Raw genomic sequence first — 135,455 nt, forward strand, 5'->3', positions numbered from 1 at the left:
CCAACCAAAGATAAAAGAATATCGCTTTCTCCTTCTCTGTCTTACCACTGGTGATCCACGGGTAGGATGCAAGCAGACAGATTCTTTCTTTCCTGGCTCCTTTCTCCTCCTCCCCTTTGGGCTTGTAAGAGAGGTTCTTGTTTTAGAACAATAAGAACAGCTAACCTAGGTTAGAAGGAAAGCCCCAGTAGCCTGTATCCAATCATAACTAACAGGAGAAACCTTGAGAAGACTGTAAAGGGGCAGACACACACTGGTGCATCTCTGAGCTTCCAGCAATCCATGACTTACGGACTACCAGAGATAAAGGTGCTATGTTTAAGAACCCTGGATGGATTGTTTGTGCAAAAGCCAGACACAAGTACTTGGTCCCTGTGGGATTTAATTTCTTTTTGTGAAACCTGACTATTTAGTCCAGTTCTTTACTTCCTGTCTTTTGACCCATGATGTCTCCACTACGGAAGATTCCCTCTGATGTGATGACAGCTCTGTTTCCAGGGAGTTCTCAGTGAAAAGCTTGACAAAAGCCTTTTGGAAATCCAGGCAGCATGCTTCATCTCAGTTCCCCACTGCCCACATGCCTGATGACTACTCCAAAGGAATCATCCTCTAATAAAAAGATTTGTGAGGCCAGACTTCACATTAAAGCCATGCTTCCCCCCAGGATATCTTGTTTTTAACATATTCTATGTTTAACATATGAATCCATGCTGGAATCACATACTCCACGAATTCTAGTTGATACTAGTGTGTTCACTCACGTGCTGGTTCATGGACCTCCAGTCTCCACCCGGGATGCCTCCATCAGCTGCTCCGGAGGCAGCAGCAAGCAGGAGGACACAGCCTGCAGCTCCCGGTCACCGTTTTCCTCCCGGGATCTCCGTGGAGCTGCATGTGAAACCGCTCTGCCCCGCAGCCCGCAGGCCACAGGGCTGGATCTGTGTGCCTGGGCCTAAGCGGGGCTCGCGGCGCAGCCCCACGTCGCAGTGCTGCCCTCGGCCCGGGAGCCCCCCGTGCTGAGGTGGGGCAGCGGGGCTGCCAGCGCTGAGGGGAGCCACCAGCGGCGGGGCTGGGGTGAGCTGCTGCAGCCGTGGGGTGCGGGAGCCGCTGGCGCTGAGGGGCGTCGCTGTGGAGGGGAGCTGCCGCGGGGCGCTGAGGAGCCGCGGCGCTGTGGAGGGGAGCTGCCGCGGGGCGCTGAGGGGCGTCGCTGTGGAGGGGAGCTGCCGCGGGACGCTGAGGAGCCGCGGCGCTGTGGGGCGTCGCTGTGGAGGGGAGCTGCCGCGGGGCGCTGAGGAGCCGCGGCGCTGTGGGGCGTCGCTGTGGAGGGGAGCTGCCGCGGGGCGCTGAGGAGCCGCGGCGCTGAGGGGCGTCGCTGTGGAGGGGAGCTGCCGCGGGGCGCTGAGGAGCCGCGGCGCTGTGGGGCGTCGCTGTGGAGGGGAGCTGCCGCGGGGCGCTGAGGAGCCGCGGCGCTGTGGGGCGTCGCTGTGGAGGGGAGCTGCCGCGGGGCGCTGAGGAGCCGCGGCGCTGTGGGGCGTCGCTGTGGAGGGGAGCTGCCGCGGGGCGCTGAGGAGCCGCGGCGCTGTGGGGCGTCGCTGTGGAGGGGAGCTGCCGCGGGGCGCTGAGGAGCCGCGGCGCTGAGGGGCGTCGCTGTGGAGGGGAGCTGCCGCGGGGCGCTGAGGAGCCGCGGCGGCGCTGGGGGGGCCGGGGGCAGTGCGTCGCGAGCGGCGGCATGTGCCGGGCAGCGCGCGGGCCGGCGGGCGGCGTTGATTGGCGGCGGTGGCCCGGGCCGGGCGGCGCGCGGGCCGGCGGGCGGCGCTGATTGGCGGCGGCGGCGGAGGCCCTCGCGCGGCGGCCGTTGGGGCGCGAGCGGCGGCGGCGGCCCCCGCCCGTCGCCATGGAGGAGCCGCTGCTGGCCGCCCCCATCAACCCCAACAACTTCCCTGCCAAGCTGTGGCGGCTGGTGAACAGCCCGCGGTTCCGCTCCATCCGCTGGGACGCCCGCGGCGAGGGGCTCCTCATCGACCAGCCGCTCTTCGAGTCCGAGCTGCTGGGCGCAGCGCCGGCCCACGGCGCGGGGCCGGGCGGCGACGGGGCGGCGGCTGGCGCCACCGAGCTCTTCAAGACCACCAACTTCACCAGCTTCATCCGCCAGCTCAACCTCTACGGCTTCCGCAAGGTGGTGCCGGGGCCGGCGGGCGGGCCCGCGGCGGCAGGCGGCGGCGGGCCCTTGCACCACTTCCACAGCCCGCACTTCCGCCGCGACCGGCCCGACCTCCTCGTCCACCTCAAGCGCCTCACGAGCGCCAACAAGGCGAAGCTGGCAGCCGGCCTGGAGGTGGCCAGCCGCCCACCCAATCGCTTCCAGCGGCTGCTCAGCACTTCACTGCATGGGGACTCGTTGCTGCCGCCGCCCTCGATGCCCGGCAAGGCCGACAAGCCTGGTGAGGCGGGCCGGGCTGGGCTGCCGTGGGGTTGATAAGCACTGGGTAGCGTGTCCCTGTGGGAATCGGCCCCCCTCTGAGGGAAGAGGGTTACCTGGCCGTGCTGGCAGGCCTACGGAATCCAACTCGTGTGGGAAACAGGGTGTTCATCCTATGGGTAGGTCTTATCCTGCCAGTAAGCACCAGTAGGTTTAATCACATCTGCATTCCACTCTCCACATGGTGTAGGACTACAGCAAGAACACACTTATCCCATCTCTGTGGAGCTAGCATAGCTCTGCCAGAGGTACATTATTCCTCCTTGCCCATCTGGAGGGATGCTCACAAAGTTTTCATTAGGTCTTGGTGAAATGATGTCTCATGTTAAGTGGCAACTGGAGTGTTCAGGCAGGGAGAAAAGATCTGGTAGTAAGAGTTATGACAGTTGTCTCCCCTCAAAAAAGAATTACAAACTAGGTAGTTTTTCAGATAGGGTTGGATGAGTAGGTGAAAACTGGGTGGAACTAGTATGTTTAAAAGCTTTGGAACATGTTTTATTTCTTTCTATCTCTCCTTTAGAGAATCATAGTTTTCTGAGACAAGTCTGAGCTCTCAGTGGGTTATTTCATAAATTCCACATAGACATGAGAAATGTATTTGATGCTATATAAAGAAGATGTGAATATCTTGTTTCATGATGCTTCTGGTCTGATCTGACTGTGGACTGCTGCCAAAGATGTAGTCCCACTCTATTCCCTTGGTTGTGTGTTACCATTTCCTTGCAGCAGATGTAGCAACTGTATTGGTTCAGCACAATGATCCAAAGAGAGGACTGAGCTGCCTTTTCATGGTGGGCTCTCTGGCAAAGTGAATATACCACATGGTTTTTGGTACTGTAAGAGCCAGTGCAAGAAAACTGATAGGAATTATGTCACTAGGAGAATGGGAGAGGCAGATAGTACTGCTTCTTGCAGTATCAGCCCTTATTTAGAACAGATCAAAGGTATCATGAATTTATTCTTCGTTACTGTTTCATTGCAGAAACTGTAGTCTAATTCAACTGATGTTGTCTGTTGTACATGTAGGATTACACTTGTAATACCAAGAAAAAAAATGAAACATTTGAGAAGAGCAGGAGCTTATTTATTTCATTATTGAGGCCAGAAAACATTTAAGATTTTGTTTAAACCTTTCTGAGGCTGAGTTATTTGAGATTTCTGCTACAAAATCTGGTCTATCTAGCCATAATGCAGGCCATTGCTACTGCAAAACCTATGAAAAATTCAGCCTTTCAGTTTCTTGGCTTTGTTTTTATGGATGCAGTTTTAGAGAGCTTTTGCTCCCAGAACCTGGGGTTCTAGAAAGACCTATAGAATGAACAGGGAAAATGTAGGAGTTATATATAAACACTCAAGTCTGACAACATACGGTTCACTCTGTTCCATAATGACTGTTTTGGGACATGTTTTTCTCTGCTGTACATGTGAGGTAATTGACAATGCTCTTATTTGCAAAGTGTCAGATTGTTCCAAATGCCTTGCACCATTTAACTGTGTTAAATGTCCATGGACGATTCCTGTGAAGCAACGAGTGCATAGTAACTTGACATCTTCTGGTAATTTGTTTATGTATTAAAACGAAATAATTTTAATTTCCATACCCATAGGTAAAATATAAACAACATACCATAAGGTAAAATATAAACAAAGTAATTCTGATACTTCTATTCACTTTCTGTTTTTATGTATAGTAAAAATACTGAATAGGAAATAAACAATCTTATATATTAGATCTTAATAATGTTTTTAGTGCCAAGTGGTATTTACTTAGCTTATTTTTTTTCCTTAAGGATTTAATATGAATTTGCTGAATAATGGCGGATACATGACCTTGTTCTTAAAGTAGTCCTCATCATAGGAGTGACAAGAAAATGTGAGGCTAATTTCTTAAAAAGTTCTTTAGAATGAGTTTAGGGAACTACAGACTGGAGAAAACCTTCAGGACTATTTGTATTGATTGAGTTTGCCTGGAAGTCAGGCTATAATTAGCAGGATACATGGCTATATATAACACACTGTGGAGAAGTCACAAATGCAGAAGTTGTTTTAGGAATTTGGTGAGCATAGGTGTTTTGGTGACATGCTTGAAACATTGACCACAACTCTAAAAGAAACCAAGCTGTCATAGTATAAGAGTGGATATCACTGCGTGGAATAATAGCAGATTAAATGAGGAAACTAAGAGAGGAATTAAAAAAAATAGCCAGGAAATAACAAAATGGCAAAGTTGTTTGGGATATTTTAATCTCAACAAGTTGAACTACTTGTAAAAACTTGGATGATAAAAATGACAAATGGACCTTAATATTGATAAAAGCATAGCTGTGTGTGAGAGGATGTTCTTCTGAAAACATATACAATAATGAATTACAAATGAATTACTAAAACCATAACATTCTTACTTGTTCTCCTTCTTGAAAACAGACTGACTTATTCTTGCAGAAATGCCAGATCAGTTTAGGGCAGAATCTGGGTATAGAAACTACCTATTCAAAACTTTTAATGTTAGATAAAGTTGTAAAACCCAAAGTCTTATTAAAAAAAATGCAATTAACCATAAGCATTGTTGCCAGCTCTTGATTATAAATTAATTATTTTTTCTTTTATAGGTTACCTTAACACTTGTTCTCTTCATTACTAATACTAGCTCACTCTATAACATACATAGTAGAAGCTGAGTGTAATGTGTAATGTGTCATTCTGTCTACTTCCACAGCTAATTTACAGTTCCATTCTTTCATGCTAGGGAACACAGAACTAGTACCAAGAATGAGAGTTGGAAGGAAACAATTGCTTTTATATCCTTGCCTGCTTCTCTTTCTGTTGTTTAGAATTAGGAATAAACATTTCTATCTTTGGATTTTTTTTTCTCAAATTAAATGACTTGCCATAAAGCATTTGGGCTAGGATTTCAAAGGCACTTTGAAGATTTTGACATTGTCTTTCCCTTAATTATCTTTGAGCTTTCCACTTTGGAGTTTGGTACAGTCCTGCTTTATGACTTCCTGGGTTTGTTTGTTTTTTTGTTTTTCCCCATGTTGTTTGACTTACACAACACTTCCTAAATCACTTTAGTTTGGTTTACTGATTTATTATGCATTGTGACTTAATAGCATATTTATAAATACTGATAACTTGCACTGTTTAAGGCGATGAAATGCTACATAGGTAACATTGTATTAATATTATACTAATATGCTACTGCAGGTGTTACTTTTTGTTGGTGGAGAAGAATGCAGTCTGTTTCTCGATTAAGTGCATTGGAGTAAAGATAGTCTTCCCATATAATGTTGTAGAGTCTTGGCTCCTCCTGTTATTGCCTGTTGTAGCTCTTTTCATTAACACTTGTTTTACTTTATTTTGTAACCAATGCAGGACCGCTGACTGTAGGACAGTTTCATCGATCTTATCATCGAGACAGTTTATCTCCCTACTCCTATATATCAACCTCATCCCAGAGCCACAGCACTTTGCCTTCAAAAGGTTCAGATCGGACTCCAGTCCCTTCCAGAACATGGCCGAACTCTCTTGGGTTGGTTCCAGGGCATGTGGAGGCTTCTGCAACGTTTTCAGATAAAGGGATTGCCTTTCCTGTGCTCCAGAGGTTTCCAACAGAGGTCACATACACACTCCAGCCCAGTGCCTCCCCTATGCATGTTCAGCAAGGGTCTCAAACAGTGACTACTTCTCCTCCAAAATACAGCAGCTACACATCCTCAGTGCAGTACTCACAAGCCTACTATCCAACAGGTAGGAATTTTTTTTTCCACTTGTCTTTCGAAAAAGGATAAAAAGTGATACTTAATTTTTATCTAGTGCTCTTTGGAATATGCATATTTCAAGTGAGAATTAGATAGAATAAAGTCTAAATGGAAGAGAGAATGTTACAGCAGAAAGATTTTGTGTTTGATATTCATGTACTCCCTCCTGATTTTGAAAATGCTATATCCACTACTGATTTTCCAGAAAGCCACACTGATGAGGTTAAAGGGAGAGAAAGAAAACATTTGTCCAAAACAAGTTGATGTTAGCCTAACTTTCACCCCTCTCCCTCCCAGTTAAGGAACACTGAGGGGTGAGGGGGATACTGCTGAAGTCCTGAAAACTGGCTGAAAGTAAATGTACAAGTCCTTGATCTCATGTTTGCCCAAGTTAACTTTTTAAAGACAATTACCAATCAGGATATTTCATTCTGCTTGAAAACGTGTGCCACTATCTTCGTATATTCTTAAGAAATAATTTTCTTGCTTATCTTCTTTTTGTTATATTTTTTAATACACAAAAAATGGGAGAGTGACGAAAGTTTTGACTACTTTCTAATTTTATCTAAAAATTTTCTATTAAAATTTTCGGTGTCACTTCGCACAAGTGATTTCCCATGCTTCCCTGAAGAAAAGTTGTAGAAGCAAATTATTGTACTGCTCTTTCTTCTTGCCTTGAATTGGAAAAATGTTGTAATTCTTTTTTCCTCCTTGAGCTTCTGAAATATAAAACATAGTGACTTTTTCCTTGAACTAAAACTCAGTTATTGTTCTTATCTTCTGCCTGTTCCTCCCTTGGCAGCTGCGCCCTCACTGAGTCATGTGTCCCTCTTTAGAAATCCTAAATGTGGTGGCTGCTCTCTTTCTGCAACAAGTTGTACACAGTGAAATCTGCATGCATGTTCTGTGCTCATCTCCTGTGCTCATCTTCTAACAGCTCTCCTGAGAATATTAGCCTGTGTTTCAACCAGTGGTCACTATAGTCTCCTTAACATACTTTTTGTCAAGGAAGGGTTCTGGAGAGTTATGTATCTCCTGTGGACACTCATAAAGGTTGAGAGACAGGTGACTTTTGCCACATTTACCTTGCCCTATGCTGCCTGCAGAGATTGCTGAGGTAACTAGCAGCTGCACTGCAAGTTGCAAATTATTAAGCCTCCTCCTGGGAGCAGAGTATCCTTTGAGTGGGAGATGGTCTCTACTTCATGTTTCTATCATTTTTACAAAGCATAGGTTGGAGGTCATCATACTGAATTTTAGATGTCTTCATCAGAGCTCGTCCTTTGACTGTCATCGAAGGAGAGAAATGAACATGTCTAGAGTTCATATAGCATGTTTTGAACTTCGTCTTAGGATGAGTGGAAATGCCTATTTTGCTATATTAGCTGTAGAGGAGTTGAGGGGTGACTAGCTTAATTTGGATATTAATGTATAGATCTCTAAAATTGTGTGACTCTAGTCTAGTCTAATTATAAAAGCTTAAAGGAGAAATCAGCTGTGTTGTTGAATCTTTTCCTCTCCTTTGCAACAATATGGAAAAGGTACAGGCAGAACCTTCAAAAACCCATGAAAATATATCAAAATATATTGTATACAAAGATTAAGGCATAGTTCGAACACAAATAGGGAAAGTTATGGAATCTGAGGCTTTTGGAAGGTCCAATGAATTCGTGAGTGTTTCTGAGAAGAAAAGTTTGCCATTTCACTAGAGAATATCATAAATTTTTCATTTTCAGAGTGCGTTAGGATGGTTACAATGTTTTAACTTCTGTTTCTGCATATCTCTTAATCTATGTGTTATCCTTTTTTCTGTATATTCTAAGATATGGAAAACAGAATGCTTATTTCATCCTATGTCCACATGAAGAAGTCTACTTCTCTTCATACTGAGAGCACAGAACACTTTATATAAGATTAGCTTATTTGGAAAGTGATAGTTAACCATAAAATGTGTTCAATCTTACAACTGACTTTTTTCATTTCATTTCTAATGGACATAAGTTTTAAGTCTCATTAAATTAAAGTAGAATTTTATCAAAAGAGTTCTCTTTATGTATATTTGTTTGTTAATTTCAGTGACAAAAAGATTTTCTTGATCTTCGTGATTATTCTCATTGGAAGGGCAATAGAATGGAAGATGCTAATCTGGATACTTTTTCCGCTTGCATTTAAGGATAATTGTGTTAATTATTTGCTTTCAGCTATCTGCAAAACCTTTAACAGTAGTAGCATTGCATCAAAGAAATATAGTGAAGCTTTATTGTAATGAGAATCCTAATGATGAAAAATCAGTCAATGAGACTATGTTGTAAACATCAGTTACTGGTCCCACCTGACGTGACAGGTATAATCATGCCTTTTGAAGACATCCGTGGCTGTGAAGTTCATTTAAATATAATAACCTTTCTGGTGAATGATAGGAGTAGTTATTTTATTCAAAAAGATACACCTTCTCTTACAATAAATATATTTATTTGTATGAAAAGCTTAAAATTCATATACATGCCAGTTAGAATTGGATTCTTAAAGAAGCAGCTAAAAATATAGAAATTGTTTTAACATAGCATAAATAGTACCATATTTTCCCTTGAGAAAAGCAGTCTAGATGTATTATTAATATTCTCATAAAAATAGTAGTAGGATTAATCTTGCCTAAGATTCATCTGAATGTTTTCTCTACTTGCATACGTCTGGGCTTGTCATCTATACTACTCATATAGTCAGTGGAGAGAAACAGACACCTCCAAAGGTTGAGTCATTCTAGCTTTCTCAGACATATGCCTTTAGAAGACAATCCCTTTCTGATGAATCTGTTTTTTCATTAACTGTGTAGAGAATGCAGATGACTGGTTTTGACAGCTGCTGGACATTTGAGTCTAGTAGTAATGAGATTGAATGTCTAAGATATTTCAAACAATATTGTCATTTCCACTTTCCCTTATGGAAAAGACCTTAGATATCATACTCTTTTTTAATCAGTCTTCTGTTTGGTACAGGACTGGAGCTTGCATATTTCTTGTATTCAGGTCCATTACTCAGTTCCATTCGGGTTTATTGATCTGGCAGGAATAGGCACAATTGCATTTCATTTATTCCTAAACAGCTTTGAGTACTGTTGAGCCAGTGGTCTGATGAGTAATTAGCTTCCTTTAGACATAATTTTCAGATCTGACATAAGTTCACATTGAAAGAATGGTCTCCAGGTCCTTCATGCTGTGGTGGAATAGAAGAAGCTGTTTAGTTTTAGTTTCACTCATTTTGGCACAGAGTTAGTATAACATTTGTTAATGTCCCTTGCAGTCTTAAATATATAGAGATGGTATATGAGGTTTTGCAATTTCCAGCAGATCTTTGGAGAACATTACCATGGTTATTCAACCTTGGTAAAGGTCTGTTGTTAATTGTACTCTTTCTGTATAAATTCTGGGGCTTTCAGCTTTCTTGGGCTTGAGTGACATGTGGCAGCCCATAAAAAGCACACAGGTCGATCAGGAATTGTATAGTTGAACTAGCCTCACAGCACTTTTTTGATGTTCTTAGATTGTTGTTTACATCTGAGTTCCAACTTCTCGGTATATATGGCAAGATACATCTTTGCTGAAACCATGACTGAACACAAGAATATCTGGTTGCATCTATGCTAGTTTATTAAACTTCACTAGGGCAAGTTCCTGGTTAAGAGATCCTGGTTGCCTATATCAGCAGGCAACTGTTGTCAGCCTGTTACCACTCTTCCCCAAAAGTCCTGTGCTTAGTTCAGGGGTTGGCATGGGCTGGGGACCTGGAGAATGGTTCTGAATCTTAATTTATTGGTATAGCTGTATCCTTCACGTCTTCGACAGAGATTATTACTCGTTTGTTGTACTTCTGTCTATGGGCTCTCTATACAGTGAGAGTAGGCAAAATAATATACATCTCCCTCCTCCTGAGACTACATAAGAAGTTTCATTTTATTGCAATGGTTTCGAGTTTACTTAACAGAGTGACTCAAAATTTGCATAGAATATTTTTAATGCAGTTTCTCTGCAATCTGTTTTTCTAATCTTGGACAAAAGTTTGATGAGATTTGATCTGTTCAGGTGACTACATTTTTGTATATGTGACCTGTGGCTCTATTATTGAATTAAATGCTTATACTGAATCCCTAGTTGCCTCTTAGAACCTTCTATTGTTTGTCTTCCAGAAGCCGGATATTACATCATTCCTCAGTTTTTAGGACTTTTAATGACTAGGCTGATTCTTGTAAATATCATTATATATAGGCAAATATCTTGTAAATATCATTAACTCCCAAAAACAAATTAATTTCATCAATATTATTGATAGCTGACTTTAGAATGATTTTAGGGATGCTAATATTCTGTGATCCCTCCAGCTAAATTTCCCTGTTTTATTTTTATATAATCCATTTAATTTTGCCAGTGTCAAGAAAATAGGGCTTCATGAATACCTGAAAAATTCTCTAATGAACAGTTCTCTGCTTTGAAGAATGTTAGCCTCAGCCAAACCAAAAATCTATCATTCCCTCTGACAGTAATGCTCAAAGAAGAGTACAACAGTAGAGCAAGTGTGGGTTGACGGTTTTCCAAAATACGACTACAGTTTGGACTTGGAGAGTTAATGAGCCCTAACAGGAGGTTTTTTTTGTATTTAATAGCCCTCAGTGGATTTTACTTCCATGAACTTGTCTGTTTTTCCCAGACAACGTGGACATGTTGCATATAGAACATCCGGTGACAAGGAGTTCATTCGATAGGTTAATTGCATGTTGTGCAAAGACTCTCCTTTTTTTTTTTCCTCTTTTGATCCTACTGCGTGTTCATTAATTGTCTTATTTTGTATGTGTGTTTGTAAACTTCTTTCTATCCATAACCCCCTCACTACACTCTTCATAACTTTAAAGACTTCTGTCATATTTGCCTTAGTTGTATTTTCTTCTACATTGAAGAGTCCTAGCCCACTTAGCTGTTCCTTCAAGAAAATGTTGTATAGCTTTGATTATCCATATTGCCCTTCTTGTAACCTTTTACAATTCTGTTATTCTTATAGTCTTCTGAGATGTAGAGTCCAAAAAATATACAGGATAGTCAAGGTGTGGATAAACCATGGATTTGTACTTTTATACTAGTTCCCAACAATCCGATTGCTGTGTTCACGGTTTTGGGGGAGGTCTTTCTGACAGCTGCTGAGTGTTAAACTGATGTCTTCCTGGAACTATTTACTTTAGTACAAAGATCCAGTTCCTGATTACTGATGGCCAGTTAAGAACCTATCATTTAATATGTGAAATCAATTTATTTTTCTTACATGCAGAGCTTTATCTACATCATACTTAATGTGCTGGGTGGGTTTTTTTGTGCTTTTTTGTTGTTGTTGTTGTTTTAACCTAACCACTCAATCCTATAAGGTTTTTTCCAGGTCTTCATAGCTGACTGCTCTTTTCTACTCTGAATAACCTGGTGTTATCAGCAAACATTACCTCACAGCTCGCTCATCCCCCTTTTTAAAGTAACTTATTAAAATGATGAACAGCATGAGTCCCAGTACAGATGCTTTGGGAGCTCCATTGGTGACCTCAGTCTGTTGTGAAAACTGACTACTTATTTCTGTCTTCTGTGCCCTATCTCTAAGACAGATTATTTTTTAAATGAATAACTTTCCCTCTTATGGTGTTGCTGAATTTGCTTAATTTTGGATGAAAACTTTGTCAAAAGCTTGTTGGAAATCCAAATATTATACATCAACAAGGTTAACTTTATCCATATATTCATTGCCTCCCTGATCAGATATTATTTATCCATTGTCCAGCAATTCTATATTGTATTATACTTCTATTTTTTCTTGTTCAGCTGCCAGGATTTCTAACTTGTACTTATAAATATTTTTGTTAACATGCTTTTAAATAAATTCCTTTTAGTATTGACTTCTTTGCTTGAGTACTTTGCAATATCTTTTGAGATCCAAATGTATTTTCAGTATATTTGAAATACGGTCATGTGCAAGAATATTTGTGCTGCAGAATGTTCAGTCCTTTCCTGGTCTTTGAACTATGTTGTTCATTGATCTCTGCTTGTTTGTAAGTGTTAATTTCTGTGTTGGTTATAATCCAGCTGACAGCAATTCCATTTTCATAAAGCAGTATTCATTTTCAACATATTGTGTCCTAAAGAGTGTGAGAAATTGTCCATCCATGGCAGAAATCAAATCTCTTCTGAGGTATACTTGCTTGATGAAAAGGTCTGTATCTCTCTCTCTCTCTCTCTCTCTCTCTCTTTTTTTTTTTTTTTTTTTTTTTAAAACTTAGTAAATATTCACTTATTCCAGAAGGTACCGTTCATCCCTATCTGCTCAGTATTCAAATGAGAATCATGCTCACTGTCAGGTATTTCATAATAGCCGATGACATAATGAGCTTTAGCTGATTATTTCCTCTGAATGTGATTACTATACTACGGACAAAAGAGCTTAGAAATTTCTTTTCTCCAATTAACATTATAGGATGAACACATGTGATTGAAGCAGCTATATCTATTGAATCTTGATTCAGTTTGAAGACTTAAGGTGTTCAGAATGAATTGACACCTTCTTTGATAACACCACCTATCAGTAGACATGCTCTACAGAAATGGCTTGAACATCTCTTGCTTTTGATGTGGCTATTTGCAATGCTTTCTTCAGTACTGCATTATTCAAAAGTTTTCTGGATATAGATTGAATCTCCTTTTGTGACTATGGCTGATGTGTTGTAATTCTCTGAAATTGGCTTCCTTCTTATGTTTGCCACTTCAAGTTATGCTTATTACTCTCTGGCTTGTGAGATAATCCTCTGTTGTGAACACTGGGCTTAGCTATGATTTCATCAAAGAATAATCTCTCTTAGAATGAAGACCATTTTTGAAGATAATCTGTCTCACGAATGTTTTTACCTTTAAGTTAAGTATCTTTGATTGTCACCAAAAATAATATCTGCAGAACACTGCCTCATCTACAAAGTTGGAGTTCAAAATAAAATCACTCTTTAATTTCAATGTGTGCGTATGGATTTCTAAGCTCTTTCCATGGGAATCAGCTTCCGGTGTTACGTTCTGATGAAAAAGTCAGGCAACATTTTAAGGTCGTCTTCCCGCTAAACTCGTTCAAAAAGGTGTTACATGAAAAGGTTAATACACAGAAGGTTGTGATTATGAAGTTTCTAAGTGTGTCCATATCTATTTTAGATCATATATATATATATATATATATATATAATATATATATATATGAATGAATGAATAAATATTCTTAATATGAAGAAATTAACCTTCAGTTCATTTGGGAGGTAATAAATTAAATTCCAGAAATGTATTACAATATGATTATTAAAATTTTTAGTCAAAGAAAGCAGTAGAAGTCTGTACACCAAACAAGTTCCAGAAGTCTGATAACTGTGTTTGGATTCTTTCTAGCTGTACTGCAGTGTTGCTCACCAACTACCCACATAGATCCTCTGTCTGGCTGTGCTAGTCCTACAGCCTCAGCCTACACCCACTGCAACTTTTTCCAGGTGAGTGTAGCATACTGAAATCAGGTGAAAGTAGAGGGAACTATATGAATGAAGGCTAGGTTTATGAACTACTGGGGTGAATTTTGAAATTGAGGAACTTGAGTTCAAGTTGAAAATAATGTGCTTATAATATATATTTCCAAGAACTGTGGAGTATTAAAAGGGTAGTTTTGTGATTTTAGTTTTCAGGTTAGCATCACAGTGGATGGTCCTCATCAGTGGAGTGTTGACTTCACCAGAATTTGTTTTAGTGAATGAGTCTAAGCTTAACTTTAAAAAGTGTCCTTACCTGGACAAAATGAGTTGTTTTGATATTATGAAGATACTGGGAGACAGCTCCACTTTTTGTCCCAGACAGCTTTCTGCAGTCCTGAGGCTCATCTGATGAATGAGAAAAGCGCAGATGACTTTTGGAGTTGGCTCCACCTCAGAGATATCCTATCAAAAATAGCCACAGTACTTACTGCAAATACTTTATATAATGCCAGTGGAAATGTCCCTGGTTTGGAGGGTCAAGTTTATCAAATATTGACAAGTTTGAAGTTGAATTGCAAGGGCTTCCTTTTGTGTTACAGTGTAATGCATATACATTCCTCCTCATAGATGACAAACAGAGCAAGTTATGCCTGTGTATTGAAAAAGGGTTGACTTGCCTGACATTGCTTACCCAGTTCCCTGTCTTGCAAATATCAACCTTTGTCATTTGCTCAAGATCTTCTATATAGATTTATCCAGGATGACCAGGCTGTGACCAGGATAATGTGCTGATAGAACGATATAAATAGTCACTGTCCTATCATCCCCTGGATACTATAAAATGTAGTTTCACACAGTGCATCTTTGTCCTCTCACTGTAATCATGAGATTGTGTAAAAATTTTTTTTTTATTATCATCAAAATGTGGGCAGGTGATCAGAAGTCAGAATCAAGTATTTTCTGATCTCAGAAGGCTTAGATCAATGATAGGGATAGCAAATCATTGAAGGGGAGTAGTCAGGGATGTTATCAGGGTTAGATTGAAAGCAATAGTGCTAGAGTAGCTGAGATAATTTAAATACACTGTCCAAAGCATCTAGTAAAAATGAATACTTTGGAGAAGCAAGTCCATGGGCAGCGTATGGAATCAAAGATGATTTAGGTCACTTAGCGGTGGATAATCAGATACAGCTCTAACAAGGGAATTGCAATTAAAAGCTATCGGTGCGTCTTGACAAGAGACCCCTAGGAGGTCTCTGTGTCAACAGCTCTAAAGTAAGCAGTGATGTCAGTCAGTTCTATCAGATTAGTAATTGAAGATCTCTGAGCAGGATGATGCAAATATACAGAATGGATCAATAAGGGTTCTCAAGATTCTTGAGTCTCTTGGTGCAGCATAGATCATCTTTCCTGGGGCATGGTGACAGGAGATATACAGATAGTACAGAAGCCAGCAGTTTGTCTGAAGAGCTCACTGAGTTGTGGAGAACAGTCAATTTATCTTTTCTGGGCTTTAGTGTAAGTACTTCTCCACACTTCTGCTGAGGGCTATGGCCAGCTACACTACTGACCATTGTCTCCTACTTTTGTGTTGATCATCAGTCACCACACACACAGATCCTAAAAAGCGGTAATACCAATGGAGGAAATCACCCCAGGCTGAATAATCATTTTCATCCTTTAAGCTTCATGAAAAATAGAACTTGCATATTACATCATTCCACTCATATCTTCTACCAGCTGCTGCAATTTGATGCAAAATTAAAGGATGGCTTGCAAGGTTTTAGGCTATTTCATCACATTGTGGCCTGTTAGATACCACTGGTATAGTCTATACAAAACTGCCAAAGTTAGTAAACAAGTGAATGGACCCATCCAGAAGAGAGGAACCCTACTAGCACACTATCAGTTAGCATGTTAAACATCAGCCCTGTATCAGTTGGTTCTAGACAATACTTTGTCATTTCATAAGGAAAACCAAGAATTGTTGTCCAAGAAAGTCTAGCCTTGTGCCAGTCCTTACTGAGTCTTTCAGGAGACATTAGGACCCAGGCTTCAGTTTCTTGTGGCTGGGAAGCCAGCTGCTGGCTTCCTTAGCTGCTCAGACTGTTGGGTGATTCTGACTGGGACATGGCAGATAAGGCCAGTAAGAAACATCTGTGCCTACAATGACTTCCCAAGACAAGCTGCAGAGAATTACAACACCTAACTGCAAGAGAATTTGTATGGTGATACTCAGACATAGCAGCTGAATAGAGTACACCACTCCTGAAGTTTCTAAAACAATCTTCAGCTTCATAAATCTACGTTACCCTCTTTCCCCATTATTGGTTACAAAACTGGGAGCTCAAGTATAGCTTCATATTCTTTTTTTCATTTGGTTCTGCAGGGGAGTGGGGTGTGCATCAATGTGATGAGTTAGTATCCTCTGATGGAAATAAGTCTTTGGAAAGGAAAATCTGGCTATCTCCTGCAACAGCTGTTTTGGCAGATCACAACTACTAGTACAATTTTTCACTGCTCCTTTATCATAGCCATGAACTCAGGCTCCATATAGGTATTTATTTTTTTTTCTTTGTTAACAGCCTTGCTGTTTGATTGTTGCTGTTTGTGCTTTATTAACTGCCCGAATTTTCCTGTAGAACAGAAGTAAGTGGTAATAGAAGTGATAAACATGAATGAAGAAAAAAGACAGGAAACTTCCCTGACATTAAAAGCAGTCTTATTACCAATAAAAGCAAACAACATAAGAATGACAGTCAGCCATATTATTTAAAAATGAAATTGATCCTGGATGACTACTGAGCAATTGCCCTAGCAATTTTAATACTAGCAGTCCCTGTAGAGGTGCGCTGGTGTTTACCCCTGTGCGTGTCTTATAACGAGCAAAGTGCCCATCTTCCCTTTCACTGAATCAGACCATTTTTCCTCCTGAGCTCAGATAGACAGCAACTTAGTTCTTTGATTCCTATTTTCTCAGTCTTTATCACTTTTCTTTCTGTTTCATTGCTGCCTCCGGTCAGCCTTGTCTGTAATATGTTCTCTAGATAAACTAAAAAGATTTGTGTCTTTATGGAGGCACTTTGGCCTACTGGAAAGGCATACTAGATTGCATATTGTATCCAAGAAGATGATATTCTCAGGCAGTGTTGTAACAGCTTCAACATGAGGTCTGCTAGGAAGGGATAGGAGAAGCTGCTTTTTCTTTTTTTTTTTTTTTTTTAATCATCTATCAGGAATTATTTTCATCCTTGGGTAACCAGATCTTTCTTAAAGTCTTAGCAATGTAAGACAGTAAGAAATTAATGCAGCAAAAATGAAACACCCTTTTTTAAGCATTAAAAAAGCATAGTTGGAAAAAAAATTAAATGGAAGTAGCTGAGTTTAAACCTGTATCCTAAAACATATTAACATGGCTTGCTTTTAATGAAGAGATTTTGCCTGACCTAATGTAAGTTTCTACAATTCAAGATTAATCTTCTCCCTTTTTTTATTTTTGTCTCCCCTAAAAGTTTATGGTTATCTGCAGACACCAAAAGAAGAAATCTCAATATCCTCTCACCTCTGTGATATTTCTCTCAGAGACCTCTGATGGTCTCACTGCTGCTGAGAAACCAAGTCTTTCAATGGCCTTTGACCTGAGATATCTTTCCTAGTAGGTGATCCTGTGGCTTCCTGTTCTCTAATTTATTCACAGGTGAAAGTGGCTTTCTATTAGCAATTACCTCGGCTAGAAGGTCTGGGAACAGTCAGGTACTAGTGACTAAATCTTCACACTGGGTCTTTATCAAAATAAGATTGTATTTCAGACTCATCCGAGTTCAACATCATTATATAACTTCTATTTGTCAGAAGAAATTACCCTTTCAGTGTCTTTTAAATCTGAGTCAGCTCTGGAAGAAATAACACCAACCAGTGCTGGTGCTGCTAAAATGTGATTTATCATTTCATTTTGGTAGGATTTTGCTGCTTTTGGAAGACTCTTCATTGTTTTCTTTCTGCTTTATAGGATCTTTGATTTATATGAATTCTACTAAAAAAAAATTCATCAGATTGCTGACTGTGTCCTGACATGTTGTGGTATCATTAAAATGAAGTATTTTATAGTGTTCAGACTCATTCTTTGAGGGCAAAGGCAGCCTCTACACATTCTCTAAGAGGCACTTCTGACCTGAAGATCTATCGGGCTTTAACATAAATCTGCGCAGACTTCTAGTCATACGTTTGTTGGACACTGTGCTTTGATGGGAGGCCGTGGTAGATAGGGCAGTACTACAGTATTTGTTTTTGTAGGCATCTGAACTTTCCTTCATTCTGGGACTGGAGCATCCCTGGGAATCACTCATTGTGTGAATGAATGTATGGCAATCACTTGAAGAAAAAAAAGATGGTATTGGTAAGTAACTGGGTATTTCTCAAATCATGTTGTCCATATGCATGTTTACAACATACATGCCTTTTTCTCTTGCTCAAAAACCTTATGGTTTATGTTCTTCTGTTTTAACAGGAATGCTTGGGTTTTAGAAGAATTGAAGGCAGGTACATGTGCTCTGTCATTTTCTATCACATATGTGGCATGTGAAGGAGCTGGATCTAATGCACCCCCACACATCTTACTAAGACTAGAAGTCTCTGGTTTGAATACTTGGGTAAAGAGCATGCAAATGACATATCTGAAAGAGTATCTAGCTACTGATAGGTAATCTTCCTTTCTCTCCAGGATAGTCAGTGAATAGAAGAAAGTGGACTTGCAGTGAGTCAGATTATTGATGAAAAGCAAGACAAAGGGGAAGTAGCCTGTTTTTGTTAAACCTGCTGATTTAGCTGAAAATAACAGACAAGCATTTGAATATACGAGCACTTGAATTGAATGCCGAGATTTACTTACAGAGTCATCAGTATGCATGCTGCCATTGTAACCTTTTCATATTAAAGTACACTGTATTTTGTTTCTCCAGAACGCTCCAATGCAGTCATCTTACACAGTTGAATTTCTGCCCTCTAACTGGCCATGTAATACCTCTGATGAAAACAAGAAGACAGAAGTAAATCTTGAAGCTGTGTTTCAGATTGTTGATGAAATGCATTCATCACCCAAAGTTGAAATGGTAAAGGTGGAACCTGTGGAGAACCAGTGTTCAACCCCTCAGTCTAACAGAGGTCAACAACTGCTGGTTAATACTGAGAATGGTGATCCACCTTCTTCAACCGAGACTAGCCGATTGGAGCCTCTTACACCTGTAGGTACAGACATTACATCGTTTGTGATGGGAACAGATCAAGCAATAACTTGTTCGCTGTCACAGCCTTCTGATTTTCTTTACGCTATCCATACCACTGAGTCTGTAGAAAGTGCTGCTGCTCAAATAGTGCAAGAATCTGTGGCCACACAGGAAGCACATGCAAAACTGAAAGAACGACTGGATCATTCCCCAAATCAATCTTCAGTAATATTTGTTCAGGAAGATCAGCCATTCAATGGACAGCAGGTAAGGGATAACAGGAGATACTGAAGTAAAGCAGCACTAAATATTTTTTGAGCTTGTTATATTCCATAGTACTGCTAGCATCTAGACTGATAACTCTGAAAACTTTTTAAGATTCATGCATACTTATGAGCTAAAGAGTTCTTTAACTGGACTTTTAACGCACAGTGAGTGAAGGGTTTGTTTGGGAAAGTGAGATGAAGGGAGAATAAAAAGGAAAAATATCCTGCGTTAATGACTATGTAAACATGTAATGGCCAAATCATGCCATTCATTTAGCTGGGAAAAAAAATAAATACGTCATGCAGATGTATTCGTCATGATGAAGCAGAAGCTTTCTTAGATTATAACATCCTATCTTTACTCTTCATTAAAAAAGAGTATTTGAAGAATTGCCACTAAAGGCAAAGGTTTTTGTTTACAACTTAGATGGTCAGATTGTTTGATTAACACTGCAGTTATTGACTAAACAATTGTTAAATAAATGTTTATTTTCCATGGAAGGTATAATTCTTTTAAAATTTTAATAATACAAAACACTTTCTTCTGTTTATATTTTGTGTCATCTGACAAGCTGTAATTATAGTTTGTTTTCCTGTACTCTGGTCTACTCCAAAGACAAAGTTGTAAATCTCTCATGTGGTTAGGTTTAGGAATAGAATGTGCTTTAATGTTGTATTTTATTTGGATAATTTTTTCATTTTCAGTTTTTCAATACTAAAGCTGCTTTTTTTTGATGGCTAATCAGAAACTCCTCATTTCAGATAAAGGTCCCCTTTCGCATGCTGTCTGGCCAATCCTTGTAGTGATGGGCGTTCTAAATGTTACTTTTTAAGGTAGCAGATGCATGCTCTATTTTTTGAAAAGAAACTAAAAGCAATCACAAATTTTCACTACATAATTAAGGAAATATGCAAGTTCAATAAATGGTTGCCTGCAACATATGTATGGAACAGCAGCAGAGGGCTCCAGAAAGCAAGGAACCACATAAAAAATTAATGTCTTAACAGTGAGATGTATGACATCTCCCACCAGAAATATACAGCTTGCATTCGTAGTTTTGTATCACGCAGTTCTGTCAAGTTGTTTCAGCTAAACCTGTCATTTACTAATACAGGTGTTAGTAACAATGAATGCAGCTGGAATTGTTGTAGTTAATTTTCTCTTAGCTATTTTGATGACTGAGGAAAAAGTTCAGACTGTGAGGACATATATCTAACTCTGTATATTCTGATTTTCTGATTTCATAATTTGCTTAATGTGATATTTTGTAAGGGCTTGAGTTACAATTTGGCAGCCATAATTCTAAGTTTATAATACTTATGAAATTGAACAAACTATTACATAAACCATCTAGGTAATGTTTAACATTTGTTAATATCCTTTGGAGTGGAGAAAAATAGTTATCATTTAGTTTCCTAAAGTGATTATGAGAAAGTATTGAGTAGTCTTTGGTTTTCTTTGTTTTGTTTTGTTTTTAAGATGGATCCTAATGTTAAATGTCCATCCGATATGTCAGACACAGTGGTCTCTTCAGAACGGTTAGGATTCCTCACTTCAGGAACTGGACCTGTGAACAAATCTGTAAAAGACACAGTTTTATCTGTACAAGCTAGATGCAGGGAGAGAAGAAGCAATTCACAGAAGGGCAAGTCTCCTGGTAAGAAAATATTCCAAGTTCTTCTAGATTTTACCCAGACCGGCTATATGGAAGTGGATCGATACAGAAAAGGGGAGTGAAAGCAGTTTAAATCCTTGTCTGCATTTTAAGTATTTCAGCATGCCTTTAGTTAAAATAATATTCTTGTACAACTTGTTAGTGTACTTACAGATAGGCTTGTATAGAAATGTTTACACGAATTACTCTTATGTGAAAAAGGGAATAAATTGTATCAGTAAATCTGAAATTTTGGAGGTTATGTCAGAAACCTGGATGTTACAGTATTGACATGAAGTCCATAGATATGTATGCTGGAGCATGACAGTGCTATGAAGAAAGGATTGAGTAACAGGTAACTGTTTGAAGTACCAAAAAAGGAATATCAATTTGATGAAGGAAGCAAAGAAGGCCAATTTTTTGTTACATATCATTAAATAAATTTGGTACTAGACTGGCAGTACATATGCTGAAATACACGAAAAAAAACCCCAAGTAGCAGGACATCTGAGGCTGAACAATTCACAAAAGCTAGTAACTAAGGGAAAACCTGAGGGTCTAGAGATTAGAGAAACATCACAGGATACAAAGAGTTCTTTGGATTCATTCTAGAGGAAAAAAGTTGGTGTGGCCTGAAAGTCATGTAGGAAGCTAATTCCCTCACTGCTGATCATCAAAAAATAAAAGCCTGAATATAAAGCTTGAAGAGCTGTTGCTCACTTTAGAGGGCAGGGTGTATATTCCAGCTAACGATGTTACTTAATAAGGCAGCTCATATGCCCATCAGTTTCAAACGTTTGAATAAGGAATAAGATTTTTCTGCCAGGAAGTTGAGAGAGGTTGGATGCTATCTTGAAAGATGACAGGCTTTTATTTAAAATATAGAATTGAGAATTCTAGTTCAGTTTCTTCTTGTTACTGTGGACAGTAAGCAAAATAACTCGGTTTTCCTATCTACAGCAAAGCATTTGCTTAGTATGTCAATTGTGAAGTTATGTACAGCAACATTTTGGAAAGCATTTCCATGAGGTTGTTCCACAGAAATGAAGTACCGCTATTTGTCAGGAATAACTAGCAGAAAGTCAGTTCTGGGGGAAATGAGATAGTCATCCAGGTCTGCATTTCTGCCATTGTGCCACTTAGGGTTGGTGTATGTATAAAGTTTAGAGACAGACAGCACACCTGAGCCAAATATGGTCACACTCAAGTTGGCTCAAAATAAATGTGCCATGTGATACAAGGCCTGAAGCTGGCATAGCCAGCATTTCAACTTGAGCCTGAAAAAGGTAGGTTTCAATATAAAGCTGACCTCTGTTGTCCTGACTATGTTAGTCTGTCAGCGCCTCCTTTCCTCCGTGAGTCTTTGGAAACAATTTCTTCCTTAATCTTTCTGAGCTAGAATGGTGCATGACAACAAATTTTCAGATACTTCTTAAAATGTTATTCGCTAAATGTGATTGAGTCCTGTCCTTTTACTCTTTGTGCACCTATTTGCAAGTTTTCCGAGCCTGCACTTTGATATACAACCTACTAGAGAAAAGACTTTTTTGTTCTATCTGTTCCATCAGGGCTCTGACATTATTCACCTTCTTGTTACATAGTGATGACAAGTTCTAAATAGCATACAACAAGAGCCAATGCAATGTGGTAAAAAGGCCATTGCAATGAAGATGGAAGTAAAAGTCAATCCTGTGACTGGAAGCAATTCTAGACCAAAATCAAGGCCATAACCCTCTATACAAATGAGGCAAGTGTCACAACCTGTGTTCTGGAGAAAGCATTATTTTTCTTTGAAGAACTGGACTAGATTTCTTTGACTTTAGCAACTATCCTGTGATAAGGGAGACATTTGTTGCCTCCTCAAAATGCAATCCCCAGGATTTCCTCCCACATCTGCCAACACACCTCTGCATCATCATAAATCAATGAAATTGTTTTCTTCAAATCAAAAAAGTACATGCTTAACCAACTTTCTCAGCTAAATTCTAGTTTACATCTTTAAGAACATCCTGCCGAACAGGATCAGATGAAAAGTGTCTTTACCCCAGTGTCCAATCTCCAACAGTATCTTCACCATTTTTGTACCTATTAGATTACAATAGAATTTTCTTCCATGAATTTGTCTAGTCACTTCTGGAAGCCATATACACTTAGCATCCATAGTGCATGCATCCTATGCAAATTAATGTAATTAGATAGGTAATTATACAGTGTGTGAAGAGCCCTCTTTTTTGTTTTGGAACTGATAATGGTAACGTTGTTTTTGTTCTTTCTAGAAAGGTGAATTTCTTGTTTAATCTCATATAATTCTGTTTTTCAAGTTTTATTTGTGATCAGACTGACAATCTTTTTTTCTTTTTTTAAAGACATGGAATTTTCTATTTATCATTTTGATATGAATTTTTACTGGTAGCAAAGTGTCAGTAATGGTGTTACTTTTCTCACATTTAGTGTTAATTTAGCTGGCTTGTTAAAGAGCCTAGTCTTTTTTCAGCTCCCTCATTAATCAGTTGTGAGTGAGGGTCATTCAGTTCCTGCTCTGAAGTACCTTTTGGAGATGTCTTTCTCCCTTTTTACTAGAGAAGGAGCCTCTTTACACAAAGTTCCCCAACATAGTCAGCGAAGGTAGGTGCCTTAAACTTCATAATGTCAAATGCAGCCTTAAGCTGCATTTCAGTACATGCAAATAAAAGTGTTCCCTGCATAATGTTGGTATGGCTATGTTTACGGTAAAGAATTGCTTTTAAAAAAAACCCTGTACTATTGCTGTACTGTTTACTGGAGGAACTGTAATGGAAATAATACTTCCAGATTCATTCTCTCTCTCTCTCTCTCTCTCTCTCTCTTTTTTTTTTTTTTTTTTTTTTTTTGACTATTGCGTGATTTAAATTCAGTCTCTCAAAGTCATAGTCTTTTCTTGAGCAGGCTTTAGAAATTTGTTTGTCTATAATTTGATTGTCCTTGCAATTAGTGTGTCAGAGCAAATACTAAATGACATTTTTGAGAATTTGCTACTTATATTAGGTGCCTGACCTGAGATACCTTAGAACCTTTTCTAAGATCACTACGCACCTACAGTAGTACTTGACTTTAATTTTGGCTATACTTGGAGATCTAGAATCGTACAGAATCAATGGTTATGTTTGATTTCCATTGTTTATGTTGATGTTGTGTGATCATTAAAGGTTTATTAGCCTAATGTAGCCCTTGTTTCTTCATCTCAGAATTTCTACGTTAGTTGAAATTATTTTCCTTCCTTCTCCTGCTGCTGCCTCAAACCTCATCATCTCAGGAAGAAGTCCAAGAGACAAATTCCTTACCATGCACTTTAGACACAAAAGAGGTAAAGACCTTTGTCTTAGTCATCTTTTGACTTCGTGCCTCCACAGTGCTCTTACCAGCTCTTGGCATGCCAGTCTCCTAGTGCTGTATTATTGGTATGAATCAATATCTTGGGAAGTTTTGCTGAATATATCATATGCAAGGAAATGGCTACAACCATTTTCTGTCTCACAGCTTTCTTAGCCTCCGCTTTAACAAGGCAAAGAATATTCAGCAAACCTCTCAGACTAGCTGTCTCTTCAAAATGATAACTTCCTATCCTCTAACAAGACTTTTACCTATACCTCTTCTACTTCACAAAATTAAAACAGTACACAAGCTTCTAAAGAAAACTACAGATGAAGAATCATTCTACTTTAAGTGTAATTTTTGGACAGTCTGGCATCTGTCTTAATGTGGTAAGCAGCAGGCAGAATCAAGGACTCTTGTAATAAAAAGGCTACTCAAAAACTGAACTTACAGGCACCTTCAGTCCCATAAGTAAAATTACAAAGACCACATCATCTGCAATGGCTGTGAGTCATTTTAATTGGTTATAAATCGTTACATCCATGATCATAAACATTCTCTGACAGCTCAGTACAGTTATTTGAGACTTTCATTTGGAGGGAACTGAGGTACTTCATAGTCTCAGAACTATCTTAGTCTTCCTATATCACTCAACATTTTACAAGTTCTTCCTTTAAGACAACAGTTCTGGTGTAAAGTTAAGTAATATGCCTTCAACTTATCCTTTGTCTTTGCTGAAAGCATAAAGAAAAATAACTTTAGGCCAGTGGACCTTGGATTCAGTTGTGAATGATAACCCATCCCAGTCCAGTCTATAACCACCCATTTCCTCTTCAAAGATGCCTTTCACAAGAGATTTTTGGAGCTATAACTAAATGCAACTTGAAGATATGGAAGAAATGCTCCAGTGAACATGGAGCAAGTGGCTTCTATTCTGAATAGAATATCTAGTTTGCAAAAGAAAATGGCCTGAAAAGTTATCTTCAGTAATCAACATGACCGAAATATATGACCCACATATGTTGCAGTACAAGTTTCTTGTTTGTGCAGGATCACCTTTTAGAATGTGTCTGCTTTAACCATATTTTCACTCATTTTATGGGCCTTACAGATTGGCAGAAGGACCCCATTTCCTTTGGTAGCAGCAGGAAAAGAAGAAATACTTGCTGGTCCCTTCCTCAGAAAGTCAGAGAATGCAACAGAGGATCCAGAGCTTAATTCAGCACTAAATTTAGCACTAAAATGTGTCATTCTGAATAGTCTATGTCATTCCCTTCCTACTCTTTTTCTTAAGTAAAGTTGTATATGGCACTTTAATTCATGGATTGGTTATCACACTGAGGTGTGAGGAATAGTTCACACCTTTCAGGGACTGCTTTTTTTTCAGTCCCAGGGTATTTCTTAGCGCAATTTGAAGATGCTGAGGAATGCTTCTTTCTCCACTACTTTCCAGTCATGATCATCTTTAAAATGGGATTTTCAGAATTAACCTGTGTGTTTATGTTGGCAGCATCCACACCTGCGACAGGAATCCTTTCGGACTTTACAAATGACTGATAGAAACTCTATAAATTTTTCAGCTATCCCTTTTCAGCTCCTCTGCAACTTTCTCCATAGGCACACTCAGCTAGAGAATACAGCTGTACTGAAGCTAATACCTTTATTCTTTGTGTTGTCATCTAAAAGAGCAGATAAGAAGGACCACATTCTGACTAGAGAGATTATTTGGACTCTTTCTGGAAGTTGTGATCTTGGAATGGAGCAGGTAGACTGTTTTACTTATGGATTTAAGCATTTTAGGCATGCTGATGTATAAAGGAAAAATTCTTTTCCTAAATGGTTGTCCATATATATTTTTGTGAATAAAATGGACTTTTGCTTCAAATAATCCGGCAATTTTCTCTATTTTTTTTTGCCACAGGAAGACAGACATAATTTTGAGATGCTACTGTCTCAGATCAATCTTTCATCATTATCAACCTGCAAGCTACCTTAAATACTTAACGCTCACTCCCTTGCTACTACAGTTGTGTCAGAATGCATGCCCTCTCATTTACTACTAGGTGAATAGATTTGTAAGTACAATTGTTGAGGGCACATCTTCATTCAGGCAAGGACTCCCATGCTACCTTTGTGTTTATTTGAAGTATTTCATGCACCTTCTAGATAAGAATCATTTTAGTGTTCATCTAGCACGTCTAGTAGGTCACAAAGATCGCTTACAAAGAGGACAGGCCCTGGCCCTGGCCTCTTGAATATCTCCTATGTTTCTGGTTAGAGATTAAAATCCAAATGGGTCATGTTTGCACTGGTAGTACTGTCAGTTTACAAGGTGACTTGTTCATGTTTTTGACCTACAAGATGCTAAATTCCACATTTTGATCTGGTCATATGTTGGAAGTATCTTCATTTTGCCATGGATCAGGATTATTTTTAACAAAAGAGACTGTTGTTTGTCTTGTCTGTGACACCATGAGTTTTCTCTAGAATCTTGGCACTGGTCATTGCAAACTTTGAGGCAATTGCCCCTTTTATGGATAAATGAAAGTGTGCACAGAATTTTTATATTTAAAATTACACAAGATTAGAGTAATCCCTATTCTTAAACAGTGGGCTGCAAATGCTGGTAATCTGCCTTCCAGGCCATATTTTATATAAACTGATAGAAGTGCAATTTCTGTGTATGCTGCCCAATGAGATGTATACAAAGACTAATGGTGACTCAGTATTTCTGTTTTCTTCCTAGATCTCCATCTGCTGGTAGATGTAGCCTGCAAGCAGGAGCACTTTCCAAAGGAAGAAATAAGAGAGTGAGAAGTGGGTGACAAGTATGTGAAAATGTGCAGCAGCTGCCAGCTGGGTTCTCTTCTCATACTCCAGAGGCAGCGCTCTGCGCACAACGGGCACTTTGGATCATTTCAGCTCTGTTTAAAAAGATTCTCTATATTTTATTTTCATTTTATGTTTGGGGGGGAATTAGTCATTCCATTATTTACATGTCTTTCATTACATTTTCCACCTGACAAGTAATAAACAATCTAGTGATCACAATATTTAATATAAAATAATAACCTAGCTGCTCATATTCTTTAGAAATGTGAAATTCAAGCTTTCTGAAAACAAGAGGCCTTAAAAGCTTCCTCAGAACTTTCTTACTGGGAGGCAGTTTGTTTTTAGTGCTGTATTTGGAATCTTTTTATTTAACATTGTTGGAAGCTACTGTATATTCAGCATAGATGCTGTTTGGTGCTCTCACTGTCTCTGTGTGAAGTCATACTGTGGCCCTTTAATGGGAATTGTGTATGAAACAAAAGCATAAGGAAGTCACAAGATTCTAGGTCTTTAATGGGTCAGGGATTTCAGAAGAGCAGCTATAGGAAAGATGAGCTAATTTTCTAAGTGATTAACCAGGAAATGCTCTTCCTTCCTAAATGCGAATGCACCCTTTCAGCAGCAGTGTCTCCTTTCTGATGGGTATCCATTACCTGTGAAAGCTGCCGATCTTTTACATTAATGGAGCATTCTCCTTTTTTAATAATTTCCTTCTGATTCTAATGATATCTGTAATGGTAGGTTATCTATTGTTTTAGTACTTTATTTTAAATAGGTCTTCACAATATATTTTTAACTTATTAAATAAAATTGTATTTATATTGACAGTAGATCTAAGGTTTTTAATAGCTATGTTTTGTATTTATGTTGAAATATTGTTTAAAGGATAAAGGATGCACATTCAGTATTTATGTTGTGTTAGAGTAATATATGGGAAAGAGCGCTTGAAATATAAATTTCATTGCTTCATGCTGGTTCATACTTACTTTGTAATCAGTTAGAGCTAGTCCTGTATAAATGAGAAAAATGCACAAAAAAAGAAACAGAGAGAATTTATGAGGACCACCTCAGTTATACCCTCTAGAACTTGCTGTAGTTTACAGCTATGTTCAGGTTATCCTAAGTGAGCACCGAGTGGTAGGATGAACTGAGGTGAAACCTTTAAATGCCCAGCAGCACTCCAAACTAGTCAAATACAATCTGAGAATGCTTTTAGGTCATTACTAGTGAGAGTGCTACTAGACTGATTATCCTCAGATTTGTCATTCTGTATCACTTATTATATACATGCAGTACACTTTCAATTAGTAATAAAAGACTAGGTGCTTATGTTCAAGTCCTTCTTCTCAAAGAAAAATATAAGGACATCATCTCTAAATGAAGGAGAATATTCTGGTAGTTACAAAGAAAAGATACTCAATTATATAGATGCAGCTTTATCATCTGAGTCTTGTTTTGTGTACCACAGCTAATATGGCTTGAGACTGCTGCATAACATACTGTGTAAATAGTGGAAGGTCTATATGCTGTAGTAGTTTGTGCCATTAGTAGTAATTGGATTTGAGAGCATCAGGCTAGACTTCCTGGACTCAAGGTGTAAGGAGTTGGAAACCACAGGAATTCAGCCTTATAAAACTGAAGTTGCTACCTCTGTAATTCAAATAAAATACAAAGGGAACTTCTTAGCTTACCTTTCCAGTTCCTGTTTGCCACTGAAAGATTTGATGCTTTTGGAGATTTACAGTAGGGGAATCTTAATGTCTTAGATAATGCTGTATCCTTGTAAAGACAAATTACGAAATCCTTGTATTAGAATTTTTAATATGCTAATTTTAAAACAGCCATGGAGCTGGATCTCCTGCCATACATCACTTGTGGAGTACACATGCACATAAGCTCTCTTTGTCCTTAATCAACTCTCTCTGGCATAAGTGGAGAGAGCAAAGGAGAAAGGGCACTTGCTACTTTTAGGAGATTAGTATAATACTGCACAAGGCCTCACAAGTCTCAGGTAACCCTCTCAATTGAATGTCTCAGCATTTCAGCACCTTAATATGAATGTAGGTCAGTCAGTAAATAATAAAAAGTGACTTCTGTAACAAGACATGTTTTTAACTGTTTTCTTGTTAATGGGAACACAGTGAAATTTGGTTTACCTCAAAGACATTCTATTAGATCTCCACTTAGACGACATGGTTGCAGCAATCTGCAATAAACTTTTAAGCTTAAATAGATATTGCATTTATATTTTCTGTGTGTATTAAATTACAAATGAGAGATTATCATAGTTGAAAATAATTATTTCACACTTCAGTAATTCCGGTTCAAACTTCTATCAAAATAATCATTACTACACAGACAAGTTAAAAATCAATGGACCAATTTTTCATTTTATGTAATTTACTAATTTCTGTGGAGTTACTCCAGGGATTAGTTTGGCTGTATGTACAACTACAAAAGCCATTAATCTGTTCACTTTCTTGAGTACACTTCTTTCATAAGCACCAAGAATGGTAGAGAATGACTCCCAGAACTACTAGATAGATCATATGCTTTCTGAATATTGTGCATTGTTTTTGCATTAATTTCTGAGTTCCTCTTCAAGCCCCACTCCATCACATGCCGATTTACAAATTTCCAGTTGCAACCTTACTTTGAGGTTATAGGTCTGACCTATAGTATTATTCACCTCTCAGTGATGTCAGAGGAGAATAACAGTTGAATTCCAGACCTCTGACATCAGCCTGACCTGAAACCTTCTCGCAGTAGCAACTAGAAAAGGGCTACTGAATCTAAATTAGCAAGAGCTGAAGAAAGGCTGCGCGTGAAATGGACGGAGTCCTTCCCAGGGCCGAAGACATAAGGCTGCAATAAATCAGTACATTCTAGTGAGGGAAGTTGCTTTAGATACTGGCTTGGTGCCATTCTGAGTGCCACAGGAAGGTTGGGAAAGGATTTGAGTTCACAGTGATAAACAGCCTCCTTCTTCACTTCTTGATCTGCCTTTGCGTTTTATGTCATTTTACTATTTTTTAATCTTTGCTAGGTTGGACACAGATTTCACTCGGATGTCAGTTTGAAGGACTAGTGGGTGACCCTGATTTACATGTGATCGCTTAGTAAAATGAAGTTAGCAGGGGCTGTGTTTGCTGAAATGCAGTATAGCAGGGGATCAGGAGAGGGAGTCCAGGAGCTCTGCGAACGGGCCGCGGAGGGGGTGGGGTTGTTGCCTCCAGCTGCTCCACCCTCACTTTGTGTCAGCAGGTAGAGAGTGCTTGCAGTCCCAGGGGAGGGAGGCAAAGAGCTGGGAACACAGAAACTGCAAACCACAAGCTTCCTTCTCTAGGGATTTATCCAGAAGTGTTTTTCTGGAAGAAAAGCTTTTCTACGACTTCAGCAGAACTTTTCAAGTCTGTTCTACGATTGGGGGTCCCTCTTCCTTCTGGATTGCTTTGCCTACTTTATAATGATACAACAGCCTGCCTGGGTTCACTGCTGGATTGCTGCTGATGTTTCCATTTCTTTTCTGTCGCGCTCACTACATTTAGAGCTGATAATTGCATACGCTGTAACAAGAGGAGAGACTTTTGTATTTTAAAGGAATTTTTCAGAAATGTTTTTGTATTCTTTCTAAAGTCTTTAGATTACATGTGGACACTTCACTTTCAGCCATGCCTGCCCCAGGAGCTTTCTGTCTGCAGTAATTTTCTTCCTTTGATCTTGTTGGATTCTCTTTCGAGTTGTGGAACTGCACTCGTACCTACCTGCCTAGTGCGTGTATGTGAGAGAGATTTTCTTTCTTTCTCCCCCCTCCTTTTTTTTTGAATAACAGCTTGGTTTTTTAAAAAAGACCAACATCATCAGACCCACACAGTTCTCTTAAGCTATTGGAAATAGTTTTTGTCTAGGATTTATAGAAACATTTCCATCTGTCTCGGGTCCTATGGATTCCAGCAGGCACACTGCCTAACAGGTTTGCAGATCTGTTTCTTTGAAAAATCACTTTTCCTCTGCGCAGCCAAGTGATCAGTGTAACATTTGTTTCAGTTGCAAATTTCCTCTGTATCAATTCCCCCAGTTATGAAGACGCGTCGATACGTTTCATGTGACCTTTGGGCAGACCATGGAAGTTTATATTTTATTTTGTGGGGCCTTTATTTAGGATCTTACTAGTATGTGCTTGGAAGTGGTAACACTGGAACTCAAGCGTATGCAGAAATAGTGTGAAAGGAACAAGATGTACTGTAACTTTTTGCTTGGTATCTGTACCTAAACTTTTGAAGTGTTTTGGAGCCTTTTTATTTCCTGAGAACTTAAAAATATGAAGAGAAGCTACTTACTCAACTAATCGTCTTTGAGAACTGCATCTGAAAAGGGATTATTAGGAGAAAACTAAAATTGATCTCCAAACGTAAGTGAAGCATTTCCGGCAGAACAAGGATGGAAAGGTTCAAGAATATTTGGAGAACAGTACCATAGCATGCTTTTTTTAAAAAAATAAAATTTCAAGAAATACCTCCTGTGTAATCTTCAAGAAGGATACCAATGACTGTAGTTAACATTAAAAGTGAAGAGCTTAAGCTTACGTTGTGAAAAAGATGACTTGCTGACAAGAAGGTAAATTATCTTTTAAGGATATTTGAGATGGATGTTTTGAACCTGTTGATCTTCCTAAACCTTGGACAGGAGAGGCAAGGTCATTGCTTCCATGAGGATATCTCTCTGTTCTTCATCTCTGCGAAACTGAAGAGTTTTTATTGCTACATGGTATTCCTGTATATCTGAACTGATTTCTTGCTTGTGACCTGTTTGTTCTCTTTCACTGATTTCTGGATTTATCTGCTGGAGGAGGAGGGACATATCATTGAGGTTTTTTGAGGGATTTTTTTTTTTGGTTTAAAATATGTTTTTGAGCTTCCAGAGGCCTTTGAGCACGTGGCGCTGCAGAAGAGAAATAGTGATGGCAAGAAATATAAAAGAAATTCAGTAAGTAGTATTGGCAGGAGAAAGCTGGAGATAACTGAGCCCCTCTCTCCTCTTTCTCCTGCGTTCCAGTAACTGGAATTGTGCACTCTTAAACCTAACGAGCTTTGCCTACTGTTGGAACCTATTGGCAGGCTGAGGACGCATTCCTGAGCGGTATGTGTGGCCGAAGCGCACTGCTGCAGCTGGTAGCATGAGTGCTGGCCCCCAGCTGCAGCTGGCTGTCCTCTGGCCTTGGCTGCTAATGGCTACCCTGCAGGTAGGACTTGGCCATACAGGGCTGGCACTGGCAGCCGCAGTCGAATCTGAGAGATCAGCAACACAGAAAGCTATCATTAGGGTGATCCCCTTGAAAGTGGAGCCAATCACGTTGGAAGGAGAGTTTGCAAATGTTGCTGAGGTTACTCCAGCTGAAGGAAAACTGCTTCAGGTAAGAGCAGCTCTATTTTATCCATTTCTGTTGGTCTTACGTTCTTGGTCCTTCTGTTCTTTTCTCCATTTCCTTACTGCTTCAGCTGCTGGTGCAATGGATTTGTTTTTTATTTCCCAATTACAGATTTATAACCTAAGAAACAGGTTGGTTTTTCTGTGTGAGCTGTCCACCTGTTTTGTTCCTTTGTGTTATTGCTCTTGAAGCTTGCACAGTGTTCTAAGATAGAAGTGCTTGTATATATGCTAATGGTTGATTCTTCATCCACTGATGAAGATGCATTGTGCTTGTATTAATGTTGAATTTTGGATATAGTCAATTGATCCCATGCAGACTGTTGCATATCTTATTTGGTATTATAAAGCAGAGTGCATTGAGTCACATTTTGGGACAGTAAAGATCTGTGAGAAAGCATGAATGTTTTGTATGAAATCCTTAAGGTTTCCTGCACACTTTTCCTAGTAGATATGCTTCTGTTAAAGTTACAATACACATCCCACCAGATTTGTTGACCCTGCTAGTTGTATTCTTGTGTATTGGCTGTACCTGGAAATTGTTAGCTACGATGGTTCCTGTAGCGTCACCACCATATATTTTTGTAAGTGAAATTAGTGCCATTTTCTGATGTTTGCTAAGAGTGGATAGCATACGAACATCTTGCCATAAGTTGCAGGTGCTACTAAGAGACAGCTGTGCTAGTCAGTGAGCAGACTGATCTTCTGCATACTGTATTTTTTAAGCTTAATTTCTTGAGATAGCACAGTACACTGCTACCTTCACATACTGTCTCATTTCTAAGCCTGCATGTAAAGCCTTTTGAACTACTCAGAATGAAAGCGCTGTTATAAAATTATATTACCAGGGTGAAAAGTATCTTAAACAAATGTAGTCAAGGTCCTGTTCTGTCATGAGGCAATGTCCAGAAAAGTCAATATTTATTCCATACAAAAACTACAGTGGTGTTGCAACTGAGCGCAAAGTATAGAGTATAGACCTTTTCGAAATGAGAAGATGATAACCCCTGCTGTATGGTGTTTGAACATTTTAACTAAATGCAGTGATTCAAACTGACTTTTGTATTATGTGAAGGCACTAAAGCCCACTCTGCAGCACAAAAAAATGAGATGTTTTGCATAGTAAGCCATGAGTAGTGTTGGATTTACAAATGAGTTTCATTCCTTAAAAATCATCCTCAAAATGAGAAGGTTGGAGAAACTCTAATCTTATCCATTTAATTTATGTAAATGGATACTGAACTATACAGTGTATGTGTTTTTTAGGCCCTGATCCCACAACTAGATTTACTCAGGTGATCATTCCTATTCTGTATCCCACAGAATTCAGTTCTATTTTAAAGGGTTCACACATCTGGATCTGGTTAGGATTAGAGTATAAGACTAGGATTGGAGGGTATCTGTATCTTCTGCAACAGGATGTTCACATGGTGCAAGGCACAGTTCAGAAAAGCCTTGTTTAAGTTTGCTTGTGACCTTCGTGTATATATTACGATGTAATTTCTAATTATGCTATTTGCAAATTATTTGGGGCCTGATCCTGCAGTTGATTCTTGTCTTTGGAAAGACGAAACTTGAGAGACACTGTGAAATGCCACTGTAACTAGTAAGGTACAAAATAAGTAAGAAACTAATAGGAGAGAGTATTTGTAGTTCACTTCTAAACAGTAAGATACTAAATACACCTAAATTATGCTTTATTGGAACATTCTGTTCTAAATGTGGCTGCCAGCATCCCAATCTTGCAAAAACATTAAGTGATATGTTTTAACTTTGGTTGGAACTCTTACTTAAATAAAGTCTGCCTACAGGTACCTTCGTAATTGGTTCTTTATATGTAATGTAGGTACATAACATGATTATTTTTACAGTTCATGAGCTAAGAAGAGAAGTCTAGTTTTTACATCAGTTTTGGCTTTGTCTACTTGGGTATGTAAGGTGCAGTCAGTCATCATGCACATCACATGAGAACATAAACTACATAGCTTATCTCAGAAAAAGAAATGCATGATCCAGTCCTTTTTTCAAAATAATGCTCTATTAATTCAGTGGTATAAAAGGATTGCTTAAATATAAGAGCAGCAGAACTAGTCTTGTATTCAAATAAAAATCTCTTTAACTCATAATTGTGTTTATATTGTTTTGGTCAATATATCTTTAGAAATACATTCTTTTTTTAAAAAAGAAAATATGACATATAAAAGATTTAGCCTCACCAAAGATATCTCTACCAGAATACTTATTTTCATTTTCTTCCCATCGTATTCTCTAGGATCCTCTACAGAAAGCAACTTTGCTCATAAGTGTTAAATTCTAGGAAATTAGATCAGATTAGAGATAGAAAATTAAAAGAAAATTTCCTCACCTCCAAAATAATTTGAACATCAAATTCCTTCTCACATCCCTTTTCCCTGTGACCAGTTCTTTCAGGAAATCTTGAATTTTGACTTTTGCAGTATGTCCTTAAGGTCACCAGATAGTAGCATATGGCTGAGCAGGTAAATTCTAAACTGCTCAAACTAGGCAGCGTTACCTCTGGCACTCCTGAGGCTCAGCACTGCTGTAGTATGATGCAAAGGGAGAGGAATTTCTCAAGTAGGCAGAGCCACTTAAGACTTTATAGGTCAAAAAACCAACACCTTAGACTTCTTACAGAAAACATCTTCAAGCTTGTTCAGTGCACAGATATTACATGTTCTAAGCATTAATTATTGCTCAACAAATGAGAAGTAGCATTGTGTGCTACTAGTTTGCAGTTTCCAAGTGGTTGGAAGTTCAGATCTCTGTTGAGCTTACTGCAGTAGACTATACTTCAGGTGGAGAAAGTCCATGGAAGTCAGAAACAGACCCTGTGTTAAAAATGGAAGAACCAAACCTTTTAGACAAGATAATTCATATCTTACTGCTAGCTGGAGATCCAGTAGCAATTAAGGATTCAACATGCTCTCCAAATTGCAAATCCTGTAACTGTTTGCCAGATCAGCCCCCTTGGATATGATTGCCAATGACTGAGACCATTCTGTGACCTCTGTTTTTGTTATTTCTGTTATATTAGCTTATTTTTGATTAGTAAATTTTCTTTCTTTCTTTCCATACTTCAGGCTCCATTCGATACTGGAGAGATTTCACAATGCTAGTTGAAGATAGGAGAAAATAGATAGTCTCAGAAAGAAGAGGATAGCGTAGCTTCAGAGACTTGAGAGGAGATTCAGAGTTTGTCCAATTCAGACTGAATTACAATAGGATTAATGTGCAAATCGAATATTGTGGAATAAAATACTTTTTATTTGAGAAATAGGTCATCCCTTAAAGGCTCTTTAGTAAAGTGTATATACATGCATACATAATTAAAATTAAGCGTTAGTACATTTTCATTTGAGTATATGTAACTGCAGTCCTGTATGCATGGGAAAGAATGTTACTGTTAGCATGTATGATGTGAGTGGGATTGGAGTTTTCTGTGTAGTGCTGATGCCAGTATCTCAGAAATAAGAGTTTGAAAAAAGTCCAAACAATTAGATTTAAAGAGACAAGTATATATTCAAACTAAATTTATTATAGAGAAGCTAAAGCAGTGATCAATCACTTTACAGATCTCCATGGAGAAAACAACTTCAGATAGTAAAACAGTCATCTTATTTAACAGATGAAAGCATATAATCAGTTTTTCCACGTGCATTATTTTATTGTAAGTCTCGCAATACTCTGTATTTGTTTCCTTATAATCTTAAGCTGTTACATAATTGGGTGATTGTATGAGAAAGTCAACTTTCATTAAACCACTGAGCTCATTGTTTTAGCTTATGACTGCAGGAAAAAGATGACAACATAGAACAAACTCCTTAAAGGCTCAGAAACCAGCAGGCACAAGGACTGCCTTTCCTCTCCTCCTTCCCAAAATTATTGAAAAAAATATTACTTTTAGCATCAACCTTCTGATTAGGGTGGAATGTGTTAGAGTCTGAGGAGGACCCTGAATCATTTTTCAGGTGTTAAATATAATTCAAGAGCTGAAAATCAAGCCTGGATAAAGTTAGAAAAGAAGCACGATGCATGCTTTTAAAAACAATAATAGCTAACATTGAAACAAGTTGTGTACTGGTGTAATGAATCCTACGTGATCGTTACAGATTGCACATCCTAGAAATGGAGAGTGTTTCCAATGTTGCAATGCATAGTGCTGTTGGAGAATTATAATCACCTATTTAATTGCTTGTGGAAGGTTACAGTCCCAACCCATCAGAAAGTAAATATATTAGTAGTCTTAAATACTACTAGCTCCTGGATCAACAAAAGGATGTTGAGTGCATAATGTTGACAAAGATCAAAGAAGTGGGAAAGTCTAACCGAATGATAATGGAGACTTAAATTACCTGTGAATAAAGTGGTCAGATAGCACAATAAGAGTAAGTTCAAAGAAGCAATTTCTGCTTCTTGGAACAGCTAGTACTAAAGTACACAGAAAGATATTCTTGACTTAGTGTTAAGTAACATGCAAGAACTAGCTAGCAATAATTGAGCCACTAGTATTGACTTCAGAGTAATAAAATTCAGTGCCTAACTACCAAAAAGTGAAACTCTGACATTAATTTTTAGAACAGAAAATTGCAGTAAAGTGAATCAGTGAGACAAATGGCTCTTACAGTTAAAGAACAAAAATAAAAAAAATCTTTAGATGTGACATAGATACTGTTCAAGAAAACAGAAGTAGTTTTAGGAGACATACAAAACAGTGAATCAAAAAGGTAAAGTAGTAGAAGTATATTGGCAGTGTTTAAGATGTTATCTGGGCCAAACATGTTTCAAAATTTGGAAATATAATACTTAGTGAAAGCAAATAAATAAGCATATAAATTATAATGAGTACTTAATAAGGAGAAAAAGAGGGAGGCATAGATGATTTTTCATTGTAGTTCATTGTAGTTCATCTTTAAAAACTTGCATTTTTATGTTAAATATAAGCCTGACAAAAATCTATAGGTCTGCTGGCTCACAGAGATTATGTAGAGCAATTCAGGATTATATTGCCACTTTGCGAGAGTAAGAGGCTGTGAGGCACCTTAGGCGTATTCATGTTAGATATTGCAGCAATTAAAAACGTAGACCCTGACTCTACAGGATGACTGAGGTAGTTAAGCTTCCTATATAGCCATGAAGGAGATTTAGATAATTAAAAAGTCTAATCAGCTGAATGCATGGGATTTAGGTGTATCACTAAAATCTACATGCAGAGTAGGGAGTCTCAATTAGAGTTAGCTGCTAGAAAAAGTTGAACTTAAAGATGGTTTCTAAACTTACATCCCTCTCTTGAGTATATGCAAAGCCCAAGTTAGAGCTTTAGATTTTGTGCCTTCTCCTTTCCTGATCCATAAAAAGTGTAGTGGGAACCAGTTCTCTCTTTAAGAAAGAGTCTGAAGGGCTTTAAACCCAAATCTTTTGCTACCTAGGATGCTTCTTGAGTGCTCCCCAGAGCATCATCTGGTGCTGGCCACTATCTTCTTTAAATCCATCAGCTGCAAAGACGACTAGGGAAATGGGGGGGCCCGCTACTCGATGGGGCCCTGCTGATGAAGGATACAGAGAAGGCAGAGTTACTGAATGCCTTCTTTGCTTCAGTCTTTAGTGCTGAGACTAGCCCTCAGGAACCCCAAACCCTGGAGACTAGGGAAAAAGTCTGGAGAAAGGAGGACTCTCCCTTGGTGGAGGAGGATCAGATTAGGAATCACTTAGGAAAACTGGACATAAACAAGTCCATGAGCCCTGATGTGTGGTCAGAAAGCTAAATCAACAGGGCTAGGGTGAGTGAGAGTCAACAGAGGACTTCTTGGTCGTGCACACCATTCCTGGAATGTATCCAAGGAGCAAGTGGACCTTTCCCAAAGATAAGCTGCCAGGAGGAGTAAGATTACAAGGGAATGGAAACAGGCCTCTCAGCCATTTCTGTTGACTATAGCCAGACTGAATTTGTCGACTAAATGGTTCTTGTGAACCTTTACCAAAACTGCTTTTCATTCTGTGCCTCCTGAGTACTAAAAGTTTGGTAAATTTTTCATACAGGTGAAATGTGAAAATGTGAAAGGTAATTCTGAATTCATACTCATTCATTATTTTTAAATGAAAGCTTTCAAAATTATCTAAGACATTAAAATCTGACAAACTGTATATGATCAAAGAGGGCTCCATTGTGTTAGAATTTATTTTGAACAAAAATTTTGCTATGTATTTTTATATATTTTTATCTCCTTATTTTCCCATTTTTAGAGCTCTCAAAAGTACCTAAAAGTTTTCTGTGGTCTTGCCCAAGAAGCACTTATTTCAGCTGAAAGAAAGCTCATTTTAACCCAAGAGGAAGAAAGTGATAAATAAGTGCAATGGGAAACATGCAGAGGAATTTGATCTTCAGGTCCAACTGTCTACAGTATTATAAAATCTGTGTTGCAGGGGTTGCCAAGAATCAAATAAATTTTGGTTTATAAACAAAGCAGAGTTCTAAGCTGAACCTCAGAGTATGAGGGTATGTATCACTCAAGCAATGAACATTCAGATTTTATATCAGGTTCTTTCCTCTAGAAACTTAATCTGTAGTAAAGTCCTAATCTCTCTTGGTATGTTTATGAATTTATTTTTAAAAGAGATTGACATGCAGTATCTAAAGACTAAGTGTCAGTAAAATGTTTAAACACAGGGTGTTTATCTCAAATTATTTTTCATGTATATTTATAAGCCAAAGATGAGGTGCAAATCCCAAAACATAGGCTTCTGCTATATGACACAAATACAAAAGCGCTCTCTAAGCGCAGTAATGGAGAAATGCACACACTACTATCAGTGATTTAAGAAACACAGAGGATCTGCTTTTGTCCAAAAACATGAAGGTTAATAGGTCTTTTATTTCTCGCCTTAAGCAGGGTATTGTAATTACTTACATTGCAGCATGCACTCTTCTCGGGGTTGCTACTATAATTCTCATTGGCATTGATGAAGGAGACTTGGTGTGTCTAAGGGAAAAATGTGGACTACATTAATAATACTTCTTCATTGTATGCTTTTTGTCTGTAGGACACAAACTGCTGTATATTCAATGATGTTAATTGCATCCAGTCCCATTAGAGTCTAAATATTAATGCATTAGTAGCATTTGTTGTGTTCAAAATGTACTTTTTAAGTCGTTTTCAGATTTGGGGTATTATTTTCTTATGGTCTCACAAATGGCAACTAGAAAAGCCCACTTTGGGTTACGCAACATCCTTCACAATGTTACATGCTTCATGTTTACCTGTACCTTACCACATAGTTTACCTGTCTTCTTCTTGCCCAATTAAATAATCCCACAGATAAATTGAAGCCTATTTCAGTATAGGACTTGCCATGTTCTTGAAAGTACCATAAAAATATCATAACAATATTGTTGAGAAATATCTTTGTGTTGCCCAGCTGATCAATTAAGTTCAGCTCTCAAACTAATTGTGCCAGTTAGTGATGAAAATAGATGAGTCCTACACTGGCATTCCCCTTTTTATGCCATATTTGGATACATCGAAAAGTAAATAACAAGAAAATAATAGAAGTGATACTGCTTTTCTACTCAGTAATGTCACTGCAGAATGCTTTATCTTGTGCTGGTACCCAAACTTTGAGAAGGATATGAAAATACTGGAAAAAGTTCGAAGGAGAGCCACAGTACTTATCCCGAATGCAAAATGTAATGCCTGAGTAGCTCAACTCTTTCAGTTCTTTGAAAGTGCAAACTGATGATTGCTCTGTGTGTGTATGTACTTACACATGAGACTGTGTATTTGGGAAGGATGGCAACACTAGCAGAAATAGCCAGGTCTGGTAGGTGAAAACTCAAGTCAGATATCTGACATTAAACAACTAGTTTTCTCATTTTTTTTGGATAAACCATAGGTTCTTGGCTGCAGGGATAATTAGAGTAAGTCACTAGGGAAAATTTGGGGCTTACCTCCATTCCTTATCTTTAAAGTGAGATTAGATATAGGCAGAAGGAGAGGATATAAAGTAGGTATAAGTGGCCTGGATGGTCATGGTAGTCCCTTCTGTCTTTGAATTAGGTGATTTTTCTATATCTGTTTATTTTTCCTTTGTTTCACTGGCATTAGAAAACAGGAAGCTGTGTATTGCCTTTAACTTGTCCATAACACTTTCAGTCTATGTTAAGCAATTGTAATCACATCTCATGCTTCAGAGCTTCTGGCTAGATGCCTGCTGCATGGGTCAGGCAGGAGCTCTTCTCCCTCCTTCCATGCAAGATTGGCCAAGGGTAATTTTTTCACTTTTCTTAGGAGCATCAGGCATCAACTTCCTCTAGAATCAAGACATTAAGGCTTATTGGCCAATGTTCAAAGGTAGTAAAGAAAATCTTGTTTCACAAATGCTTAGGTTGTGTGCCTTGCTCCTATGCACAAGATCGAACAGATCACTGGATTTGAGGTATAAGAAGACTTTCTTCCCCCCTCCACCCCTGTCTCACTCAAATTATCAGAAACTTTGGTTGTGTGTCCTCTTCCTTTGCAGTTTAAGATATGAATCATCTGCCTAGATCATCTGGATGTATTTGCACCTCATCACTTCCTTACCCCTAAAGGGGCTAGTTAAGGGCATTTATGGCCCTTTGATTTCTCTTTTGTTGCTCATCTCCATAATTTAATCACCAATGGTCAAATGCGTTAATCTATTGCATGTTACTGTTCAATGTGGGGATACTGACAAAAATGTAATGGATGAATACATAGAAACTCTAACTAGATGGTTGAATAGTAGTCTCTGGCCATAAACTCTATGAATAAACAAATTAAAACCTTTTGTGCTGAGCCTAGTTGTGAGAATAAAGCACTTTGAAGATTCAAATTTAATATTATTTTGCCAAAATGTATGTTAATTCCTGTTCAAAATACATGAAAGAACAGAATTTTGATTTCCCACTTCGAGAACGCTTCAAAAACTGTTGTTCCATGGGATCTTTTTTTAGGTAGTTCTGTAGATGCATAGCCATGGACCAGCTATGTATCACTGTAGAAGGGATATACACACTGCAAAAAGTGGGAGAAAAAGATTTGAATTGAATTGGATCTAGGTATGAAAAATGAATAGCACTATAGCGCTATTGCAGATTTTGCATTTTCCCTTACAAGGGCCATAAAGTCCAAAAATAGAGCAGAGGCAGTGCAAGGAGACACAGGCTGTAAAGGGATTTGGGGAAATTGCCACATAATAGAACAGAAGAAACGATATGATGACATATTCTAGGTTGTAAATAGAGAGCATTGGTTCTTTCGGTAGTTTAGTTTTGTGTGGGATCTTGGATATCATGTTAGTATTGCTTTCTGAATGTTTAAATATATGTAAAATCTTTAAGCATATGTAAGTCAAATAACAGAGTGCACTGTAGCAATTACTGTAATTTCCTGGGCGACAATTTGAATCAAAAGTTGTTGCTTAGCAAGTTAGTCATTAGGTCTCTCTTTAAACAACCATCCGGTGTAGAAACGTAACTTCAGAAACCTTGTATTGACCATGTTTTAAAGTAGTAAGAGAGGGCCATATGTACAAAGTACATACCTCCATGACAGAAATAGTTACTTGTCATTTTTTTGGGGGGTGATGGACAAATCCCTTGTATTTGTGCAACATGTAGCTCCTACAAGACCTATTCTAGAAAAGATCATCAGAATAATTCATGTAGGTTCTTGCTTGAGAAATCACCTCATGCCATTTCTGACAGTTGCACCATCTCACAGCCTGAGTTGGTGCCAGCTTTTTTTTTCATGCTCCCTCACTGACTGTCTGCCTCTTTTGTGACAGCATTTGCAGTAAAATGAAGCCTAGGGAATGCCCATGCGGCCGGTCTCTGCTGAGGTCTTCTCTAAGAAAGCTAGTCACAGCTTACTTCTGCTGAAGACACCTGAATGGAACATCTTAGATCCACATGAGTGTTCAAGCAAGTGTTCAACCCAGCTGGTGACATTGATTTTGACACATTGAGGAAGATCAAAGAAGTGGCAGGGGTAGGAAATGTAGCACTAATGGGAAGCTTCAGTCACAACCATTACACTTCAAGGAGCTGCTTAGTCAGGGAAACAAGAAGGGGAGAAGCAGTGTTTGCCTTGGTCTTTTGCAGGACCTCATTCAAAATCTTGCTTTTGAAAAGCTGCCCTGTAGCAGTGATAATAATATACTTTGCTCCTGGAAGGATGTTGAGTCATAGGCCAAAAAGTCTTCCACAGTTGTGTTTTAATTCAAAAAGTGGAGCTACATAAAAATGAAGAAATGCATTAAAAAGAAGCTAAAAGGGCAACTAAGAGTTGCAGTTGCAAGTGAAGGCTATTTAAAAACACCATAGTAGGAATTAAGATCAAATGCACCTCTCAAGAAATACTTGAAAAATGATAAAAAGAAACCAGCATATCGAAACTTAAGAGTATGAGAGTATATAAAAGCATCCTGAAAAAGCAATCATTTTGGTAAAATGAGCAAAATAGGAAGGCTTATACATTATAACAGGTTGAATGTAAAAACATAGTGAAAAGAGTAGGGAAAACAGGAATAACTTGCAAATGATAAAATGACTAATAACAGATTCTATGTAGTCATATCAGAAGCAGAAAGCTTGCTAGAAAATCTATAGGACCTATGCAAAATTAAAAGATGCACTCAAGACAGCTAAACTCATAGCAGAAAAATGAATGCAGTTCCCTTTTATTTTGCTTTCATTTTTCTCAAGCTGAAATATCTGTATATGAAATGATGATGCAGATAGGCAAAATCAACATTATCAATTGCTAGGACCAGATGGTATTCATCTGAGAGTTTTGGAGGATGAAATAGTTGAACTGCTGATTGTATGTGTAAACCCTCATTTAAAACCACTGGAAGCTGGCTGATGTGATGTCAGTTTTTCTAAGGGCTCCAAGCCATCAAAGAAAGTACAGACTAGTACACTGTTAAATGCAGTAGGTTAGTAGAAACTGTTATGCAGAGTGGATATGAAGGAGTCAATAAACGTATCAGTTGAGTAGACCCAACTGAATGTCCAAAAGGCCTAAGTCCCTCATCACGGGCTTTTAAGGACCATAAGCAGACATGGAACAAGAAGATATTCCTGGACAAATAATTAGAAATAGGAAGCAGATGATAGGACTAGCTGGTATCTTTTCACAGTGGAGGGTGCTGATGACTGGAGTTTTCCAGGGATGTGTGCTGGGAACTATGTTGTCCAGCATGTTTATAAGCTACATGGAAAATGAGTGCCTGGAAATGTTTTAGACTTTGCTAAAACATTAACTAATTTAAAGTAATGAAGACAAGGGTCAGCTGTGAAGTATTATGGAAGAACCCTATGAGACTAAATCTCATTTATAGTCTCTCCTAAGAGACTATAAAGAGATGCACATGGGAAGTCCATTATTACATTAAGTTGCTGGCTTCTGAATGGTCTGTTACCACTCAGAAAGTCTTATTTTCCAATTAAAATAGTTCCATGAAAATATCAGCTCAGTACTTAGTAACTCTAAAGAGAAGAAATAGACCATTAGGAATGAAAATAAGAGAGACTAAATGAGGAAATATGCCACTTATGCCATTGCAGAAATCTTTGATCTATCTACATATTGAATACTGTGTGAATTTCTGTTCCCTCATCTCTAAAAAAAAAGTTGTAATAGAATTGGAAAAGATTTGGAGAACATGAAAAAAAGCAAAAATGTGAGATGGATTTCCTACAAGGAACATCTAATTAGACTAGTACTCACTAGTACTCTTCTGGCTGGAAAACTGGCACTCAAATGGTAATATGAAAAACCTCTATAGAGTCATGAACAGGGACTGACCGTTAGTGTCTTTCAATATAGAGCAATGGGGCACTGCATAAAGCTACTAGGAGCCGGGCTCAAAAGGAACAGAAGGGATTGCTACTGTATACACTGTATAATTAACTTGTAGAATTCCTTGCTGTGGGAACTGCTGTGGATACTAGATGTTTACAGAGTTTCAAAAAGCAACTGGAGCTAATGAGTGGAGAAGACTCTATCAATGGCTATTAAGTGACAGGTGCCACTTTTGCCTCAGGAATCCTATAAAACGCAGCTTGTTGGAAGTTTCAAGAGTATCCTAGCGAAGAGGCACTACATGACCTCTTCTTACACTCTTTGAGACATCCATTGTTGGCAACTGTGAAGCAAATATTGTGGGCTAGATGGGTCATTGGTCTGAAATCATGCTGCAGTTTTTGTATTCTTATTTTCTGTACAACAGCTTCTCAGGCATTAAGCCCACTACCATCAGCACCAGCCCTTGCAATTTATCTCTGTTCGGTTCGAGCAGGGCTCTGAGGAAAGACTGTGATATGTAGATCCTCCACCATCTGGTACTGACTTCAAGTGCAGCTATTCATTCACTCAGAAGGCACTGTAGAGTCCCTTGGAGTCCATTACTGCAAATCTCCTTAACATATGCTTTCAACTGGTGCTGTTAAGCAGCATTTGATGTTCTTAGCACTTAGCTCTTCATATCTTCCTAAGTATACCATTTGCATCCGTCCTCACCTTCAGCCTGCATGATGCTGTGCACTCTGTGCATGATCTGCACTCTGCTGATAGGATAGTAACCGTTACAGTTTGGCCACATATCTTCCTTGCCAGTGGCCTGTTCTTTAATGCAGTAATACTCACCTAACGAAATGTTAAACGAAATCTTACCATAGGTCCTTATTTTTCAAAGCAAGGCCTGCTCCTCAGAATGACTAGAGTCACTCTGTGTGTGCCAGCCATGCCCTGCATACATAGGAGCCTGAAATATCTAACTGATGCAGGAGGAAATCCTGTATTCCTTGGGAACTAGAACAGTAACTTCTACCTCAGTGGCAGACAGTCCTGTAACTTACAGGGCCAGGTTGACTATATCTCCTGCACGTAGAATGAGATATGGAAGTTTTTGGTCATCAAGCTTCACTACTAATTCTCATCTTTAATAGCTTTATAGTCTTCTTTAGCCTCTTCATGATGGTCATCTTTTGTCAAATTGTCACTGCCCTTTGGAATAAAGTCTGTCTTCCTGTTTGACAGACATATCAAGATGACTTCAAGGTTTCTTATTCTCTTGTTAAAAAAGTGGAATTCTCTCAACATGTCACACTTTCTCAGTCCCTGTGAGTATTCAGCACTTTTCAGTGACAAGCTTTATACTTCTTAATTATGCTGCACTGGTTTGGCTGCTCCCATTCTGACAAAAATCAGAGTTATGAGACCAACTTTTAGTGGGATAGACTATTGATGAATATTTAATTCATGATGAGATTTCTGAATTTCATTTTAATTACATTCCCTTCATCCCTTGCAGCTACTGCAAATGCATGAAGCTAGGCAGCAATGTTCCTTTGCCTCAGAAAGACAAGCCAAGAATGAGATGTCCTTGGCAAGCAAATATATTTTTGATCAACACACTGTATGTAGATTGCTAGATCTCATGTCTTCCTTGCTTGCTGTACGCTGACCATCTGGGATTGGACTGAATGCTCAGTTGAGTGTATTTCTCCTAATACTAATGTGAAATTGTTCCCACATCTAAATAACCATCAGGAAGAGCAAGAATGGTCCTGTAAGCAGCATTGGCTGTGGCTTTTGTGACCCCTGACTTCACTGCTAAAGCCAATGTACCTTTAGAAGTCTAGTCTTCCTAAAGATGCAAATGTCTTTATGGAAGACTTCCTCTGTGTTCACCAAATCTTTAACTCACAGAAGAACTCATGTGCTGCTTGTGTTCTTTAGCAGTCCTATCTTTGGCGCAGGTAGAAAGCTCATAGACTGCAGTGCTAGTTTTCTCACTAATCAGTGCTAGTGAGAAAGAATGAGATATATACTATTTAATTTTGCAGCTTCCTGCCCTTCTCAAGGACCAGTGTCACAAGATACTATTGTGGCAGGAGAGTGCTTATGAGCTCATACCATTAGCAGTACTGGATATATTCACACCTCCTCACGTTCCCAGTGGCTAGCATATGTTGTAGGTAATAGAATTTGTATCTTTGATACATACAGGAGTGTTTAGGTTGTGTATATGCTCTTGGGAGTTGATGTGTCTTTATAGACGTATTTTAATAATAGTCAGATACTTCTGTGGTTGAAATAAGATCCTCTCTACATTTTAGAGAGAGATCTTTTTATGAACCTTTTAATGGACATCTCTCTCAATCATGGTAACCTTGGAACACCAGATACTTGGTCACCAACAAGACCACTCCATATTGTAATCAAAAATAATTTCAAGCCCTTGCCAACCACATCACTTGCATTTTAAGGTCTTCAGGTTATGTCAAACAATATTCTGAGTTCCCCTCATTTCTGTCAGAAGCCATTGATCCAGGGAACCAACGCTGTATCCAATGCTATAGCAGCTGCCAGGAATTCTGAGCATATCAGTGGTAAAAGTCATTTTAGCTGACAGACTGCAAGTGAGAAATGCAGGATAATATTTGCAGGACAGCTTGCAGAAGCTCAAAGTTTTGCAGGATTGACTTTTTTACCTCAAATGTCAACAAGTGCTGACTCTATTGCTTAAAGGCTAGCCTTTTTCTGGGATTCCTAATAAACACATTCTTGATTCTGTGGTCTGAAGGATTAATTAATATCTGTCTAGTCCATCTTCACCTGAAAGCCTAATGCAAGATAAGGCAAGATGCATTAGTGATGATCCTGCACGCTTCAGCCTGGCTGAGACGGGCTGAGGAAATACTAAAGCTGGAGTTATTACTGAGATGATCAGAAGCTTGCTCATCCTCCTAGACTGACTCGTACAGAAGTCAAAACAGCTGCTGCATTCCAACCACTGAACTCCCATGTCGTGATTTTGATGCTTGATAAACGTTATTAGAATGAAACTCTCTTACTTATCTTAGATCTCTTGTCTGTGCATAGACCTCTGTTTCAGTGGTTCTGGGTTATCCACTGGGACTAATAAGTACTGACATATAAATTACATCAGTGCAGATGCCCGTGTAATTGTTTCTATCCATCTGAGGGATTTTCAAATCTTTGACCCTCTGGTCCTAAAATTCTGTATAGAGCCTTGGTAAAAGACTGACAACTTCTGTCCCAACAGGGAATCTTAAGTTGGGTCTCACAATCCAGACAGTGCAATAATGTGAGCCTGTGGCAGGTTGTTTATTACTCAAACCGTATTCTTAAATGTGACTTTTTTGGTAGCACTAAGTTCTGCCAGAGGGCAAAAAAGATCCACATGGTAAATGTCTAAAATCCTTTGTCTTTATTCCACTTCTCAAGATAAGATTTTTCGTGTGCTTTCCTGGGGTCATATCTGAGTTTCACTGGAGCCAGAAAATAACCCATCTTTTCCCCCTAGCCAACACCAAACCTTCAGGGACAAAGCGGTATGTCTCTTCAGACATTTGATGTCAAGCAGACAATCTCCTTCCTGTCTGCACAGAGCCAAACCCGTCAGGTGGCCTCTGTTCATTTGGTCATGAACTGGGAGATAAAGACATACGCTGATACCAGTAATTGCATAACATATTGTATCAGGAGATGTTATGATACTGCCTAAATGTTCGTGCCTGCGGTCATCAGTGAATTCCATCAAAGGTTAAGATGTACAATGGGCTCTCTAAAGGATATCTCCATTCTTGACATCTGCAGAGCTGTCATTTGTAGTCCTATCAAATTCTGTACCATTGCAGAAGCTTACAGGAATTATGCCAAATTAGGCAGATTTTGGTTTGCAGACTGTTTTCCTGAAGTGCTTGAGACACCGCTCCCTCCTTACCCGTGGGGACGAAGAGACTAGGAATTACTGCTTGGAGCCACTCAGCTTTTGAATATGTATGTGGACTGTTATTTAAAGAATAAAAGAAGGCTACTTGTTAGTAGTCAGACTTTTTTGAGCTGTATAGTAGAAATGCGCATTCAGTGCTCTCACCACTTCACTAAGTCTTGTTGAGATGAGTTGCAGGCCCACACTGGACTCTGTATTGATGCTTATTGTATGCCCATATTAGGAGTACTGAATACATATATATCAATAATGTGAATCTCCAAGAAGAATGCTTAACAATGATCATATTTTTTCTTCCAAAAAAGTAATCTGCCCCTTGTGCCATGATGTGTGAAGTGAGAATAAAAAAAGTGAAATGAAAACACTTTTCATTTATAGATATAGATGTAGATTAGAAAAAATAGGGTTTTATATATATATAGATATAGATTTTGTTTATAGATTTGTTTATAGATAAAAATTCTGATTTGAGTAAATAAGATGAAAGATGGAGCATATTATTCTGATGTTTTCCATGAAGGCAAACTTCCACATGTTTATTTAATTCTGTTCAATATGGCAAGGGAAATTTGAGAGATATTTCATGATTTATAAACTCCATTTAAACAAGTGTGTGAACATAGATTTAAGTGGATGGGCTGAATAACTGTAGATGTTTTGTGAACGGAGTAAAACTATTCCTAGACTTCCCTAAAGTTTATGTGTGATTTTAAAAGTCCTGTAAAATCCATGCAAAATCTGTTAACTGCCCTGACCTTCTGAGCTTTTCATTTTTTTCTGGCGTGATTATATGAGCATATATTTGAAGGCAGATTTTGTGTTGAATTGCAGTTTGTCTGCATCCTGGTGGGAAAGTCGCATTTTTTGTCTGGAGTGTCTAGTGAGAGTCTAGCTGTTTGATGTCCATTCAGTAGCTTCGGCATATGTTAAGGATTTAGCATGTACTGGACAGATCTTCAGGGAGAAAAAGCACTCAGATTTGTGTTTAGAAGGCTGCAATCCTCAGTCTTTTTTTTGCTTTCTAGTTCCTTTCTAGTTCTCCATATCCTTTGGAAGTGGGACAACAAACCTAAGTATTAGATACCAATAATAATCTCATCGGCACTGTTTAGAAGTAATACCTCTCAAAAAAAAGTCTATGTGAGTTGGTTAAATAAATGCGAGCCACAAATCTCCAGACGCTGGAAGAGTTTTCACAGGAGTATCTCTATATATGTGGCCCCATTACTTACCCTTTTCTCTAGGCATCCAGTATTGGCCCTTGTCAGAGAGAGGCTGATGAACTGGATGGACCTTTCATCTGATCTAGTATGGCCATTCCCATGATCTTAAGTTTCCTCTCTAAATTTTCATCAGAGGATAACATGCGACCTTTCAGCCACACTGGCACTGATATGTATTCACGTGTTCATCATGGTACTGTCCTTTTATCCACTTTAGGTTGTTTCAGAGTCAGTGCTTCCAAAGGTGCACCTCCCTCATCCTTTAACTACCCGACTTCTCCATTCTTGTATTGTATCAATGTATGTGATGCTGTACCTAAACATACTAAAGTTTTCATTATTCTTATAGGCAGAGACATCGGAGCTCATGTCAGGCCTTCTTTTATATTATTTATATTAACAGAGGACTTTGTTATCTACCACTGGTTTGCCAGAAAAAAGTTACTTTCTTTAAAGATTTTGATAAAATTAAATGAACTGGAGTTCAGAAGTAATGAAAGAAACTTTACTATTTTATTTTTTTCAGGATTATCTTGTATATTTTTGGTAGAATTGCAGGACTAGTCTAAGTTTCTCCATTTCATTGACTGCTCCACTTAAACAGATAGTTCTTAAATTATGTCATCTGTTTTCCATTTAAATAATTAAACTCTATTGAAGTGATTAGAATAGGCTGAACAAAACAGATCGATGTATGTTAATATTCAATCCAATTCTGTTTTGTTCTTGGCTTTATGCCTCACCTATAGGTACTTAAGTGTGTAGGATTATGCTCAAGTAAATGTTTGAAGGCTGTTTGTTATGCATATCTGCATTGTTCATTAAGAAAGTGCTTCTCTGCTGTCCTACCATTTTTTTTCTCCTTTCTGTACAGAAACAAAAAATACTGATATAGAGCTAACTGAAATACCATGATTATCTTTTTTTTTTTTTTTTTTTTTTTTTGGTAATTATTCTTTTTGTTTTGCTCAGTTGATGCAAAGTCCTGCTGAGTGGTGTGTTCACCCAGCTTTGGAGAAGCACATGTCATTTTGTCTGAGATTGAGATTGAACTGGCGAAATAAAAGAACTTTCAAGACTCTGTTCTCAAAACAAACCCATTTGAAATGTCAGAGTGAAACTAGATTCAGAAGGTACACCTTCATGGTGCCTTCCTTCTTTGCTGTCATGAGCACTAGCAGCAGCCGTAGGTACACTGCCACTGTGGGAAACTGGCCAGGGCACACCTGACCTCCCTTTCAGTCTGCATGTCTGAGTCTTCTTTTCATGGAAATCAGGACACAAAGGGAAGGAGGAGATCATGCCTGGAGTTCACCCTCCAGCTGGGATGCAGCCAAGACCTGCCTCTCTGTTGAAGATCTGGGAAATGCTCTTTAAGTTCTGCAATTTAGACATAGCCATTGCTTCCCTCTAGATTATCATTACCAGTCTTTAGCACAGCAGTGTGCTGGGAAATGGTAAGGATGCTTACTACTACCTATTTGCAGGTTCCAGCACTCCACTTATTTACATGTTCCAGTCTAAGGCTATTTGCAGACTCTTGCAGATACTGTTAGATTTAATTCTCATTTGTGATATCTTGATACAATCAGGAGGACTTATAATACAAAAATGGTACAGTTTTTAACACAAAAATGTCATCTGCTGGGGAAAATAGCTTATTTGAATTGCAGGAGACATTCATGAGCACTGGAGGAGGGGCAGAATTTTGAGATTCAAAGTAATTTCTCTTTCCTCTTTAAATTTTGATAGTTGGTTGTGTTTGGTCAGAGCTCAGACTATCTTCAGGAATTCAGCTGTATTTCAAATATCGTTCCAGGAAAAACGTATCTGCCATTTCAACTTGGGCTGCACCTGTAAGCTGATACCCTTTGGTTTTTCTCAGTTCCACTGTTTTGTTTTGTTTTCCACCATGTTTTAACAAGATAAGCATCTCTCAGAGCATGGCCCATTCATTTCAGTAATTGCCTTCTCTAGTGACCTATTTCCTCTGCTCCTCTGTTCGCTTATTGTATGATCTGGGTGTACAACCTACACACAGAAGCGCATAAACCCTGAATTTAATCATATTATCATCTCAGGCAATTCATTAAAAGCTCCTCAGCACATCAAATGGTGAAAAAGGGTATTAGATTTGCTGAACTCAGTCTCTGAAGACACAACCTGTGTAAAAAGATATGCTTACCATATGCCTGGAATTTTGACATCACCAAATACTGAAGTGGGAATTGAGTTTGCTCCAGGTTTTGAAAGTCAAAGCTCCCAGAAAAGTCAGTCGAGGTGTTATAAGCTCAGTCTGCAACTGTTCTGACTTACTTGAGAGCAACAGCAAACAAAGTAGATTTGGTTATATATCAGGTTCAAACCATAAAGAAATTTATAGATTAAACAAAATAGTTCAAGTTCCACGTAAAGCAAGCTAACTGTTTGATCTCTTGAATCCAGATGTAATGTGCTTTCTTACAATGTGCTAAGCAAGTATTCAGTTATATTCTGCATCCATAGGCAGTGATCCTGCCTGCTGAAAAAAATACCTAGATGCAAATGTGAAGCAATCTCATCAAAAAGGGAAGATAGCAAACTTTATAGCAAAATAAGAATTAAATTTGCTATTATTAACTGGAAGTTCAGGATTGAGTGAGAAACCAAGGTTGTAAGTTTGGATAACTGAACAAAAGTGAAGTTGATAACAACTTTTTCTTCTCATTGCCTGGTAAATCATTTCAGTCTTACTTGAACAGTGTTCAGTCGATGTTTATATCGGCCTAGTACTTCAAGTGCCTGTACCATCTGAAGCCAACCAAATTCAGAACAGTGTATTGTATCTTCATTCTCAAGGGTGTACGTTGTCCTTGCAAACATGATGAAAAGAAGGATTAAAAAGAATGAGTTACGCAGTACTGCAGAGACCAGAAGAACTATGCTGCACCACTTACAAGGCTTCCCGCAGAGATGTTAATGATAACTACAATCTTGCTGAATTCTGTGATTGGTTTAATTATTTGGCATCAAAGCCTGCAGCCAGTTTTAAAGAAGTATAAAAGCCAGTGTCAAGAGTTTCATTCTGGATAGGTTATTCTACCTTGTTTTTTACCGTATTAGGTAGTGTTGAACCTCTTCCATCAGCACCCTAAGCAGCATGGATAATGATATTCATATATTGCACATTTTGTCATCCTTAAGGTGAGAATTTTGGGTAAAAAAGCAACTTACTCTGTTGGCTTTGAAGAATAGCTTTCTTACATTTGTTGGAAAATATGACGTCAAAAATGTCTTTACTTGGAAACAAAAAATGATGGGATCTGTGATGATACTTATTTCTTAAGGAAATTCAGTCCCTAGTGTTACACTGGCTCCCTCCAAAAAGTTGCCTTTTCTGCAGATGAATTTTATCCCTTTTCTGAAAAGTCACTGGAGAGAACTAGGGCTGCTTAGGGTCGATTGATCTGATATAACGTAGGCATCTCTCACAGGGTAAATGGATTGTGTACAAGTGCACAGCTTTTTTCCACTGACTGTAAAGGAATGAGGCAACTAGCTCAGACATGTAAGTGCTACTGTGAGGGCTATGGGGTAGATGCTTCAAGTTAGCTGAAATTAATCTGAAGTTGAAACAAACATCCAAGTATAGCAGAGTAGTTTTGTTGCAGCTTTCTGAAACTGTCTGCAGCCAAATATTTTTCTCTTAAGCATAGATGAGACCTAGTCTCCCTGAACTAGGAGAAGAACAATGAGGCTGGTGCATCCTCCCGTATTCGCACAGTCAGTGACTTTGGGAACACCTGAGCTAGAAATTACGTACAGGCCGCTTTGATTATTAGCCCAGATGGATCCTATTTCACTTTCTGAGTCTTTTACACCTCCACGTCATCTTGCATCATGAAATATAAATCTTCATCTTTGAAAAGTCCTCTTTTGTCTACATTAAACCTTCTACTTGAGAGCTGGTTTGGATGCCCTCTACAGCCTTGTGTTATGAAGAATATCGAACAATTATTCTTTGTTTATATTCTTCACAAGGTTCACAATTTAAAAAACTCTCTCCTCTATTGAGTGGAGCATCGTAGGCTCTTCTTATACACAAGGCCTTTTGTATAAAGTAGATATGATATATGTATCATATACATTTATCTTACACATACCTTGTTATTTCTGTATTTTTTCCTAATTATTTTTTTCTCCTGTCTTGAGGTATGGTGACCATTACTGAATGCACTGCTAGGCTATAGGTGTACCACAGATGGTATTTCCTACCTTGTTCTCTTTTCCTGTAATTCCTAACTTTCCATTTGCTGTTTTGGATACTGCAGAGTATGTGTGTGATGTTTTCAGGAAATGTTCCACAACGATTCCAGGATCTTTTCTGAGTCTAATGAGTTGTTTTGAAGACTATCATTCCCTCCTTTTAATTAGAGTTATTGCTTCACAGGCACATCACTTTGTACTCAGTGATACTGAATTTCTGCTGTCATTTCATCACGTAGTCATTCGAGTTGCAGTTTCATGTACAGCTGATCCAAACTAATCACTCCTTGCTGCTGGAAGGGGAAAACTTGCTCTGCTCTTTCTTCTCTGGCGATTGCTTTCCCCCACCTCTTACCTTCCATGTGATAGTGTTCACGAGACTCTTATACCAAACCTATTTAACTCATTAAAGCTGCAGAAAATGATCTGCTTTTTTGCTAGGTTCATTTTATTATGTTCTAGTAATCAGCTCAAAGAGAAGTCAAACATAGCGTAAGCAGTGGGGAATGTGGCCAGGAGCAGGAGTAGAGGTGGAAATGGGAAGGGGGGGAATCTATTTGCTTATGGTTGCTCATTAAACCATATGCTGAATATCCTGAGATCCTTCATGCAACTCTTCACAATCAGATTTAGGTTGGATAACTCCAAAAAATACTATTTCATCTGCAAGTTTTGTCACCTCATTCATTTTCCCTTTCCCAAGTAATTTATGAATATGCTGAAATGCTCTGCATGGGAACTTCCTGACTTCCTCTGTAGTGAACCACGATGCAAACAATTCATTTCGGGTTTTTTGCAAATACTTTTTGAGTGTATCTTTCATTCTCTATGTTATTTGTTAGCCACAGAAACTCACTAATAGGCTTCCTGCTTCAGATGTGTTGAAAAACACTTTATTGTTTGCATGTAGGCCCCTAGCGTGTTTTTCTCTTTTAGCCAGTCTACTTAACTTGCCAGGCTTTTAATCTTTCCTGTTCTCATCATTTGGTTGCATATTCCACTTTTCAAAGGTTACCTTTTCCTTCTGATATTCTCCTTTACTGCTGAGCTTGTGTTGGGGTTTGGGGGTCCATACTGGGTTCTTTTGCTTGGTGTTGTGTGTTTCCTCAAAACCCTAATAGGATGTCTTTAAACAATTCCTCTGTCACCTGAAAATGTTTAGCTTTTTCATTTGTTTTTAAAATATCTTTCTAACTAGCTTCTTTATCTTAGAATTTTTTTAATGGTTTGAGAATTATTTTTTATTTTTCCCTCCTTAAAGAAGTTTATTTGAATATATTATGATGATTATTGCAGAACTAAATTACAATATTTATATCTTGAAGGAGACCCTGTGGACTATGCAGAATTGCTTCTACTTTGGATGTTTCTCTGAATTGCTCTGCAAAGAAGTTGGTAAAGATATTTAAAGCCAGGTCATGCTTCCATATGACACTTGTCCTGCTTGGATGATGGTGATTGAAACCACCCATTAATACTGTGTTTTTCTACCATATAACCTTTCTAATTTCCTTTAGCCTGTCCTGTTCTCTGGTAGGTAGTTGTAATACTATTTTTTTTTCTGTATAGGCATTGAATTTCAACCCACAAATCTTTTGAACTTTTTCATATAGTTGAATACATTTCTTAGTTGACTTATTTTTTTTTATTATATAGAGATGTTCCCATATGGGTTCACTCTACTGTATTGTCTCTATATCTCTGGTATTACAACATCCTCTGGATTGTCTTACCTTAGGTTTCCCAGGTGCTTATGAAACTAATATTTCAATTTAAAAGTAGGTATTTTATTTACCCATTTTAACTTTCAGGTTTGCATTTTTTTTTTGCTCATAAGATACATGTATATTGTAAAAGGTATATATTTACTGATATGTGTAGCACTCTTGCATGATGGATATTGGTGTAATTTAGAATTTTATAGGTGCAAGATGAGACACAAAGTTCATAGATTCTAGGTATGAATGCATAAAGCCTGGTATGTAAAATTACATTAGGAATGTAAAAGAGTAGTGGGATTTTGTAGGTGCTGCTTGAGAAGGAGATCCCTGAGTGCTCTGCATTGGCTTTTGAAAAAGTAATGAATTGGAAAACATTCATTTAGGTTTCTAGCCCAGAGCTAGGCACAGAAGCAGAGTTTGAATCAGGTACAGACGAAGGCACTGATCGAATGTCTGCAGCACTTAATACTTTTATTAACATTTGCAGAGATTAAGCAGGCAACATGTTTCCTCTTGTTTTGTTATGGTTGAATTTCATATGCAGACAGCATGCCATGAACCTCATTTTCCCTTGCTGTCCCTTCACACTAGCAGCAGCTTTCCTGAGCCTCAGGCACCACAAGCTCTGACTCATTTACTTAATATTCCTCTAATGAAACTGCCCAGAGCTCTGGACCTATTCTCCTCTGAAACAATCTTTCTCCTTCCCATTTTTCCACACCCTACACTTTCTTCTCAGTTCTTGTCACATTCCTAATGGGGGTTTTGCTGTGCTTCCTTGAACATACCTTCCCTTACTTCCAATCCTTTCAATTTGCACACAGCTCCCTCCAAGTCCTAGCCATCCCAGGTAGAACCTGCGGTTTGGACCAGCCTAAAAGCTGATGTGCTGAAATGGAGAGGGCAGTGTACCCCAGATAACCCTTACAGAGATGCCAGGAACGTAGGGAACAAGCAAGAGTGTTTCTGCAACCATAGAGTGATGGTGGTAGTATGAAGGAAGGGACAGGAAAGGAGGATAGCTATTGCATTCTCTTCCTTATCTTGGCTTTCTAGCAGGAAGTAGGGTAGCTTGAACCTGCACTAATTTACAGTGCACCATTTGCCAAAGGCCCGGCAGGGCCACAGTAGTGAAGCTGAAATGAATGCAGAGATATTTGGCATTTTCCCCGGTGAACAGGGCAGGAATGGCAGACAAGACTGTCACTGGCCTGCAGGAAAATTCCCCATGCAGGAGCTGTATATTGTGTCTTGATGCAATGAAGGGTACTGGGTTGAGCAGAGCTGCAACAGATGATGCTGTCACCAGATATAAGCAGAGACCAGCTGACTCTTCCACAGCTTAAATCAGGGCCACGTTACCAGATGTACAGAAACTGGAGAGGGCAGAGGTAGCTGAAAGCACAGATTGCATGCATCTGCTCTCAAAAGCAGCATGGCTTAGATTCAGTCCTCATGCTGAGGACCAGAAACAGAGTTTCAGCCCTTTTCCCCCAACCCCAAATCTACCAGCTTTGTTTCCTCCTAGCTGAGAGGCTAGTACTGAACACTGAGTAACAGAATATCTGGGATCCAGAGCAAATGGTGCTGCCAGAAGATTGCTCACAAAACCCAATAGTGAAGCTGTATTGGGAGAAGAGAGGAGGGAAGTAAGGAGACCGTATTTAGCAGCAACCAGTAGGTCTCATTTTTTTCTTGAGTGTGGGACACACATCATGCAGAAACCATGATTTGACTGTTCGGGACTATGTAGCTGCATCAGGGACTATGTAGCTTCATCAAGTGATGCTGTTGGGAAAAGCCCCATCATCTGCTTAGTAAATGCATGTGTCACCATTACTCATAACGCAGCTCGGTAGAAATCGTTGGGGGGGGGGGAATTTCTACATGTTATTAAAGATTTCTGCTTTGCTATTTTTTTTAATCTGTATTGATTGTTTTATTAAAGTGTATAGTTCCGTTTTAAAAGACTTGGATGCTCATTTTTCGGATTGGAAGAAAACCAGGATGTGATTTGGAGCATGGCTGTCTGTTCAAATCTGCGAATTGCAGCATGCGTGCCGAAAAGCCCATGAATCACACCTCTTTTTCGTAAGGCTAGTAAATATGAAACCGACAAGGCTTGGCTTTTTTTAAGCTGCTAAAATGGTCATTGTTGATTATTTTAACAAAATACTTGACCTTATCGAATGTTGCTTTTTTTTACATTTTGGAAAACAGTGGCACTTCGTGATCCTCCAAGTTCCTTTTTATCAGCATTGATTTGGCCGGTCGCTGATTAGCTGGTGACAGGTATGTGTGCAATCACTGTGTTTAATGCTTGCCGGGGCCACGAGAGGCAGAGTGATCCAGTGAGTAGGGTCCCTCTGCTTCACGAGGTTTAACAAGCCGGTGGCGGGGGGCAATCGCAGAGCAGGTTTCATGACCGGTGGATCCTCCCGAGCAGCTACGGGAGGATGTGTAGGTAGATTTGGACTTGAGCTGCAGAGCGAAGGATTTCTTCTTGGGTGGATGAGCCAGCTGGTGCGTGGGGGCAGGGAGGAAGGCACGTAAAGCTGGGTGAGACAGGTGTGTTGTGAGATAGTGGGGAGGAGGCCTGTCAAGAGTATGCCTCAGTGCGAAAGGGGATTAAAACGCTGGTGCGCTCGGGCTGAGAAGGGCTGGGTCTCTGCAGGGGTGGGTGTGTGCATGCGTGTTTGTGTGCAGACAGGAGAAACGAAGCCGTGGGTTTTGCGCCCCGCTTAGAAACTGCATGCCGTTAATAAATCTTGCGCCTGGTGGGGCTCCCGCGTTGGCAAGGAAAAGGCTGCCGCGTGTTGCTGTCGGCCTTGCGCGCACCAAGCTCTCCTAGGCCTGCTGCTCCTGCGGCCTGTACAGACAGGCCTGCTTCTCTCAAAGGCGAGGGATCAGATTCTTGCCCTCAGGGGGTTTCCAGCTAGCTTGCAGTTCAGAGAAGTCCTTTCTTTCCCCTGGTGTTCACGCCCTGCAAAGAATTTTCTATCAACAAAAGAAATTGTTTTATAATCAACTGATGTTCATCGGCAGTCCTCGGGTATGAAAGGGGTTTTGAAGGACCAGGGAAGTTTGAGAGGGCCTTGAATGTAGCTTACAAGTCGTGAAAGCAGGGGACCACAGCCAGTGGCCCACAGACCAGATGAACTTTATGAGGGCACTCTAAAATCAGTAAGGCTGTCAGCTCTGAAAGTGGGAATAATTAGAGAAAATGGCAGGAAAGGAATAGTCCATAGAAAGAAGGAAGAGGGTTCTCTGGTATTTAAAATCCGCGTGGCGCATGGTTGTCACTGAGGGCTTCTCTCGTGTTCTCAGAGCCGTGAATGACAGACTTTATTCCTCTCCTCAGTAGTGTGAAACGTGCTGTGGTCAATACGCGGGAAACACAGCTGAGGCCTGTATCTCGTGGAGCCATTATCCATCTGACACTGTTGTTACAAACATTTTATAGTGGGAGATGGAGAACTTGCCTTTTCTAGGACACAGAGATACCTTGTAGTCTCATCCTCAGTGACTGAAGTATTATTAGGAGCTTCCAAATTCTATTTCCAGTATCTCTGTGCATATTATAGCCTAGGTTGTAGCCCCGGTTTCATATTCCTGCTGTAAAACAGGCAAGTGTGGTTCATTTCTTTGCCCTTCCAAGATGCAATTACACACATGCTTCCAGCCTCTTAAATAAAAAAATTCTCTAAGTCCAAGAAAAAAAAAAAAAAGATGCTCAGAAGATGGGACAGGGCAGCAAGGAAGGAAGGTTGCTGAGGAGCATTGTGGGAAGGAAACCCCTGCAGATGGAGGCAGACCCTCCAGTTTTTAGGCCATGAGGAGTGGTTCTTTTGGTTTAAGCTATCCTGTTCTAATTCATACTGTGACGGACTGAGAGCATCAATTACCACTTCTTATCTGAGGGACTGGAAACCTCCAACTGGGTAGACTGGCTGTTTTGAGTTATCTAACCATATTTCAGGCTTTCATAAGACAGCTCTTGCTTCTCTTTGCAATACAAACATCCCTGCCTGGGTTTGTAGCAGTGGAATCAATATTTTTTAGAGAAGGATGATATGTATGCTCGAGAGCTGGTCTTGGTTACCTTGACTGGTTTTACTGGCATCCATGAACATGTCCAGAAGCTAGTGAGTTTGGAAAGGACTTTTTTTTTAATGCTTATGAAAGGTGCTTTTAAAATGTCAAAGTTGAAATACTTTTCCATAGCAAAAAATCACCACTAAACCATTCAGAACTGGCTGGGCATGCAACCATCTGAGAATCTGGGCTGACTCTATACCATTTTGTAGGATATTTTTAGGACATTAGAGACAAACGCATCTCCTAGCCAGGAAAGCACACTGAGCAACATACAACACCCTTTGAGCTGTTTGTATCAGATTTGTTTGCTTACTCCATTTTCAAATGACCACATCCATGTAATCCAAGGAATTGCCACATCATGATGCTCTGGAAGTGTCCTTTGGCAGTTGATTTGCAACAGCTAAATAGCAATAGGGTCAGTGGCCAGCTGGCCACAGAAGCAGGAAACTGAATGACAACAAGAATAAATACTGTTTCATGGAGCTGGACTGCTAGAAGCTGTGAGGATAGATCACTGCCCAGAGTATTAACCGTGGAAATGCTTCTCAAAAGGTTGTTCAGCAATGTGCCAGCAGAGATGGTGGTGTAAGCAAAGAGCATTTGAGTTCATACTGCTCCTCCTGCCACACACACATTGCCCCTACAGAAATATGAGCAATGTATTGCACTGGGGCAATACACATTAAGGCTATGATTTTAGTTTGGGATGGATGGATGGACTGATACAGTTATACAGAAGTGGTGTCCCTGCAGGTTTTCAAAAAATGAGTACACATGTTCTTTGACAAATTTCTAGGATAGCAGCATTTGGGAATCCCCCAACCCCTGATAGGCCGAGTGACAGATGCAATGTGACTGTGAGAGTATAAGATTGGTAAATGAAAAACAGTGTTGGGGCTGTTAGCCTGCCCACACTGTGCGTGGTGCCCATGATAACAGTGTTGTCATTTCATATGTGCCAGAAGAATGGCAGGCACTTTGCAGACGTAAGGACTTGATCACAGACTCGGGAAGAGAGCAGAGACCAAGAAGAGTGGGAAGGAGGGCCTGTGACAATGTTCCTGTTTATTGGATTGAATAAAGGAGGTCAATTCCAGACTGTTTATAAGGTTTTAGACAAAGATTTGAATGCTTCTCCAGGAAAAGAGCCACCCCCGCTACCCTATAGCAGTTTGTCCAAGTTGACCTCAATGGTTTCCTGCCAAAAATACCTGTGAACAATAATGATTTGTTAATGATTTATCCCTGTGTTCTCAAGTGCTGCACTGGTTCCTAATAGAAATAGAAACCATGGAAGCAGTGCTCTGCAGACTTTCAGGTTTTGGCTACAATGGCTTTTTGTGCTGATACAATTACAGCAATACACATTGCCTGAGGAAACCCAGAACTTGGTGTATTGGGAAGTGTAATTGCACATTATACAATGTAACATTATAGAGTACTGGTGGGAAAATCAACTGACCAGTAGTCAAGAACTGACCCTTCTAGAGTTTACAGACAGTAATAAGACCACATCCACTATTTTCACATGTAGTTTGGTAACACCAGTCCCCATGAGGCAAAGCTATTTGAAGAGTTTATTCTCTGCAAATAAGGTTGCAGATTAACTTTGCATTGACTGAGCATGATTCTGGAAATGGAAGTGGTGAGAACAAGCTCGGTGTTTCTTCCCCAGGAGATGGGGATATGTACTTTGCACAAACCATCAGGACAGAAGCATAGATATTTGTTGCCTAGAGGGCTAAGTTACAACATTAAAAAACTATTCTCTGTGCTGCAGTATGGCTATGTAATGAGCACTTGATCAGACATCTTGCCTGGAGAGAGAATACAGCAAAGAATTTCAGGTAAAGATGAAAAGCAGCAGGTATATATAGAAGTAGGATCTGTGCTTCAGCAAGCACCCTCCAATCTACCTCCACCCTTCAAATCCAGGAGAAAAGGCAAGCAAGGAAAGAGTCTGGAGCCTGTGAGGGCAACACAAATCAACTCAAGATGTAGATGGCTGATTTAACACAACATAGTTTAGTTTAATCTCTGAGGAGCAATATAGAAGCTCTAGACAGGGTTAGAGCCTCCTCTCTGATGTTCTTCATTGACAAGGATTAGCATTATTCTTAAGAAGAAAGGAGAAACTCAAAATTGGCCAGTATGAGGTCAACAGCCTTGCATTAGATCTCCTAATTCGTAGTAACCAGAAATGAGGGAGGGACTTCTTGTTAGCAGCAGGATTTTTTTTCCTTTCAAAACTTCTTTTAGTCCTAGCTATTTTGACTCTAGATGTCTTTGTTATCCTTATTCGCTGCCTTATATTTGGTCTTTGCTCCCTTTCTTACCTTTGAACAAGTTAATGAAAAAAGGATCCTCCAACGGAGGTGATGCAGCACCTAACCTTAGCTTCATCCCCTAAAATAAATGGTCTGTGAATGGTTCTGTTCTCATTTTGCAGAGTGAAGAAAAAAAAATAAGAAAACAAACTTTTAGAGCTCGTTTTATACTGTTTAAAATAAAGTTTGATCAAATTTTTGAGTGACCTAGAATAAAGATAGCAAATAGTCTTTTACTTAACAAAATTCTGTTGAGCAGGGAGGTTACATTATTTTCTGTCCCATTTGTCCTAAAGCCAGAGCTCCATCTATACTACTCTGGCCACGACAGCAGAGGTGACTGAAAATGGTAATTTTCACCTTTTTAGCCTCAGTCTTTTTGAGTGCAGAGCCAACAGTTGCGTCGTCCTTGCCCCTAAGAATCTCTGCATGGACTCACGTCCATTAGTGATGAAACCATTAGGTTTCAGAGGCTTCCAGCAGGCTGAGACTAAGTGGAAGAGTTACACTTACCCTCTTTAGGCGCCTTTGAGCATCTCAGCCAAGCTGCTTAAGTATCTGTGAAATCTTCAGTTGCAGGACTCCACAGGATGCAAGCTCAGTTACACACAGGAAGGCTGGGAGTAGAATGGTCAAAGGCGTATCTTAGATCTAACACAGAACGTTCTCAGGAGTCTCATATGAGAATATCTTCAATAAATAAAAAAGCTGCTATTGATGTATTTGAAATCTATTGTGGAAATCATTTGCAGAGGATATGGTGGATCGAAGAATAAACAGACTGAAAAAGAACAAGAAATGTTTGTGAAATCCATCAGGCTGTTAATCACTGCTCTGGGTATATCCTCCTACTCAGTATCCCTTAGCATCTGGCTGCTGGTTGCCAGGAAGATGTAAAAAGTGGAAGATCGGGCTCTGAGTATACTCTTTTGATTTGTAGGAGACAAGTTATTGGGTTGCACCAGTTTGGGGTCAGACCCTGTGTGTCCACACTTAAATTCTTGTACCTACTCAACATCTGAAGACATCCATGAAACAAGTTGGAGAACAATTCCACTTAACAATTCTACTTAAACTGATGCAACTTCTTCATGTGACCATATGGCCTTAAAAACAGCAAATGCATGTACAGTGGAAGTGAAAGGCTGTAAATGAGCCAGAACATGGACCCAAATACCCTATCTGTTGTGCCTCCTGTAGCAGCTGATGAGCTCAGCATCCCCAGGAGCCCGGAGCTGCATTCTCTGCATTCCTTTAGCTCCTTAGATGTCAGTGATGTCATCGATAGCAGCTGGGGAAATGTGGATCCCAGAGGGCCTGAACTCATGTCTTAGCAAGTAAGCGTAGGAGGAACCAATTTTTATACTATACTATACTGTACTAGCAAGTTTTAGTGAATCAAATCACAGAAAATATATTTGCATCTACACTTCTGTCTCCTGGCAATACTATAACATTCAGAAAGAGAATTACTTCTGTCCTTCACTAATCACTCCTTCATTCCTACTGGTACGTCAGAATAACGTGTGACTGAGAAGCAAGTCGTTTATTCCTGTAGCTATTCAGCAGTTCTCACCATTACGCCCAGAACCTGCTGACATTTGTCATGTTTCAGAATATACAATTGGCACCATGTAAAGGTATCAGCCCTTCTCAGAAAAAAAAAATCCTTGGAAACTCCATCTTTTGTGTTGCAGACAGGGCCACATCTGCTTGCATAGGAAACCCTTGTGCATTGTTTGTGCAAAACAAACGTGCCTCTTCTTGGGAGCACAGGAGCAAAATTTTAATATTTATTTTCATATTTTTATTACCTGGTCTTTTCCACAGAGAGCTTTTAGAGCATGGTGTACAAGCATTGCTGCAGTCTCCTCATAGAAATGTGAAGCATCAGTCCATTCTGTCTGCACTGGTGTAGCTTGCCAGTTTTAAACCAGGGCTGGACTGAAGCAGTATTTTTTAAGCAATGGTCTGTGGACCACAGGTGACCATGAAGTCATGGTAACTCAGTCTGCAGCTAGTCTACTGAGCTGTATTAGAAAACATTTTCCAGCATAAAGTTTGGTGGCAGGGGGACTGATGGCCCGTGAGGAATGCTTGCATCTAAAATGAAGAGACTGTTCTCCCCCCCCCCCAAGTTGTGTTTAGGAAGTTACCTGTGATAGGAGGGGCAACGCATGAACACAAAGGTTAGTTTCTGCGCTCACTGAAGGCAGCATCAAAACTTCTCTACATTTTAGTGGGTGCAGGACTGGGCAGTTAGATGGAGCAGTCATCTGTAACTGTGGTATTTCCTGCCTTGGAAGCAGTTTGCTGTGTAGCCTCAGTGTTTCTTGAATGTGGCTCTGTGTTATTCAGCTGTAATTAGAAGAGCTTGCCAATTCCTGATTTCATCCCTTCATTTCTACAGTATTTCCAGACTTTATGCGGTGTTTGCCCCAGAGTACTGGGGCTTGTTTTCTAAACTGAATTTAACCAGCCCTTGTACCTACACCTGCATTTTTTCAGCTGCAAATAACAATGGAAGTGATTTTATCTAATCTCCCACCACCTGGTTTGTTCTTGTCCACACTCTTAGACATGAGGGTGATGAAAACACATTTGGCAGTAGCCAAGTAGCTTTAAGCTGTGTAACCACCAGCGTTAACACAACCACCCAGAGTATGTCAATGTAAAGAACAATGTATGGAAGCAGTGGCCTTGTGCAGGCAGAACTCAAGGGAAGCCCTGGCAGCCAGAGCTTGCCGACCGTACGGTATTCTCTCACAATAAATTCTGCAAGACCAAACCAGCTCAGGCAAAGTCCTAGATAATGTCTGGTAGGGAAGGGTCTTGCACTGACCCACTGAGAGCAACGGATGATAGTGACGCCTTCATTTCTCTGCGTGACTCAGGTGGCTCGTCCCTGGGACACCTTGCTGGAGCCAATACCATGTACCTCAGTAGGAAAAGAAAGTAACTGAAACCGTGAGTAACAGAGCTGGAGAAGCCTCCTTTTGTTTGGATTTCTCTCCTCCATCCCTCTGCTATCTGCAGCACTACAGTCACATCAAGTATCCCGAGTCCACCAGGACACCCTCAGTGGTCATGAAACGGCCGCGTGATACCAATGACTTTCTAGCTTAGACTTCAGCAGTGAATGCTGAAGGCCCCTCCTCTATGCCGGCATTTCAGTGCTGTGCTTTGGAAGGACTCCAGGCAAGCAGTGAAGGGCTCTTTGATAATATCTGACGGGCGGGTAAGAATTTTGGGCAGCAGCCAAGATACACATTGCCTGTAATCGTTAACTCAGTCTGTAAACAGTTCAAACGGCACTGAAGAGGCCGTCAGTTATTACATTAGAGAAAGCCTTTCATCTGCCCGCTCAGAAGCCAGCCGTACAGTGCTGGCCCCTGCTGAGCTGACTGTAGCTGCAGGTCTGTAGGCAGGGCATACAGTGCTTGGTCATACAATGAGCTCTGCGCTGAATGGCTGACCTTCAAACCTTCAGCACTGAAGCAATAACTAAATCATTAGTTTCCTTTTGTTCTGCACCTGGCTGAGGCTATGGAGCCCAGGGATATTCGGGGAGGGGGAGGGAAGGGGACAGGAGTTGGGAGTGAGACAGTGTTCTCACCTTCCCTCTCCAGTGCACAGCCACAGCCAAGAAGCCTCAGCAGGGGTGGCTTCTACCCGTCATGCCTGCAGCTTTTCCCTGTGAGCACAGGTTCGTGTACCCTCGTGACTAATGCCGATAGTTCACTAGCAGCTCTGTAAGGCTCCTGTGTACTATTGCTGTTTCTCCAGAAATGGCCTGAAAAGCCTTCAGGTGGCCCCACTGGGTTTCAGGCCCACTTCAGGAGCCTGCTTCAAACAAGAATGGAAGCAGTGTTGCTGCTGAACTCTATCTTTAGACTAGTACTAGAGGATTCCCTAGGCCAGGTCAATTTAGGGAAAGTCCAGTGGTCTCCTTCCAGGAAGGGATCAGCCTGATGTGCTTTCCTGGGAGATGTGAGGCATTTCAGAAGAAATTATGGTATAATCTGCCCCAGGCAGAGTTTCGTTCTCAGTCTTTGTTCTTCTAAATCTGTTACCTTCTTTCTTGAAGAGCAAGAATGCTCCTTCTGGCATCATCTTTCAAAGCTCCAGCTTTAATACCCATGTCAGCAACTTGCTGGTAGAGAAAGAGCTATTTCAGTCTCCTATGGTAAAGTGATCTGGGTTTGTGTGAGTCTTTGTATCTGGCCCATCATTTCAGAGTTGTTTTTCGAGTCAGAATTCTCTGCTGTAAAGGTGTTTGATATATCAGTGATGGAAGACTTCATGCCTGTGCCACTGCTGAGTCGGTCCTGAATGACGATACAGATTTGTGTTTGAGTAGCAGAACATGCCCCCCTGGGCTGCCACCCTGTCTGCACAGCTAGGGTTTTTTCTGTGCTCAGAACTGTTGTTGAAGGGGCAAGACTTCAGTAGGTTTTGTGGAATAGTTTTATCTCTGAGCTGAAAAGGGGAGTCAGTATTGTACAGCAGGTCATTGTGTAAGAGGATCTTGGAGCATGGAGATTGCCAGTGGCATTGTCTTCCCGAATGGAAGCAAGTTGAGCCTGCTAAGATGCATGAGGTAAGCAGGCAGACACGTATTGGATTCAATTCCTTTGGTCTTGACAGAGTATCTACAGTTTGTTTGGAGGCAGCAAGAGCATGAGCTGTTCCTCCCATGACCTGGGCCAGCTTGCCTTTACTTTCATTTAGCACCATGAGTCAGGGCTGATCAGAGAACCTCCATTTGTCTTTGGTATTCCAAAAGGAATATGGGGACCAGTGGGAGATACTGTTTAACCAGGCATCGTGATGAAACTTTGACAAAAATTTCCTCGCTGTCCCTAATTATCAGGATGGTGGCCATATTAAAACAAGTTATATTTGATTCCTCTGTATTGAATTTTTCCATCCATGGGAAAGCAAACTTTAGCAGAGCTGTTGGTAGGACAGTGAAGCATGCAGCTAGTGTTCTCTCAGTACCCTGACCACATCTGTGCAATTAGAAAGAAAAAATGCAGACTCAGTGACTCATCTAAGACCTCTAATCCTACATGCGATAGTCAGATAAATGTTCCTGTTGGGGTTCAGCACTTCTCTTTGCTGTTGCTCACCAGCTTTGTAATCAAAGGGAAAATAAGATGCCGTTAGGGGCAGATTAATTTGATCAAACCCTCAGGTACTGCTGAACCTTTAGACATACTGAAGAAAATGTAGCTTATGAGCACATGTAAGGGAACAAACATAGGAGTATTGCATTAGCAGTATGTAGATCCTTTGTCTCCTCTCCCACCTCTTGCCAGTCCTTTAGGGGACTAGGATGCTTGTCTGAGTTGTTCACGCTTGGAGGTAGAACCTGAATCTCTCTTAAGAATAATGTGTTTGCTATCAGGGTATGTGTTTGTCTGTGACTCACATGTGGGAAAGGTGTGTTTACTGTTATAACAGATCTTGAAACTTTATGCAGGTAAATTAAAAAAAGCCTATGTCCTGGTGGCTAAGCTCCATGCCCAACAAGCAGCAGTTTTTCCTTAGGCCCTTTGAAACACTCTGCCCATTCGAACACTCTGCCATGCACCAGTTTTCAAACCAGCCATTTTTGTCTTCTTCCTGGTTAAAATCCACTTTGTCTCCCAGCCTCCTCATTCTCCTACCTCATTCCAGCAGTACCCCACACCACCTTTCGGCTCCACTGTAGCTGCAAGGCAGCTTCCTAGTTGCATCTCCTATACCAGCCTTTTTGGTAGCATTCCCTCATTCCTGTTGCTGTGTCTGCAAGTAGAGTGATAGCTACATATTGGGGTAATTTTAGAGTTAGAGAGGCTTCTGCTGAGCTAATACAGCAGAAAGTTTAAGATAAAATGAAAAGAGTCAGTCTTATAATGGAATAAACATATTCATGACCTCAGGGAAGAGGACTAATGACTGGAGCTGTCTGACTGGGACAGCATAGCTGGATTCCTCAGGCTCAGTCTGTGCCATGGGAATACAGAATTGTCCTGCATCACAGACTGAGGACTGTCAGTACTTTGGTGATGCAGAACATGTAACTGAGAAAGACAAGAAAATAGGTATCCCCTATTCCACCTATGCCATGCAGAAATCCCAAGAGGTTTCACTGGTGTCAGCATTTGCAGTTGTATTTATGCTCTGACAGACTACTTGGAGATGCAAAGTGCAATTGCATGTTTGGCTATCAGAGCTGGTAGATCTCCCTTGCTTCTTCCTGTGGCAGTCCTATCGTGGATTCCTAGGCTCCATTCTTGGCATACCACTGCAGAGGGTCAGTGATGCTCATGATGAGGTCAGTTCTGGCAGCAGAGTATTAGAACACTTCTGAAACCTATGAAAGACTATAATTTATTTACATTAGAGTCTCACCAAGAGACTGGCCACATGGATCAGGGCTGAGATAGATGTGGTATCCACAAATAAAGAAACCTTCTTCTTCTGCTCTAACAAGCTCATACTCTGTGACAACAAACAGCAAAACAACTGGGTGAAGCAAGTAGGTCAGTGGGGAGTAGATACCTCAGAATGACAAGCAAGAGTGACATGATGATGACTGAGATGCTGAGTCCTCTAAAAAGGCCGCCATTCATTGTGCCTTAGGCTCTTTGCTTATCTCCTAGCTGTTGCGAGGTTCCCTTCTGTTTTGTTATGTAGTTCATCTGCGAGGGAGTCTTTTCAACAAGGCATTTCCATTTGTTGTAACCTCCTGTACCAACTGCACATGCCAAATACTCCCAGGTTTAGCAGGTGGAAGGCCTTCTATTCTGAACAAAACAACATCAACCTCTCCTGGCCCTGTGTGCTTTAGTATAAAGAATTCCTGCAAAGTCCTATGCTTATATTATAGTAACAGGCATGAAGCTGCTGGCATGTTTGTGAGATGCTGGTTCTGGGTCAAAGTCAGAAATCACAAAGCTATTTCCCGTAATGCAGTAAGGCAGAGGCTGGCACTGCTAATCTTCTGGAAGAGCTTGTGGTGCAAAAGAAGCTCTCCTGGCTCTCTGGTACTGACGATGAATTTCAGCTTTATTATGTTATTTAATTTTTAGCCAAAATAGTTGTGAAGAAAGTCTCCCAGCAGAGAGGTAAGTGTGCAGTCAGTGGTGGTGGCCAGTGAGCCTGCAGAAACTGGTGCAGCAAACTTTGAGCAGAGTCCGTTCTTCTGTAGTTCCTCTGCACAGCCCTCTGTGCAGCCCTGAAATGGGGGGCTCTCACCTCATAGCTGTTGAAGGAAGGTGGGCAGATATTGAGATAGCAAGGACAGTACTACAGATTTTGAGAGCGGTCAGGGACTGTGAGGTGAGCAATGGGAAAATGCTCTTAACTCCCACCAAGAAGGACAGGTTGAGGGCAACAGCTCTCCCTCTGTGAACACCTGACTTTGATTGATTACAGTATGGGGTGATAGAACTGTGATTCTTTTCTCAGTCCTGTCCTGAGAACCTAATGTAAAAATGGTCACCCTGAGTCAGACTAGAGGTCCACCTAGCCTGGTATCCTGCTTCTGACAGTAGTCAGTATTAAATGCTTGGATAAAGCGTGCGGGGATAGAGCAAGCACAGAGTGATGCTTCCTTCTGTGCAGTCTCCCAGCTTCCAACAAGTTCTGTCTCAAGAGTCTTCACATATTTGTGTTTAACAAATCTTCATGATCTTTTGTTCCATGAATTTGTCTAATTGGTTTTACTTCTGCAGCATCCTGTTGGAATGAGTTCCACAGTTTCACTGTACCTAGAATGAACTTGTTTTAAAATTTCTACTTGATGATTTCATTTGATGCCCCTAGTTCTTTTGTTTGAGAAATAGTAATCATTCTTGATTTACTTTCTCCATGCTTTTTGTGATTTATGTATCTCTAACATAGCCTGTCTCTACTAGGCTCAAGAATCTTGGAATATTTAATCTCTTCTTGTACATATATAGCTCCTTACTTTAAGATAGAGTGACCAAGAAGTATTGTAATATTCAAGTTGTTTGCACACTGAGACTTTATCTAGTAGATTTTTCTATTTTTTTATTCTTTTGCTAGTAATGCTTAGTAGTCTATTCATCTTTTAACTACAGTATTTCAATAAAATTACTCATAGTGACTCCAAGATCTTTCCTGAGTGTTAATAGCTAACTTAGAGCTCATCTCTGCATGGAATAGCTAGATATATCTTTTCTTACTTACATTTTTTAACATCATATGCTCTCTTATCATTCAGTCATTCAGTATTTTGAGATCCCTTTGCTGCCAGTTTTAATATTTACCAAATCATTTATGAGTGTTCTGGACAGCATTTCTGAAACTGTATTGGAAAGTTCACTCCGTTGTAAAAACTGTCCTACTTTTTCCCTATTCTTAGTTCTTGAGAGGATCTTGGGGTAGTATTTCATAATATTCTTTCACCTTTCTTAGCTTTGATCTTGTAATAGAAAAACAAGAGGAGATACCAGTATACAGTATTAATTACTCTTATTCCCATACTTACTACCTGCTTCAAGGAAGCCCATAGCTTTGTGAGGCATGACTTTTCTTTACCAAAGTCATATTAGTTATTCCCCTTTTGTTCATTATGTTGTTTTCTACTGGTTTCTTTGTCATGGAAGTCAGGCTTATTGATCTGCTGCCTGGATCTCTCTTCAAATTCTGTTTCAAATTAGGTCTGTATTTGCTGCCTTCTGTTTTTCTAGTATTGAGGCCAATTTAGTGACAAGTTGTATGCTGATGTTAACAGTTTACCATTTCTATCTTTTCTATCTTTGTTTTTTAGAGCCCTTTGATGAATACCATCTTGTCCTGTTCTCTTCCTTTCTTTTCTATGATGTCCTTGGTTGGTTCTAAAATGTTTTTTACTGACACTTCAGATCAAGTCAATTCTTTTGAGTCATCCACTAGATGACTCAAAGAAAGCATCTGGTATGTGAAGTGCTCTGAATTCTATTGTAGAGAAAATTGAGGCAAGTAATTCATTTTGCTTTGCTGTTATGAACTTCTCTAGGAGCAGTCCTTTTTCAGCCATTGTCCATGAAGACGCTAGTGCGAGCAGAAAAAGGACCGATGTGTTTAATGGTTACTGGGAAAAGAAAGAGAATAATCTCTTTTCCATGGGCATAGTTGAATTGATAAGAATTAATAGGCTTAAACTGCAGCAAGATAGATTCAGATCAGGCATTAGAAAATACTGTGTTAAGGAGAATGAAACACTGGACTGAATTGCCTGAGGTGGGTAAAGAGTCTCCATTTTTGGAGGTCTTGAAAACAAGTTAAGCAAGTGTCTCTGAGGAATGTTTTAGGTCTAGTTGATCCTGCCTTAGGGCAGCAAAATGGGCTAGATGGTCATCTCAAGGTCATCTTTTTTTCTACTGTTTTATAAATGGAGCCCCCAAGTGAGAATCTAGCACTTCTCTATATCTAGCTTTTCCTAGGACATTTCCATGGGCACTGGGGCTCCTGTCTTGCCAGCCTCTGCAGGTTTAGCTCAAGGCTGCTCAATATCAGTTAGTTTTCAGGCCCAATATATGAGTGGGTGCAAGCGTGGTGGGAGAGATAAGTTGTTATGAAGATAATGGGTCTACTGGGAAGAGAGTGGCAAAGACTCTGGGATAAGTTCAGGAAAAAAAGTTCAATATTTTAGAAGAAGTGATGTGGAAGGAAAAGACAGAAAAGAAGGGGATGCTGTGGGTTAAGGAAATGGGGGGAAAAGAAATGACCTCTAGGTTGTGGCAGTTGGTGCTACATAGGTCCCCAGCTTCAGAAAGTGCCCTACCCAGCACAGTTTGGGATGTCTTGTCTGGAGAAACCCTTTTCTTCTGAAGACTGTGAGCCAGTTTGCAGCCACATATGTACAAGCCTTGATTTCAAAGGGAATGAGAGATCCTGACTCTGCAGCCCAGTGGCAAGAGCAGGCAGCTGCAGCATGAGTCCTTTCTGCACTGAGGAATCTCATAATCATTTGGTTTTCCACGTGTTCCCTAGATTATTTTCTGAGACTACCCTTGTCCTGTGACCACAGTATGCAGCCATGCTCCGTCATGCAAAATACAAGCAGTAGTGGAAGTGCCAAGAAATCCACTTGCAGGATGTGGATAGTAAGAGCCAGTCTTCCTGCTTTGTTGAAGCTTGATGACTAGAATAGCACCAAAAGGAAGGAGAAAGTAGAGGAAGAGGAAGGAAGTGATCTGGAGCAATGATGAGTGGAGCATGTTGCTTGGATAGATGACAGGTATGTTGTTAAGTGAAGAAGAATCCCTCCTAGCTGCCACCTGATCTTTTCATCAGAGTGCTGAGGAAGGTACTCATAGGCTGGACTCTTAGCCTCAAGATGTTATTAGTGCCTGATGAGGAATTGTTACAGAATAACCCGGGAGCCATTAGTCTGGATCAGATCCACCATCCTGGAAACAGGTGACTGTGGGGCAGCTCCCCCGCATGAGGAAGGGGTCTCAGCTTGCCGTCGTATTGCTTATTTGTTGCTACCCCGATGCAGTCTAAGTTTACCTGCTCTGCCTGCCGTGCCCTTTGTAGGTGCAGTTGTGCCCCTGGCAGGAATGCACAAAACAAAGGACCCTTGCTTGGCAAGGGAGATCAGGTGTCCCAGAGGGAAAGAGGAAAAGACCACAATGGCCAGTCGTATCAGAAAATCAAAGAGAAGGTTCTGAGGCATTCATCAACAGGTCTTCCCTGGCAGCAGCCACCTCAATTTGCTGCCTGGCTTCTCTCCGGCCCCTCCAGGGCTGCTGCCTGTGTTTCGTGTATGCTCCCCAAGCTCATTTGGAGCTGTGGCAGCTTATCTTAATGTTGCTCTTATTTTCAGTGTTTATCATTAACGTTGTGATTAGGCGCAGCAATCCTCATCACAAAGAGGCTGCTCTGCACTCAGCACAAAGAAATATCCATTTGCTCCCAGAGTTCACTGCCCTAAGAAACTTAGAGCAGCCTCACAGCCACTCTCAATAAGGGCCAGATGCAACTGCAAGCAGTACCAGGATGTGTTGCTTCTCAATTCCAGAAAGCTGCAGGTAGAGGCATCCTCTCCCCCCAGTTACCCAGCAAGCCTGGCCAGCAATGTTCTTCTAAGAGCTGCCAGTGCCTTGCCACCATTACTGAGAAAGTGATCCACAAATCCTTTCAGCCCAGCTAGGTCCTTCCTGCTATTCAGTGCTTGTGTCCAGTCCTTCACTCAGCCATCTGGGCACAGCTGTCTTGTTTCACTGATGAATGGCAGCACATCTGGTAGAGCCCTCAAAGTCCTTCTGATCCTTCCCTAAACCATGCTGGTCTCTCTACTGCAACAGGCTGCCAGTGTCCCATCTTGCGGTTAGACCCTCTGAAGTTGCTTGTTTTTCCTGTTTTGCCTTCCACAGACAGAGGTTTTCTTCAGTTGGAAAGGAAAAGTAAATATGGTGTTGCCTTCAGTATGGTACTGGCTCAGTGTTGCTGCCTGGGGGCTGCAGCAGGTTGGGGATGGCCGCGCCGGATTATCAGGTCGGTTGCAATTGCAGGGCCAGTTTCGCCACTGCGCTCCAGCTGCTAGGTTTTCTCCAGAGTTCCAGAACTCCTCTCTAAAGGCTCAATAAAGTCAGCAGGAGGGTTATTCTGGGTTATCTTTGAATTATTAGAAGTAGCATGAGACATGCTCTTCGCATTTCCTGTTTTCTGTTTTTGTAAGATTATTAAAATAATATATTAACCAAAACCCAGAAAACTCCCAGTCAAGCAAACATAATATAAGAGTCATGGCACTGTGAAGAGAAAAAGGCAGAATTGTTCTGAAAAGCCACCTAGGATCACAGACAAATGCTACGTTCATCTTTGTGTGGGCAACGCCTGCCATTGCTTCAGAAAAACGCTGAGTTACTTGGGAGCTTTTTCTGAACGCTCCCAAGTCTTAACACATTTGATTGCTACCCTGCAAACCTTGAGCTCTGAATTTCTAGAATTGATGGTGCTTAGCTCAGTACAATTACATGTCTTGAAGTCTAAATTATATATCATTTTGACATTTTTTGTCTTCGCATATTATTATGGATTAGATAGGAGGAGTGAGATCCCAAGGGAAAGTTGTGTGGGGAGAATGGCAACAAAAAAACGTGCTAGTTAATCAGGCACCATATTATCCTGTAGACATTTTTTTAAAATGTAACAGGTTATGCCTTCAGAAAATGGTCAAGGTGCTATCCCTTACACCTGGTGTTTGAGCTCCTGAAGGATAGCTGAGAATCTTATGTTTGATTCTTTTAATGTCAATATTTAGCCATTCTGATTGTAGGCATTAGATTTCTCAAAATCTAGACAATGAATAGGCCACAAATGTCTATGGTGTTTGGAGCTCTTCATCCATTTTTATGTGACTTCCATGGCTTTGTAAGATCTCTTCCTGTTCTGAGATACCTAGCTCCTGTGTGTTTGTGCGTTCAGAGTTGGTGCAAATTTCTGTTGCTTCAAAGCACAGGCAGAACTTCATAGTACCAAACATGAAAATGCCTCCGTGACTGAAAGCAGCATCTATTCTGCTGTTCTGATGGATATAACCATATGATCAAAGGGGCAATCTCTGTAAATTACCTTTCTAGGAGGAAGCTGTGATTCCTGTGGGGTCACCATATTTACACATGGGTAACTGAGAGCAGAAGGCTACCCTGAGCCAGAAGAGCTTAGTGGGAGGATAAAGGAGCCTTTGATCTTCAGCAGGAAACTCCACCTTGTTTCAAGCCCAGCTTCAAGGGGATCTTCACACTCGCACAGAGCAGTTGTACAGGCAGGTCTCCAGGGAGAGAATCAGCCTGCCTCTACCCAGAAACAAATGCTGCTGCACCTCTTCTGTATTCCCTTAAATCTTTCTGCTGGTGTGTTGGAAATGCCCTCAGAGCCACCTAACAAAGAAGCACTTGTGCAGAACCAGCTGGGCCTTGGGCACTCTGAAGTTTTGCCATAACTCCTGGACCACCTCCCCGTTGGTTTGTGGGAAGGGGCTGCAGAAAGGTCCTCTCATTCCCAGGGATCCCCCTGGCCTCAGTGGGGTGGACAGGCCAGCAGCTATGTCTCACGCTGCGGCTGAGCTTGGCAAAGAGGGGCAGGATCCATCCAAGAGCCCCACCAAGTGGTGGGAGCTCCTTTCTGCAGCTCCAGGGGTTTTGCTGAGCTATTCTGGTGATAAATATTCATCTCTTGGCCCAGATAGTTACAGAAACACACTACATGAAGTCATCCCTGAATTGGAGGCTGCAAGAACAGGTGGGGCTAGGCAGAGCTTTGGTCGGATCTGGCAGGCACAAAGACAGCAGGGCATGGTGTGCCAGGCCTTGCCTGTGCTCTCCAGCCAGCCTCCTAACTCTGAGCAGATATCCTCAGCCTTTTTTTCCACTGTCCATCCCCAGCCCCTTCAGCCTGTTGCTGGGGTGTTCATGTCTTCTCCAGCCACGGAGGCTCTGATGGGCAGAGATTTTGGCTGCCAGGACCCTGGAGGCTCAACAAGAATATTTTGCATTTCTGAGTGGCTGCAAGTGCCACTTGTTTCCCCTAGCTTTTGAGGTGTACAGTGCAGATGGCTGCATCTTAGCTAATCACCTACACTCCTTTGTTGTCAACTGCAAGAAATGGGCACAGTTCATCTCATCCTGAAGTACATGACTAAAAATGGCCCATATGAGCCACACTGCCTTGAAGTACTAGGTTTTGCTGATGAGGAGTCTAAGTGACCCACTCATCTCTTAAATGGCATGATTGGTGTGTGTGAACTTGGGTGAAATGATCCTCATTCTCCTACTCCCTTATCCCCAGCCTGGTGGACTTCTGCAATAAGCAGCTGTTGGAGAGATGGAAACATCTGTTACCCACCCTGCACTGTTCCCCATGCTGGCTGAGGGGGTGAGATCATGTCAGCTGGCTTCTTTGCATACTCTGGACCAGTGCTGGGGCCAGGCAGCAGAGTGGGGGCAATGTTGCCTCACAGCCCCTGTATCATGGATGGCTAAGGGAGGATGGAGAATGTGGAGTCTCCCCCGGCCTGCTCTTGCAGCTATATGTAGGGGCCAGAGCAGGGATCAGAATTTTTCTCCTTATTTTTAAGTCTGTCAAATCAACAGCCTTTTTGCACAGCATTGGGATATTGTTGTAAAATTACTTGAGGGATAGCTAATCTTTTTTATTATAACATTGAGCTTCCTTGCTTGTTTCCCACACTTCCATGCACTGATGCATTACTAAATGCTGTCCAACAGCCATAGTACTTACAGGCTTTTCTTACTGCACCATAACCTCTGTGTGCTTCATACACCACCGCTTAGTCACAGAACACCTCAGAGAGGAGGAAGCTGGCCAGTTTTTCTGGGAAGAGATGGGCGGTTTTATGCAAGGTGACAGGACTCCCAAGAGCGAGCCAAGAACTGAATTCCAGCTTCCTACAGCCTCTAGTCGTTCAGCACAAAACCATCTTTCATCCACCTCTAGATTGAAAAATCAGCAATGTGCTGTCACATGCTTTTCAGGCAGGGATCAGAAAAGCTCTCAGCAGATGTCATCGTGATGACAAATGCACAGGCGCTGCATGTCACAGCCGTGCCCTGGCAGCAGGGCAGGTTCTGCATCACCTTGAATGGGTTTTACCACTGAAGCTTTAACCAAGTGCTGCTGGCAGACGTGAGTCCCACAGCTTGTGTCTCCACGGTGTGTGCAGATACGGCCTGTGCAGGCCTCCAGCTGCTAACTTCTGCTCCATGACCCCATGTTGATCTGCTGGCTCTGCTTCTGCAAGGTGTGGTGGTGGGCTAGGTCAGCCCTGTGTCCACAGAGCCGAGATCAGTTGGTCTGTAGCTCTTGACCTCTCAAGACAAACAGTGTTTGAAGGGTTTTATATATGTCTGCAGGGCAGGGAGAGCTTGGGCTGTCCTTGTACATCTGACCAGTGGTCTGCAAAGCAGGAACCCTGGTCCAACTCTTGTTGCTGATGGCACTTATGTGAAATATTCCCATTTTTCCCAGTGCCATAGTTTCACCTTCTGAAGATGAGAGAGCCTGTCTCCCAGGAAGATGCTCTCCAGAGGTGTGTGGCCACACTGGGTTGACCCACCTGCCTAGGTCCTGTCCTGCACTGTCTTCCACCATCAGTTGCAAGCTCTGCTCCCTGCTGTGATCAGTTTGCCTCAAGCTGATGACCATTTTTCCAAGACTTGCTTGGGGTGTGGTTATCAAGATTTCTTCCTCTCCCCTTTTATTCCTGGTTCTCTACTGTTACCTGCATTCAGTTTCTCACTACTTTTTTGGCTTCTTATCCTCTCTGAATTTATCAGAGAGATGTTGAATTCAACAGCTGAGATAGAAGCAGCACTGAATCTTTACTGCAATGGCACCAGAAGCTTGCTTTTGTTGTTATCCCTTAGCCTTGCCCAGAGCTTGCTACTCTGGAAGCAAGGTGGCCATGTGTAAAGCAAGTCCTGAGGGCTTTGGACACAGGCATGTCTTGCAGCAGCAGCACCTGTGCTGTTGGGATGCTCTGTCCCAGAAATCAAGGGCTCTGATTCCAAAAGCTGTTCTGGCTTTGAATATCTATGACTGGGACAAAGCCAGACTTGTGTCTAGCCCTTGGTAGAAATAGTATCTTTCTCTGTGACATTTTCCTGCTGGACCAAAAATCTGACAGTGACTTGCTTCTTACAGTATTCAGAGCCACAGTGACACTGCTTAATATCTCAGGCTGTCACACAGGGCATTGATTTACTCAGTGGGGTGACGTAGTTGTGATGCCTACTACCAAGGTCCTGGAGGTATCCTATACCTTGTTCTGAGGAGGTCCATAAAGTACAAAGTTTGCAATAGGCTTGAAACATCCTTTACAGTGCTGAGCCCCAAGATCTGAGTTTCCTTTGCTTTTTTCAATGCAGTCCCACCCGCTGTCCCTGTGCAACACCAGTGAGGATGAACACACTGAATCAGGATTCATCACCATTGTCAAGCTTGAACAGCCAGATCGAGATCCTAACCCATGCCTGTCATTGGCTAACAAGGTATGTGCAAAAATGCGCTGAATGGGATGAATATGTAAAAAGAAGCTCTTGTGCAGAAAAGAGTAAAAGTGAGAGGAGGCTGCAGGCTAGAAAAGAGCTATTGGGAGATGGAGAAGAGACCACAGGTAGAGGGAGGTCTCCTGGAAGAATCACTGTGCCAGCCAACCTCAATATCTGTTGTTCTCTGCTTTTTGGACTGCCTAGCTTTGGCGTGGAATTTACTCCAGTCTGACTGCTCAAGAACAGCTCAGACCTTTCCCCAGCACCACATGAGCTTTACTGCCAGCCAGCCTTGTGCCCTTCCCTCTATTCTGCAGCCTCTCATTACTTGCCAGCCTGTTGAAGAGGTTTACACTTTTCTATGCCCATTTTCCCGTGCTTTCTGTGAAGCATGGATGGAGAACATCCTCTGTGGCCATGTCTTTAAAAATAATATCATAGTACTTCACTGCAACTGGCATATCAAGAATCAGGACTGAGCAATTCAGACAAATGCAGACTAGATGATCTAGAATTAGGACGTGACTCTTAACAGTGAGGGCCACTGTCAACATTACAAAGTGGCTGGAGATCTTAAATGTTTTCAAATCAAATCTCCTGTGAATTAGGTATCTTGGTAAAACAGCAGTTACTATGTGAAAAGCTGAAGTTACTGGTACAGTTCTCTGGTAATAAGGAAGTCAGGTAAGAATGAGGGTTATTATAAGCCTTAAAATCTTTGCATCTCTCATAAAGTTGAGTGGATAAACCTAGCATTAGCTTTTTCTTCAGTAGTTCAGTCTGCATCCTTTTATCATTGTCTATGTATGAAATGTTGTGTTGTTTTCCATAAGGATCATACAAACATGAAAAAAAATATGTTTAGTTCTTTTTTGCTTTATTTGGACTGTGTTCAGGTGATGTAGCCCATGTTTACTTACTGCTGGTGGTGGAATACAAGTGACAGGAACCCTTCTCTGCCCTCTCTGCAGCTCAGCTAAAGAGGGCAGACAAACCTTTTGAGCAAGCAGTCCTTCCTGTTCAGCATCTTTTCTGGCTTCTTGTTCAGGGCAGAGGCCTCCCCCTAGACACAGAGTATCCTGAACACTGTTAGCTTTAGTTCAAAGAGAAGGAGCATCTCAGCGCTCCAGAGGGGCAGCCCAGTGCTTTTACTAGATACATATGTTGCCATATTTGAGGTGTCCCTGCAGCCCTGAAGCTCGCCTTTCTCTCATATTCAGCAGTTTTTTCACAAAGGCTGCGGCAACAAAAGCTGGGAGTGTTTGAACTGCTGAGTAAACCATCACAACTGCACATATGTGAGAGCTGGTGGTTACCCTAGACAGGACGTGTAGGCTGTGCTAGACGTGCGTGTTAGCGCAGCCCTCAATGCATGTTGGAGGCAAACATCTCTGACTCCTCTCACTGTCCAGGACCTCCAGGGATATCAGGAGTGTACATCACACCATTTCACAGGGTGTGAGAAGCCCAGACAGTACCCTGCAAGGTTTCCCCTCATAGCCTGGATGGCTGCAGGACATCCACGTGCCTTGCTTCCAGGGCAGCCTGTGATGAATGCAAGAATGAGGGCTCTGGAAAGGCCTTAGGGAGCCAAGCTGGATACTCCAGCTCTCTGCTGTCTCTCTAGACATGACCATCACATTATAGTGCTTGCTAGCTGCTGCGTCTTGTTGGGAGAACATTGAGGGTAGAAGCAGCAATGGCTGATTTGATCTATGCGACTAACATGGAGGATCTTGAACAGAGAGGAAAGACCAGCTTCAAAACTAATCTTCTAAGAAGCTAAAAAGAGATTTTTTCAAATTGTTTTGATAGTTTAACCTCTCCTGACTTTATTTCTGATCTGAGTACTAGAAATGCTGTTATGTTATTGAGTCCAAGGACTGGCTGAGGAAAGCCTGCACAGGGAGAACACTACCTTGGTCATCCTCCCTAGCTCCTGATCTCTTCTCCAGGACCTCTAACCCTCCAAATAAAATAAACTCCTCAATTCATTAGCATACTCATGATTTGACAGAGTGACTGTTCACTGCCCTAAGTCATCGTAGCTTTGCTACCAGAGCTGAATCCATGTAGTAATTGGTTTTGTTTGAGAGCCTTCTTCAGCTGAACATGATTTGGTCACCATGCTGCTTGTAGGCAGCCTTACTCTAAGAGCTCACCTCTAAGAGCTTGCAGCCGTGCTCCCCCACAATGGTCTAGTTTAGCCAGAAAATACAGGCAAATCATTATTCAGCAGGCCACGTCCCTGGCCTCTTCACCCCACCCCATACACACAGCTGCTGTCCTTCTATATCAAAGTCCAGCTGCTTCTCCATCCTCCCACCAAGCTCCTTACCTCAGTGCCACACATATTGCCCTTCTTGACATTTTTCTTGTTCTTTCCCCAGTGCTTCTCCTCATGATCAGGGATGTAGCTGTGGGAGGTGACCTAGAGCAACTGCACAGAGGCTGATGGGCTGGGGAGGCCTGGACATCAGCTGGGAGCTGGAGGGATGCTGCACTGAGAGCTCACATGTGCCCTCTACCACAAGGGCCCAGCCAACAATCCTATGCACTTTCTCTTTTCCTGCTTCTTGTACTTGAACAAGTGTCCTGCATTCACCAAGCTCCCTCTCTACCTTTAAAAGTCTCCACTGAACCTCTCTTTCTGCTAGGTATTGATTTTATGCAGCCTTCATCTTGTTCTCTGCTGGTGCTGTTTTATGCTTGGAGTGAGCCTGACTCTCTGGGGCAGGAGCTCCTGTTGCCTTGGCATGTGTTTCCTGCGATAGAATTCTGCATGTTGAATTACAGTGCTATATCAACGATGATAAGAATAGCCATGTGCAAAGTGTTATCATAATCTCTGCTTTAGTTGTCACTCTGCCAAGCAGTGTACACAGACAGTCCTTTCAAGCCTGGCATGAGAATAACTTTATCCAGCTGCCTGATGCTCTTTTCTGCTTCTCTTCTCTTAAATTCTAGCCACTGGCTCAGCATCCAAAATTAAAACCAGTAGAAAAGGTATCTGATCTGCAAGAACAGAGTTAGACATGGAGAGTACCCCAGGAATTGATTCAGGATGATTTGTTTCCTCTTTTCTTCTAACCTTTGCAATTTTGTATGTGTATTTTTTTCCTCTGACCTTGAGTGAACCGTTGATTGCAATGCAGGTTAACAGCCTGCTGAAATCTTCGAAACAGTCCATATACAGTCCACATTTGCACTAAAAGTGTTTCGGTCCTCACAGAGGTAAGTCAGGTATGCTGTGTGGCTGAAGAGATCAGCTGCATGGACAGCAAATACTCACAAAATGATTGCAGCAAGCAGTTTGTGAATACCTTAAACAAAGTTGTATCCTTTGCACTCGTGGAAGGCAACAATAGTCAGAAAAATGTTGTGAAGTGTCATTTGCCCAGTTTCATTAATTTGTTCCCCCCATAGTTGATGTCTTTAGTAGGATAAAATCTAGAGCTGTTCATTGTTCAACAAAGGCTGACTGGCTCCAATGGGTGGAATTCACTACCTGAATGTCCTGTTTGTTCTTCAGTGCTGGCAAATGCTGAGGATCCTTTGATCCTGGGAAGGACCCCAGTTTCTGATCCCTGCCCTGAGCTTCTAGTTCCAATTTCCAGCTTCCTCATCTATTATACCAAACCCAGGAATGTCAAATACCATCAGCGATTCAGAGGCTTAAGCCCTATCTCCCAATCCCCTGACCTCTGGTTTTGTCACAATCCTTGGAGCCTCTGTTCACACCACCAGCTCTGTCCTCAAATTGAGGCATCTGCCTCTGAGCAAGGGAGGGAGCTGACCCTGCAGCTTGGCTCTGCTGCTCCTCACTGAGGTGGGAAAGCCACTTCCCTTCAGTCAGACCTAGACCTGGTACACTGTGTCTGCTACTGTAGTTGGGAAGCTGCAGCACTAACCTCTGCCCCCTGAGCTGGCATTTGGCATGGCAGTGGGTAAACTGCTGCAGCAACCCTGGCAGATCCCTGTTTGCACAGTCGCTCAGGGACGCACAGATCAAAGCACTCTGCATGAGTAACAGCGGCCCAGCCCTGCACTTTGTTCACCTTCCTGTCTTCCTTTCACAAGAGGCAGCCTTGTCTACCAGGAGGGCTCAAAGGGCTTGGCAGGAGGACATGGGTGAACCTGTGAAGCCCTTTAGGCAATGCGCTTTGACCTGACCAGGATGACATTTATACTCATTTTGCAGGGGAACTCAAAGCTGTCTCTGTCAGACCACGACAGATGTGAAAAGCACAGCAAGAGTGATCTGACTCATAATCCTAGATCAGACTTGCAGTCCAGGGATCACCTAAGCCTCTCCTTGATGAATGTGGGGGACAGGGATTATACAAAGTAATGTACAGTGCATGTATATGGAAATCAGATGTGTAGACAGCCCACGGCTGGTGCAACCATGATGAGAATAGGGGATCTGCAGAGGGGTTTTGCTCTCTTCGGATGGAGGGGTTAAATAGCCATGAGCAGTGCTAACAGAGTTGCAGATCGCTCCCTAGCAAGTCTAGCCCTGAAGCAAAGGGGCACATGGCATGGATATTTAGCGGATTTGGTGTTTAGATTTATGAGTTGCTGTTAGTGGAAAACCACCAACTAATCCACCTCTGCAACTATAGGGAAAGTCTTCCAAGAGCCACAGAGCTCTAGCAAGAGCAAGCACTGGTCTCACTGCAGCTCAGCACAAGCACAGAAATATACATACAAACTACTTTCTCAGTCAAAGCAGCAGAGACTTCTTTCTTCCATGGAGAGCCAGGCAAATGCCTATCCAAACAGTAGATGCAAATATAGATGTACAATGTAAAATGTCCACTCAAGGTTTTGTTCTTTTGGACAGGCGAAGCTGGCAGGGGAGCGTGGAGCCCGTGCTATCCTTTTTGACATTACCGATGATGAAAGTGCTGCTGATCAGGTACAGACCCCATTGATACTAACAGATAAACCTCAGTCCTCCTGGCACATCCCAAAATGTGCAAGATCAGGACCCACCAACCACTGACAGTGGGAGGTACAGGTGCCACTGGATCCCAGGAAGTTAATACAAGCTAGCTATGAATCTTAGCTCTTACCCAGCTCATCCATACACACAAAGAGCACTTTTCTCTTTTGCTAACCCCATGACTCATCTAGATCTTCAGGCAATACAAGCAAGCTAAGAGGCTTGCAAACAGTACCATGCAAGGACATTATCTATTCAATTATCTTTCCTGCCAGAAGCTGGATACCTACCCTGGAAAGTCACAGATACCAGAGCCTATCTCTTACTGAAAACCCTGCTGTACACTAGAGGAAGAATGATTTCTCAAGACTTTCAAGCCTTGTCTAGACAAGGCACAGCCAACCTGGTCTGCTGTTGTGGGACACTGCTGCAAGTGAGACATTGAACTAGAGACCTCCAGAGGTCCCTTCCACAAAGACTGCTGCCATCTCTGGAGAGGAATAGCTCACCCACTTTAATAATTAAGGGATAACGAAAAACATCCAGTGTTAGATAAAAGGACAAATAAGGAGAGCTGGAACCTGAATTAAGCAAAACTCTGGATTGACTCCTTGTCCCTGGAGCTGTTCTCATGGTTCTTTCATGCACTTGCAACTTAATTCCTCGTGACAGAGACATGCAGCAGCGGGTGAAGGTCCGTGAGGTGAAACTAAGGTTGTTGAGCATATGGGAAGTGGTCTGTGGCGTCAGTTCAGTTTGACCTGGAGAATAGAGCAGTCTTGGCTACTTGCTGAGCCAGCCCATGCCAAGCTGCTTGGACTATGTGTCCACAGTGGAGAAATGCACATATGATAAGAACAAACTGAATGTCATGTAGATCAAATGAAGTGGAGGGGGAAGACTCTCTCATGAGTCCCACAGAAAAAGATGAAGTGTTACTGTAGAGAAGGCAGCATGTAGTAGTGTTATAGGTAGTTGCCACATGGGAGAGGAGAGACCAAGAACTTTTGTACAGGGACTTGAAAGAGGAGCATAGGAAGAGCTGAGCAGAGTGTCCAATTGTACTTGAAGAAGAGATACCATCATGGGTTAAGCTATAGGAGGAAATGAAGTAAGCCATCCTAATGAAGAGCTGATGAAACACTGGACAAGAAGCTTCCATCTGACGTAGAACAGTTTTCACAGAGTGATGGTATAGGCTTGGGAGGGCAGCCTTGGTCTCAAAAGTGTTTGTGGAAGGGAGGCACCTGGCATGCCTGGGAAGCAGACACAGTCTCTGTTTCAGGCTGTTCTGGATCATCTCTCACCGTATTTGTTTCTTTACAGCTGAGAAAGCCCAGGGGTCTGAGTCAGCCTGTGGTTCTGATCAGAGGCCGTGATGCTGAGCTTCTCATGGGTGTTGTGAACAAGAACAGAGAGGCCCATGTGAAGATAGAGGTCAAGGAGCCACCAGCTTGGGTGAGAGACACTATTCCCACTGCCTTCTATATCCTCTCTCCCAAGCTCCTGTGCCTTGGAATAGGACTTCCCCAAAGTACTGAGCTTTCCTTCCTGGGGATGGAGGCCACAGCTTTTTCAGCATTTAGATAACGTGCAGTAAATGAATACTCCAAAGTACTTCAGCTTATTTACAGTTTCTCTTACTTAATCAAGAGTGAGGCAAAACTTCCTGTCTGTTCAGGTGAGGCTAAGCCTCAATTTTCTCATCTTATCGTACCTTAAACCATAGCCTCTAATGAGCTGAGATGCTGCAAGAGAGAGAAATTTGATTCCTGCTGGAATGTGCGGAAAAAAATTGAACTGTCTTTTACTTGTAAAGAGCAAGTAGGTAGAAGTTGGCCAAGAATTGTGTATTCAAATGGCTGATGGTCAGGAAGAGGTCAGGAGTCCCCTGCCTAGCCTCCAGTTCCTAACCCTAGCACCCAAGGATAATTTCTTTCCTGTTTTATTCAACAGCCAGATTATGACGTGTGGATTCTTCTCACAGTGGTCAGCACTGTTGTTGTCATCATTTTGATTTTTGTTGTCCGCACAAAGTGCCAGCTGAACAGGACTCAGGTAAGAATCTCATGGAAGAAATGGGTCTGAGTGAGCAGAAATGCGTCAAGGACAACCATGGGCCCAGTCTGAAAAAGGCAATGCAAACTGGAGACCTGGCCACATGAGGCATGTACGTCACAGAGATGTGCAGTGCGTTTCTGAGATTGGCTGTCATCACTTGGACAGTGGCCTTGCAGTTCTCATGCTGCCCCACCAGCAGTGCAACAGCCTCCCACAATCCCCAGCACCATTTCAGAGTTTGTCCCAGGGCCGAAGGCTGTAGTACACGGAGCAGCAAAGCTGGGTCACAAGCTCCTCACTTTAGTAATATTGACTGTATTGATGGAGAATAGAAGTTTTAATAGTTTTATAGAAACTAAGAAAATAAGTAAAAATCTTTCCAGAGTCAGACATGTTTCCAGATCTGAGAAAACCCCATTTTTCCTGTAGAAAGACAAGCTTTGGGGCTCAAAAATTCAGCACTGCTGAGTGATATGGGTTGCCTAGCACCAGATGTCTCCTGTTGGTAACAAAGTCTATTTTGGGTATACCAGGTTACACAGTCTTCTCTGGAAATGAGTATCACCATCAAATCTCCAATAGTTCCATTTAGAAAATGGAAGAGAAATGAAAAGTAGGAAAATATAAACTTACTGTCTCCTTAAAGCAGTACATGAGGGCAGATGTAAATAGGAACGTTTACTCTTGTATATCTGCTTAAACAAAGCTAGCAAAGCCACAGAGGAATTTATCTTCTGGATGGACAGATCTCTTAGCTGGACACTATAGTTGGGGTCATCTGATATTTTCTACTGTAACCTTCTGATTCCAGCATTTTAAAATTTGGGAACCTTTCACTTTTAGGCAGGGATTTGTTTTGTCAAAGTTCAAAATCTTTGCCTGATTTTGGGCCAGCTCATGAAACTCCTGTGAATCAGAAAAGAGATAAGGGATTTCTCAGAGGAAAGGCTTGTATCACTAGAGGTTAAAGAAGAACATTTTACTCGCTTTGTAAAATCAGAGCACACGTTGCTATTATAACTGGCTGAAAATCACCATCTACATACACATTCAGTGGCACATGTAGAACATTTGCTCCTCATTCTCTCATTTCAGCTGCATTTTCCCATGGTGCTTCACCTGCCAGAAGGATGGAGCTAGTTCTCCAGACAGGGTTTAGGTAACCCTTTGCCTTTTTAGGGACTGCATATGCAGGAGAAAGCTGATAAAGCCTAATCTAGTCTATTCTGCCCACCAGCAAGGTTGCTGCTAGTGCTGTGAACTGGTTGCATTTAAATACTCCTCTGTTTGAATGTAGGCAGGCACACCAGTACCCCTGTATGAATAAACAGGGTAGCCAACAGCACATCTGTTTACCCTGCCCGTGTCCTGGTGTTCATCTCCATGGAGGGTAGGCACAGACAGAGCCTGTTTTCTTTCTAGTCCTGTACTCAGAAACTCTATCTAAATTGTAATGACGTTGCATAACAAACCTCAGTGAATGAACACAGGATTCCCCTGGTTTCTTTGGCCACCAGTGGATGGTAATGCATGAGGTCTTACATTTGACACAATATATTTGTATTGAGGAAATATTCAACTATCAGATAAACTGCTTGTGGAGCCAAAGCTGTAACCATTTATACATGCATCTCGGAAAGCATTGTCCAGGTGTTGCTATTACAGCCTCTTATTTTTATTCTTCTGTTTATAAACAAGCTTCATGCAGCCTACCTTTATTAGTCCATCATAATTAATTAATTGTAGTGCACTCAGCTGGGGACCTTGAACCCTTTAGCAAAGGAAGGGAGCTCAGGAGAGATGCAGGCATTCAGCATGGATGGGTGTCTGGAGGCATCTAGCATTCATGGAGGAATCAGTGGTGATGGCAGGGACAGGATGGGGTTTAGGGATGGGCTGTCCCAACAGCCAGACTATGCTGCCTTAGCTCCTCATTGCCAGGTGTCGTTCGTGATCTGACAGTTGACGCAGGGCAGCCTTTTCCCTTTGATCCAGCTCTGCAGCAGGTGCCTTCCTTACCCCTGCTGCTTTTTAAAATCTGTTTCCTTTCTTTCTTGCAGGACTCCTTGCAGCAGCAGACCATGCAAGCCATTGGGCAACTAGCCACACGCAAGTACCAGGCCAGATGCCGACAGGCATCTCGGTGGGACTCAGCAAGCAGCTGTAGCTCAGCCCCGGTCTGTGCTATTTGCCTGGAAGAGTTCAGTGAGGGTCAGGTAGGCTGTGGGCACAGCTGCTGATTAGCCACAGCTCTGAGCTCTCTGGCCACTTTATAGGGGGAGCTACAGGGGACCTGGGTAGTTCGGCAGGGTGGGAAGCTCTTGGGAGGTTTCTTTCAGCAGCTCCTGAAGGCTAGGAAAGAACAAGCAGTGACAGAGGTGAGCCTGCCTTGTAACTTTGGCAAAAAACATTGCCTCTGTTTAAGGCACTTGCTTGCAGATTCAAATTACCTACAGTTGAGTCTCCTGCTCTCTCTGTAGGTTAAAAATGTCTGTAACAGGCCCATGTTGAAACAATGGGGAAGAAGGGGGTTTGCTTCTCCAAAGTGTTCAGTCTGAAACTCCGTATTTTGGAGAGGACCAAACACCTCTCTAGACACATCACTATGGCTGGACACAGCAAGCAGAAGTCAAGATGCCAGGCTGCAGAACAGCCTCTTCCATGTAAAACTGGTCTGCAGTTTGCCCACCTTTAGACCTCTTTCCATTGTATAACTCCCAATTCTTGGAGCGTCAAGAGAGCCCTGTCTCTAGGTCCTGGGACTTGGTTCTTCTCACTCACCCTCTTTCTTTTCTCCCCATATTTCCCTAGGAACTGCGGATCATTTCATGCTCCCATGAGTTTCACCGGGAGTGTGTTGACCCCTGGCTGCAGCAACACCACACTTGTCCACTTTGCATGTTCAACATTCTTGGTAGGGCTCAGACACAGCATTTTCCAGACAGGGATAGGGGTGTGTGTACAGTGGTTGTGCCTAGGAGGTCTGCATAGCTTTGGGGGTGACAGAGACAGTTGGTGTGTGAGCAGGAGCATGTGTCTTTATGTGTGTGATCATAAGAGGTGAAGTGAGCGTGTGGAGAGAGGTTCCTCTGTGTGTGTGAGTTCCCATACCTGCAGCAGTATATGGCAAGATGCTGGGCTTGGGCTGGGAGCTGTGCCACTAGGAGGGGTTACCAGTCTCAGAACAAGAACAGTGGGGCCTGCAGGAACAGATGCTGGGATCTGAGCACTGGGGCAGTGGGAAGGGTGCCAGATGCTGGCTGTGTGGTGGAGGACCATCATCAGGACAGTTTGGCAGCAGTGAGGAGTGGTGGGACATGGAGTGTAGTGCAGGCTTACTGATGCTGGGGCTACTGCAGCTGGGCTGTGGGATGTGTGCTGGATGTTCCTTTCTTTCTTCCTAGCCAGAGACTCTGTGGACCAGGCCACAGTTCCAGGCTCCAGGCTGACCCCTCGGGACATGGAACCTGGACGACGGCTCCATCTTTTCCGCCAGCACCCAGGACATGCCCTTTATCACCTCCCACATGCCTATCCCCAGAGGAATCTGAGGAGCTTCCCCGCAGAGCCTGCCCACAGCAACACCTTCTTCCATTCTCCAGAGCTCTCCCAGCTGGATTTCAGCACTATTCACTACATGCCTTACAGGCCAGCAAGCTCCCTACCTGCCTGCAGCCACCCTTCCCCCATGGCCCTGGGGTTGCTGGGCCAGCAGCATCACAACCCCTCGGCATGTGGACAGACATTGCCTTCCCAGAGGACTTGCTCTCTTCAGCACCAGCCCTCATGCCTGGGGATCAAGGCAGCCCTGCCACAGAAGCAGCACCGTGCACTCCCGCTGCGCCGGGGAGCTAGCCACGGACACCAGCACAACAGCAGCGGCTCTGGGGAGAGCTATCTCACGGAGCACAGTGGGTACCTGGCAGATGGGCCAGGCAGTGACTCCAGCTCTGGGCCCTGTCATGGTTCCTCCAGTGATTCCATGCTGAACTGCACAGACATCAGTCTCCAGGGCATCCATGGCAGCTGCTCTACTTTCCGCAGCTCCCTCAGCAGTGACTACGACCCCTTCGTATACTGTAGCTCAGAGGGACCTGCCATGGACAATGGCCAGGAGCAGCAGCAGCTGACAAGGGAAACACGGCCCAAATCCTTAGACCTAATGGTGCCTGGGAGTGCTGCTCCAGCTAAGTCCCAGATATTCAGCCATGTCCACTACCACCACCACCAGTACCATCACTACAAAAGAGATGCAGAGTGCCCATCTGGGCGGGTGGGACAGGGGCCTAGCCAGCGCAAGTCCCGGTATTCTGGGGCCAAGGTTGGCTTCCACAGTGCTCGGACACAAAAGAGGACTGAGAAAACTCATCACTGTCAACAGCCTCTTGAAAATAGCAGTGTGTCACCAGAGGCATCTGCAGCAGGACAGCCCACCTGTCTCCAGCAAGGCCGTGAGCTTTCTAATGCCCCTTCTGCTTCTCCAAACAGACTGGACTTTGGCATAGATGCCAACAGACAATCGAGAGCAGCTGACACATCCCAAGTCCCACTGCCCCAGAGACACAGCTTACATGGCCGTCATCACAGAAGGAAAAGAAAGTGTCCCCTGGAGCCTGACCCTGTTCACCTTCCCGAGGACTCAGACTTGCACAAAGCCTTTGATGCTCACGTTCCTTATGGCCATCTCACTGGCGACAGCTGCTCACCCGAAGTTCAGCCTCTGATCCCAAGTGCTCCCCTGCCCTGCAGCCCAGGCTCTCGGCCACTTTGGAAGTGTTTAGTCCCACAGTCCAGCTCAGAGCTGAAAAAGCAGGAGGACAGGTTGTCAGGACAGGAAGGAAACCTCACGGTTCCTGTTGATTTCTCAGGGACAGGCACCCCTGGACACAGTCTAAGTTTTCGCCTTCACTGCCAATCTCAGCGATATAGTCAGGGTAAGTCTGTTATATTCCTCTTCTTTCAGCAAACAGATGAATAAGGGTCATTTGTCACAGGCTGCCTGTGAGGATACTCTGGCTGCCTGTGCGCAGACTTGTGTACCTTTGCAGCGGGATTTCCTGCAGAACCATTGATAAGAGGTGAACACAGAAGTATTTCAGATACTGTCCTGAGATGATGGCTTGAATGATCAGCAAGTCTTTGGGCCTGTTAATGAATCAGCTGAAAGAAAAGGCACTGCAGTCTCATCCTAATATAATATGAAGTAGAGATAAGGTGGTTATTTTTAAATGACAATGGCTAGAAACTGGAATATCTCCCAAAGGATAGGCTAGAACCACGCTTCTCAGTGTCCTTATTCCTCTGGATTGTCTTACTGCAAGACTCATTAATACTTACTATGCTTTAGCTATTTTAGTCAATCCTGACTTACTGAACTTGGTAAGGAGATGAATGTCCATGGCTTGTGGTAATAGGAGGACAGACCAAATGATCTTATGGATTTACATATCCCTCATTTCTCATCTGCCTTGGTTGTGTGGGAGTTACTTTTTAGTGTCTTGTTTTGAAAACAGACATAATTAAAATTTGACACTTTGCCTAACTGTTGTGGGTCAATTCTACCTTTCCTTGAGGCAGAAAATACATTTGAGACTGGGATTTTTGAAAAAAAGAAAGCTATCAATGTTTAGCTCCTGTTTCTTGCTCTCTTAGACTCTTCTGAAAATACTTAACTTGCAAGTCAGTGTAAGCAGGGTGCTGGCTCACAGCAGAACCTGGCTCCCTTCCTTGTTCTGCAGCTGACTCATTGCAGGTCCTCGGGCAAATCTTTTTGATTTATGTACCAAATACACATCTAGCTGCCTATTTTTTGTTAAAATACTGGCCTTAAACTCATGACTCAGTGTGCCAGTTGTAGCATGGAGATAATAACTTCCTCCCCCCTGCGAGTCTATCCAGCCCTTAAACCACACCCAGGCTCCTGAGCTTTTGAGTTCCTGCCTACAAGGTAGCAGGAGGAAGGCAGAGGAAGCTGGGATGTGCACAGGGCACAGCCCTCAGCGCCTGTGGTGCTTCGGACTCTCAGACTCCCAGGAACAGATTTTTTTTTTTCCCAGCTACAGAAGTGCCTGACACTGCGGATGGTGATAGGGGAGTTTCTTCAAAGGGCCCTGAGGGATACTGCCATTTAAGAGATAAGAAGGCAGCAGCACAGAGATGGCTCTCTAATTTGCCAGTAGCTTTCTGGTGCTGATGTGCTCTAATTTGGAGGCCATGTGCAGTGATATCATCACAGAGACAACCTCTCCTACGATCATGATGGGAGACCTCTGGCTTGGAGAGGCCCTTGTGATATGATGGCAGGTTGCTCAGGAACTGATCTGAGTTTACATTTCAAAGCAAAACTCAGAGGCTGGTGTGGCTCAGCCATGACCTCCCAGATACCAGGCCAGGGGTTGTAGCATATGAGCAGGTGACTGTGGTGCTCCCAGCCAGTCTGCCCCCAAGCCCAGGTGCTGATAGGGAGGAGGTAGCTTCTAGGGACACGGTGCCACCCTGAGGGCAAACGAACCATGAACAAGGTGGGGACCTAAGCAGCTCCCAGAGGAGCTTTTGGTGCCATTCTCCAGCAGTCTCCTCTATTTATTGAACAGCCTGTTACCCTCTGCTTGGAAATACTTACCACAGGCCCAGTTTTCCGTGGCCCGGACACATCTGATGTGACCCGCTACATGGCTGCCACTAGAACACTGTGGTCTTTGCCTTCTTGTCGGCTAGTCTCAGGGCAGCTGGTGCTTCTTCCATATGCGTCTATAGGGGAGATCAGTGCAGCCAACCACACAGCACCTTGGTGGTGTCTGCAGGCACAGTGTAGGGCTCTGCTGCCCACACTCACCCTGCCTGTGGGCTGCGTAAGTGTTTCAGGGGGTTGAGTTAGGCTGCTTCCTCGGCAGACTGTGATTCAGGACTGCTCAGAGAGGAGCCCTGACACAACTGCCACCATTGAGGGAAAGTGTCCCTTAATGCGATGTGGTCAGTTGGTACTTCCATGTACTTTGGTAGCTGGCAAATGTGTTCTGGTCTCAGGAAGTCATGGTGGCATGGGGAGCAGAAGAGACCTTTGCTTGTGCCAGGCCTCCCTGCTCCTTTCTGGCATTGCTGAGCCTATCTTACGTGAAGAGGTGAGCAGTGCCCATCTTGCCTTAGTATGCCAAACGGTAGTTGGACCCAGCAGAAGCCAACTCCAAAGTGGGCCCCTGATACCTGGGCAAGGTTGAATTCACATGCCTCAGGGTACTGGTACTGTGCAGCAACAGCATCCATGTCCTGCAACTGCATGCTGGATTTTGGGGGGCAGTAACCCAAGCTATGCCATCAGGAATGCTACTGAGCTGTGCTGTAGCTACTGCACAATGTCTGTGCCTGACCACACCACCTCAAATGCAATCTGCCTCCCTTTACCCTCTACTTCCACCTTGCAGTCAGGGTAGCAGAACTTGATGTTCACCAGAGGTTGCTGCAGGTTGGATCTGCTGGGGGTCTGAGGAGGAAAAAGAGGTTGGGGAGCAACCAGGAAACATGGATCCTCCCTTGAATTCCCACCTCTGCAGAGCAGAAGCAAGCAAGGCAACAAGGATGGAGCCTAGGCTGTTGTTCCTGCAGTGAAAGTGTGGATGCTCTCCAGATGCAGGATGTTGTGGGCCATGAGAGGTCCTGCCATGTGCAGAAACACCCTCATGAGGAAACTGACCCATTTATCCCCAAAAAGAGAGCTTGAGCTATAAGCCACTGTATTGACAGTGTAGCGATCCGGTGAGCTGCCCCCAGATGTCAGCCTGAGCATTTTCTCATTTGGTGGTGTAGGTGCAGCCACCTTTTATTTATTTATTTTTTTAATTTTATTTTATAAATTCTATATCAAGTGAGGCAGGAGTTCTGTGTCTGCTTACATATTCCTGGAGTCTCATTATGAGAGGATATGGGTAAAAGAGCAGAAATGAGCAGATAGATCTAAGAATAGGGGTGCCTGGTTTGTGCAACATTCATCTGTGTCCATCAGTCTCAAAAGTCTCAAAGAAACACAGTACAGTGGCACTGGCTACTACTGTGCTGTTCCCATTCTAGGACATGTATAATATACTTTCAGTTCTTGGTCCTCTGTCTGATATACTTGCATTTTAAGTAGTGCCTGTTCCTTTCTCCCTAGCTATCCAAATTTTCTGAAGTTTTTCAGCCTGTGGTTTATTCTCTTCCTGTCTGTGCCTCTTCCTCATCTGCAAACCCTTCTGAGAGGGCTCCCGTCTGGGTACTCCATCCCTGGAGGAGAGGGAGGAGAGAAAGTATCTCCCTGCAGCCTCAAGGAGGAGCCCAGCTCCCTGAGGGAGCAGGGATCTCCTTGGGGCACTCACTGGCCTAGGCCACATTTTGTTTTGGCCATGGGCTCTGGAATTGCTTGATTCACCAAAGCAGGAGCCTGCATGCCTGAGGCAGGGCTCTGGATGCTGCTGTGTGCAGGGAATTGCAGGGATCTGTGCTGTGGTGCCTCCATCCCTTTGTAGATAGTCTCAGAGGCCCAGCTCTCCTCTTGTACTTCTGTGCCTTCCTCCTGCTGAGGTGGTTGGGAAGGAGGTGCTCAGAGCACCCTCCAGAGCCCCTGCCAGCATGTTTTGCTAAGCACATACAGTCTTCATTTCTTTTTACCTCCCTTTGCCAGGATATAGAAGAACTGGTGCATTTGAAAGCAACTCGTCTGTATGTCCACTTGACTGCAGTGGCTTCTGTGGAGGCTTCTAGGACCATCAAGAGAGTCAAAATCTTAGAAGATTGAGAAAATATACACAGAGGAGGGATTTTACTTTATAAGGAACTAATGAAAGTTGAGGATAGGGGGAGCTCATGCAGGGCTTACACAGAAAAGCCATCAAGCTTAAAACACACTTCTTGACATAACAGAGTTATAGTCACATCAGTTCTTTATCTTAGAGAGGACTGGACATAAATCAATAGAGAACAGGTAAGAAATAGCAAAGATCAGTCTCAGTAGACAGTCCTATTTAGGCAGGATACACAAAAAATAAGACAAGAAAACCAACGAGAAATGTATATATGCCTCTAGATAAATGTTGGAAGGCTAAAAAGTAAGTTGATAAATTGGAAAGTCTGGCTTTAAATGAAATTTTTGTTTTAAAATTTTCTGAAACCCATCAGAAAAACAAATAGAGGGACTCTAATTCCACAAGTGAAACTACAGAGAACAGAATAGTAGGTCATGGTATCATGGGAGGGGCACTATGCATTAAAGAGAGTGTAAAAAGTCCAGTGACAATTAACACAAAATCCCCAACTGTGCCTGAATAGGAAGACTATAGTGTTACCGTTATAATATGCTGTGTTAGCATAAGCTGCAAAAAAGAAGCCTCCATAAGACCAAGAATCTTCTTTTAATATTAAAAGAAGCAGTCAAAAGAGTAAGATGTTTTAGGGCACAGAGATCATTTAAAGATACAATATCAGTTGCCCAGAGTAATACATATCCCTAACCATTAAAGAGCCCCAGAAAAGGCCTTTCTAAGCAGTAGAGCAAAGAAGGCCATTAGATGTAACAAGCCATTCTTCAAAAGTTAAGATGTTATTAGACAAAGAAAACAAAAAAGAGTTAGATGTAAAATTAAATGCAGAACGACAGTGAGGCAGACAAGGAAAGATTTCTATGAACAACTTGGGAAAAACAAAGACTATTAATAAAAATGTTTTCAATTCCATCAAAAGCGAGAAGGCTGCCAGAGCCTGCCTCTGCAGGTCCAGAGAGTAAAGCAGGTCTATAAGGCATGTTCGGGGGATGTAGCATAGTAACAGAAGGGCAAAATGAATATATTGCATTAAAGATCAGCGTGGAAGTGCTTGAGGAGATTCTCCTACTGGCACATCTCTGTTCAGGGCATGACTTAGTGGCTCTCTCACAAATCAAAACATCAGTATAAGCATTTCTGAAACATATCTATAAAGTGAATAGTAACAGATTGCCAGGGCTACAGATTACTCACCTGAGAATTGTGCATGGACTTAAATACAAAACTGCTAAACCACGAACCATGGACTGTAATGTTACCCATGCCCACAGCAAGAAGGAAGAGCTGAAGGCAAGGTCAGTTCTAAAATAGCTGAAGCCATAAAACAATGAGCCTGACCTTCCTGCCAAGCAAATTGTTAAAAATTCACATACAGAGTCTGACTTGTAGACACGTGGCTAAATGTGAAATCTAGGGGAGGAGGCAGCCCAGCTTTTGTCAAGAGAGAGAACACCTCACAGGTCTTTTAAGGGAGTGAAGCTATCAAAAGGGAAGGTTCCCTCATAGGTAAGTAACTGGTTAAAAAATAAGAGACAAAGTGCGGATCAGTCTTAATGGAGGAGAGTTACTAGCAAATGGAGGAAAGTGGAATTCTACAACTATCTGCATTTTTCAGTAAGCTCATAAATATCCTGGACAAGGAGAGCAGATAACAAAGTTTGCAGAAGACACAAAATCGCTCTTGTCAGCTCTAGAACTGGTTACAAAGCATTAGGGCAAGATCTCCTGTTACTGAGTTATCAGGTACTAAAGTGGCAGGTGAAATTCCATGCACATGACACAAAGTGCCACCCATGAACAGAACTGCTGCTAAATACACGGGCACAGTGTTAACTCGGACAGTACGTCTTGGACCTGCTGCGAGTAGTTCTGTAAAAAAGGAAGTGTATTAGGAACCATCAGGGAAGGAACAGAAGACAAAGCAGAAAGTACTGTCACACAACTGCCTAAATCTGTGGTGCATTCGCCTCTAGAATCCACCACAAAGATCTTGTCACCCCTTCTCAGAGGTTCTAGTAGAATTAGGAAAAGTACAGAAAGATACCGAGAACAATCACAATTGTGAAGTTTGTTGTAGCAAAAAGAAAGAATATAGAGACTTTCATGTAAAAAAGAGACGATTAGCAGAGGATATAAAACAGATGTATGAAATTATGGAGAGTGGGGGAGAAGAAAGATAGGAGATATATTATTCACTGCTTCTTATAAGAAAATAACTCATGGCATCAAATGGGAGACAAAAGCTTTAGAACACCAAATAAGCTAGCACACGGTGCGTAATGAAATTGTGGTGCTCGTTGGCCAGAGGGTGATGCTAGATCTAGCTAGATGCTAAAAGTAAAACGGGTTCAAGATTCTAGATCAAGAGCTATCACATACACAGATGCAAATATAATCTCTGGCTCAGGAAGTCCCTAAACTAGGGTTGCCAGAAGCTGACAGGGATCCTGCGGGATGGAGTACCCTCCAGGTGCATGCTTACCTCACCCAGCTGCAAGCTAAGGCTGGTGCTTTGTCCATGAGGCCCTGGGAAGCTCCATGTCAGCAGGCTGTTGCATGCCCTGGCATTACGGGGAATAACGCTGCCCGCAGCCATGGCCAGGCTGCCACAGATCAGCCCAGAGATGCTTGTTTGATCTTGGAGTTTATGCCATTTCCTTGAGCACCCCCACTAGCTCTTTCTGAGGAGAGGTTTGCTTAAAGCTATGCCCCACTTCTTTTGCCTCAGAGACTATACTTGGAAGTTACAGCACTAACTGGTTTCACTGAAGAATCCTTAAGCAATGCTGCATTGATCCTTTAAAAGAAATCAAGGATCTGGCAGTGAATTATAGCTAGATGGCTTCCTGAACTACCCCAGCACGTATTGATCTCATCCCAAAACAGCCAGATTACTCCCAGCACAAGATGATGAAGTCCCTTGCTTGCTCTTTCTGGGAAACCTCATCTCCTCCAGCCTGCTGTCAGCACCCTCCCTCAGTCTCCTGCTTGCCTTCTTAGCCATTCTCTTTCATGTCATTTCTTTGATCATTATTGGAGAGAAGGAAAGGGATTAGAGGGCAGAAAAAGATCACTGTTAAAAGATAGTACTCAAGGAACAGTGTACAGGAAGTTGAGGACACTCACAGAGGCATTTTTCAGAAAATATTTTAATAATATGATTTTGGACTCAGGGTTTCTGATTGATCACAGAGTGATTGAAGCTGTAAAGTGTCTTTTGTGTTGCATATAAGCTAGTGTACAGGAAAAGCAATTGGCAATGGATTATTCAATGTACTGGTTATATAAAGCACAAATGTCAGATACTCTGAAAAACTGTCTTCTGTACACTTATATATGTATTATGCTGTATCTGTGCATTAATTTTCCCACATCTATTAGCTACATTTTCAAAGCTGAATCTCATTTAGCTGTTTTCTTCTCATATATTTAATTTGTAGAGGTTCTGTTTCTGTGGCTGGTGAATTACTTGTAATGAACAAGAATTTACTGTGACAGTTTTTAGAAGCTGTTTTGAATTGCTTCTGTGAATATTTAGATAGGCATTTATTTCCTTTTGATCTCAAAAACATTCAAGGAAAGGACAAGGTAAAAATAATGCACATACGCATTTACTAGGGTATGCTTACACTACGTGAGAGCTCTGGGCAGACTTGAGAGACATCTGGGAAAGGGAACATGGCGTGTGCAGGCACACTCAGTCACATCACAGGGAAAGCGAGTATTTGAAGCAGTAATTAAGGGTGCACAGTTTCTAGGCAGCCCTTATGCTGAAATGTTTTAATGTAAACTATTCAGCACTTGTCTGTAAATAATTCACAGGATGAAAGGAGCTGGTAAAGAGCATGAACTGCAGTCCTTGCTGGCTGGGCATGCAGGACTGGCGTTAGTGGCCAACCACCACTCATTGGGTTTGCTTTTTTTTTAGAACTCAAAAACAGTTTGTGTTTCTTACTCCTCCTGAACATGGCGAAACACATGTGCAGTCCCTTTCTTGCATGCACACAACCCTTGTAGACTCCTTCTGTTTTCTAGAATTTCTTTTGTTGTTGTCCCCTGTGCATGGAAAGTACTGCTGTGGTATTGTGTGAATATGAATCAGTGTTATTTTCAGTTACTAGTATTTTTTTCAATATCTGTACAGATTTTCCTCACATTGCAAACACCAAAAAAGCCATCTGGCAGCGCTGTGAAGCCTAGGATGCACCATACCCTTAGCCAGTATTTCTGAAACATCTGAATAGCAGTTTGGTGTCTTATCTGTAGGTCTGATTGTTCATTAACGTAGAGGAATAAACTGATTGGGAGATGACCAGGAAAGTCCCTTCAAAATACCAGGAGAAACTTAGTGTCTTTCACTGTACTATCTGTTCTCTGTATTGCAGAATTAAGACTCCAGCAGGCACAAGATACAAGACCCTGGAGGGTTCAGTTAGTTACAGTTTACTTTTTTTTTTTCTTTTTACTTTTTTTTTTTTTTTTTTTTTTTTTTTTGAATGCAGGATCTGAAGAGGAGGTCCAGGATGTCCATGAACATTCAGTTTAATAAAACACTGGCTCATTACTACAGAGAGCTGGAGTGGACAAAGAAGTTCAGAATACCAGCAGCAGTAGTGGATCTCACATCTTGCTCTCTGCACAGGCAATGTAATAAATACGTGGCCCACATCAAGATGCAAACTGCAAATAAGTAATGTGATATTCCCTTGTGATCTCCCCACTTGTTCCCATATGTTATGGTCACGCAAACACAAAGTCATGTTTTCCAGGTCTCCCTCTTATTTGAAGGCACCGACATCCCATCTTCATCCAGCAGCCTCTGTTTGTATGGGCTAGCTCACTCAGCGACTTGTGCTGGGAGTCACAAGCTGGAGACCTCATAGAGTGAGTGCAAACTGCTATTTTGGCATGTTCATGCCACAGAAGATTTTGCTAAACTCTTTTAAAAATGAACAAACCTTCAAGACCAAAAGCTGCAGAAATAGCTTTCTGTGGCCTGGCAGCTCCTGACTTCATTTCCTATCTTAGGTCAAAAGCCAGACTTCTTCATTTAACTTTGCCACTCTTATTTCAGACACAGGAACAAGCTATTTTCCATCTCTGCACTCACAGGTCTGCAAGGTGCTTCTTCAGACTTCACTGGAAACCAACAGCTCTCACCACTTTTTATCACTTCACTATCCCTCAGCTGAAGCCATCTTGGCCATTTGCTATATTTTGCCAACAGTAGGAGAGATGAAGATTCAGGGACAATGCCACCACTTCCAGGCAAGAGCTGGGGTGAGACTTTGTGTTGCTCAGAATCCACCCTCTTTCCTGATAATGTGAACAAGTTTCTCACTCATTCTTTAACTCCTCCATCCACCCTCAAATGGGTGTTATGGCCAGCCCTGTTAAGAGCAACTCATTTAAGTGTGTTTCAAATCTTAGATAACCCCATCACAAGATTTGCAGTAAATCCTTGAGTTTACATGGCTCCTGCCTCTCCCCTTCCTCCCTCTTTGCCCAAAGACACAGCAAAATTTCCCAGCAAAAGCATCCATAGCAAATGCAGAGCAGTGATCCATCTGTAACCCAGCCCCATCTTCATATTTCTGTGAGACACTTTTTAATGATCTTGCAAATGAAATTTTCAAAATACTTTTTTCCTTCTTTTAGCATTTTTATGATGGAGAGAGAAGGCTTGAGTGAAATTTCTACACTCTGGGTTTATTCACTTTTTTCCCCTTGCTTTTTATCTTTGGAACATCATTAGTTCTGATTTCCCATGTCTCATAATTTGGGGACATTCAACTAAAATAAAGAGTGGGAAATTCAAAACATATAAAATCCAAACAGTTTTCATACTGCAGGGAATTAGGCTGTGGATTTCATTGTCCAACAGGTTAATTCAGGCCAAAGAATTAGCCAAATCACCATGTGGAATGCACATTACATGGCTACCAGGACTATCCAGAGTTTTCAGAGACGATGCTAATAAAGTACTTGCAAGGATACTTACTACCTTAGAGCTGAAGGTAATTCTGAGAATTTGAAACCTGTTGTGGAGACAGACTATTCCCCCATCTGCTCTGTGATAGGCTTTTTATATCCTTCTTCAAAGTATCTGTTTCTTCTCCAGCTTGAGAGAAGACACTGGTTAGGTGGTCCCACATCACATCAATCCTGCCTTTGCCTTCCTTTATATGTGATAAAAGCTCTTTACAGTGTTGGGTTGCTCCCCTTAATCTTTAAAAAAGGCATCTTTGTCTCAACTGCCAATCAGTCACTAACGTTCAACTGGTGTTATTAAAAAGTCAACCGATAACAGAGTTTTAAACAATACATTATTCCCTTCTTAGCGTTCATTCTCTTGTCTCCTGTGATTGAGCCACTACAGGACCTTTCAACCTAGAGAAGAGATGAATTTCCAACATAAAAGAATCATGTATTTTAACCCTGGCAGGTTCTTCCCTGTCATACAGAGCAAGCTAAAGACACAAACTCAGATATTTTCTCTGTTGCAGGAAAGTTACTCTTTAAACTAGAGGAAAAAAACCAGGAGCTCGACGTAGCTTTCCTCAGTTCAGCTTCCTGTGTATGTGGCATGTGGATAGTCTTAACTAGCTTCCTGCAGTGCTTCATGCTTGGCCATCCTGGAGGGCTCAAATGACTTTACAGAGGGGAAGGTTGTGAAGTCAGGGTGTGCTTTGACTCTCTCATGGTCTCACAAGGTTTTGGCATCTAGCCAAGAATAACAGTGCTCCCACTGGTTTCTTTAGCAGTCAAGAAGCCTGAAAGCCCCCAGGGATGTATTTCAGTGCCTGAAAGGAACTAGTACCTAGCTTGCAGTCTAAAAGTACTCCTCTCCTCCCTTCCTTATACTTAAAAGAGGAGGGCTCTGTACTTGCAGCAACCCTCAAGCTTCTTGGAGTCAGCGATCGACAATAAAGAACCCTTTCCATTCCCTACTGCAGTATTACTGGGCTGTGCAGGGCAATGCCCACTTTAAAGTGTTTTCATTTTCTGATTTTATGCTGCTGCTACTTTTCATTCAGAAAACAGATATCCTAGATGCTGAGTCCCCTCCCTAGGGCTTGCTCAGCTGAATGGGAGTTTGCAGGTTTGTCTAGGTGGGTTCTCAGATGGGATGAGAGGGAGGAGCTCTCTGGGAAGGTAATTTTTTTAAAAAAATCCTCTTGAGCAGATGGTCTGCAATTCTTGATCACCTAGAAGGGAAACGAAGAAGTGGTACCTGAGGAAATGGGAAATGGTCCCTCTTCGTTTCTGCACCTTTCACTTCTGCGAGTGCTATTTTTGAGTGGTCAATACCCTTAGCTGCTGAATTTCTTCACTACCACCGTGAAGCAAGAGTTCATTTTCCTTTCTTGACTCCAAAGCCTCAGCTGCAAACTGATGGAAGATGGAGTATCCTGAACTCTCTATCTGTAACCACACCATCAGTCCTTCCCTGGAAACCACTTTCTTCCCAGGACCTTCAACCCCATGGAGAAGGGTGACCGTGGGCAGAGTACCCAGGCTGGCTGCATCGCCTCCATTTATGCTTGGAGCCCTCTGCTCCGCCCTTTTATAAAGTTCAGATCCTTTCAAAATGTGAATATAGGTTTGTTTTTTGGTTTTGTGTTTTTTTCGCTGAGTCTCTCCTGGCTCTTGGGGCTTGGGAATAAATTATACCCCAAAATGGAAGAATAGGTTTTATATATATGCAAAACTGTGTATTTATGTCGATAGAAACAAAGATGTGTGAATATGCTGATGTGCTCAAAAATATATTTATTTACTAATATATTTATCCATGTACCCGGTCTGCTCGCGTGTTTTGTTTCTGTTCTGTACAAGGCCGTCGGGGTCGCCTTGTCAGAGGTGCCTCCTTCCAGCTCCGCCGAAGGGAATCGTGCCCGAGGCCCTGCTCTCCACGCCTGGCCTGGAGGAGACGGCGCAGGCTCCCCGCGGCCCACGGCAGGCCGCGCCGGCCGCCGGCGGGGGCCGCGGCGCCGAGCAGGCCTCGAGCCGCAGGGCGGCCGGGCACGGGCACCGGCCCCGCTCGCCTCTCCGCGGGGCTGCCAGCGGCCGGAGCCGCTGGGAGCCCCGCGGCGCCGCCGCCGCCGCCTCCTCCTCCTCCCCCCCCGCGCCCGCGGCCGCCGCTTCCGCCGCCAGGCCTAGGCGGGGAGGCGGTAGCGGAGGAGGCCAAGCGCCGCCCGCCGCTGTGGTGGGGCGCGGCGCGGGCACCGTCCCTGCGCCTGCGCGGCGGCGGCGGCGGTCATGGCGCTGGAGACCGTCCCCAAGGATCTGCGGCACCTCCGCGCCTGCCTGCTCTGCTCGCTCGTCAAGGTGCGCCGCGGGCCCTCCCTGCCCCTGTCCCGCCGCCGGCCCCTGCCCCTGCCCTGTCCCGCCGCCGGCCCGCTGCCCCCCGCCCGCCTCTCGCCGCCGGGCCGGGCCCTTCCCCGCCTTCCCGGGCTTTCCTCGCGTTGCCGCCCCGAGCGCCCTTCCCTCCCCCGGCACCGGCCGCTCCTTCCTGCCCCTACGCGCCTCCCCGCCGCCAGCCCTGTCGCCTCCTTGGCCTGCCCCCCGGGCCACCCTGGTGGCTCAGCTCGGATGCCTCCGTCCCCCGCAGACTATCGACCAGTTCGAGTACGACGGGTGCGATAACTGCGATGCCTACCTGCAGATGAAGGGCAACCGCGAGATGGTCTACGACTGCACCAGCTCCTCCTTCGACGGGTGAGTGGGGCCGAGCCCCCCGGGCCCTGCCGGCGGCAGCGCGCTCCAGTGGGCTGCTGGGGCCCTCTGCGGCCCCGGGGCTGTGTCGGCACTGCCGTGTCACTTGGCCTGGAAAGGTCCCCTCACCTCCATCTCTCCTGCAGAATCATTGCGATGATGAGCCCTGAGGACAGCTGGGTCTCCAAGTGGCAGCGAATCAGTGAGTATTTCTCTGGACTGGTTTGGGCTGGAGCTGCCTTTTCTGTTCAAAACTCTTCTCTGAGATTGTAGGAGTGACTCTTAGGACTGCTGTAGAGGTTTCTGGCTGCTGTGCCAGATGAGAGGGCACCTGTGCAAGCCATGGCTGCAGGGATATTTGCCTGCCTGGCTGCTGCTGTGCAGAGTAACTTGGTGTGTCTTTTTTCCCAGGTAACTTCAAGCCTGGTGTGTATGCAGTGTCCGTGACTGGCCGCCTGCCCCAAGGTAATGTTGCTGCCTTGAGTAGAGGGGCACTTCCTTACAAAAAACAGCTGAGGGATTATTTTGTGTAGTAGGCATTGGGGCTCTAGCCAGGTACTGCATTTGCGATGACAAACTTTATTGTGTATCGCACCGTACTTGTGTGATATAATCAGAATTTTGGGAGTCAGTTAGTTGCTACTGCACACGTTCTAACTGAAATGAACTCTGTTACGAAAAGAGCATGTGTCACGTGGATGAACAGATTAGCGAGGTAATTGTAAAAGGGAGATGTTAAATTGGAAGGATAGTTGCAGGTGTTCTGCGGGCAATGTTCTACCTGTCAGAAGGTAAGAAGAAAATACTGCTGAATAAAACCTGTGGATATTGGAAAGATCATCAGAGTGGTAAACTGTGACAAAAGGCTGACCTCAGAAAGTGGGCACATTTCAAGGTGTTCAGCTACAGGGAAACACAAGAGTTTGTACTTAGAAATGAGTTCTGCAGAAAAGGGGTGCTGTTATAAAAAGTAATCTTGAGAAGGACTGGAGATCTTGGTGTGCGGATAACCATTTACATCATAGCAGTTCCTTGAGGGCTTCAGTTGAACTAAGGTGGGTTTTGTGCATTAATAAATGGAGAAGAGTGTGCTAAGAGTTGACTTTACTATGTCTGAGGCAGAAAAGTGCACCTTCTGGGTGGCCAACAGCCACAGCTTCTCACTGCCCTCTACATAGGCCCAGAGCAGAATCCTAACCTTACACCCCTTCCCAAGTGCACCAACCCCGTATCTCCAGGCTGTGCATATATCTGAAATCTCAGGCTCTTTTTTTGTGACCTGAACTCCACGATTTGTATTGAGGAAGGAGCTGGAGCATCACGATGAGCCTTAACGTCAAGGCCTGCTGGCACAGCTTTGGACATACCAGAAATAACTGGAGCACAACAGAAGGCAGCATGTACTAAATACAGCTGCAGATGGAGCCTGTGGGGAGTGCAGGGCAGCAGGAGGAACGTGCATGTGGGAGATGCTGTTTTTGGCCTCACTCAGTTGTGTGGGGCTTCAGAGGTTAGAGAGGACTGAGGAGTGCAGTGATCAGCAAGTTGCCATCCTGCACTTGCAAGCTATCATTTGGCTTTTCCTTGCCATGTGGTATTAGTGAGAATCATACTGAACTGAATGGTGCTCTTCTCCTATCACTTTTCTGAAAGGGTTATTAAGAAATTGGGACATGCAGACAAGTCACAGAAGTGACTGAAAGTTTTTAGAGAATACCTTACGAGCTTGACCAATTCAGTACCGTCATAATTCTCAAACAACTTCGGGAAGAAAATAATTTAAATAACATCTCTGCTTAGCTCATTCCTGAAGCAAAAAAAGTGTTGATATTTGGGAAGTGATTCAACTGGAAGAAGGAACACTCTTAACAGTGAAGTTGATACACTGTTAGAGGAAAATAAGATGATTGTCTAGCTCTTGATCTCTGCAGATGGAGGCTGTGTGTCCGTTGTGGACACTGTTCTTTCATCAGGGAAGACCTGCATAGTAACTAGGAGAAATGTACTGGTCTTACCAGAGGTGAGAAGACATTGTTTAAAATACACAGGATGATTTGTCCTATTCTAAAGGCTAAAGGACAATATTTTCTTGTGTTTCAGCTATACTGTGTGAAAATGCCAGCATTTGGCCACTGTAGATGTGCGATACAGTTCTAGATGTCTAAATGGATGTTTTTGTCAGGGCTCCGTCTCATTCCTGGAGAATGCTGAAGTGTGTTTGTCTCCTTCCTGCAGGGATCGTCCGAGAGCTGAAGAGCCGTGGTGTGGCTTACAAGTCTCGAGACACAGCTATAAAAACCTAAGGGGCTCCTGAGCTGCCTGGAGGATTTCTCAGTGTTCTGCTGGGCCATTTGGAGAGGCAGCTGAACGTGAAGCGCTGCTCTGAAAGCTTTCAGCTTTAGCACATGGGAAAACGAGCATGGACTCAGGGGGTACAAGTTGGTTTGCCTGGTCGGCTCCTCTCACTCAGTATCTCTGGACTCTCCCATACCAATTTCTGCCCACAAACACCATAGAATTTTTTCTAAGTCTAAGCAAGTAGGTCTGGGAAAGAAGTGTTTAATAGTGATGCACAAACCTTTTACTGTTAGTGTGGGAAAGAGGAGAGCTGGGACATAGCTGTGTAAATACTTCAATAAAGCGTGCAACCTGGTCAGTGTTGGGTCCATAGAATCAGAATCAGTAAGGTTGGAAGGGACCTCTGGAGATCATCTAGTCCAACCTCCCCGCTCAACAGGGTCATCTAGAGCATGTTAGACAGGGTTGCATCCAGGCAGGCCTTGAATATCTCCAGAGAAGGAGACTCCACAACCTCTCTGCACAACCTGTTCCAGTGCTCCGTCACTCTCACAGGGAAGAAATTGCCCCTCACGTTCAGGCAGAACTTCCTGTGGTTGAATTTCTGCCCATTGCCTCTTGTTCTGTCACACAGGACAACTGAAAAGAGTTTGTCCCCATCCCCTTGACACTCCCCCTTCAGGTACTTATACACATTGATAAGATCCCCCTTCAGTCTTCTCTTCCTCAGGCTAAACAGTCCGGGCTCTCGCAGCCTTTCCTCATAGGGCAGATACTCCAGCCTTCTGATCATATTCATAGCCCTACGCTGGACTCTATCCAGTAGCTCCATGTCTCTCTTGTACTGGGGAGCCCAGAACTGGACACAGTACTCAAGATGAGGCCTCCCCAGGGCTGCGTAGAGGGGCAGGATCACCTCCCTCAACCTTCTGGCAACACTCTTCCTAAGGCACCCAAGGATACCATTGTCCTTCCTGGTCTCAAGGGCACATTGCTGGCTCGTGGTCAGTCTGTCATCCACCAGCATTCCCAGGTCTTTCTCTGCAGAGCTGCTCTCCAGCAAGTCAGCCCCCAGCTTGTGCTGGTGCCTAGGGTTATTTCTCCCTAGGTGCAGGACTCTGCACTTGCCCTTGTTGAACCTCCTGAGTTTCCTCTCTGCCCAGCTCTCCAGCCTGTCCAGGTCTCTCTGAATGGCAGTACAGCCCTCAGCTCTATCAGCCACTCCTCCCAGCTTGGTATCATCAGCAAACTTGCTGAGGAGGCACTCTGTCCCTTCATCCGGGTCGTTGATGAAGAAGTTGAACAGGATGGGACCCAGTACTGAGCCCTGGGGGACTCCACTAGCCACAGGCCTCTAACTAGACTCCACACCACTGATGACAACCCTCTGAGCTCTGTCATTCAGCCAGTTCTCAGTCCACCTCCCAGTCCACTTGTCTAGCCCACACTTTGTGAGCTTATCTAGGAGGAAGTTATGAGAGACAGTGTCAAAAGCCTTGCTTAAGTCAAGGTACACAACGTCCACTGCTCTCCCCATCATGTATACTCAGTCACTACTTCCACTCACTGCAGGGAGTGGGTAGTGTGAGGAGGAGTTTTGATTGGGGTCATTACTGCAGCAACAGGGCTGCCCTGTGCCTGGCAAATCTGGTGCAGTTTTGGGCCTACAGCTGCAATTGTTTCTCCATATACTGTGAACCAAATACCTGTCTCGAGAGGGGTATTATGTCTTGGATGAATGCGAGTGTCCTTTGCTGTCAGAACAAGTAGACTAGTATTTTATGTCTTAAGGCTCGTCGATGGATGGAATAGGTAAGACAATGTTAAATGATTTATGCAGACGTAGTTATCTACAGGTCACAGCACCCTGAGCCCTACTTTGTAGTGTACGAGAGTTAGAGTGTTACCTTGTAAAGCAGTCTTGAAGGACCCAGAATCTGCCACTGATGGCCTCCGGTGGCATGTAGAGCAAGAGGAGCCTGCAGCTGATGTTGTCGGGAGCAGCACTAGGCCCTGCAAAGGAGAGGGATGCGTTGTTGCTCCAACAAATGGGTGGAAAATTGTCTTGCCTTGCATTTATGAAGTTTTACCTGGCACTGTGCACGTGCCCAGCTGGCTAGTGTCTCCCTACCATGTCACACTGGATCCTTAGAGATTCGGTCTTCTTTACTGATTACTTTTCCTCAGTTTATTCCAGTTCTAGTTCAGCAGGAGTTAGTGACCAAAAAAGGTGGCTTTGCCAGGGCTTGTGCTGGCAGAGTCCTATATCTCTAGTCTTTTTTTTTTTTTTTTTTTTTTTTTTAATAATCTTGCAGTTTTTGTTTTCTGTGGGCAGCTCCTGGGAAACTGATAGAACCAGAAAGATTACTTTATTTGATTTAGGGCAGAGTGTCTGCAGTGAAGAGAGTGAATTGCTGTTAGGGAGTGACCTTGTCAGAGGCTCTGAAGTAATATTAGTGCTTTTTGGTCTGTTTTAATTTGTAGAACTGGCCCAAAGAAAAATTCCCAATGTTACAGACCCAAGCACAAGGTCAGCCAGGGCACATCTATCTTCCCATGTGCTTTCTTGTGACATTTGCTTTTGTGAGTGCAGGGGGGCTGTGCAGTGAGTGCTGAATTAGTCAAGAGAAAACATTACAGAGAAAGATGGTTTAAACCACACTTCCCTCAGGGGCTTGCACACTTGACACTGAAGTCAGAGTATTTGCTAGGCAAAGACCAGAACCAGATCTTACAGCATGAGTTGCCCACCTGCTTGTGGCTCCAGCAAACACTTCCATGCAAGGAGCATTTTTTGTAGGAAGAGCTGAGAGCACTTTGTCACAGAATAGCCTGTGGCCTGGTGGTTAGAGTGTTATCGTGTGAAGATAGAGCAGCAGGTTCAGGTCCTCAGGCAAAGGTTATCAAGTCTGACTTTCACACATCCTTGGTGAATGTCCAAATCACTAAGTTATCCGATCACTATCCTCCAGGCTTGCTTTGTTGTAGAGACTGGTCAAGAGATGCACCTCAGAAATGCCTAGTGGGTCAGATCTTTTGGTGAGAGGTGAAGGAAAGCACAGTGTGAATGTCCCAGCAGGCTGAGGCATGACTTCACTACATGTTGAGATTTGGAGATTTTGTGTTTGGGCATCTGAGCCCCTGGAGGGTGGTTTCAGACTAGCTACGCAGGGAAAGAAACAGGGTGAGCTGGGATCCTTCCATGTTCTCTGGGGTGAGTTTGTCTTGTGCAGAACTGCTGTCTCAAGTGTGGTATGAGGTTAATGGGAGCTGGCAAGGTTAAGATTAAAACTGGTCAGAAATGATATACTGGATGGCTCTTACTCTAACTGGAGGAAAGTGGGTGTGAGGAAAGAGATTTTGATTCCAGCCCATTTGGAAGGACTCTTGTGCATTAGCTAGCTTGGAGGAAGGTAGAGAATGACTATCTTGGCTGTCCCTAGCCCGTGAAGCCTTGCTGTTCAAATGCCACGGGGTGGCAGCACGGCTTTGTGGAGTTGGGCTGGGGCTGGCCTGGTGACTTGGGATGGAGAGAGGAAGTGTGCTAGACAGGAGTTGAGCAACAGAGACTTGAGGCAGATCTCAGTTTTCCTGTATATCTCGTAATGCATGTAACTTTCTTCCCCCTTTCTCAGTGCTGTAATGTAGGTGGCATCTCCCTTCCCTGGCTCCAGGGTTGGGGATGACCCTGCTGGATCTGTTCCCCAGGGGGAGGCAGAACAAGCTCCCTTCCCCCGAGCCAAGCTGCCATGTGGAGTAGAGAGGAGCCCATGGAAAGGCTTTCCACAGGGCCCCAGGCAGTGGGACTGCAGGACGCTGACAGTGAGGTGTGATTGCATGTGCTTGTTCAGCAGAGATCTAAGTGTGGGTCTGCAGGCATGGTGTCATGTCCCCCTCCTTGGGAAGCTGCAGTCTGGTGGTAACTCAGTAACTGTCCAGGACTGGGAACTTAATTTAGGAAATGGTTCCCAAGGAATGGTGTGCATTGTCATTGTGCTTTTCAGGAAAGCGAGGGGGATTGCAGGCCCCATAAGGGTCTCACCTCTTGCTAGGAAGTGCAGCTGCTCTGGGTTACATAGAATTAACATTAGTGGAGGATACAGTACAGAGGAATAGAGCTGAAAAGCCAGGGCAAACTGGCTGAACACCAGTGGTCTTTCAGAGGGAGCTCTGCCTGCAGCATATCACAGTGCTTCCAAGAATCTGATGCCTCCAGCTGGGCTGATTTGGTGAGCCTCTTTCCTGCTAGCTTGCTCACTCGCCCACACATGCACCACAACTCCCAGCCCACACCGTCCAAATGATTCATTGCTCCCAGACTGATTGAGCTGAGAATTGGACCCCTGCAAAGCACCTGAAATGAGCATTTCAGTTAGATTCCAACGCCAGAGCTGCTGGGGTTTTGTGGCAAAGGCAAATAGATATGCAGAACTCTATTTGCAGAGAAAAGTAGGGCATGGAGATTTCACGTTGAAGAAAGCAGAGGAAAAATGTGCAGCAGCAGCCTGGGTTGTAATTGGGAGAGAAAGTGTCAACCAGGCAGGGAGCTCTAGATTTGAGTCAACTTCAGACAGCTCCTCCCCCTGCAGCAAATGACACTAAAATATTTCAGCTAGGCCTGAAATCTGCAGCTTTGGTATTTGAAGCAGCCTGGCTGCTCTTGGGTCTCTCCTATTAGCAGAGTGTGCCCTGGGGGACTGGGAAAGGCAGCCCAGGCTGAGGTGGTGGGCTGCAGAAGCTGCCTGGGAGCCCCCAAACTGCTCAGGCAGGAAGTATGAGTGAGTTGATTTTTTTTTTCGCGAGGGTTTTGAGAACTGATACCCAGCTCTCCCTCCAGGCGAGAAAAGTGACTTTCCAAAACCGCAGAGCACACGGTGTTTCTACGTGAGGCAGCTGCCGAATGCTCTGGGAAATGCCCAGCCAGGCAGTCACAACCTGTGAGGGGCCCTCTCCCCACTTCACGTGCCGCCCTGGGGCTGTCTACCTGCCCACGCATGCTGCTTCTCCCTGCTAATGTGCTGCATGGGGAGGCCCTGTGAACAATGAGCAGCTCGCTTTGGTCTTTGTTGAGAGTCTCATGGCGTATACTGAAGCTGGGCCTAGGCTAGTAACTTCAGATGAAAGGGGGACGTGGGAGTGTACGCTGGAGCGAGATGTGCTCAAGAGCGCATCTGCAGGACTAAGGCTAAGGCGGCTTTGGGCAAGGTAGGGGTGAGAGCCCACAGCTTCTGCCTTCCAATTTTGCTCCTGCAGATGTTCTGTACATACCATAGCAGCCTCTCCAGTTGTTACCTTTGCAGTTGGGCTAAGGCTGGGTGGCCAGGAGAGAGAGGCGCTGCTTGGAGCCAGCTACAGCAAGCTCAAATGCCGCATTACTCTAAACCCATTTTTCATTTGCTGCTTCTCTGACTTCCAGTTAACAAACTCAGACTTTCTTGGGTGTCTTTCTCTCAGTCACCCCTGTGTTCTTGAGAGTCTTTTGGGGCTGCTTGCTGGCAGCAGGTGGATTAACACAGACTCCAGTTCACTGTGTAGTGTGCAGTCTGGGCTTGGTGGTAGGTGCTGTGGAGGAAATAATAATAATAATAATAAAATGTTTTCTTTGGCAACTGATGACATATAAGGTGGCCCAAGCAAGCAGGAGAAGATGGACAGAATTGGCCTCCTGGCATACTTGTAGCCTGCCTGGGGCAAGTATGATACAGATATTTGGATGAGAATGGAAAAACAACCTACAAGTTGTTAGGAGAAGGCCTGAGGCCCTACCCGTTATCTCTGAGTCGGGGCAGGTTTGTAGAAGTCGGCGAGGAGTTTGTGTCTGATGTGGTGAGGAAAGGAGGGCACTTGCTAGCGGCTTTTCACAGCAGCAGTTTGAATGTGCTGCAGAGGAAGAGGGATTTGCATTTTCAGAACTGGTGGAAGGTTACAGTAACTGACACAAGAGATGGGGTGAAGGTTTCATAGGTAAAGGCAGATAAGAAAGCTTTCAAAGAGTGGCAGAAATGAGGCAGAACCTCCATGCACGCTGTTCAAAATGCTTCCAAGTGTACCAATGATGGAGCAGGGTCACAAAGAGTTGGGACATGTTTCTCACTGTAGCAGAGGATATCTGCAGGGATAATGGGGAGCTCTGATTTGTCACAGGGGTTGTCTACAGGGAGGATGGGGAGTTCCTATTTTTCTCTCTGTATTACCTTCTCTGGGTGTTTGCCTCTCATGAATTTTAGAGGGAAGGAGAGGTTCTGGGAAATGGGTCTTCAACAGAGATGAGGACTGGTGGGTGATCAGCCTAGGCGCCTGAAAGAAGGCCTGAGAAGGGCATACAAAGAAGCATTTGCCACCCTGTGTGCTGCCAGCTTTTCTACTCCCAGTGCTGTCTGCAAAGAGGCTTTCAGCTGCTTCATGGTGGACATGAAACCCAACTGGTCTGTCTTGAGAGCTGTGATTTTGGTGGCCAGAGGGATGAGAGGAGCAGAAAGGTCTCAAGTGTCTTCTGTGAAGGAGACCTCTGGCCTCCCCAGTCTGTTTTTTAAGCTCTACATCATGGGAAGAGGATACACCAAGAGATGATGGAGCAGAGTGGGATCTTAGCCCCCCCAAGGTGCTGTTTCCTGGAGATGCTGCAGAGACCTGTTTCCTCAGAGCAAAAGGGCAAATGGCAAAGCATGAGCTCCAATGCTACCACTTCCAACATTTGGCTCCCAAAGAGACAGTTGAAGTTACAGGAGGCATTTGAGAGCCTGACACTATTAGTCCCCAACTTTCCTGGGCCTTCTGCCACATCCTTGTGGCTTTCATGCCCTGGTCCTGAACTCAGCTTGGCTCAGCTGGTATGTGCACAGCTGTATGTACTCTGAGCTACCTGGCATTTTATGTCTCTAGTCACAGACTCCATGTTTTGCCATCAGCCAGACTTACAGGGTCTTTGGTACCCGTCCTCCAGCCTTCCTTTGCCTCCTGTCCCCAGGTTCTCTTATTGCCCTCTTTCCCCACTCAAAGATGCCGTACCTAAACTTACATCCTTCCTGTTCGTGACTGGACTTGCACCAAGATGCGCTTGAAACATTAGCAGGACTGAAAGCGACTTTTATCCCTTCCATTGAAATTGTCCTTCTTCATGTGGAGTTGCCAAAGAGCTATGGAGCCAACAGGCAAAGGTGGCGGCTGGGAGTTAGGGCACGTGCTGGGCAAAGACACCACATGCACTTCTTCCCCTCTTCCAGCAGGTCACTTAAGTGGCAGAAAGGCCTGAGAGCTCCTACCCCTGTGTGTAGTGCTGAGCGGCGTGGCAGCGTGCTCCGGTGGCAGCAGGATCAGGTCCCTTGGAGAGGCTGGGACCTGCTGCCACTGTCCCAGCATCAGCCTGACCTGGGCTGCTTTGGAAAGGCGCCGTTCACTGCTGTCAAGGCCAAATGGAGGGAGATGCTCTGTGGCAGCCCCGGGCGCCTGTACCTCCCCCTCCTTGGGGTCTCTGGGCAGCACGCTGGTGCCCAGACGCTGCTCCCAGCTCTTCCCACGCCTTATCTGGGGAGAGCCAGGAGCCAGGGCCCAGGGCAAGGAGAGGCTGATGCCGTGGCACCGCGTACGCCACTCTGTCTCCTCCTTCCCGGGGCCGCGCGCAGCGGGGCCGGCAGTCCTGCCAGCGATCACGCCCGGCCTCTTCGCTCACGGTGCTGGGCGTCCTCGGCGGCACGCTGCCCCACAGGGCGCCGCGGCTCTCGCTGCCCCTGCGCCAGCTAGCTCTGGGCGCCCCAGGAGCGGCACATCCCTTGGGTCAAGGCAGAAAAGAGAGGGGAGGATGCGGAGGCGGGCGGCGGCGGGGACGGAGCTGCGTGGGGCGCCGCGGCGGAGGGCCCCGCGGCCGCCCTGCTGCCGCCTCCCTTCCCCCACCTGCGCAGGCCGGTTGCGGCAGGTGACATGGAAAATGACGGGGCACTTTGTGCCCTGCCGGCGACCGCGCAACGGTCCTGCGCCCACGCCCGCCATTGGCGCAGCCGGGCCGCGATTTGTCTATATATGGGCAAAGCGAGGCGCCGCGTTAACCCTTGTGTCCCCCGTGCGCCCGCCCCGGCTCGGCACTTCGGCTTTTTGAGGTTTTCCTTCGTGCTCTCATTTGCCTCCCAGCCGCGGCCTGTTTCGCTCGGCAGTTTCTAGTTGACTCACTTCTCAACGGCCTTGTTCTAATCCCGGCCGCCCGCAGCGGGCGGGAAGCGGCGCCTCGGTTGGGGGCTGGCGGAGCCGGGGCAGCATCCGCGGCACCGCTCGCTCCCTCACTGGCGGGGTGGTTGGCGCGGGTGGGAGCCGTCGCCTGCCCCGCAGGGCCCGGCCTGCCCGCCGGCACCGCTGTGCCCTGGCGGAAAGCCGGCTCGAGCGCTGGGGGAGGCTGGGCCTCCTGGCACGAGCAGGCCCAGCCCGGCGGCCCGACGAAGCCAAGAGGGGATTTGGGTCAGGAGGCGCCTCTGGAGCTCTGGTTGCTCAGCCCTTTCTCCAGGCCCACTCTGCATGTCTCCAGGGATGGAGGTGCCACCACCTCCCTGGGGCTCCCGTCTCCCTTCCCCAGCCTGTCACCAGTACCAGGAACGAAGGGGACATCTGCTTGTGCACGTGGGACTAGCCCAGCTGGGGAGAGGTCCTGCCACTGCCGAGCGTTTCCCCCTTCATGGCGCTGAGCCCTGCATCGCTTCCCACCGTGCTGCTCCCAGCCGTGTGGGCCTGGGTGCAGAGGTGGGTGCTCGAGGGGAGCGGTGCTGCAGGTGCTGCAGCTCTTCCTCGTGCCGCCTTTCCAGCCCTGCTGGACTGGTCGCAGGACCTAGTCTTGCCTCTCCTTTTCTTGGGGTACAGCAACCCTTCCTGTGCCCTCTGGGAGCATTGTCATGTCAGTACCTGCACGCCTCTCCTTCCTAGCTGTTTATTTTTCAAATCTACCCTTTGTCAAGCTTATCAGGAAGGTGGGGGGGCACAGCTAGCTGTGCTCATCTATGAGCCTTTGCTCCCTGTCCCTCTTGTTCTGAGAGGCGAGGTGGTAGTTCATGTTGGGAACGCAGTCATTAGGCTTCAGTGTTAACAGTGCCATGAGCGTGGCACCATCAGGCTCTGGCAAACATTGCTGAATGGTTCCCAGGAGATGATCCCAGGCATGACCAGAAGTGTGTCTTGCTGTTGAAGCTGGGGCTGTGGAGCAGAAGTTGGTGGCTCAGACATCCAGTTTCCCAGTGGTCCCAGGGCTGCAGAGGGGAGTTTAGGGAGGTTTGGGTGAGATCACCCGCTTTGCCTCTAACATGGCTCTTGAGCCATTGGGAGTGCCCTGGTCTAGCAGCCTGGTCCAGCTCCTTTCTGACCCCTGGCCTGCTCTGCCGCTGCACCCTGGATGGGTCAGTAATGGGGATGGCCAGGGTGGGCCAGGGGCACCCTGCAGCACTGGAGAGGCTGTGGGGTGGGAAGACAGGCCGGCGCGGGTCGGGAGGGGCTCTGGTGGCCATCGCTCTGGGGAGCCATGCTGGCTTGACCAGATCGCCCGGCGGGAGCTCTGCTCCTTTAAACGCGGCGAGCGGGCGAAGGCAGCTGGCCTGGGACTGCCACTTCCCCCGCTGTGCAGCGAGCCCCACGACCGCAGGCAAGGAGGGGAAGTTGCTGCAAGGCGTGATAAGAAATATCAGCGCTTTCGCAGCGCCCTGGCTGCGCAGCCCGACAAGCTCCCTTCCCCCTCTGTGCCTGGGGCCCGGTGGTAGGCCTCTCGAGTCACCAGGCTTGCGCTCCCCTGTGCTCTCAGATACAGGGGGAGTTAGTGGAAAAGCACCAGCCTCTGGCTCTGGCACGGCAGTGGGGAGCATGGCCCTGCGCCCCAGGTGTGTGGTGGCATCCCTGGGCCAGGCCCTCAGTTCTCAGCAAGGAACGAAAGCCAGGAGCTGCCCTGGCACACAGAGATGCTGCAGGTATCCAATCCACCTGGAACAACATTGCCTGGGACCTACGGGTGCCTGAGACAAGGGAAGGCAGAGCTGGGTGGAAAGGGTGACAGGCTCATCTGTTTTGGCTGGAACTAGAGCAAGATGCAGCGGGTTGGGGCAGTTACGGGCCGGGGAGCTGCACCCCAGGAGCAGCGAACCCCTGCAGCCAGCACCCTGAGCTCTGGATGCAGCCTGCAAGTCCCCAAACACCCAAGAAGATGCTGAGCTGTTCAGCAAGGCTAGGAGAGGGGCCACGAGAGAGTGGGGGCTGGACGCTCTCGTGAGGCTGCATGGGGAGGAAACTTAAGAGTTTCAGCTTCCCCTCCTCCCAGCCCCAAAAAGTCACTGTGATCTCAGCCGTTAAAGAGCTATTTTGGCCATGCGTGCTGAGCGGAGACGGAACAGTGATCTGGGGACAAAGACTAGGTTAGAAACTCCTGCAGCCTCATTTACAGGGTGGTATAATTAACCAATGGCCAGGGGATGTGGTAAGTTCATCATCAGTTGGAGACTTTCAGACCTCCTCATTTGAGCCTAAGAAACCAGATCTGCTGATTTCCTTCTTTTTGAGAAACAGAGAAGGAGGTGGCTGCCTGGCAGAAGAAAACTCGCTCAAGACACCAGAAAATGTCATGTCCTCCCTTACTGCACTCTACCCGCGAGAGCGGAGAAAGAGGAAGTGTATCGCCTCCCCCACTTCCTCCAGTGCCCTGGCTCTGCTGGGAAGTCAGGCTTTGCTGCAAGCACTGACCGGCCCCTCCTGGGCATGGCTCTCCATCCCCTGGACTGGCAGTGCCCATCCCAGTGCAGTACTGCAGCACCAAATCCAGATGGGGAGCAGGTGCCAGCATGGGTTGGCCATGGTTAGCACCTGAGCTGGCAAGCACCGGGGAAGGGCAGCGCGGCTCTTTCCCTAAGCTGCTGCTGGTTGGCATTGCATGGAGCAGTTCTCCAACACTGTGCTGTGAGGCAGCTCGGACATGGTGGGGGCACCAGCCAGCTCTCTGCCCTGCTTCCAGGGCTAGTCCAAGCCTTCAGGGCTGGCCGGCTCACTGGCTGCCCTCTCCTGGCTGCAATTCCTGTATCTGTCCTTAGGCCAGGCTTTTCCGCAGTATCCTTAAGTGTGATGAACATCAGCACCGTTCCCAGCAGCATACCCTCTCCTGGCCGTACTCTTTGCTCTCCCTAGGACAACCTGCTCTCCACCAGCCCCAGTGTGTTCACTCCTAGCTGCCTACTCTAGAAAACACATCTCCATCTTCTCACGGCAAGATGAGCTGGTGCTGCTACCTGATTTCTTGAAGTGTAACGCAGAAGAAAGTGCCAGTAACCAGTTCTGCTCTGTGCTAGCTGCAGTGGCATGGAGGAGCCCTTGTGGCAAAGAAGCAGATTTCTTTGTGGTTGTGTTGGCTCAAAAGCCTGTTTAATTCTTGCTTTAAAACGACACCTTCCAGCCAACGGTCTATCTGATTTCCTGTCCCTGGGCTCCCTCATAAGTGGCCTCAGTCCACAGTATGCACTAACTGGCCTGAAGGCATCTCCCCAGGGCCTGACAATAGAGTTATAATTGAATGGACGTTTTCTCACTAAGACCTGGATTCTCAAGAGACCTAAATGCCTATTCTTCACCACCTGCCTCCTAGCCCAGTGCTGTGTATTTAGCAGAGGCAGACTTATAGTTAGAGCAAGGTATGCTGCAAGAAACATGGTGTTGACTCTTGTAATTAAATATTAAAAGAAGTGTGGAAAGTCTCTCAGTAGCACCTCTGTGACCCTGCCCCCAGCTGCCCAGAGAAATGACTCACTGTCTCCAGGGGCTGCAGGGCTGGTCTATCGGTAGGGCTAACAACCTGCTCACATCTCACTCCACACACAAAATGTTATTTCAAACATTTCAGGTGTCCCTGGGAGTTAAGATGCCAGTAGGATAACAGGATAATTCAGGCTGCAAAGGACCTTAGAGGTCTTTTCAGGAGATCAGGAGGTATCTAGTCCAGCATTGTGCAAAGTAGGATCAGCTATGCACATGGGTGGCTTCCACCACTAGCTAAGAGGTGCTCACCACATGATCATGGTGAGGAAGATGCTGTCACAGGTCTGATCTGTACCTACTGCCAAACAGACCCTGCAGACTATGAGGCCATCACAAACATCCATCTAGATTTCCCTGTCAAAAATCCTGGAGGGCCCCTGCAGACAGAGCAAAGGAGAGACAGAGTTACCTGGGCTCTGTGTGAGAGGAAGGCGTCTCCAGCCCTGGAGCCACTCTGAGGCTGGGGGACCGCTGCAGTAAGGGACAGAGCCTGGCACAGGGCCAGCGTGGGCAGGCAACACACGAGAGCATTTCATAGCGTTGATTTGACCAACATGCCTAAATCAGGTAAGGAGCGGAGGCTCTAGGGCAGAGGATCACCATGCTTTAAAGCACTCAGGAGTCCTGCAGTGAGCATGTGAGGGTGACTCATTAGATGGTGGTTCAGCCTTCACCGCAGGAGGCAGGACACTGGGGTCCCAGCCCCAGCTCCAATGAATGCCGAGTTACATATACAAAATGCGACAACTCCAACAGGAGCCAGTGAGAGCCCTCCCTGCCACCGAGGAGGGGCACGTGCCTGCCCTTCTTCGGCTCACAACGAGAAAGTCTTCTGGCTGGGCTTTCTCCTGGCAAGTGCCACTTCAGAGTGCTGGAGGCGCAGGGACAGTTTTTCCTCTGTGAGCTCTCTAGTAGCAAGACGTGGAGTCAATGGACATAACTGCTCCAGCAGTTTATGAATATGTCCTGTGTCTAGTTAAACTCTTTGAGTAGTTTTTACCTCAAATTGGGGATTATTTCATGACAAATTCTCTATCTGCCAAAAGTCATTCTACCTGTTCTAATCAAAACTCATGCTATTCAAGCAAGCCCACATTGTCAAAGCACTTTGGGCTGTGCTGTTGCCCTATTATTTTTGACACTGCTCCATCTTTACCTTCTACAATATTCACCTTTTGTATTTTCTTCCAGATTATCAGTGTAGAGATTGACTTGGCCTAAAAATAGCCTTCCGCAGAGCTGTGTGAAGATCACACCCTAGACTGATGCTTTCTCATTTATAGTCACTTTTTGAGATCTCTCTGGTAGTTTTTAATCTAGTTTAATGGATCATTTCATTCCGCAGTCAGTGACCTCTCTCAGCTCAGTCGCTGGTGCAAGGCACGTACTCACTGTACAGCACAGTGCAAGGTTCCCCTGCGTAGCACTTTGCAGCAGCTGAAGGAGAGCAGAGCTGGATGACAGACTAGATTTGCTCTTTTCTGCAAATGTCAGCAAGGATGCAAAATTGCAGGTGATTTGGAGATGCTTTCTGTGATATGAAACACCGGCTAGAAAACTCACTTTGCCACATATTTCGCTTCAGCCTTTGGCTATCAGTGCTGTCAGTGGCCCTGAGTGGCTTCAGCTTGCTAACCGGCCATGCAAGGTTGTGCTTCCCTGCTGGCTCTACAAATCCATCTTTGATTTTCTTTTTGGGGGGCCTCACGTTCCTGTTGACCGTCATGGCTTCCTCAGGGTCAGAGGAAATCTGATATTTCAGAGTATTTTGTCGGTCAAAAACGCAAGGAGAGACAGGAAGGTTTCTTGGGCAATAAGTTTCCTAAAGAGCAGGTTTAGGCCTTGCATCTTCTGCTTCTGCCAGCTCCCAGGCCCCTACTGAAACCCGGGTCCCTCTTGCGTCTCGGCTTCACTCCTGCTGCAGGGTTGAATCCTGCAAACCCAGCAATCACTAAGTCACCTCTGCCAAGGGCTGCTGCCGCCCTCCATAATCTCTCTAGGGGTTTGCTGGTGCCCTCCTCATTCGGGAAACATCTCATCCCACAGGCAGCTCCTGCTGCGAGAAAAAGGGAGAGGTGAAAGGCACGGCGAGCCGTGCCGGCACGCCATGCCCCGCCACACAGGGTGATCGCCAGGCCGCGTGGCCCCGGCCTCTGTTCTGATGAAATCCCACAATCAGGGGGGAATTTGGTTACTGCAGTGGGTGAAAACAGACTTTTTACACAAACATGTTTGTTGCTCTGAATAGTAAAGCTCAGAGGAGCGTAACTGGCTTGTTCTGCAACAGCATTTCTTACTTCCTGTGAGCCTTTCTGCAACAGCAGCAGCATCTCCGTGTTGTCGGTTTTGAACACGCTGCGGTCAGACTGCTGGGGTGTCACTGGGTGGGACAGCTACACAGTTTATCTCCTGAACAGCTACGGCTCTTCCTGTGGTTGAGGCCACGTGGGCAGGATGGGGTTAAAAGCCAGCCCGTTCTCCGGAGGGGGGTCCATTCTTCCCCAGCCACCACCAGCCCCACATGCTGCACCCACAGCAGTGCCTGGGCCAGCGCCGCCACAGGGCCATGGCCACGAGGGCCGGCTTCACCCCAGCACAGCTCGGCAGATGCCAGCCTGAATCTGGTAACGTATTTTCCCTCTCACCAGAGGACCCAGCTGAGGAGACACTCGACTGGGAGCAGCGCCGCCGCTTCATGAGAGTGGGTCCGTGCCAGCGCGAGCACAGGCCAACCCGTGGGCAAGCCGCCCCAGCGCGGTTGCATGCTGGGCACCTGGCATGTGCAGGGAAAGGGGTGCGCATGGTGCTGGGTGCATGGTGCCCCGGGTGTTGCAGCTTTGCAGCATGGCAGCCGGGGCGCCTGGTGCTGCTGTTGTTCAGAAGCCCTGCTCCTGCTGCAAGGGGGCAAATGGGTGCCGAGGTCCAGCTGTGCAGTGGCACATCTGCATAGGTAAGGACCTGCTTTGCCAGGACGCGGGGAAAGTGCTGGGGACAGATGGGCTGCGGGTCCTTGCCACCGCCCAGGCTGGGCAGTGGAAGAGGAAGGACGTGCCTCGCCGGGCAGGCGTGCTGGCGAACTGAGAGGAGGGCGGGAAGCGCCAAAAGCAGAAGTGCCACGGGGGCTTTTGCATTGCCTCCGCGGACGGCGCTTAGCTGAAGCAGACGCTGGTGGGACCTGGGTCTCTGCGTGGTTTGTGGGGTGCAGGTGAGCGCTAGCGCGGGAAATGTGCACCTCCCCAGCCCAGCCCCGTTCCGGGCTCCTTGGAGGTCTGGTCTCTGTCTTGCTCCGAGCCAGCATGGCGCGGGGCTGAACCTATGCCGTGGCTCTGGGGGCAATGAGGCGAGGGCTGCTGACAGGCTTTGCTTGGCTTTGGCGCATGGGACCTTGGAGACTTCCCTGCTGCCGTGGGGCATCAAAAGCCTCTCTGTGGAGTTGGCAGCTGGGGGCTAGGGCTGCCTATGGGGAGACCCCTGGCCCATAGCACTGCTATGGACTTGGGGACAGGGTGTTGGGCTGGAGCTTCTACAGGAGGTGTGGCAAGGAAGCCTCTGTGGTGGGTATGGTGTCTAGGTTGGGTCCCCCTGCTGTGGGGATAAGGCAAGGGGATCCCCTGTGACTGGGATGGGGTCTGAGGAGTGACAACAAGGTTTGTGGTGGAGATCTCCCTCAGCTGGGACAGGGTGAGGGGATCCCCAGTGACCCAGATGGCATTTAGATGGGAGTCCTCCCCATGTGGAGACAAGCCAAAGGGGTCCCTAGTGACCAGGATGGCAATGAGGTGGGGTCCCCCATGACAAGGATAGGGTGAGCAGGTCCCCTGTGACCATGATGATGTTTGATATGGGTTCCACCTGGTGGGGACAAGATGAGGGAGTTTCTCTGTGATGGGGATAGCATTTACGTGACTCCCCACATGAGGACAAGGTGAGGTGACCCCTGTGACTGGGATGGAGTTTGAGGGGCAAAATGGAGTTTGAGGCGGGGTCCCCCCAGCAGGGAGGAGGCAAAGGGGGTCCCCTGTGACCGGGATGAGTTTTGAGGGGGGAATGATGGGGTTTGAGATGGGGTGCCCCCCAGTGGAAACAGGGAGCAAGGGTCTCCAATGATTGGTATGGGGTTTGCAGTGGGGTCCTTCCCTATGGGGCAAGGTGAGGGGGTCACCTGTGCCCGTGATGGGGTATGAGGTGGGTTTCCCCCATGTCAGGACAGAGTGAGGTGATCCCTATCTGGTGGGGGCCTAGCATGGAGTTTGCAGTGCCTGCCCACCACCATGGGCACAAAGTGAAGGAAGTCCCCTGTGCCCATGATGGGGAATGAGATGCGGTCCCCTATGGTGCGACATGGTGAAGGGGGTCCCCAGTAACCAGGCTGGTTTGTGGGGCAGTCTCCCTTGAGGCATGAGGGGACCCTGGTGGGGTCTCTGCATCCCCATGGGTGATGCCAGCCTTGCGGTTTGCTCCTGCTCACCTCGCTGGAGCCATCTACAACCCCTGTCCCTGAATGGCTGCAGTGGCTGGGTGGCCACGTGGCCGAGTTGTGCGGGTATGCGGGAGACGTGCCCCAACCCTGACGTGAGCCAGCTTGGCCGAAGAGAGCTCCTGCGCTGGAGGAGAGGAGAGCCAACCACCGACTGAGAGACAGTGCAGTCACCCATAAAGTAGAAAGCACTACTAAACAGCACTGCAGGGTGTAGTGTTTCCTACTTTATGGATGAGTGTACTGTGGGCTACGGAGAAGAGAGCACTGCCGACAGCAAGCTACTCGTCTGCCTGTCCCCCACCAGAGCCATCGCCTGTGACCTGCGTGCCCGTCACAAGTTGTGCAGTCTGAGAGCTGGGGACAGGCTGCACCTGGGTTACTAGAGGGTGCCCGGGCGTCCACGCTCAGCCGCTCTGTCTCTGCAGGCTGCGCTGCTCAGTGAAGCACGTGAACCTCCACGTGTCCTGTGGCCACCGAAGCAGCAGTGTCCCCGCGGAGCCCGTGGGCACTAGAGAGGGAAGTGGGTGTCCCAAAGGGGCCAAGGAGACTCTTGGTCCCTGCTGACCCTCTGACACCTGAGGCCCAGGATGTGCAAGACTCGCCATTCTAGGAAGAGGGGCTCAAGCATATCCATATGGCCATGCCCATGTGGCCTGCCTGGGTGGCACTAGCCTCCTGCCAAGCCACGGAGGGGCTAGTCGGTGTAGGAGCAAGCACAGTGCTTGCAGCAAAGCTCCCAGGGAGGACAGGTAGGTAGCAAAGTCTCCAATACCCATTTTTCCCCCCATTCCTTTTGTTGCCATGTGACAAATCCCTGCAAAGAGCTGGGTAAGCCGCATGTTATGGCTGCCGCGTGCAGACAGCAGAGAGATATGGGAGCCAAATGTTTCCAAGGCAGAGGGGGACAGCTGGTGGCTCTTGAATGGCTGTACATTGATTGCTGAATGTACCGGGGTGAGGGGCTGATGAATAAAACTCTTTCAGCATCCTTTTGTGGACTTTTTTAATTATATTCCCAGGAGACACAAGAGCTGGAAGAAGATGCTTGCAAGACCCCAGGGAGCTATGCCCAGCAGGGCTCTCCCTCACTAGGGGGTACTGAGAGTATGTGCAATGCTGCATCCTCTGTTCAAAGCCTGTTGAGGCTCTTGGGGGCTGGGAGGAGGCTTTAGAAATGGCTTAAGAGGTGCCAGCAAATCTCAGCACGCTGACACGGGGCTCTTGGCTTTGATCTTGCCTGCCCTGCAGAAAAGCCTTCCCTGGCTCACTGGTGGAGCTGCCTTGTCTTGTTGGAGACCTGATAGCATTTGCAAGGCCATGTTAAGAGGAAAGGTGATGCTCCCGTGGTCACTGTCCATCTCCACCCACTTACCCTTGTGCGTTTGCCCCTTCCTTGCTGTGAGTCAGAAAACATCCTCCTTCCAGGGACACAGGAGGAGGGTCCCCGTTGCACAAAATATCAGTTCCTGAACATTCCTACACATCAATTCTGTTCCAAATTGCCTGGCCTTTGGAGGGACCTTCTAAAAATAGTAGAAAAAATACTCTGTCAATGTAAATACACTTTTTTTTGTGTGTCATTTTCTTGAATTCAAATTTTGATGGAAGAGCTTCCACTTTATGGAAAATTTTGTGTGCTGGCTTTGGAGCATTTGTGGATGTGTCTATTGCAGTCAGGATATTTTTTTTTCACTTTGATCATTTTTTTTCTCCCCAAAGGCTAGAAAGAACTGGGGTATTTTGCCTTCTTTTTGCAGTTCCAGCTTTCCAAACTTCTCTACTTTGTAAATATTTGAAAGGGACACAGGAGAAAAAGTCAAATCAAAGCTGTCCTCACGGCCACAGGGGGACAAGTTTCTAAGCAGTCAATATGAGAAAGAGCAACCCTGCCTCCCCAAGCAGCCAACACGTTCAGCCCTGAGCTGCTTTCATTTTGTTGGTGTGCTGCAAAGGAGAATAAAGGCCTATTTTCAACAATTTCAATGTACGAATGTTTTGAAGTTCGAACTTATAATAACCAATATTGAAAACTGAATGAACAGGAGTTATGAATACCGAATGCTTATGACAGAGGCATATTATGGTTATGAATATTATAACCGTTCAATGTTTGCTGCTTTAAGGGAGGTGCGGAAACCTGTTTCTTGCTGAAAGCAGCACAAACGAAACTACTATTAAAAAAAAAAAAAATTCCTTTTTTTAGTGCCCTCTCTGTGTACTGTATGCATTTTGACAAGTTCCTGCAAGGAAACGTGTTCTTTCCTTATTGGGGTGAACTCTTGATCTCAGAAGTACTTTGACTCATTTATTCCTGCTCCTGTTTCATGCCTCAGACACTGGAAGGCTGTGCTGTCCCCGGCCCCAGCAGCGCTGACACAGCTCCTTCCACAGCCTCTTCCATGTTGTTTTCTAGTAATGAGAGCAGCTGGAGGCTCCCTCAGCTGGTTGCTTTCCAGATCCTGAAGAAATGCCTTGAGCAGCACAGGCACCTGATTTACTTTTGGCCCAAGGCTCCTCTGGCTCTTGCTGCTCTGCTGGCCGCTCCGGAGGACGTGGGTGCTCATCACAACACGTGCATGTGTGTATGTAACTGTGTGTGCACATGAGCATGTTTTCATGCAGTGGAATGCACATGAGCAGCCCTGTGTCTGTCTGGGGCTGCACTGTGACACCAACACTGATCTGAGCCAGCCTCTCACATCCCCTTTTTCACAGGGTTATATGTAACTGGAGTTGGTCCCCGCATTGCACGTCGGTGCAGCCCCCTGGGTGGGAAGGAGAGGTCTCACCTGAGAGAGCAAATGGCTGATTCATCTCTGTGGTCTCCAGGTTGAGCCTTGTGCGCTGTAAGCAGGAGATACTTGTCTCATTGGGACTGGCAGGGCTGTCCCCTAGTGCCTGCATGAGGGGAAAGTGGAAATGGGTCAGCACCCGACCAGTTACCTTGGCCTGGAGGTGCCTGTGAGTGCTGACATATGGCTGCTGTCCCGTGCCCAGGAGCAGGGGCTGGCATGGTCCTGGGCTGCTCATCCTCATGCCTCCTTCCCTCAGTGAGTCACAGTAGCTCGCACAAACCCTTCCTGGCCCTCACAGACATGATTCCCAGAGCCAAAGGAGGAGCTGGATAGGGCCCTGAGGGCACTAACTGGTCCTAATTGCCCTGAGCAGCCCCACCTGGGGATCTCACTCACCCTAGGCATCTGCACATGATCTAGTAGCACCATTTAAGCTCAGCTCTGGGCTTTCAGTCCTTGCCTTGGTCACTGAGGGCCTACTGCAGCCCTGTTCTCACTGTTCCCAGACAATGGGACAGGAGGCTTTTGGGACAGTGCACCCTATCCTTGTCCCTGGACCGCTAGGCCCAGCCCCTGGCTCCTTGGAGGCCCTTTAGAGTGGTAGGTGCTGCTGGAGGGTTCTGCAGGGGTTCTTTTTCAGATCCCTGGATTTGAAGTCTTGACCTTTGACCCACCCCCTGCTGTGGCCTGATTATCACTTGTTGATCTTTTTTTCTTTTCTGATTCTGTGGCCCTCCCTGTTGTGGGAGGGCTTCAAGGATCTCTCCAGAATGAGTTTTGGCCCATCTCACCTATAGGGAGAACAGCTGCATGATAAATGCCTGGATGAACAGCAGGACCAGGGATTTTTGTTTACCCAGTACTTGTGAAGGTGAAAACTTGCAGCTCAGGGAGCTTCTGAGCCATAACTTAGATGGATTCTTCTTCTGTGAGTTCTTCGGACTTGTGTTTGAATCTGTGTAAACACTCACCATCTACTTCTTTGAGCTGATGTCGCATGCACCTCACTTTCCAAGGGTGGTCCATATCTCTGCAGTGGAAACCTCAGGTGCATCTTTGGTCTATCCAGTTGTCTAAGCTGGCACAGAAAAGAAAGACAGTCTTCAACTCCACAAGCCCTCGACCCCAGGGGACATCCCCTCCCTGTGAACCAAGACACAGGCAGCTCATGGCTGTGAGGAGGGGTGTAGACATCCTGGACAACCTATCCATGGCCTCCACCTCACTTGACTAGGAAGTGCTGAAGGGCTGTGGAAGGCCCCAAATTGTGCATGGGTCAGCCCAGGGAGTTGCCTCCAGCCCCTCCTGCTCCAGGGCACTCAAGGTAGCTGGTCCTAGGAAGGGCCCTGGAGCTACATGGGTCCACCTTGTAGTAGGAGATGCTGAGAGCTGTCCAAGAGGAAATAATGGCAGTAGGTCCCTGAGATGAGCAGAGACCCTGAACAGCATATGGCAGCTGAAGTGCAAAACAAAATGTGTCGTAGCAGGGTTTCCAAGGAGGCTTTGCTGTGTGAGTGGTGTGTGTGCTGTTTGCAATGACACAATTTTATCAGTGTTACATTTCCCTTCCCACTGCTGGTTCTCGCCTCCTGCTAATTAAACCCACTTGCTCTGTCTTGCCAGTGAGCTGTGCAGAGCCTGGGCCTTATTCTATGTTTTTATGGTGCCCAGGAATCCTGCCTGGGATCATCCTGTGGAGAAACAGCCATGTGCCAGGACCACCTGGGATACAGATCTTCTGTCTGTGGGATGTGTTGAAGCCCAACTTGTGCCAAGCTGTGCTGGAAGGTCAATTAAGCTGGTGTTTTGACGATAGCAGCTACCAGAAAATGAAGGTAGGTGGGACCAACTGTTTGAAATCTTTCCAGTCTGTTGTTTATGTTCATTGATCATGACCAATTTAGTGATTTTTTCTTAATTTTATTTTTCTCCTAGAATGAAGAGCTTGAAGTTTCAGTATTCATATGGGGTGGCAAACTCCTAACATGCTGTTAGATGTGAGACTGTTAGATCCGGTATTAACTCTCCACAGCACAGGTCTTATGTGCAGATGACCTAATTGGGTCATCTAGACCCTTTACATTCAGTGTAGAGGACAGGAATTAGTGGTAATTTGCCTTCACTGTCTTGGGTGCCAACCTCAGGAAGAGATAATATATACCCAACGGAGCTTGTTTCAACAGCTAGCTCAGATGTACACATCTGAACTGTATGCATCTGGATTTGGCCAGTGGAGCTCACAAAGAGGATGCTCACGAAGTAGTGTCTGGAATGGGCATGATGACCACTGAAGAGCCTCCTGTAAAGTAGGTCATCTGGAGCAAGTGGAGGTCCAAGGCATGTTCTTTCCCGGTGCAGGAGCCATGGCTGCAAAACAGAGTAATATACTGCAAAATGCAAAACTCTCTCCACATCCTGCAATGAGGAAACCCCAGCAGTGGGACCCTGAGTTGCTGCAATGTACAAAGCAACAGGGAAGCAGGAAGTACCGATCCCAAACTGACTGGCAGTGATATGACCTTCCCCTCCAATGGTCTACACCATCTGCTGAGTGCAGAGAAATCATGACCAAGATCTCGCTCTACAGTAGAACAAGCTTTGAGCAGGGCTGGGTTTTATAATGACAAATAGACTCTCCTTGGAGTGACTGTCCCACATAGCAACCCAGGGGCTTTCCCTCGAGAATTGCTAATGCTGTACAGCTTAGTTACTAGAAATGACTTTCATCACAGATGTGCCAAGGCAGGGAGCAGGCAGAGAGAGATGGTGCACTCGCTTGCCTGCTCTGCCTGTGCGTGTGTGCACTCAGAAAAGGCAGTGCCTTGCTTTATTATAGTGTTATGCGGCTAACTCTTGTCTCCTTGGATCATATCAAATGCCAGAAGCTTCCTTCCTGCTTGTTTTGCCTTCCACATCTCACTCACCGGAGCCCCTAGCCTGGGCACACTGCACACAGGGCCCAGCCTTTGCTTTCAGCACCTGAGCTGAGCTGCCAGCCCATGGGTCAGTCCTTTGGGATGGCATTTCCAGGATGGCATACCCCGGGCTGCTCGTCCAGGGAAAGATGGAAGCTGTGCCAAGCCTCCCTCGGGAACGGGAGCCCTGAGGGCAGCGCCGCGCTGCCACTTCTTGTAGCTGGTGATCATCCGAGCGAGAGAGAATCTGGGAATGTGCTGTGTTTCCCAGCAGGATGCTGCATCCAAGCCACCCCTCTCAGACCCCTGGGCCAGCAGTCGGCGTGGCCGACCCGGCCGACCCACAGGGCTCTGAGGCAGCACAGCTCCTCCGGCCCGGGGAGCTGTCAAGCGCAGAGCGGCTCCGAGTGGAGTGCTGAAGGCGCGCGATTGCTGCGGGGCGACAGCAGCCCGGCGGCGTCTGACCCCGCGCGCAACGGGGGGTTGGAGGAGTCCCACAGGCAGTCGAGCCGCTCCGGGGTGGGGGCGGCGGATTAGGCATGCACGTTCCTCATCTGACAGCTCGGTATTGCAGTACCCCGACACCTAATCAATAGGCAGCAAACACCATTCCCGCATGATTTCCATGGAAACCAGCAGGGCCCGCTGCTATTGGAGGGCTCCCGGGAGCCGCGCGGCCCTGCTGAGGTGTAAGGCCCATTTTAATATTGATGACTTGGCAGTATTTGTGCTGGTGGCTTTGGTGATTCCCTAGTAGGCACTGGAAAAATCCAGCAAGCAGCGCAGACGGATTCCTTGAAGCGCGGCGAAAGGCTGACAACTTCACCAGCCCCTCTGCCTACGTCATCCTTCGGTCCGTGCGAGTATGAGGCAAGCACCCGACCAGACCAGGCCTCTGTAGGCTAGAGCTGCACGGGAGTATTGGATCCTGAAGGAAGGAGCTGCCTCGCCGGATGCCGCTTGCTGCAGGCATGGGGCCGGGGGCTCTGCTGAGCGGCGCCGGGGACTGCGTGCTGCGGAGCTGCGGCTGAGGGCAGGAACGAGCCCCGGTACAGCAGTGTTCGTCATACAGCCTTTGTATGATGGGGAGGAGGAGGAGGGGGAGCATGCTGTGAATCTCCAGCTTGCCAAGCCTGACAGATCATTTGAGGATGGTGCCTCCTCCAGCAGAGAGATGCTTCTGTTGCCTCCGACCCTGCCGTGAGAAAATGCAGCCTGGACTGCACCTGTGACCGGAGCTGTGATGCTTTCAGGGTTTTTACCCTCGCTCCTGGAGCTACGTGTGGTCCTCACTGTGTCAGGGTGAGCCCTTTGCTCAGGAGGAGCACTGTGCCTCAGCCCAAGCCATGGGGGAGCAGGAGGCGAGGGCATCTTGCGTGGACCTGCCACAGACAGCAGCATGGCAGAGCTACACTCCGGCGCTGGGTGACACCATCCCCATGGCCTCTGCATGCCTGGACGTGGCTGTGGTGACAGATATGCTTGAAGGTGCAGCCCCTGGGGAAGATGATGGTGACAAGGCAAGCCATCAGCTGTCCCCAGGAGTGCCGGAGTCAGGGCTGGAGGAGAGCCGAGCAATCCAGTCCCAGGAAGATTCCCCATGGATCCTACGTGGATCCTCTCTGGATCCCCAGCAGAATCCACCATCACAAGCACCAGCACTCGTTAGGCCCCTGCGTGTAATGGATGGGCTCGAATATGACCGGACAGACAGACCCCCCCAGGTAAGGCAGCTGTCGTTATGTTTGCTGCCAGGTGGAATGTTGCGGTGCATGTTTTGGTGAGATGGACTTAGGCTGGGGGACTTGTGACCTTGATACACCACAGACAGGGGCAATAGCTATGCTTGGCCATGGTTGAGCCACTGATAAATCTGATGTGGGGCTGGGAGCTGCCCAAAGCAATTGCTGCTGCAGTGTGTTGAAGTGGAAGAGGAAGGATCTGCTCTGCTTGCTGCCCTTTTGCAGGGTTTTCCAGCTGGCTTTCCTCTGGCCAGTGTTGGGAGCTGGTTAAGGGGCTCACTGGAGCCCTCTCTGCATGGGCTGCCCAGGGCAGACAGTCCCTGCGTGAGCCTGGGAGGGTGAGCTGGCTTCTCCATCACTGCAGCATCTCTCTGGCAGTGCCAACGGCTCTGCAGATTAGAGAGAGGACACGATTCACTGACACCCTCCTCCAGAGCATCCCCTCTCCACTTAGGGTAGCTTAGCTGGGGCAGATGTCCCCCCAGGGGACTTACACTGCAGTGGGAATTTCTTCCAGCAGAGAGTCAGGGCTCCTCTAGCCGGTATAGTGCCTGGCCTCTGGTGACATCTCTCTGAAAGCAGCCCAAAAGGCTTTATTACAGCCTCCCCTTCTCAAATGGGGCCATAAAAGTTCATTAGCTCCATCCCTCATAGGACAACTCACCATTTGTCCCTTGGGTAAAATCAATTGCCTTTCTCAGATCTCCTGGGAGTCTAGGATAGCTCCACAGAATTTTAAAAATACCTGGGAAATAAGGTCTCAGCCTGTCCTTCCTGAGGATGGAGGAGAAGAGCCAGCCAGAGCTGATCAGGGGATTAGCATTAGGTTTTTGAGCTATGTCTGTGCTGTGCTCCTTGGAGCCTCCGTGCATGGTTAGAGACCAGACAGGACAGATCGATAGGAGCAGCTGTGGTACTGGAAATCTGCTGAGAGAAAATGGTTTCACTCAAATACCATACAGTTTTTTGCATGTCATTTTTGAACAACTCTTTACTGTGATGTTCAGGGAAAAGACAAATTTAATTATCCAGTCCTTGGTCTGCCTCTGATCACAGCTCCTGGCCACTCCAGAAGAGCTCCAGCAAAAAATGTGGGACAGCAGAATGGGAAGCATTTCTGCTCCTGGTCTCTTTTTTATCCACTCTCGAGAATCAACCCAGTTGTGCCAAACTTACTGTCTTCTCTCCCTTTGGGAGAGGCAGCTGGGGGCGGTAAGTAGCATGTCTTGGTGAGGGAGCCTGGGTATGAGTCCTGGGAGAGGGACTGCTGCCCGTGCTGGTGCTCCCTGCACTGTCTCTCTGCTTTGGTGACTGTATTTTTCCTGCAAGGAGCAAGAAACAGACCCAGGACTGCCTGATCCTGGGCTGAAACCAGGGTGGATGGTGAAGTGGCAGACAAATGGTGCAAAGGGTGTTTGTGGGTGCTCCAGTAGCTGAACAGCACCCCATGGGGGAGGGCCATGCACCAGCTCTGGCTGTCTCCTGCTGCAAGTCCCGTGTGTGCCAGTTGTGCGTATATTTGGTGGTGAAGGGGCATGGACCCTTTTCAGTTTGTAGGGCAGTGATGCTGAGCACCTGCTGTCTGGCTTCCTTCAGCCCTTTGGTTGTTCACAATGCTGGATGCTCCTAGTTTGCTGGTTCACTGTTTCCCTTCTCTGCTCTTCTCCCACAGGGCAGCACCATGGAATTACTGTCAGTATCACTGGAGCACAAGACAGCCACTTGGCACTGGGGCAATGCCATGGTGGTACTTGTTTGTATACGGAAGGTACCGTGGTGGTATCAGAATGGTAATATGGTGGTACTTGGAAATTCTGTGGCAGTATCATGGTGGTACTCTGAACTGTGGTAGTGCCATGGCAATACTGTGGCATGGTTGTTTTTGGCTAGTTTTCTACATCAGCTTTAATTCTCAGAAAAGTTAGTCTCTCTCTGGAGAAAAAAGTCAGCACCTCCTTCTGAAGTCAAGTGGCTCTAGTGTTGAGAAAGGGTTATGGCTAGATAGGACTCTAGTTCAGACCCAGGCAGAAGTTCAACACTGCTGACTGTGGCAGAGCAAGCACTGGCGTAGCTGGGCTGTTGAAATCGCGACCTCAAACACATTTCCTAGGGAACAAGGTGCCAGATTATGGCTGGAGACAAGGGCATAGCACATCTTATACAGCACATCTCCAAATGATGATTCTTTCTCACCAGACTGGGACATGAGCTATAGATGCCGTGCATGCTGCTGTCAGAGCTGGGCTTCCTTTGAGAGTACAGGACATCCGTCCTTGAGATGTCAATGCTGCATTATGCAAACAGGACATCTGCCTCCAGGGAATAATTTCCCACTACTAGGAAAAGCCTCCTGAGGGCTCATTTCTGGCTCACAGAATTGATTAAAGATGAATTTAAGGTGAAGTTCTTGCTGTGTGTACCAGCTCTGTCTGCTCTTGATCTGCTGTTCCCTTAGGGCAGATGTTAAGGCTGTCTGTAGGTCAAGCTCAGTCTTAGATTTATTGCTCAGATCCTTCCTGAGTCTGGAGAGCTGTTTACCCTTCTCCCATCTGGGAGTTGGCAAGGGCTCTCTGGAATCAGAAGTGGGTTGGGTGTTGATGCCTGGAGTCTCCAGTCCATTCTGGAGCAGTCACAGGAGCTAAGAAATGGCTCTTATAATGAGAGTCTCCAGGCACTCAATATTTAGGTTCTCAATCAGAATAATGAATATCAGAGAAGGAGAAAAATGCTGTCTGTGTAGGAAGACTGTGGTTAAAGTGGCATAGATAGTCTCGCTGGAAACTGGAAAGTTCCCATAATGCTGTTGGTCAGACTGATCTTAGAGGGCTTCCTAGAGGAAATCAGTAGCCTGCATATCTTATGGGATGCAGCTCAAGTGGGAGCTGCTTTGATCCTGGGAATGGGGGATGGTTTGGGAATAGGTTGCTGAAATGAAAACTCTCAGATGCTCTAAATTGGCCGTTGAGAGAAGGGAAAGGTCCTTCACCTTTTGAATGTTCCCCATGCTCTTCCCTTCCAGAATTACTCACCTCTCCTCCCACTAACCTCCCTAGCTGTGTTTGCAGATAGGGTGATCTCAGCAGCTGACTGTATCCCTGTTCGGGCACCTTATTAGCCACAAAAGCAAGGAGCAAAGCTAGGATGCTCGAGGTTGGCTATCACGAGTACTTTTGAATCTGGAGAGGCCACTCTGGATCTGAATGTCTTAAATGCCAGGCATACAGCTTTGCCTGAGTTTGAGGGCAGGGGATGTTGAAGATATTCAATAACTCTGTAAAACCCAAATGAAGATGCTTAAGAGAAGGAGTTTCAAATCAGTAGGAATTTAAATATCCACGAAAGAAGCAGCTGCTCTCAGCAGGCTGTAATAACACAAATTACAGATATAATCGGAATTATGTAATGCTTGTAAAGATCCTATGCATCAGGTTTCAGACCAAGTGGATTTTGATTTTTAACAAGCTCAATTACTTTTGTGGGAAATTCTAGTATCTCAAGAGCTTCAAATGCTCGCAATAAAAGATGGAAAACTATTTAATGCCTGAGAAGGAGTAGAGCTGTACTCCTGACTAAAAAGGATAGGTCAGCAGGAAAAAATACAGTAGCAGGATTAAAAGCCCTTCCTGGGTATTATGGCCTTTTCTTGGTGATGCAGACACCACTTCCCACATTCCCATTCATAAAAAAAATCCAATTTCATCATGCTCAAAGTTTTACTTAATTACTTCTTGTCTTGCCAATACTCACCCTCATGTAAACAATTTTGAGCACTGTTTTCTGCAAACGTTATGAATGTGACCAACCTGAGACAGCCACCTGCCGTGAAAATCCAGGGAGACTTAATTTCTAAAAACAAATAGAAGAGGACTCAAGGCAAGACTGTATGGGTTGCTTGTGTGGGACATGGAGGATGAGGCATACTGGCCATCGACTTCTTACTATGTGCCTTAGCTCCTCTGGACTGGTGATGGTGAACTGGTTTTCAGGCAGACCTTGGAGTCCAGGAGTTGGCCATGATTGTGGTGTGATCATTTGCATTGGCATCTTTCTCATTTCACTCACTGTAATTCAGGCAAGGTGGCTCACTACAGTCTCATTTCCTCGTTTTGGGTGTCCTGTGGCTGCAGTCTCTCTTCCTGTTGGAATAACAGGAAAAGAAATGGCACATGCAAAATTTGCAGCCTCGCTGCTGTCCTTCTGCTACAAAAGTACAGGCTTTCTGCAGCCAAGCCATCTGCATGAGGGTCTGGGTGTAAATGGCTGGTTGCTGGCTATTGTGTTGAGGTAGGCCATTCTCCTCATCTCAGCTTATAGTGTGCCTGTTTTTCAGTGGTGATTTTTCACATGTATGTTCACATTTATACCTAATTCTGACCAGTCTTAATATTTCTTTTGCAGATCTCTGCATGTTTAGCAGTACATGGGAAAAACAATTTTGGATAATTTGTAACTCTTCCGCTGCTCTTGCTATTCACACTTCCGTGTGAATCATGAATAGCATCTCTGGCTTGTGTGAGTAGTGCAAGGGAAGGATTTCTTTCTCTCTTGCAGTTCCTAAGTACTTGTTAAAGCCATCAAAGATTTTGAGCATCTCAGCCCAGGACAAAATTAAACTCACATTTTGGCCAATGAGTTCTTGCTTTACTGAGGTGCACAAGGAATGCCATTGCTGATGTACCGGAGTATGGGAAATTAGAACAGTTTTAAAGCAAATGTGACTCAAGCAGGGAAGATGCTCTTGGCCCCTGAGAAACTGCAAGTAATTTGCAAAACAAATGGCAGGAGAGCTATGGAGCAGATATCTGGGGTAAACAACTGAACTGAGAGTACAAAATCCATCTCTCCAGCTGCACAGTGTATCTTCTAATGTGGAAGAGCACATCTGTCTCAATACTGTTCAAAGTATCTATCATTCAATAAAAGCAAATTTCTGAAATCATGGATATTGCTGCTGAGGCTCTGAATCAGGAAGGAGACTTGACATATGAACTTTTTAAGTGATGTTCTGTAACAAGGCAGTGGTAGTTCTGTATGGGGAAGGAATTTAATGAGATGCAGTTTGACGGCCCTTCAGGGTGGAGCCCTGAAACAGCACTGGGCTGCTCGCTGAGCTCAGCTGTGAACAGGCACTTTGTTCCCAAGTGCTTTTATCAGTACCAGGAAGTCTCGTTGCCCTTCTTGAGAGAGAGTTTCTTTAGGTTACCATTTGTGCTTCAAGAAGGATGAGATATCAAAGAACAATCGTCTCTGCTCAAGCTAAAAATATCAAATTTGAAAACAAAAGAGCAAAATTTTATCAATCTCCCCCCCCTTTTTTTTTGCATGTTTACTAAGTACAATTATGTTACACATGGCATCCTAAAAGACAGTTCAGATGCTCCACGAAGACCTTGGGGCTGCCTGGGCCTGAGTCTGGCATGCTGGAAGCCGGAGGTTTATCTTTGTTTAGATTGGAAGAATAAAATGTCCAAATGCCTTCTATAAAAAGCCAGTATCTACACGTTTAGCTCAAGAGGAGATGGACAGTGCAGATGAATAAGCAAGAAGCAGAAGTTGTAAAGTCACATATTTTGTATTTACACTGAAGTTGTTAACATATTTATTTCACATTAGCTCTACATTTTGCTTTTCTCTAGCCTAAATATTGCTGGTTGTGCCTACTACTTCTCCTTAGATTCAAGAAGGTTGTTCAGCAGCACCTAGAAAAATCTGCAATGGTGGAGAGGGTAGCTTGGCTGTCTTGGCTCACAGTCATTCACCCAGATTTTACAACCAAACTAGCTTTTACAACGTGTAGGTGATTTCCTTGCATTTCCATGCTCCACAATGAAACAGAGATACCATTGCCTGAACAATGTGGCAATGGAGCATCATCTAGCCTTATCAGAGTGTGGTTAGGCTAGCTTTTTCTGAGAGCTGATAAGAGAAAAGGAGAAATTTGCTCTTCAACATTAAAATAGTAGTCTGCAGAAGAGGTCTGCATGTGTTTCATGATCTGTGAAATACAGGCACATGCCTCACAAGGCACGTAGATGGGAAAAGGCACTACAACGGACACTGTGTGTGCTACAGAGCAGCCCAAGGGCAGGAAGTTGATGTGGTTCTGCTTTAGGAGCTTATTTTGCACAACCCCTTGCTATAGGTAACCTGGCAATCAAGCAGGAATGGACTATATCCGAGTAATCACCATCTTACCTTGCTGTGTAAGTTGTAGGGTTGCAAAAGGATTTTTAATATCCCAGGCATCCAATGCCCTGTGTATCTTGTGGTTGTACAGGGCCAGCCACAATCCGTCATGCTTCTATGTTAGGCAGGTCACTTCCTGCTAGAAGAAGCATTGGCTAAAGGTCTCTGTACCACACAAGAGCAAGCCTAGATATCGGAAGTTGTTCAGCTGGGTGAGTGCCTGCTGTGTCCGCACCCTAAGCGGGACCTTTCCCACACTAGAGTCCCCGCTGGGCTCCCTCCCTTGGAGGACCTCTTGCTGCAGGTCTCCTTGGAGATCTAAGGCATGGCGTAGGCACTTCTTCCTCTTTATGATGCACAGAGACAGGCTGTGCTTGTGGAGAAAGAAAAGAGTTTCTCCAAATCCTCCATCCACTTCATCTGACTGATCTGTTCTGTGTCTGATTGTGAGAGATGAAGTGGGTGAGCAGTACGTCAGGGGTATCAGGAGTTATTCAGAATGAACTTTTCAGCAGCCTTGTGGTTTTTTCGGTGTCATTTTGTCTTATTTTGTCTTGTCTGCTTGCAAAACTTTTTTTTTTTGAATTTGAATTTTAATTTGAATTTGCTGTTAAAGGTGAGAAATCACCCCACATTGCACATTGGAAGCAGCTGCAGTCTTGGATTCCAGAGTGCTGATGTTCTGCCTCTGCCCAAAGATTTTATTTTGCCCTTACGTTCTTCCTTGGCTCAGTTTTACAGGACCATCAGTTTCTCCTTGGTTGTAGAGACTGGAGAAGCTGAGCTCATCAAAGGACAATCTGACCAACATAATCAG

At 44.3% G+C, this 135,455-nt stretch overlaps 3 protein-coding genes across 3 annotated transcripts; all 3 read left to right on the plus strand.

The window, feature by feature from the left end:
• The first annotated feature begins 1,894 nt into the window (after positions 1 to 1,894).
• Positions 1,895 to 27,067, plus strand: HSF5 (heat shock transcription factor 5). Its single transcript, XM_062592733.1, has 6 exons — positions 1,895 to 2,441; positions 5,855 to 6,229; positions 13,686 to 13,783; positions 18,718 to 19,248; positions 20,728 to 20,905; positions 27,000 to 27,067. The coding sequence occupies exons 1-6, from the start codon at positions 1,895 to 1,897 to the stop codon at positions 27,065 to 27,067; spliced, it is 1,797 nt and encodes a 598-aa protein (XP_062448717.1).
• Positions 27,068 to 32,261: 5,194 nt separating this feature from the next.
• RNF43 (ring finger protein 43) lies at positions 32,262 to 98,290 on the plus strand. The gene is made up of 9 exons (XM_062592648.1): positions 32,262 to 32,498; positions 77,824 to 77,946; positions 82,793 to 82,867; positions 84,221 to 84,352; positions 84,851 to 84,952; positions 87,016 to 87,171; positions 87,767 to 87,869; positions 88,360 to 89,889; positions 98,247 to 98,290. Exons 1-9 carry the CDS (start codon positions 32,262 to 32,264, stop codon positions 98,288 to 98,290), a joined length of 2,502 nt encoding a protein of 833 aa, XP_062448632.1.
• A 3,655-nt stretch (positions 98,291 to 101,945) lies between these two features.
• On the plus strand, positions 101,946 to 105,118 carry SUPT4H1 (SPT4 homolog, DSIF elongation factor subunit). Its single transcript, XM_062592530.1, has 5 exons — positions 101,946 to 102,075; positions 102,359 to 102,465; positions 102,609 to 102,664; positions 102,874 to 102,927; positions 104,698 to 105,118. The coding sequence occupies exons 1-5, from the start codon at positions 102,007 to 102,009 to the stop codon at positions 104,763 to 104,765; spliced, it is 354 nt and encodes a 117-aa protein (XP_062448514.1). The 5' UTR covers positions 101,946 to 102,006; the 3' UTR covers positions 104,766 to 105,118.
• Positions 105,119 to 135,455: the final 30,337 nt, after the last annotated feature.

This window comes from Rhea pennata, chromosome 20, assembly GCF_028389875.1.
Source record: "Rhea pennata isolate bPtePen1 chromosome 20, bPtePen1.pri, whole genome shotgun sequence".
Taxonomy (NCBI): Eukaryota; Metazoa; Chordata; class Aves; order Rheiformes; family Rheidae; genus Rhea; species Rhea pennata.

Excerpts from the sequence above, each read along its gene's own strand:
- HSF5 (XM_062592733.1), top strand. The coding sequence starts at position 1,895 with ATGGAGGAGCCGCTGCTGGCCGCCCCCATCAACCCCAACAACTTCCCT. Across the intron at positions 2,442-5,854 it reads CGGCAAGGCCGACAAGCCTG|GACCGCTGACTGTAGGACAG; the intron begins GTGAGGCGGGCC and ends TAACCAATGCAG. Across the intron at positions 20,906-26,999 it reads ACAGAAGGGCAAGTCTCCTG|ATCTCCATCTGCTGGTAGAT; the intron begins GTAAGAAAATAT and ends TTTTCTTCCTAG.
- RNF43 (XM_062592648.1), top strand. The coding sequence starts at position 32,262 with ATGAGTGCTGGCCCCCAGCTGCAGCTGGCTGTCCTCTGGCCTTGGCTG. Across the intron at positions 82,868-84,220 it reads ATGAAAGTGCTGCTGATCAG|CTGAGAAAGCCCAGGGGTCT; the intron begins GTACAGACCCCA and ends GTTTCTTTACAG. Across the intron at positions 84,353-84,850 it reads TCAAGGAGCCACCAGCTTGG|CCAGATTATGACGTGTGGAT; the intron begins GTGAGAGACACT and ends TTTATTCAACAG.
- SUPT4H1 (XM_062592530.1), top strand. The coding sequence starts at position 102,007 with ATGGCGCTGGAGACCGTCCCCAAGGATCTGCGGCACCTCCGCGCCTGC. Across the intron at positions 102,466-102,608 it reads ACCAGCTCCTCCTTCGACGG|AATCATTGCGATGATGAGCC; the intron begins GTGAGTGGGGCC and ends TCTCTCCTGCAG. Across the intron at positions 102,928-104,697 it reads GACTGGCCGCCTGCCCCAAG|GGATCGTCCGAGAGCTGAAG; the intron begins GTAATGTTGCTG and ends TCCTTCCTGCAG.